Below are 121,896 nucleotides of genomic sequence, written 5' to 3'. Positions count from 1 at the left end.
ATATTTTTCTAATTTTTCATAGACGAGATAATTAATATTTGAATGTTTGATGATCCAGATCTTGGAAATGAGATAGTGATTTTACGACAAGTTATAAATTAAAGAAATATTTGTAAAATATCCATCAGAGTACTTTTAAATATATTTCTGTTTGATCACTAAAGAAGTTACTATAATTTGAAAATGACTGTCTACCGTGACTATGACTTTGATCTAATGATCCAAATTTTCATTATACATTGATTCTGCTTTGCATTTGCGGATGCTTGTCACGTGGAATTAATGCGCGGTACGTGTCTCGAATAGACGCTAGTTGCCCTGGAACCATAGAATTAAGCAACATATCCCATCGTCCAAATTGTATTATATTACAGTGGCTATAAAAAATATTAGCATATACGTTTGTTCTCCAAGAAAGCGACTTTTTTAAACAGGTATTACATTCCATTTTTGACAGCATTTCAATTTTCTCTAGTCATATGGAAGTACTAAATGACACGAAATTTAATATATTTGAATCTAATTAATTAATATATACATTTTATAACAGATACAACAAAGTATAAAATACTTTTTTAAATAAAAATACTTTTTTGTAACCACCGTATATAAAGAACAAAAAATTTGTCCAAACGTCTCTCACGTTCGTCGGTAAACGTAATTCTCATTCAGAGTTTTGATTGATGGTAATTCTTGATTAAAAGATTAGCTTGCTTGTTACGTAATAGCATTTAGAGATGAACCTGGGTCGATGTCCGATTCAGAATATCCTTCTGTGTGGATAACTTCTGTTTGTTTAAACTGCCATTTGGAGCTGCTTTGCTATACTGGATATCAGAGCCTTTAATTAAACTGTCTGTAAACCTAGTCGTTCCTGTGTTTGCATCGTAGATGCGCATAGATATACTTATGCAAGCGAGTTATCGGCAAATCGACGTTAATTGCCATTTGGCTCAACTCAGTGACAAGGCGCGCAATAGTTGGAATCTTCAAGCACGATTAATGTATGATATCCTTTCTGATTTGTCCAATGAGATTTTATATATGTTATTTATCATTATAATAAATTCTTTGCACCTTGATGAAGTAACATGTAATTCATTTATGCCTTCCAGTAATGTTTATGTAACTTTTATTCGTTATTTCCCTGCTTGATCCTTAAATTTTAATTAATGCAATGATTAAATCCACTTATGTGACCTCTATCATGGTATTGCTCGTAAGAAGTGACTTTAACCAATTTTTACAGTAAATGTAATAAAATGTACGAATCAATGACGAATCGGTAATTAGAACAATTACTAGACTTTTACAAAGTCATTAGACTATAAATGTAAGAAAATAACTTAACCGTGGTTCTTTTATATTCTAAGCGTAACTAATTGATTTTGCATACCTTTAATCAAACATTATTGTATCGTATCATATACTTTTTCTATTATCTTATACCCTGTGTAAGAGTTGAAAATTCAAGTGAAACTTTATAATTATTAAAGAAAAAATGCATAAAATATCTAAAGCAAAATTTCAAATAATATTAAACATGTAATGCTAATACCTACTAAAGATTTACGGCAACGCGGTATAATACTTAATACGTAAAACAAATTTCTACTTAAATATCATTTAATCGCATTGATAAAAATATGAATTAGCATAGGCATTCGCAATCTGGTTATGAAACACGATACATCTATTGTTTGCATCTCCATGGACAGGTAAGTGATGAATTCCACTGTAACACGAGGCACCGAGGAAATCTTTGCAAGTTTAAAAAATTGTTGGCACGCGCGTAGAGGCCGGAAGCGGGGGCTCGAAATCGAGGGTGCAAACGAAAGAGGTGGACTCCACGTTTGTCTCTCGAGCCCTCCACTAACTTTTTCCCCCCCATATGGCCGGCACATGTGGGTTCCCCATGGGCTACGGAGGGGGCAAAGTAATCGGGAAACCAGCTGATGGTCGCCGTTTGTTGGCCTTCTTCAGTTACTCTTGGACCGTGCTGTGCTCCGAATCCGCTTTCGCGGCGTTCCATCCAACCGTCTCCGATTTCCACGATAAATTGCAGCAAGTATCACCGTGAGAAACGACCTTAACCCGTTCCCTAACTGGATCCACGAGAGGAAAGACGAGACAGAGCAGCAGCAGCAGCGCAGGACGCCGATATAATCGAGGTGAGTTCGATGAAATCTCGACGACGCCATTCAATGCAGAGCTTCGCTCTCTGATCCGCTATTTACTCTGAGTCAAACTCTGAAATTTAATTAATAGTTACTTGACAGTTTCCATGTTAATATATCTTATACTCAAGTGAACGTAGAAGTTGGATAATTGGTAGTTGTTTCAGCGAGGCTTCGATTAAATCTGAACGTTTAATTTCCTGCTAGGTCGGCCGATTCGATCGATGTTTTTGCTGTCGGTATTAAAGATAAGAATACGCTCCAACGTGCAGAGATCCTCCATCAAGAGTCGGTATAGTTCAAAGCTTAATTGCTAGCCGTTAGGCGGTTTATCGAGGTTTTTCACTCTCGATAGCGCAATTAGCGCTAATTAAACTTGTTAATTGCTGCTCGAAAGTTTAAGACTGTGCTACGAAGGCGTCGGGAAACGACACTGGAAATATCGACTACGAGAGAAATAGGGTTTTATCGTTCTGTTATGAAATCTCGATAAATAATTAGTCTTACAAGTTTTTTCAAATTACTTTCCTATAATTGTACAGTGGCTAGAAAAAGTATTTGCACTGTATATATTATAACATTTATTGCAGCAAGTAATTAGCTACAAGCTTGTTAAATTTCGTATACGTGCCTACAAAAGTTTGGTACTGTGAAAATGAAGTACATAAGTAATAATAGATATTACTTGATAAATAAAAGACGTTCTATTTGAAAATAAGTATAGATGCAAATACTTTTCGTAGTTATTAAACTGATTTTATACCGTTACCTTTTGGGTTACGTGGTCTTGCAAAATTTCTTAAGTCCAAAGCAAAAGTATTTTTAAAGCGTCGATAGATTTAAATTAAATCTCATAATTCTTAAATCTGAATACTATTTAGTAAACAGCTCCGTTTTGCTCAATGATTTACGAGGCAGATGGTCGTAAAAGCCAAAGAAGAATATCGTGTATATCTTGTCAAATTAACTGATATTATCAAAGTTTATCACGCACTTGCAAACAATCGTGTATCTGTAAATTGACACAATCATTAAACAAATATATACAACCATAACACTCAATTCTCTAATTATTTCAATCAATTTACATTCATACAACCAATCAAAGATATAGGAGGGACCAAATGCTCGAATATAAAGCGGAGCGAAATAAAAATGGAATAGAGTTTACGTAATAAATGAAGACTCAATGTCCTATTTTAACTCGTTCGTGTGTTTCGTCGACAATATTCTAGGAATTTGGCGAATAACTGTTCTTCCATGACTGTTAGCCAAGTTAAAACGCTCGTGTTCGCGAATTTTCGAAGAAGATAAATGTTTATCGTTGCTCAGAGCGGAAGTGGAAAAAGTTAAAGTGGCTGCCAGAGTCTTTCAAAACTTCCTATAGCCCGTGCTTAAAACTTCTCCAGCGTAAATAGAGGGGGAAGATATTCTAACTTTTTTCCAGTCATAAAAGTAGCAATTCCTGGGCTACAAGCTCATCAGAATTATTGTTCCATCTTATTGACGATCAAATAGAAACTTTGACGATATTCCTACCATAAAATCGGACGTTAAACTATTCTCGTTTCTTTTCAATCTTGACAAACCTGGCAAGATGATAACGTTGTTAATAGAGAAATTCTTATTAATATTTAAGCACTATAGTGCTTGATAATATTTAGATTAACATACTTTTTGTCTTTTGTTATGTAAACGTATTCTATTTGACAACAATGAGAATTTTATTTGTTTCTCGAGTGTGTAATATGACATAGTCGTTTGTGGATATTTAACTCAGTTTGTATTAACAACAGATAAATGTTGCTAAACTATGTGTCTTAATAGGAAAGTTATGATTAAAAGCAGTATTCAACGCCTTCTTGTGACATTTATAAGAAGCTTTAGAAAGCTTTGTATCACGAGATACAATTGTAATAAGAACGAATGATAAAATCGTTGCAGGTCAATTATTCGTAATATTGTAACTAAATTATGTTCTCTTAGAACTAAACGTGGGATCACATACCTTTGCACAGTGGCGTATGTAATACGTAGAAAAATTAACGTTCGATAAATTTTTTACTATTACATCGTATTTTAATGTTAATGTTACTCGCCTGAAACATAACTCGAACGTTAAACATTAAAACCGCTTTTCCAAAAATTATGGACTATAAAGTTCAATCTAGAATTCTAACTGTGCAACTGTCCTGCTACAACGATGCGACTAAAACGAATAAGTTTAAAAGAAGACAGCGAAAGAAACGACTACATTTTCATTTGCAATAAAAAGGGTAATAAAAAGAGCTACTCGAAGCTTCATTGTTTTCGACTGTCCATCTTACTCTGTTCCAGCGGTCAGCGAATCGAGGAACAGTGAAATGCTTTTTAAAAGTTGCAACCGTCGAGATAAAGCAATTCGCTTTCAACGCTTTTCCACGCAATCGAGTCGAGTTGTTCTGAAAACTCTGAATGGTCAAAAAGAAAGGAAGGGAAAAGAGAAGAGAGAAACGAAGACAATCGAACGGTAGTGCGCGCGCGCGCGCGCGTGTGTGTATGTTCGTTTTCGAAAGTGTAACACGTTCGAAGGCCCGTATTTTGGCCATTGAACCCCGCCAGTGGCTGGCACACGGGGGTGAATCTGGCGATGGGGGATGGGAATCCTTAGTAACAGTGTAATCCCGAGTATTGATTTCGAGGGGCTGGCTTTAGGCTTGTGTTACATCTGTATACACGGCGTCCTACAAACATCGGTCAACCTGAGCAAGCGACGAGAGATCGAGAGGCGTGATCAAACCGACCGCTTTTCCAGTGTGTCGAGCAAATTACAGTAGCTAGGAAAATTGCTAATAATTAGCCGAGCGATCCGAATAATAGCGGAGAATTTGTTAGGGAATTAATCGCTGCCTTAAGCCTGGTTCAGATTAGCCGAATGAGTTATACGAATTCAACTCGTAGTCGAATAATCTTCTTGAAGAGGACACAAGTTAAGTCGTAAATTGTAGTGACATCACGTTACTCAGGGAATAATTACAGCGTTGCTCGCCAAAGTATTTCATCATTTATCACTGAATATTTATCGAACATTTATCAACTGAATATTCGGATATATTATACGTCTCATGCAAAACTTTTTGAAATTTTATTAGCATTATAGCGTAATACGACTGTCATAATCATACTCTTAGAATTTTTTAACCAATTTAAACATGTACGTATAGTTAGAAAACGTTCAAATATACACTTACAAACGTGCAAACGTATGTTCAGTAAAGAAATTAATATACAGCATGAATAACAATTTTGAATGACAATTCTAAGCTAATAAGAGGAATGCAAGTTGCTGGAATTTAAATTGCGTGGATTCAGGCGAAGTAACTTAACTAATCTGGGAGAGACTTTGAATTCGAGGAAAGTCGAGAGTTTCGAGAGGATCGTCCGCCGTGAAAGATGGTAATTGGTAATACTTTAGCGTATTCGTTGAAATAAAGAGGGATAACGAAACGAGAACGTTAAGAAGAGAATAGCGAGGATTTTCCAGGATTAACTGGAACGATTGTAATACAATTGAGCTCGTGTTTGCAGAATAAAAGTGAATTTTAATTGGGGCTGAGACGTAAAAAGAACGGCCCGGTGATTTAGATCCCTTTCGGCCGATGGAATAATGTCTGGCGAGCTTAAGAGCTTGCACAATTTAGCAAATGAAAGCAACGAGCTTTTAAAATGGTTTGTAAGAAGTAACTCTCTCAAAGATGAAACCTTAAATGAGAACAAAAGACGAACGAGCGAGTGTATATACTTTTTAAAAGAGAGTAATCGTAATATATAAAAAGCGTCTGGATATCTGGCTTACTCTTGAAAAGATACTTTAACTACGCTTTGATTGCTACGACCTTTAACAATTTTATGTTTTATAATCACCTTACCTAAGTACAACAGTATATTATAATCCGATCAAATAGATTTTCCAAGTCAGAAATTGAATGAAACAGGATGAAATATCGAATTAAGGAAATTTTGTTAAGAGAAAAGAATTTTCAAGATTGCTAGGTTGTAGGAAATTACTAGTCAATCTAAAAGTGCAAAAGTTCAGAAAAATATACAAAATATCTAGAATACTCGTTATATTAGTATATATAGTGAGCGAAGCAAATCTTTATATACATTCCATTTCCAAGGTTATTTTAGTAACAATATAAAATTTAGAAGCTAAAAAAGCCAACTTTAAAAATTAAATAACTCGTGTCGAAGTCTTGTGAGCGATTTACGATCCGACGATAGCAATTGCGAGTTAAAAATGTTTTTTTCTCAAATTTCAGATGATACCGGATTCGGAAAGCATTTGTCAGACTTCCGAGGCTGCGGTTAGGAGTACGGACGTATATCACAAGATTAAGAACACGCCGGAAGGGGAAGCGGCCTCGGTGACCGCCTGGAAGCGATATCAGCAACTAGTGGCGATCGTCGAGTCCAGGGGAGGAAAGTTCAACCGGAAGTCGATGATCGAGGCAATCTTTCGCGGAAACGATCTCGTCTACGCGAGCCATTGATCTCAGGATCAATATCGTAGATCTACGTTGCAATGAATTTTTACCAAAGCGAGCGGATTTATATTTATACAGTAGCGTGGAACAATTTGGATTGTAAAGATACGATTTGTCGCCTTGTAATATTTAATTACACGATATCGATAATTGCACTGCGGGTCATAAAACGTTCGTGGCAATTACACAGCATAGAATGCGTGCAATGTGCAAAAGATTTATCAAAGATACGGAATATAATTTTTAGTACGTGACACGAATCTCTACGCAGATTGTTTCTCAATAAGTTTCGTGGTAGACTACGGATGTTTATGCAAATTTAGATTTTTATAAAAACACGATTAAACGAACGAACCCAAAGTAAAGTTTCTTTTCATTCGCAATACTTTACTTTGGATATTTTATACATCTTTGTACAAAATGCATAGATATCGATACTATATATCGTGAGCTATGTTCGTAAAAATATAGAATTGCATAGAAAATCCGTACTCTGTGGATAATATATCGCGATATTTCTTAAAATACTCGAATAGTTTAGACAGCGATAAGTTAATTGATTGCTCGTTAGAAGTGTTACTTTCAAAGCTTTATCATAGTCCTTGTATTTATAACGATATGCTCTAATTAATCGTTCTCTGATTATATACTCTAATTAATCGAGACTATGGAACCAGCGAGCATCGACGAGCGTTTCTCTGACAAATTGACACAATGATATACGTTCGATTCTCTTCGATATCAAAATGTCGAAAATCAATTAATCGACGTAGCAACGTGACAATAACGCGATCTCAGCTTCAACACATACTCACGTATCTCCTTTTTCCTCGAATGGATGATCAATCTCTACGCCACTGGCGAGAACAATTAGAGATACGATTAACGATGCCAAACCGTGTATTGCTAGTCAACGTTAGAGTAATAAAAAGACAGTATGTATACAGGTTAATTAGTTAATTAAACGAAGATTAGGACCTATCCGAGGGCGTACACGTGTAATCTCTGCAACAAGTGAAGGAAAAACAACTATACTGGGTACACACGTGCCACGTAATTGCAGTCAGATTGCTGTGAGAAGATTTCACGATCGCCTACGATTCTAATCACTAGTTAAAGCTGAGGAAGATATTTATCTACTCGAAGATCGAGACTCTATCGTGATTTTGTAAACTTTCGTCATTTTTTTTTCTTTTTTCCCTATTTTTATAAGAATTCTATCATAGAAATAAATTCTTAATTCTTAATTCTTTCCTTTTATTTTTTATACGACAAGTTTTACGAACTTAAACCTTTTTTGGATTATTCAGATCCAATTGTGTCTTTTTATTGTTATTAACGAACATCCCAACTTTGAAGAAAGTCGATTGGATCATAAAATTTCAAGAGTTGTCAACAAAACTAGGTCGAGATACTTTAATATTTTCTTATAAAGAATAAAATAAATGTATCGATTGGTTTATGACAAAACATCTAGTCCCTTCTAAGAAGACATCTAGAATATTGAAAACTTGAAGCCAATGACTTCATGGTAAAAAATCATGAATTACAATATTCTGCATTTTCATTCAACTTTGAAAGATTTTCTTTATATCGATAAAGGTAACCAAGATAAAAGAGATACTCTCTCTTTATTCTCGTTATTTTTTGTCAATTTATTGTTATTCTTTATTCCCTGTTATGTCTGTTATGATCGTTAATTATTCTCTGTATCGGCCCGAGCTGGGAATTAAACGGGACAAACGCACCTGTGAACACACGTGTTGCCACGTACACATATATGTATATTTAATGAATTAAATAATACCGTACAAAATGTACAAGATATATACAAAACGATCTTTATACAATAATCGAAGGCGTTGGACATGTTGTTTTCAAAAACATCTCGCGTTACGTAAATGGCCGATACGGGATTGTGGAAACAACGGGAGCACATATTTTACACATATTTTACACCATTTCTGTTTAGACATTGTCTCGTATCTATACGGATCGTAACTCAGCCTCGTTGCAATTTCGATTCCAGACCCATAAGTTATTACGTCGGCTGGTCGTGATTTATGGACAGATGACGCACCGCAATGTATCGTTCTATTAAAACGCAGAATCACCGTTTCAAATCAGTTTTTTCGAATTTTCCTTTCCATTTGTTTCCCCGTATCGCGTACACGCTTTCATACGATTTTTTAATCGAGTTTTAATCTATCGTCGTTGGAATATCATTCAGGCAATTACACGAAAACCTGCGAAGGTTTAAAGGAATCTTCTTGCACTCTATTTATATTAAGCTTTGGAAAATCGATAGTTATCGAGCAGAAAATAGGAAAGTCACAATTTAATTAATTTTCCTTTCCATTTGTATCTCTATATAGCGCACACACTCTCATACGATCTTTAAATCGAACTTCGATCTATCCTCGTTCAAATATCGGTAATTAGCTGTTGGAAAAACTTAAACACGTCCTTCCGCATCCTGATTGTATTTATTCGAACCTTGAAAAGCCAATAATTATCGAACGAGAAAACAAGAAACTGACAATTGGATTAATTATCTTCTTTAACCGGGCTGGCTACATTCTTGCAAACTTTCCAATCCGGCTACTTCCGTGTGGTTGTTATATAATTTTCTAGATCTTAGGCGTAGAGGAACTGCGGGAGATTACCTCGCGATTTCTACTTAGGCACGACCCTCGTTTTCGTAAAAGAGCAAATTTTTCTACAGCCTTAACGATCTTCTTGTATAAAGAAAAATTCTGTACATTTTACAAAATCGATTCTATATATAAGATTTCTAATGCAAGATCAGTCCTAATTTTTCTAAAAGAAGAACACGTCTCTTTGTGAAAGAATACTTTGTACAGTCTTTCCATTCCTCTCGTGCCAAAGTCTTACGCTTTTTTTCAGAAATGACTCGCCATTGTTTTGTACAAGATATACCTTAGCTTCTTAAAAGAAATTAATTATAATATTGGCTTATATTACAATGAACACTTTGTACAATCTTCCTTATGCTCGCCTTTTACTCTATTGTTACTTCATCCAAGATCTTCTCCAACCTACTTTACTAAGATCATTGGCTATCATGCTATCATTGCTTTTAATCATTGACTTCACCTCAGGGCACTGTAAATTTTCCATTAACTTCTGTATGCTTCGATAGCGTATTTGTATTATATAATAGACCTGATGAAGTTAGTTTCAAGCGTAACAATTAGACTATCCTGATTATGATGTAATCAGGTCTAAATTTAGGCTAAAGATACCACTCTAAATTTAAGATTGGTATCCTTTTTAATTCTACTAGTCAAATTCTATCAAGAAAAAAAACAAACAAAAAAGAAAAAAGACGAAAAATGGGTCAGAAAATTAGAGTGCACTAAAACACAGATCGTTCTTTCCAAAGAAATTTCCACAAATTCTGTCCTCCAGAATTTTCATATAAATTCAGTAACGAAGATTTTCTTGAAGTCAGGTGCAGATCCGCCAATGTCGTGCCTGCAGATGTCCCCATTGTCCAGGTAGCTGACGTCCGAATTTTTTAGGGTGCTCTTCAAGCTCTCGATCGAAAGATTCGGCATCCTTCGATCGACTGTGAGCTTGTCGAGATCGTTCATCGAGTAGCCAGGACCTATTCTCGTTTTCTTCAAATGATACGACTGTATGCTCGGCTTCGTGTCTATCAGATTGTTTCTCCTCTCTTCCGTCCCGTTCTCGATGATCCTCGGCGTGAAAGATCGCATGTTGACCTTTACCTCGCTGGCTCTCTTCGAGGGCAGCAGCTCCACCTGCAAAACAGCACGTTCTCACGATCCTCCATTATGCAATCGATGAAAGGCCAATCATGTTCTCGATGAAGTAATTCCAATGGTCCTCGCACTTTTCACAGACAATGTGCATGGGTAAAATGGAGATAGTTTTGTTGGTTTGTTCGCGATGGATTTTTCAACGAGGTTTAGTGTAGACTTCTAGGTGATAATTGGAAACTTGATGGTAATGTGCGATATAGAAGATTATGGCAGTTTGGTGTAAGTCTAATGCGTTCGTTGTTAAGTTGCTCCGCTTTTGGAATTGTATATTTTTTAATGTAAAAAATGGCTGTATCTTAGGTCTGAATGATAATGTTGGCAAATTTTCGTCGCCAAGTATGTTTAAGCGTGATTTGCTTGGAATTTCAGATGATAAATGGAAAGTTGGTGATTATGTGCGATGAAGAAGACTGTGTCAATTTGATGTAAATTTAACGCGTTCATTGCGCTATTAAAATGTTAGGAACTCTGCTTTTAGGAGTATACATTTTTTTTCTTATATCAGAAACATTTCATCATGAGGTTTATTTTAAGCTAGTGCTTGTTTCGGCACATTTGAAGTATGATTCAACGTGGTTTGCGTGGAATTTCATGTGATAAATGGAAAGCTGGTGGTGATGTGCAATGGAGAAGACTATAGCAATCTGGTGTACGTTTAACGAATTCATTGCGCGCTGCTAGAATCTAGCAGCTACTTCGCTTTTGGAATTGCATATTTTTTCCATTAGAAATGGCTTTATTTCAAGCGATAGTATTGTATTTGTTTCAGCACATTTTCGTTGCCGACTTTGGCGTGATAAATGGAAAGCTGTGGCGGTGGTGTGAGATGGAAAAAATCATGGGAATTCGGTACAAGTTTCACCTTTACGGCTACTAAAATATAATATACGAGCATAGTTTTCACTTCAGGAATTGCACCTTTTCTTCCATTAGAAGTGTTGAATTGAGTTTGAGTTTAACCGATGATGTTCCTTTTAACACACTGTTCGTTACTTTTGCTATGAAATTTTGTTAAAGCAGATGTACTAATTAAATTAACAGTTCAAATGACGTATGTGTAAATTGCAGCGAAAACGTTACATGGACTTTGGTAACTACGACTTCGAATCCAACCCTTTGCACTCCAACAAAATATACAACAAAACTCTTTGAAACTAAAAGTTACGTTTTGAAAAGAAGAAAGTTATTGTACCAATATAAATACTAAATCTAAATTGTAAAGATTATTATGTGTTTCTTCTATTCCATTTCCTAACTTATATCAATGAAAATAAAACGAGGTAAAAATTAAAAAGAGAAAAAGGAACAATGTTTCCAAAAAAATGTAAAAATAGAGTACAAGTTTGTAAGTTTCTCAAATGTTCCTTTATGAAAATTGTAAGACGCTTTAGGAAGTATGAAAGGGTGCTGCTGGAAATGTTACCTTAGTTCCCTTACGTTGAAAGTATTCGAAATCGTCGTTGGCCACTGTGGTAACGGAGCAACAGCTTCTGCTTCGACTCCTGCAAGAGCTCATGGTATCGAAATCTCCATTCTCCAGATCGCAGCTCTCATCATCGGAAGTCTCATAACCATCACCTTCCTCCTGAGTCTCCTCTCTCTGAGTATTCTGCTGTTCTTTCTTCTGATCTTGCTTCTTTAAGTCGTACGTCCTCGAGTCCAGCGCCGGTCGATGGTACCTGAAACATTTTCCATAAAAAGTATTCATGCTATTCTTATACAGATCCTCTTGCACGATAATTTAGAAAATGATAATATTAGCGAATTGATAATTTGCAAGTTGCTGCACGATTTTGCAATATTTCAAAATAGGCAACAGGTGATTTTATAATCTTATTAATTTATAAAATTTATTTATAGATTCATTCAGTCGCTTGCACTTCGCAAACTTTTACTAATAATTTTAGGCCAATTATCCAATAGAATTCTAGGAAGCTTTTCAAACTTTTAATATTTATATCAAACAATCTTTAATATAATCATTAAACATTTGTAAATAGTCTTATGAAACTACGCTTATTCCATTACTAAACTTGTCATTAGAGCTTAGGAATTGTTTAATATTGGTAACTTGTAAGTTGTAAACTTTCGCTAATAATATTACTTGAACAGTGCAAGAGAGTCTCGATAATACAATTTCCAAAGAAATCAATAATGTTTACGATTGGCATCTAGCATGATCGAAGCTCTGATTTCTCCTCAGAGCGATTCTAGGGCAACGTGGCTCTTCCTGCAGATTGTTATCTAAGCCAATGATCAAATTTTCCAAGCCAAGCGCGCTCCTTGCGTGCCTTCTCGGAGGTTCTTCTCGAATCTCATCTAGACTCTTCGTAAACTTCCTTTTGCTGCAAGGATCATCCAGCTGGACTAGGTTTTCCATATTCTGACCAAAGACGTCGGTACTACCAATTTTTCGACGACTGCCGGGTAGCTCCTGGAAAATCTCATTTGGTCTTGGACGTTTGTTCTGCTGGTCCACGGTGCTCTTTCTCGTTGTTTCCACGACGTTTGCTTCTTGGCGTGGCTCGAAGGTCGAGCTGGCGTAGGAAGAGAGTTCTGCGGGGAGAGAAGCGTAATTATTGTCCTCGTTGAGAGATTGTATTCTTGGGTAGTGCTGTATCCCCATCGTTATCGTACCAGTTTTGCCTGCAACATCATTTCCATTGTCTCTTTTTTACCCTTCCAGGGCATTCGTCGGCGAATTTTGTTATTTAGGAATTCTTTGCGGGCTACACGAAAAGTTTTATTTTATCAATTATTAGTCTCTTAACTAGAAAATAAACGTCTCTCTCTTTGAAATAAAATTTCTCGCTCTTTGAAAATAAATTTCTGTAATTATAAAATTGAAAATTATTGAAAACACGACAATTTCAGATAGATTGACTTTGATTCTTCTAATATAACTGTGTTACGTATTATCTTGTTGTCTGGCCTTCGGTGGTTCTTCAATTAAGATCATTATACAGTCAGAATGGAAGAATTAAAAAATTGGGAAAGTGTGAAAGACTTGACGCATTATCTCACTAATTGGCCTTTATTGATTCTTAAATTAAAATCAGTATAGAGTTAGGATAAAAGAATTCAACGACTGACCCACTCACTGACCCTATTAATCAACTCCATAAATTGAAAATTACAGAAAAATAATGATTCTTTGCCATTTAGTTTACCATTATTTATGTCATCTGCTTACGGATTCGTTTCATCGGATAAATCGTTCTTAAAAACTGGATATTCGTGTGCTTATGCAACGAAATTATAAAATTAGTAGAAAAGGTGGAGTTACTTAGTTTGTCTTCCGAAAGACTCGGTTGAAAAAGTGCGAGAGAATTGATTTTCAAGGGCAGGAGAAAAGTGTACCGTCAGAAATTCTAGAAAACGTGACCGAGAATATCGATTTCCTACTTGCACAGTGGCCCATAATTCAAGGTATTTGTGCTATCGTTCGCGAGGAAACGGCACTTTCTATCGGCGACGGATTATCGTCCCACGAAATTCCTAACGCGTGTTAACCGGGTCGTGCGATGGTTCCCGATCAAAAATTCAGAGCATGTTCCGAGAGATAGTTGCCTATCGGCAGCTATTTGTCCCTGGTATCCAATAAAATGGCCCCTTCGGAGAATTCGTGATTCTCTAAAGATTTTTCGAAGTACAGATAATGCGCAAGAAACCATTGTCGGAGGATTCAGGAATTTTTAATAAATATTCAGCGTTGCAACAGCACCGGCATTGTTCGCCAGATCAATATGGCTGTGAAACCTTCGCACATTTCTATAAATAGGAGTGGAATCCATTGGTGGAAGTTGCTTCGAAATAATGAATATTCATCGGAATGAATGAATTTTTTAAATCGTTTCGGAAAATGATTTTGGAAATGTATGTAAATAAGGAGACTACATAAGTGGAGTACTCTGACAGAGTATTAGAATTTGGTGTTGTTACGGATGCGTGCGGATCGAATACATCCACGTAAAGACAATTTTTTAAAAATTAACCAACAATTATCCTTGTTATCATTCGTAAAAGAAATTATTAATTTCGTAATAATAATACGATACTTTTAAAATTATTCGAATAAATAATAATGAAACACTCGAATAAATAGAAAGCAGAATTTTAACGAATAACGAACGACTTTTATCCGGAAAAGATTATTCTGCCCGGAAAGAATTTGATAATTATTTCGACTAAGTATTTATTCCAAAAGGATCGAAATAATGTTCTAATTAAAAGTTGTACTCTTAACGCTTCGTAAATTAATTTAATCGCGATTAGTTTGATACACAAACCGTATCCTCGTTTCAACAATAATTAAAAAATATATTCTTTGCTTTTGAAATTATACTACGAACCATATAAAGTGCATTGTGGTCACGAAAGTATTCGAACATTTGTACCCACTTTTTATAAACATATGTGTGTCATACTTCCATATTTCGTATTAACTGTAGTTTTTATAACATATAATAAATCGCGATAGCCGGACATAGAGCGTGTCAATGGGCAACAAGCGTAAATGTCAGCACTAAAGAAATCTTACATAAGCTAGCTACCGCTAAAAACAACGAGAAAGAGAGAGAGAGAGAGAGAGAGAAAAAGGAGGAGAGAAGAGGCAATAATAGAAGGAGCAAAGGAAGCGTGTCGAAAAATTAGTGTACACTCGCCTCTGTTCTGATGATTGTGCAACCGGCCGTAGAGGCTTCCGTTAGTCAAGGGGAACTTGAGTCCGTGGTTCAGGTTCAACTGCAGCTTATACTCGGCGTCCTGCTCGAAGTGACGAAACTTCCCATCAATGCCGCCTGGAAGCGTAACAGAAATTTTTTCGTGAAATCGTCTAGAAACGGGCCGTCAATTTCTCTTCTGTTGTGGTCGTTGCGCAAAATTCGCTCACCTCGCGATCTATATTAGCGGAGCCGCAAAAATGAAACACATAGTGAAATCAAGCGTCGTGGCTCGACGTTGGCCGGCTATAAATCATTTCGCAGACAGAAATATCGGGACGATCGACGATCGAGAAACGTTCGGAGTATTATTTTATAGGAAACGAGAGGCAAAAAAAAAAAAAAAAAAGAGGGAAGAACAAATAAATGGCGCTAGTAAAAGAGAAATTAACCGCGCGATACGCGGTTACCAGGATTGCGAGATGACGGGCTGTCGCGTAACTGATATTTCTCCTTGACGATTACGCGTTCGATGCAGCTCGTTCCCACGCGTGTACTCTGGGTCAACACGTTGCATTTTTCATCCTGCAATCGATACCATCCTCGCAAGAAAATATCGTAAAATCGGTCTATCGTGTCTTGATGCAAGATTTCTTGTAAGCATCAGATGTACCATAAGTCGGATATTCTATTCTATTGGAACACTCGCTGATCTCGTACAAAATATGATAATTGGACTGCAGATGTTTACGTAGATTTATATATTCTTATCTATATAATTAAGGATTAGAAAGATAATTGCTTTACTTATTAAACATTATAACGCTATATTATCAGTTACGCTACAAGCATTAGGATACCCACGTACTTGTTACATTTATTGAATTCCAAATTTCACTTTATTTGGTATTCCATTGTGAGATGCATACGATGCAAATGCAATAATAGATTTATAATAAAATAATTAGAAACTAATGACAATGAAAAGTATTTAATTTATATCTGCTAGATATCAATAATATTTGTGATCGACGATGTAGCATCGTATATTCTGTGCATTTTAACACATTCAAGTCCCCTCATAAATGCATAAAAGCCCCCCGTCTAGCAATTAAATTAATTTAATTTATCAAAGAAACGACTAATCGATTAAAATGTTACATCCGTGCATGATCGTGATCCAATAAGCTTGCAGAAAATCTCACCTTTACTCAATTTATATTAGAACAGAGAATCACGTACCGTGAGATAATCTCCTCGCGTGATCCTGTTTCGTGTAGACCTTCGCCACGTAGCGACAGAACATTTTGTCGAACAGCGCCAGAAACACCGGCAGCAGGGTGTCCTTTACCAGAGGCAACCAAGTCGCCAGATTCTGGGTTGTGCAGAAATCCCTTAGCAGACCTGGCTTGATAGATATCACCTGGTAGGAGAAAGAAGATTGTTCAACGTTATTACCACAGGTCCATTCTCTCCAGTGTCTCCTACATTCCTTTTTCTTCCAATCCCCCTCTCTCTTCTACACGCGATCTTTTATTTCTGACTTTTGTTCAAAATCTACAATTTTCTTACTCGTATCCTTCACTGGTTATTCCAGCAAACGAATAAGCGTAAATATTCAAACCTTTGGAAGTGTTCATATCGTGCTCTCATCGTACTCATCGTACATCGAGATCGTGCTCATGTACTGTTATCATAAATCCACTCCAGTGTCTTACGTTATATTTTTACTCTTAAATAAAGCTTCAACCGATCTATATTTATACAACATTTCTTCTCGCGTATAACCATAATATATACCAGTATCGTTTGGAAAAATAGGAAAAACACTCCACACACATATTTCACCCTGTCGCATTTTCCCCTACTACGAATCTCATCTAAGAAACTTAAATTCTTCTTTGAAACTTCCATTTCGTCGTGCGATCGCGAGAAATATATTTCCAGGATTTCTCTAGGATTTTCCTAAGCCACGAAGGGATAGTTTATTCTCTCGATCGATGAGATTTCGCCAAGAAATCGTGTCAGGAACGCTACATCGTGGCTTTCGCCGAGCGAAATATGCAGTGGAATGCAATTGGAATCGCGCGCGGCTAATTACTCGGCTCGTCTGCCCTCGACGCGTCGATAAACAAGCGACGCGCACGCTTCTGTAATTTCGCGGCCATGCTAATGCAGCCACGGAAAGAGCAAGAAACCGAGAAAAGGGCGCGATGGAAAAAGAGGGAACGAGGGAAACGTCGAAACGCGTCGCCTTATATGGCCGGTGTGTTACTTTCGATTTTAGCCAACCGCGAGCGGGAAATCTCGCAGTGAAAATTGCGTTCGGTCGCGCTTTCAGAAGCGCGTTTTTTTTTCTTCATTGCGTGGCTGGCGCGTAAATAAGTATGCCTTGTATACCTTCGATACCTTCTCCGCGTAATAGCGCGTGAAGGAGAAACAGGGTTGCGTTGCAGTGGAACTCTTTGTTGAAACAAGATTCTAAACCTACTGCGATCCTTGAATTTTTATATTCCAATTTCGCTCTTGTTTCAGCAAACAGACAGTATTTGTAACGTTCGAAGAATATTCCATATAAGACTGAAGCGAGAAATCATGCACACCGACAACAGTTTACAAGGTCTTCGCGTTTTATTCAAGCCGCGTGGAAATATTTTTCGATATTAGGAAAATACAATTGGACTAAAAATAAGCGGGAATGTGATATATTATTCTAAACAATCAGACTAACGTTCTTATTTTTCTGGATCGCGTGACTAGGTTGTATAATTATCAAATAATCTGAGAATCAACCCGTATCGTGTATAATGATAAACATTTTTACCGCGGCAAAGGAAATACATAAAAAATAGCCATTTCAAAAGATAATTCTAGCTTAACGTTTTAATATCCTTGCATCGTTTCTCGTTTCGCATTTTGACTTTTATATCCACTTCTTATTCTCCTATCGGATAAATAAAATTCCGTTGTATCTATTATTTATGTTGAAACGCAACTGCAAAGAATACAGAGCTTCTCCAAAGATGCTGAGATCCTCTGAAAGACAGATGTCCGCTGTTTTCCAACCTTCCACCAAACAGTTCCAAATACGTAGCTCGCGTTAACAAACGCAGCACTCGTTGCAAAAATGAGAATGGTCGAGCGACTCATGAATATTCACCGAGCTTCGTTCCGCGTTAACATTCGAGTCGAATAGTTCGCGACTGGATAAAACAAGATATACGACTACGACCCTTCGTACGTTCGACAAGAATATAACCGCGAACAGCTGTGGAAAAAGCGGCAAGAAATCGTGGCCGATTACGCAACAATGAAAGTTCATAGTCGTATTTCGTATCTCTCGGCCAGTGCAGAAGTTAATGACAGGATCGACGTAAGAAAAGGTTTCTAGTCGCTTGGGAAATCGCGCCGCGATTCTAGACTGGATTTACATGGAATTATATGTGCGATATGAATTGCACGTGGTCACTCGTGCATACTGGCTAATTTCATGAAATTACACGGATAAAACAAAAATAACAGAAATATCGAAAACGTTTCAAAAATTATTCCGAATCAGTAAAATTCTTCTAAGACACATTTTAATGCTTAAGGGCCTTACCAGATCATTACAAATGACCGGTTTCAAAATTTAATTTCAAATTGTGTGTACATTCATTGCTATTTCTTTCGTTCGTCTAACTCTATGTAAATTCTCATATTATCCGGTTAATCAATTTCTCAATTTTTGTCAATCTAAATTTATTATTACATTAAATCATTTTTGTTATTATATACGTACACATTTGTGTCGTTGTTTCCTTGTAAATATAATAAAAGGGAAATAAAATAATTTTGAAAAATCTATCGAAAATATCGCTCGATAAATTTGCTCTCTTAGATTACTGAATTTGGCGACGCGGCGAGAGAGTGGCTCTAGCGATTTGAATTCTGCGCGGCTATTACGCGTGCAATAACTGATATGAAATCGAAACTAGTATACCTTAATTAGATAGAGGGGAAACGTGCGTAGCGTTGGGCGCACCGAAAGCGACTCTCCCGTGGAAAGGGAAACCTCGAAATATCGTTCTATTAACACAGTGAAACCGTTTCATGGACGATATAATTGAATTTCGAATTTCACCCGGGAAACTAAGATTTCCTTCGCGTGATTCTGTGAAGAGGAAAGAAAATGAAGAAAATAAATCGCGTTGCTTTTTATGATACTTTCAGGGTTACGAACATCCTTATTTGGTTTATTGTTCTTATGTTCAGACTTTCTATCGGACCATTTAAGAATCTAGTTGTTCCTGTACGATAATTCGATAATTAATAATTATCATATGTATGTTTCCATTGGCTGGAAAAACCAATAACTCAAAACAAATAAATCAAAAACTCATCGTTTCAACGAATTTATCTTCTAGTTCTAGCGCTGAAGCTAATATGTAAAATTCATCATATTTTTTTAGGAAATATTCTAAATCTCTTCTAGAATTTCTCTTTATCAGAAGATAAAAGTAAAGCCCCAACAGAAAGACGATCGAAAACTGGTTTCTCATTAGCAGGATTAATCCCAAGTTAATATTGCTATCTAATAATTATCATCTGCATGTTCCCAGTAACTGAAGAAACAAAAAACCAAAAACTCGTCGTTCCAACTTTAGTCGTTCTAATGTTAAAGCTATCAAGAATAGAACAGGTTATGTCTAGATTCAGAAAGGCCACACGAAGATCACCGACTTGTACATATTTTTAAAAAATCCATCTCCAACGACTGTGACCAGACAATTACAGTAGAATATCCTCTCCTATACTGCTCGACATACAGAAACCATCGTGCCTCAAAATCAACAATACTTTAGCAAGCTATAACATAGCAATAACAAAGATAAATTGTTTGATAAACTGACAAACTGGCTAACTGAGTAGTTACTATAGTCGCTAATGGTTAAAGTAGTTGATGCGACTATAAGCAACCCAATTAACCAGTTAACTGCATTTGACGAGTGTATTCGTCGTCGCTTGCGTTTATTTACGCACCCCATGACCTAACCCAATGAGAGATTTTTAAAACTAAATAGTTGATTTTTCCATAGTTCCATAGTTTGATTGAAAACTTTCATAGTTGATTGGTTAAGAAAAAAGAAATTGGCATTTGCGTATTATTTCCGGAGTATTAGTAGTATTGTACAGGATGCTTTTCACTATGTCAATAACGATCATATGATCTAGAATATTTGCTGTTCTCGTGAAATAGAATCCTGTTTTCTAAAATTACGATAAAATTATAATAAAGTAACCTTATAAACCTCCTTCGCCGCAATATCGAACATTTACCATATTTCTTGTAAAATATTCTAAACCGTTTCTCTACAATTTCTCTCTGTCACAAAATAAAAAAGAAAGCTTCGGTAGAAAGACGATCGAAAGCTCGTTCCCTATAATTCGATCACGCCCCTGCTCTTCAACCTCCATTACTCGACAATTACAATACCCACGCAATCTCGAGCAACAGATTTTCTGCTCCGAATCTTTCGAAGAATACTCGTTGGCGTACTTTCGGCTTGTGGCGTATATTTAACACGTAACTAGCGTCGTTGCACGCGTGCTGCACAAGCGAATCGCCCCGGTTCGCGCGATTCCACAATGAGGGGCGCGTCGTATACTTCTCTCTCTCTTCTTCCTCTTATCTCGCAACTATTATCTTGTCTCTGTCCATGAGCAACGCGAGTTTCTCCAATCAATTTCAACGGCGATTCGCGTTGAATCCTGAACGAGCCTTCCAAGCATTTTACGCTATCGCTCAAGAGTCTAGATACCTGCTTACATTTGACAAGATACACTTTAATTATAAGATCACGAACGAATCATATTACAACGATTTATCCTTTATAATCAGCATAGCTACAGTAACGCACAAAAATATTCCGACACTTGTAGAAATCTTTTATGAATATGTGTATTCATTAGTATGTTCATTAATATATTCATTAATATGTTCATGTATATATTATACGAAGCATTCTGTAGTATCATTAACACCGTAACAAGACTATAGCTTGGATAATAAGTTCATTCACGTTTCCTTAAAAGAGTACATGGACATGTTATTACATTCATATAAATAATCTATCTATATAATCTATCGATATAATCAAAGAGTAATTCATTTATCCTATTTCTCTACAAATATGTATTTCATAATAAATTTCACAGAAATCTCGTATCTTTAAATCTTTTTAGATAATTTTTATAACATCCTTGGAAATGATAAACTGTTCCAGTGTTCAAATACACTTTCGCGAATCGCTGTATGTATGTAGTAGTAGATATACATACATACGGGTATATAGTAAATAGTAAAACATATTTTTGCTATCATTCTAACAGGTAATCTAGATTTAAAGCCATAATAAATACCATAAATACATAATAAGTATTAATTCATCGTTAATTTGTACACTCTGATAAAATTTTATTGTTACTACGAATCGACCAAAGTGGCCGGATATTTATGAGTAATAGTGTAGCTTGCCTTTTAATTGTTCGACGAAGAACGCGGGAGAGTCACGGTGCTCGACTCGCGTAGAATTCGAGCGAATATATCTCTGGCTTTCTCGTTGATCGAGGTCGGTTCGGTTGACAGCGATTTGCTTCGCGCGGGGTGTTTGAAAGGAAAGTGCAACGCGAGTAAAAAGACCGAAGGTCTGAAAGTTGAGTTTATTCTGTGCCAGTGTCGCCTGGTAATCGCTTATGCTTCCTAGTCATCGTGAAACCGAATATTTCCTGATCGATGCGCTTAGAATTCTTTTCACGTTCGTTTTGGAGAGCGTGATGAATTCTGACATGGAAATAATACACTTGTAACACTTATTTTATAATAGATTACAGTGACGAGTACATTAATAGATCATGGTAAATTTAATGTAATTTGGTTTATGACTATTAATTAATAATTCCTGATAATAAACCAGTAGTTATTATTGAAACTATCGATTTAGAAGCCGATCTGTATTAAATATAGATTTTATTAAACATTGTAATATAATTCTATTGCAAAGGTTTGTAATAATATCTTATTGTATTGTAAATATAAAGATCAATGAACTTTAAAACATAACGTGAAATTTATTATATAAAGCAAAAAGAAAATAATAGTGCTTCAAAAGTACGAGAAATGTATTTTTAAATACGCTGTTACACAGAAAGAAATAGAAGTAAAACTTACAATATAATTAGTTGAGTAATTAGTATACGCGTAAGCGTTTCCCATTTATGTACTGGCCACTAAATATCGTGGATGTGTTTATGTAACGCACTACATTGCAACGTTCAAGTATTTGTATAAAATCATTCGGAGAGATACGATCGTAAAAGTTAATGAGAAAAGTAAAATCGGAACAACGTAAATATTCGTCGACAGCAATAAATTGTTACGAATTAACATATTAACGTTATTAGTAGCAGTCAGACTTCGAAAATGAAATTATGGAAGATTTTTAACGAGAAATTAATATAAAAATTTTTTTATACCTTATAAATATATTTTTTAAATCTCATCGGTTTTTACAGAACGAAACAATTTTCGTCGGTTTTTATGAAAAATAGAATGAAACGATTTTTTTCTGGACGAAAGAGACAGAGAGGAAAGGAGGAGATTTCAATGAGTGGATCGAAGCAACCTAATTCACTGTTGGTCGCTGCAATAATCAACGAGATACGTCACACGAGCGATTATAAATATTAATGAGTAAGGTCAGGAGAAGTTTCTCTAGCGACAAGCTTGCCATCCAACGAATCATAATCGAGTCTGATATCGAGGTCGTAATCCATATTAAGCTCACACTTTCGAATATACTTGTACATTATCGGTCGTGTGTAATGATACTAGTTTTTCTGTTGCTCCTCCTTGCGTTCCTGTGCAGCTTTTTTAATGCTGGAATTTCCTTATTGATATGATTTTACATGGTTTCTTTTATTCTAGAGAGACTACTTCTTTAATATCCTTAACATTATTCTTTTTACTGTCTCTTTTTCTTGGTGACCTTGTTCTGCTTAAAATTTTTTTATCGTTATGAAATATTCCTCCTTAGTCTTCTTGCACTATTCTCTTTTTTTATTGCTGAAATTCTTCTTCTTGCACCATTAACGCTGATTTTTATTATTACTATCTCCTTTCGCCTGCCTTTGCATCGCTTTTCCACTACCAGAATTTATAGTTTTAAAGTCCAATGTTCTTCCTCTCATTGTCGCTTTTTATGTTTCGATACTTCTGTATCGTGCACCTTTATTGCTGGAATTTCCTTCTCAAGGAAACTAAATACTCCGCTTTTTTACGATTGCCAAGAATATAAACTCCTATTTCTTTCGAGTGCCGTGGAATATAATTTTGTATCTAATTTAATAAAAACTCATACATGCATTCGATATGAAAGGAAAGTCTCGGTCATTTGTCTCCCTTTCTGAAGTGCTAACTTTCTCAATGATGAACGGAATTCCGGTGTGAGAGGAAGAGAATAATACCGGAGACTCATTCACTTCCGGAGGAAGGGAATTCGAGCTAGGTTCCGGTTTTCAAGGGTACCCTTTCCTTTTTGTAATCCATTTGAATATAAAGAAAACATTTTTTGAAGTATTCCTGCTATTTAAAATAATCTAATAATTTTAATGTTCCTGGCTCAATCATGTTAATAAATTCAATAATAACTAGAAATTAAAGATATGTTTAAATGTCATCGAACAAGTAGATCATTATAAAATGATCTCTATAATCGAATACCAATTTACCAGGCTGATTTAATGAGCGAATTAAACCAACGATCTGCTCGTGTAATCGCAAGTAGTTTTTTAACAGCGCGTGACAAATAACATAATCGGAAATAAGTCAAATCATGCCCATTGCGAAATCATTCCCATTACAGTCAATAATTCAACTCACGCTACTAATCGGTCGATCGAAAGATAAATTGAAAAATATCACTTATCAAATCAGACAGAACTTTCTATAATTTGTAAATTCCTAACTCTATTGCAATTCTTGAATTTCTATATTTCAATCATACTCTTATTTTAGAAAACTGCTTTCCTTGTAAATAATAATAAACGTTCAATAAATAATATTTTTGCAAGCTTTCAAATAGTTCCTCGCCTTCTCTGAAATCCATTTTTGAGTTGCGTCACTTTTGAAATACGTGTACCATATATTCTAACGTTAAAAAGGTTACAATTAGATTTAAAATAACTAAAGATACGCAGCGAAATTAACCCGAGTCTACACAAGTGAAAAAAAGAAGATAAAATGTAAAGCAAAATGATATTTACCAAAACTGGAAGATATTGGAAGACATAGCAAACGAAAAGAATGCTGTAAATCGTTGATCTTCCGCTAGCTTCGTCTATCTGGACCCTCTTCTTTCGTAAACAAGCTCTGCTGTTGGTGGATCCACTGGTGCACGATCCACTCGAAGGATCCCAATGTTGAGGATGGCATTCGAAGGCTCCTGAAGAATTCTTCGAACTCGTTTCCGATAGATCTGACACTGATTTCAGCAACTCGGCTTTCGGTGTACGACAGATGTTCCTGATCAAAGCCATCAGTAGGCTGATCACAGTCGTCATTGTCAACAGACAACGTAGTGAATTCATGAAAATTCCATATTTCAGAGAGATCTCCTGCGCTAGGAAGACGCAGAGATCTGGTTCGAAGTTGAGGACTCCAGTGACACCAACGCAAGCGCTGATCACGCTTAAACTGACCAGATGATACTTAAGATGATTTTTCGTAAGATTTAATGCTTCGTCGCCCATGCTTATCGCGGTGAAAATTGCGATTGAGGTCAGTGTCAGTTCTTGAAGGATGCTAGATGAGTTTAGCATCCAGACTAGGGTCGAGCAGAATTCTGTGAAATAAAATAATAATTATGTACTTTATTAATATTTCAGCATTAAGAGCCAAGAAATGAAAATTCTGTTTACATTAAATCTTATCTCTTTTCACTTATGCTTCCTCTTTTACCACACGTACCTACTTACACGTGTTATATTTAAATCCTCTCTCATTTTTACTTCATCCTATTTACACCTTCTCCTCAATCCCTTACTTTATTTAATTTGCTTTCTACTGCTCGTAGCCAATTAACTACCATCTCATTTTCGCTTCATTCTAACGCCTTCCCTGGTGTTCGAGTGACACTGGTAATTATGAAACCTTACGAAATTGTTTTATCGCGTAGAAAGCACAGGCAACGTTAAAAAAATCATACAAATTGTACTTTTTCGTTGTGCATTTTTACATAACTCGTGTATTTAATTTATTTTGTGTAAGTATTTACAGTCCAATTAATCGTACAATGTATAAGCAAAGTTTCCTAATGTAATAATTTCAATAAAAAGATTCCTTTGCTCCACGCTTCTAAATAAAAGTTTCCTACACAAAAGAATACTAAAAGATTAGAACGAGTTTTAGAATTATTTTGCCGAGTTTCCAACGCATCAATTACCTGTTTCCAAAGCTTTTATTATATTTAGAAAGAATGCATTTAAGGGATAAGATTGCCCCTGTCTATTCTCAAGCCTCTTTCGATCGCTTTCTCTTCAGACACTCCTATCATTTTCTCTTCCTACAATAATGATAGAGCAACAGATGCGTAACTTCTTGTTTCATTACCTCCAAAGTGATTAGTTGGCCGAATGAGAGTAAGAATGGCGTACAACAGCAACCCAAGCTGGTGAACCAAACTCTGCGAGAGAATGGCTACCGTGAACACGTCGATCTTCCGTTTCGCCGAGGATGGCTGGTTCTGATAAATCAGAAGAGACCAAGATAACAGCAGGATGCATATCGGAGAACCTACACAGGTGGGCAGCCATTCTCCTACCTCGCTTCGCATCTCTGAAATCAAAAGACAACGTCTCTTTTAATACCTATGCGAAAAGGAAAGAGAAAAATTAGCGTGCCTTTTTAACAGAAGATATAAATAATTCACATTTTAATAAGATGAAAGGAAAGTGAGGTGGAACGCCTATTCTCTCTGTCAAGGTTCTTTTCATTGACCCACGGGGAAAGTATAGAATTTACTGCCAGACTTAAAAGAGGCTTTTCAATCCTTTCAGGTTTGAATTTCTTGTAGTTTCTGCGAAAAATTATTTCTTTTTATTAACTGTTAGTAGACTGCGGATATTTGATTATATGAATAATAAATATACAGTGACGAATAAAAGAAAGCCGAATTGATACTGACACTATAAATTTTAGTAACCTTTTGTATCAAGAATCTTTTATCATATTGATGATAATTACCTATTGCATAGTACTATTATATTTATTCGCTCTTTAATTAAATGTAGATCTAATTTGTAAAATTATAGATACCATCTCTACATGTATTATACTTTTCATACTTTTCATTTTATAAACTTTCTCTTCTCTGCCACTTTAATTAAAGACATGGGGCCCAAGTGGACGAATTGCGTTACTTATATTTTTGTGCTTACGTATCTTATGTACACTCTCTGCATTTTTGCACTTTCAAATTTTTACTAACAACTAGTGATTTCTTAATTTACTAATATTATCGATAAATTAGTAGACAAGATATGCACATACGTAAACGGATATTTAATCGAAGATACGTGTACATATATAGAATTTACATTCGAATAAGATGAAAGGAAAGTGAGATGGAACGTCTATTCTCTGTTAAGATACTTTTCATTAATCCGCGGGGAAAGTATAGAATTTTCTATACGAGGCTTCTGCCAGGCGAAAGAAGATCGAACGAGCCGAAAAAAGAATCACTTCAATTCATCCAATTAAGTCTTTCACGCGAGGTAATTTCGCGCTAATCGTCCGTCTCGATCTCTACTCCCAGGAGGAGGCTCGAAACGGAACGAACTTTACAACCGGTAAAATGAAACGAGCAAACTATTCATTAAAATGCACTGGATCTGTCCCAGTTTACCAGAGGTGGAGAGATGATCTCGAATATTTGTGTGATTTTAAATTCGAAAATAGTGCCATAAAAGGCACAGGAAACATAAATTTAACAGTCGAGGAAGATTAAAGATCGCATCATCTACTTCTCTCAATTCTCTCACTTTTCAATAATTTGGAAACCAAATTTATCGATGAAGAACCAACTATCTAGGTCGTTTAACAATTTTCTATTATTTCGATGCTTTCCAATCCAACAAGTATGCTGCATGAAACCAATAGAATCATCATAACTAATTTTACGATACTCAGTATTTTCCAAATATTCAGGAATAGATGGATAGCAGGAATACGTATTTAATCCTGAAATCAGATAAAACAAAATTTACTTGACGGTGTATTGAATTTTAAAATCGCTTCTCTGCGCAAGACTTATCATGTTTCTTTTTTATTTTTCATTTATTTATTTGATTCTTCTCGGCTTTGAATGGTACGCCACACACCAATACTATTTTTCTTTCGTGCTATGATATTTATCTCTCTAGTTTTTAATACTAGCTTAAAACCTGTTAATTATCCTATTATATCATGTTTCATCTTCCCTGCAAACGAGGCTAGAACAGTTAGCTTCCATGAATTTGGCTGAGAGATGACGACGAAATGACTGGAAAATGCCACAAGAATCGACGGATAGACAGAGACAGAGAGAGGAAATAAAAAAAAAAAAAAAGAAAAAAGGAAAACGCAAGGGAAATTACAGGTGGAAGGAAAGGCTGGTTTCCTCGGCTCGTTTCAGAGGTAAGGTTCTCGTCAGTGAGAGTGGCAATGCCTTAATCTCGATGAAAGCTCTCGCAATTAGCGTCGTACGCGTCGAATTATTACATCCTCGTGCTCGAGGAAGAATGGCGGGAATGATCGTTAATCAACGAAGTTATTATCGCGAGAAGAAGGAAGTTCTTGATTGGTTTCACGTAAAATGTCAACGATGGTATGAAAGAAGGATAACGTGAAGAGACACCGGGCAGATCATGATTTTTCTTCCTCGTTTCAAGTTCCAAGTATTCAGCCACGGACTCTGCTTCTTCTTTCGTCTCAACTCGGCTCCGCTTTGCAACTTTCTATTCCGCGTGCGGCTGTGGTCTAATTTATTATTAGAAACGAGTCGAATTTTAAAGGATTCGTTCGACATTTCCACCGAAATCGTTCACATCGCTGAACATTTTTCAGTCCATGAAATTTATCTTATTTTCATCAATCCTAAACAATTCAGTAACGAAAATCATCGATGATCATCGCGTTGAAAATCACGTTCACTAATTAACTAATCAACACGTTAAGGGAGTGTACGAACAATTTGAAGATACGAGCCAGTAAAAAATAACTTTAAAAGTATTTTAAACAGCGTGGAGAGCAATATTCCCAAGTTGAGTAACTCTCTCTTTAAAAACGATGAAGTGTTCAACGATTAGTTGCATAAATTCCCAAGTTTTGCGCAAGTCGTGCTATTATCTTTTTTATCGTCGATATCACGTAAACTTCATAATTTTACCGGGTTTTCACCAAGTCAGAAATTTTCAACGATTGTTACGCGACGAGGAAATTTCACTTTGGAGCTGTCAGTCAAGCTGAGGCCTCTTCGAGGCAATTTCTTGGCGGAAAGACTTTACCGGGATCGCGGAGGTTTCCAAGAAAAGAAAGAAAAGAATCCCAGCGAGGAACGAATCGAAACACGCGAATATGAAGCGAATGGCTCGTGAAATCTTTCCAGAGTCTCGGTTACTTTCTCGTGGTCCTTATCTCGTTGATCAAAAATTGTAAATATGTATCTTCCATCTCTTATACCTCCGAGTGACCGGCTAAATACCTTCTCCTCTATATTAGTACATTAGTACACTGAAAATGGCAGGAAGGAAATAGCTGGAGTAAGGAAACATGAATGTTTCTCCGACTGACGACCACTATCACCCCTTCCACTGCTCAAGCCTTCCATCACTTGTCTTGCTAGCTATCACCTCCTCCTACTTCTCCTCCTAACCCCAATCTTTTATGCTAAAGATTTGTATAAATTTTTATTCGTTTACCCTTCAAGATACCCGTACTATGCCGCGGACAATTAATAAAGAGGCCTTTAAGGGAACGGATCTTGTCTATAGTGGAGGGGTAGCAACTAACAAATAAATTTCCGCTCCTCCCTCTTGCCTTTTGTAGGTTGCACAGAGAAGAATGTTGAATAGTATATGAGAATAGTTAGTAAAATTGGTACACTAAAAAGTGGAGCAAGGGAATAGCGGGAGTAAGAAAGTAAGAAATTTGGAAGCAAAGAATGCTTCCAAAATTCGTATGTATTCAAAATAGCATGAGGAAGGTTGGAAAGGTTCTTGTAAGCTTATGAGTCTCAAATGTTCGTAGAGTAGGTCTTACCTTTTCATATTGAAAATTTACGAGACTGTTAACATCATATTCATGCAACGTGCGATATTATAAGGCGGAAAATTTCGGTTATCCTTGTAAGAAATCGCTAAGGAGAACCGATGCAATAATCTTAATGCGTTAGTTGCGTAAGTAAATGAAGAAAATAATTAGCGAGGTGAAAATTTCAAGGAAATCTGGCTACTGGGGAGTTTAGAAAAATATTTGTATCAAACTTGATACAGGATATTTAATCATTCTTTCAAAGTATTTAAGTGTTGTAATATTTTAATATCACGGCACTTAATGATCGTCTTTCATACGTATGCCTAAATATCTTGTATATGATTAATTTATAATTAAAGTTATATAACGATGATAAATATCTCTATGTAATCATGCTTTTCTATTAATGAAAATGGATATCAATATTAACAAAAACACTTGTTTAGAATCAAACCTGTTAACGTTATAGAACAAAATTTATTATTATTGTTAGTGCGTGAAACTTGTTACTTGTAAAATTTCGTCAGTAATAATGTAGTACAATTATGCAAGAAGAAAAATTACGTCTTTTTTATAAGACCATTTTAAAAAATGCATTTCTATTACTAATAACTTGTAAAGATGTAACTTTTAATAATAAAAACAAAAAAAATCCCATACCGGCAATTTTAATTAGTTTGATGGTTGTAACGTTTTAAGTGGCGCTTGGACAAAGTGAAATTAGATTCAAAGTAGAAAAAGTCACGGAAACCAGGTTAATTTTCCTTCTACTGATAACAATGTCGTTCGAAGGAACCAGTCTGAAGATCTTGTCTCCATTATACTCGGTTCTTTAGCTCGATGTGAACGTCATTCTTCCTGCTGTTTCTGCCGGAAGTAGGTTACGCCGAAGAAAGTCCGCAGAATCGCGCGTGTCTGTATGGTAATGCCATAAAAAGGATTTACTTTCGCAGGAATTTGGACAGATATCTCGAGATTTTCGTTTAGTTTTTTTTTTTTAGAGAAGAAACATGTATTTCTTATTCTATTTTCTCCATCCTTTCACAACTGTGTCCTTTTTAGTCTGCAATAAAGACCGTTCTTTTATTATTCGTTAATAATATAGTTCTATATAAAAAGAAGACATGGTGTGCATTGCAATTTGAAAATTGGATTATGTTATAGAATTATATTAATATTATGGCAGAAATCTTACAAATCGTAAATTTCCAGTTACTAAGAAAAATAATAAAAACATTTGGCATTTATGCATTATAATGTTATGGAATTCAAGATCATGAAAATACATATAATATACAAATTATTTCTTTGACTGTATTCGCAAAATACAACACATATATACAAATTTGAATAAATATCTGTAGTCTCACAATAAAACTTTCTCGTATAATAGTAACAGGTTTACTACTAAAACTGGTGAAATTCTACAAATTTATGAATCACAAATCACTTGATTATTGTATTTCACTGATTAAAATTCTGAACGAGAAGTCTATACGCTATACATTACAACCAACAACTAATGGTTACTCTATTCACTTTTATTATTATCAACAAGTTATTCGCTAATAAATTACTGTTCAAGAGAGTCAATTTTACCGAAAAGAAATAGATCTATAGTTTAGCTAATAAATGAATTACTAAAGTGCAGTGTTGCGTGCACGCAAGTACAATGAAGCGTGAAAGGACTAAAATTCTATTTTCAGGGAAGCTAAACTTTTAAAGAACTTTAAACTTTTAAAGGAAAACTTACAACTCTATTTTCGTAGAAAATTAAGTTTTCCATAGATTATCTAAAGAAAACGTAAAAAATTCCATTTCCGTAGAAGAAAGTTAAATTTTTAAAGGATTTAAAAAATAGACAAAAAAAAAACGAAAGTCCAAAGCGCTCAGGATTCGAATTCTTTCGTTAAAACGATAGAGCACCTAAAAAAATACCTCGAGGTTCATCAAGACCAGTTTATAGCCTAGGATTCCTCCTGAAAACTTCAAATGTTCCTCTCGAAATGTTAAAAAAGAAAACATCCATCGAAGAGGCAATACAAGTTTAAAAGCCACCGCTTCCTAATCACGTGGATCGCAGCACACACGGATAGAGGAACACGTTTATGACCAACATGCCGGTCCATGGACTACGAGAAGCAGCGGTGAGAGGTGTGTCGTTCGATTAGACTGGAATGCTGGGAGGTGTGTAGCATCGAGCAAGGTCAGAAAAAACGCTCGTCGTCACGAAGCCACATGAGATCATCGAGGAAGACGTTAATATCTGCTAAGCCTGACCCTATTCTAGCTGAGAGTCAACCGGTACCAACAAAATAAAATTCTTTTCAGAGATCTATGATTATTCTAATAAAATATCAAAACGCGAAAGAAGAACATTCTAAAGAGTGGACATTTGTTAGGCTTTTTACTGTTATTTTAAAGCTTGGCTACGAAAGGTGCGATAAATCTGAATCACGCGATCTCTGTCAATTTCTCCTGGTCGCGAAAGGCATCACTGGATAGCTTGTAGAAGTACATAGCTAACACTTGAATGCCATAAACGCGTATTAAATTTTTAGCAGCAATATCCTCCAAGCTAAAGATATCTTTGGTATACGAGTTGGTGCAGCTTTTTATGGTAAATAGAAAGATGTGTCTGAATATTTAAATACTTTCTATAATTTCTATATGTAGAATAACGAGCATATAATCGTTGAAAATAATTGTATAATCATAGTGTTCCAAAGTACAGGAAGTGTATTTTTAAATTCTATGGATAGTACAAAAAGAATTTAATATAATAAAGTAATTGAATTTTCGCATATACTACAGGAAACGTATACGTACATTTCTTCTAAGAAAATAATTAGACTACCAACTAAAGACTTAATCGTAATTCAATCTACATCAAAACCACTCTGCATTTCCTGCTAATTCTGTTACTCATTCGAAACTAGTATTACATCGATAGTAATTTCCTCTATTTTTATAGGTTTTTTGTAAACGAAAAACTTTTGTTAAAGTACGAAAATTCTAAACCTGATATTTTTTAAATTCCTGACACCCACGAAGCACATAATAATTCTAAGCTCGTTTCACCTTCTCCGGAAAAGTATTAGCTTGAACTTTGCAATCAAAAATAACTTTCATTTCAATCCATCTTTATCTTCCCCCGCGTCGAATGTCATCGAAGAACTTGGTCGACCAATTCAACTTCCTGAAACTCCAATAGACGTTCCTGAATAGCGCAATTTATCGGTAGCCGTTCGAGATTCAATTCGAAGTATCACACGCAGCATTCGCGAAGCCAAGGGAACGGCAATTCCCGCAATTACCTCTAGTAGGATGAAATTACGTTTCATGATTGTGACCTCTGGCCAATTAGGTCTTCTCTGTCGAGCAATCAACCAGCCTACGTGAAAACGATATTTAGTGTCACGAGTATCATGCCCCCGGCAAAACTGGATGCTCTAACTCGGTCATGTGAAACTCTGTCGCCCACTCTTTCACGGTGTCTCCCGTTCCTCTATGCTTCTTTATCTCGCGTAAGGAATGCTCCCTGTCTCTTCTGGGGCTTGAAAAGGACTCTGGCCTCCACCTTGAAACCGTTTCTCACGATGGTTATGCGCGATCCACCCAACAGGAATTTCGTTTTGCCAGGTAAGACGAGAAGAGGTAAACGTATGGCTTGATCCATGTACGTCCACGCGTACGTTTCTGAATTTGGTGGTTCAGGTGGAAACTGGTTCCCAGAGAATTTCTCTGTCGATTGGATGAATTAATGTATCGACAAAGAGTCGACTTGTTTTCGAAGGAATCTTGGTTTCGATGAACTCTTCGGACTTTCCGAAGAAAAATAAAAATACAGGTGAATCGGAGGATCGTGTACTAATTTCTAAAATCGCAAGCAGATAAAGTATGCAGCTGCGAACGATGCGTTCAAAGATAATTCCAGTGAATTAAACAATTAGTTCTCAGAAAAATTTCTCCGCCGATTGGATGATTTGATGCATCGATGAAGAGCCGCCGCGTTTTTAAAGAAATCTTGATTTCGACGAACTCTTCGGAATTTGCAAAGAGAAATGAAAATGTACGGTATAATCGCCGACTGAAAGTTTGTCTTTCTGAAGAAGTTTTCATCTCGATAAATTCTTGCGAATCGCAAGAAGAAACAGAAATTTGGAGAAAATGACTCTAGCGAATTGTGAACCTGGTTTCAAAAATATTTCTCTGCCTATCGAATGCATTCCAGCATCTATCGAGTCAACTTCTCATCAAAAAGTTTTTATCTCGATCGAGTTCTCTCTTCAAAATTACCTACCAGAAGGAACACAAAAATACAAACGAAGATCCGAGGATCACGTATCAACTTCCAAAATTATAAACAGACAAAGCTGAATGCTCAGAGACTGCGACATCAGCTCCAAGATAATTCTAGCGAATTAGAACCCTTCTAATTCGAGTTGTTGGCACCGGCACATGGGGTGACTGCATCGTGGTCGAAAAGTAGGTTACGAATACCGGCGAGAAAGTAACCGAGAACCGATCTGTCGTATCGTCGAGAAAGATTAGGCGCGGCCGGTTTGCATCGGCGATCACATTATCGGTCGAACGTGGCTTTGGCCACTTCGTTGGCCGTCTCCGAAGATTCAGGACGGCCTCTGTACGGCTTCGAGTGCCTTGATGCATCGATACTTTTTGTAGCTCGAGCCACCGTCAAGTACGTGCGTGCCAAATTCCATTCGGCCAAACGCAACCGCACTGTCTATGTTCCGCGTTGTTTCGAGGTCAGGGAAAAACGGCTATTTCGCGAACTAGGAATCTTCTCCACACATTATCGAATTTCTTCGGATACTTCTTGAGCAATTCCGTTAATATTATTAGCGAAATTTTACAAGTCACAACCTACAAATTAGAAATAAAATGAGAAAACTATGATAATCAGTTTTTGTAGACCTTTCCAATTTGAAAAGGAGGACTTAATACAATGTGGTTGAAGAAGAAAATAATAGCTGAGTTGAACTGAAATATAAAGAATTGAAAAATAGCGGATAACTCACGAGAGTGTGTTATCAAAGACCCTTAGGATTTAAAAAAAAATATATCATCTCCCCTCCTATTTTTTTATTTAAGCGTGCACATAAAATTATTTTACTACCTTAGAGTAGCTATTCTACGGTAGAAATCGTATACCATAGAATCTTCGTTTAGAAAACAAAATTAACATTTGATAGAATAAGATTTTATTAGAATTGGATGATCAGGTGATTTGTAGTTCTTGAAACTTATATTTGTAAACTATAACGAGTAAATTATGTATATGTGTTATATGAGGGAATTTATTGACACAGTTAATTCAATCGTGTAAGACAGCTCTACTATACACGTTAATGAATGGATTGTCAAAATACTATGAAAAACGTAGTTAATATTAAAAAGCTAGAACTAAAATTTCCAAGACAATTTAATCAATTCGCCATTACGACATCGTTTTACCAGAAAGCTCTTCAATTGACGGCTTCTAATTGTAAATAATAGTAGATTAGTGAAAAAATTGTCCGTATGAATATTTTACGAGGTTGATTCGCTATTTACGTGGGACTGTACCGTAAGAAAAACTTGTTTCTGTCTCGTAATAGGAGCTAACAGGAATATCTGATTACTTCCTTGTTATACTCTTTGCGAACTACACGCGATTATTTTTAAAGTTTCGCAAATCCAAACTACAAACCCTACGAGCCAACCAATTTAAAATCAGACCGAGATAAAAGGCTAAAGGAGTAATATCCTGCGAATCAGAATTCCGGAATACGACCAAATTAGAATTTCATCGCGGAACGAGCATAATTTCGAAATTATAGTACTAGGGTCGGCGTATCCGATTGAGGACTGCATTTACATTGTTATGCTCATTGAGCGAATTAATGCACCGTCCATAAGCTGACGCAAGGACGCGAGGCGGAGATGTCCTTGATAATTTACAAATCATTTCCGTTGTTAGCCAGAAATAATCGAAAACTAGGAAAGAAAAAAAATATCGGAAAAGGAAGATATAGAATAAATAAAAATAAGAGAAAATAATTTGGTACTCACTGCAGAGTGTCAGTGATTATGCGGAACTATCGTTGCCGTGGAATGCAACCGCATCGCTATTCAGAGCCTGCGGATGCGCGCGATCTCGATCAATCGGATCCTCGTGGCCGGTGCGACGCGATTTCTACGTTTTTGTTTCCGCCTCAGGCATCCTCAGCCTCCTCTGTTCTGGTCCAAGTACCGCGTGTTACGATTATATCAAAGATCGTACAAATTATTTACAGCTCGATGATCACTTCTAATCCAGGAAATGATACTTCTCTCTGTCACACTTTCTCTGATTAAACTTTACACTAGAACAAAAATACTCGAGTGCCCAATTTAAAGAATTGCAAAAGAGAGCAAGAGAGTAATAATTTTTTGAAAGAATAATTCCCGCCAAAACGCGAACAAATCGGTTTATGCACACCGATTGTCGGCTCTTGATGTCAACGCGGAGTACGAACACTGCGGAACATTTTTCCAAAAAACAAACTATCCGAAACAGTCACCGTATTTGTTTCGCGTATATCAATCGATTGGAAACTTTCACTGTTTGGGGTACCCTTAAAATTTCACTGGACCATCAGATTTTCGCTGCAATATGGGCACCGACCGTTAAATTAAATTTCCAATTAAATCGCCGATCTTTGTCTCGTGATCGACGACTGACCATTGACACGCATGAATGACAAGTGAAATTGTTTGAGCTGTCGTTAAACGTGGTATGTAAAGAACGGGCGCGTCTATACGATACCAGCTGTCGAGCGAGCAATATTGCCGCGAAGAAGCCCGGACCGGGACTGACTGGCCATAGGATTCATTTGGGTCAGCAGCACAACGTAGTATAGCGAAGGCAGGGTTCCGACTATACTATCTGTTACACGGCGAAGTGAAGGTGCAGTGCCGTGTGTTACTATAACGGAGCTATCCTCGCGGCGCGGTTCGATTCTTCTTGCGATCCCGCGATTTGACGCTCGCCCGTTTCTCGCGCTAATAACTATCACGTGAAATTCGACCAACTTTCATTAAAAGAAGAAGAAGAAGAAAATAAAGAAACAAAGAGGAAGAAAGATTCCACTATATTTTAGACGATTTCGTCATGTTACGAGAACCGCAGCGTTTATTCACCACGGTTCTGTAGTTGTTAAAATAAAGTTATATAAAACGAACAGTTTTTGTCTTACGTAAAGGTAGAACTTCGACTCAGACTCCTTTCAGATGTGCGAAGACTTGGGATGATACAGGAACGACGCAGGAAAACGAAGACACGGAGCTGACAGGAACGTAGTTAACATTTTATTTGTATTTTACTTCTAACTGTTTAACAAAGTTGCTTTGGCTCACTTCGACGAGTCATTATTTTTTAAAAGAAAAATATATATGTATATCATACATAACTGTCTCTCCCTTGGGAAAAATATTCTCTGCAGTCTCGCGAGGTATTTTCGATTTGTCACATTTGATCAGTCGATTGAACACCTTTAGGATTTGTAGTTAAGGGAAGTCTTCGGTTTCAGCTCGACGTAATAGGAATAATCGAGCTGCAAAACAACATAACGATTATTTACAAAGGCTCTTTTAAAGGGGTAAGCGTTTCCTCGATATAGGATTGGACATAGGGGTTGTTTCCCAGCTGCCCTCGCGGTTCCATTGTCTACTAGATCCCATAGATCGATCATCTGACACTCTGCTTGTCTGAAACGCAAAATTTTTATTTGTAACATTAAAAAAACATGCTTATTAATTTCATTGAGTTTCAAAGTTATTTCATTACAGGTTTGCGAAACCAAAGCACAGCGATTCCTCCAACACGACGTATCCAACGTGAAGATTTCTCAGAGTGAAGTACACGGATGTGACATCTTTTCTGCTGAAGATCTCGTAAACTTTCATCGTCCGATCTCTAGAACATAAAACCGGTGATAATAAATACCAAGGCAGATGTAACGATCCAGGGAATGGCAAGCTTATGCACCTCATCTCTTTGCTCTCGTAGTAAGGGTTATTGACTATAGGTCTTCCCGTCGAGAGCATTAAGTTTGCCATCAAAGACATCTTGCCGGCGAACACAGCGTGTTCTGGCGTGTTCTTCTTGATCCACTCGAACAGTTCCTCTTGCTCGATGTCGCTGTACTCGCCTTATTACATATATCATATTTTTATATGATGAAAGATTAGATAATAAAGAGCTTGTTTATTAACCTTCAGAGGCTGGGCCAATTTTGACTCACGCGGATAATTCACAATTATTACTTTTCATAAAAATTATACTTATATATCGTTACTATTCTGTCAAACTAAATGAACGATTTTATTTGTTAAGAAAATATATTTGTTACTAGACTACGGATTATTATGCATTTATATCTGTATTTACATTATTTATTTCCTATATGTTATTTCATATATGTTTTTTCTTGTCATAACTTTTAATAGGTAAAATAAATTTCTATATAAGTTCTATTTAATTGTGCTCATGAAAATATAAATTTGCATAAAAAAATTGCAGTCTAGTTACCACGTGCAGGTAAGAAGCTTTTTTTAGTGGGTATTTCGCTTTTTTTCGTTAGAAAATAAAATACGTATTTAAGTAGTGAAATAGTCTGTAAAAGTTGCGAAAGTCGACAACATCAAGAATCACAGTTTAGTTGTAATTTCTTTTTAACCAGTTTACGTTATTAAATTCTATTGAGTTCACGTTGTAATTATGAAAACGAATTTCAAAAAATCCTCTTTTATCTAGATCTTACAATGTTATTCAATTTGAAGAAATTCAGGCATCATAGATAACCATGTTCTTTTCAATTAAAGGAATATTGTCCGTACCTAACGAGTTTCTACGATATATCTGTTATATAAACATATTTTTTGTAATTTGAAAAAATAGTCTTGTTTTATTTATATTTTTTAATAATGTTCTTATACATTTTTACACACTATTTCATTGCTCGATCGTTAATTGTTCCGTAGGGCCTGATAATTACCTATGATACTTCGTTCTTCTTGCAGTCTCTCTAATCCATGATAAGACATCGCGGATATCAATAGGAGAGTAAGAGCAGTCTTAGTCATCTCGTTCTTCAAACCAAGCTTTTCCAAGTATCTATTCGCGCAAACAGTGCCGGCTATTATACAGAGATGGGGGTTCATGAACAGCTTGAGTCTCATGATGAAAACTGCCATGATGATAAAAGCTCCGGTCTGCAGGCCGTTGTAAGCCATATCCGCCTCTATGCATTTAGGATATCCTTTGATTTTGTAATTCCTGTACCAGAAATAGACCGCCAGCATTCCAGCCAATATAGCAGACGGCAGAAGCAACGTTTTTATAATCGCTTCGAAGCTTCTGTATTGGAGGAAATCGAATTCGGGAGAGCACGTGTACAGCATCGTGTGGAAGTCTTTGTAACTGGTCAGTTTCGCTTTGAGTAAGTCGAACACGTGCGCGTTGTCCTCGGATAACGAGGCGGAAAACGATTCTAAGTACAACGTGCATATAATTGTCAGAACGATCTCGAGAATCGTTTGGAGCTTTATGCCCATGAAATGAGTCAGCTTCTCCGTTAAGCTTACAACGTTACTGATGAGTAAAAGATTGAAGTACAGAGAATACAGCAAGGGGAAACCATCTGTGATTCCGGTTGCTAATAAAATTGACCAACCATGAACTTTAAAAATACATCTGTAAAGGTCGTTTGGAATTATTTTCATCCATTTTAATATCAATAGAGCAACGACCTGCGTGGTGAGTACAAAATGTGAAAATTGCCAGCAACATAAGCTAATTACCGTCGCTATACCCATTTTCTGAAAGAAATAAATTGTTTGTTACTTCATACAGAATATGTCAGTCCTGTGAGTGTTTAATATTTCTCAACACACCTGAAGTAAATCTTTGGGCACTTTCTGAGGATCTTGCAAAGTGCCCTCTCTAATAATCAGAGTCAACCTATACATTTGAGAGAGTAATACAGGGTATGCGAAACTTTCTCTCAGCGGTGGAGTCCATTGGACACGAGTACATTCGTTATGATTATAAAAGAATAGAAGCACTGCTATGATTCCACTACTCAAACTATTACCAAGGAAGGCAGCATAATAGAACAGTACAGCTGCCGTAAATATAGTAAAAATCCAAACGATTTGTAAGTAAAAATAAACTGGAACACCAAGACCCTCGCAACTAGTCACTGGTGGCAAACCTTCTCCTCTTTCTATCTGAAAGTGATTCTTTTCTAGTTCTTCCGTAGGAAGTGACACACATTGAATTTCTCAATGCATACAGAGTCTGTGTACCAAATATTCTTTATGTATTATTACAGTATTTGACTCTGTATACAGTTCTAACAAACATGAATCTCACTTGCCAACACTGCTCTATGGATATAATCCCCAGATTCTTGGCACAATGATAAAGATATCCAGCTACCAGCTGTAAATTATCAATTATGTTTTATACAAGTCGATCTTCTTAACCCTGCTACGACCTTAAAATTTTTATTTTTCTATCTTGCTTATATTTCAATAAACAACAAGATATCTAATGTTTTGAAATGAACTTTAACATAACCATGGCATAAGACATTTTATATTTTTTAACCATAGAAAGACACGATTATAGCTCTCTTGCGCAATTGAACTAATATCATACGATTATAAAAATATGTTAGATTAAAGTAGGGATTAAGTAAATCAAGACTAGATAACCAATTATATATTGGTACAATAAAATGATTCAAGAATTATTGTACAAGAGAGTCTAGATAAGAAAATAACTGGAAGGACGCAGCAAAGTTAACCTAACCAAAAAATAGATTCATCGTCGAATACCGAATAGAGAATAATACCTCTGGCAACAAGCTATACTTTCTAGCTGCATTAATAATGTTTCCATATTCCGAGATATTATCATGGCTGATTTTTCTAAGTCCATCCATGAACGTTTTCGATTCCGCGATAGTCTTGTAATACGAGTAATACATCCCCTGAACAGAAAAAAAACAAAACATACCTGTTATCTTCGTGAATAATTTGTCAGTTTCTCGAAATCGTTCGAATCTCGTACCATTTCCGTGCGGAAGGACATTTCTCTCTCGATTTCGGACAGATGCGAGAAATGCCGGTCATTTTCGAACAGCGTCGACACATGCCACCAATGGAAAAAGCCAAATGCCAAACCTGTCACGGCACACGAGATGATTTTATGATAACGCTGACCAGGAAACCACACCAATTAGCCTTTTTCCTTCGCAAGGAGGCTTGTACCTATCAAATCCACCGCTAACTCGTACAAATTCAATGGTTTACGGCGTAATTTTTCGCCGCTTTTACGCTTCCTGTCACTTTCTGTCGCCATCTTTAAGATCCGACTAAATTCAGTCACGTGACTGTATGGAACTATCAGCGCGCCATCGATCGGAAATTTCAAAATGCCTGTCGATCGGTCAAAAATTAGTTTGACTTTAATCGATTTTCTGATAAAGAAGGTTACAAGGAGAATGTCAACTTTAATTTCAATCTCTTAATAAAGTTATAAAATGACTATGGTAGGTATTTATGTACGTGCGGCATGTATATTAAATGTAGAATATGTCAATAATAGTGGTAGAAATTTATGCGTAACTAGCTGCGGTTTGTTATTAAGGAAATTAATTTACTATGTATTTATATTGTTAAATTAGTGTTGCATGATAAGGATTTTGAAGGTTATTTAATTTTCTAAAAAGAAAATGAATTTCCCTTGTGCGAGGCAGTTTCTACGGCCCTGGATGCGCGCGTACAGCCAAGCGTGCATTGGCACTCCCGTTATCGATCAGTCGCGTGTTAGTCCACCGTGACATGGAGGATCTTCTGCTGCAGATCGTCCGAGAATCAAGCAATGCAAAATTACAAAATTTGCGGAAGTCTGCGCAAGAAGCGTATGGTGAGTCGATTTAAAAGATTCGTTTTATATATTTCTTATGATAAGATGGTCACACTTGCTCCATAAATTTAAAGCTGATCGATACTTGTGATAATTATACTCGCCCTACAGTACCTTATCCACCATTGACTTGTCAATTATAATTCTTATATTGGTAAAAAGCTCTTTTTTATCAATTTATAATAACTAAGATTCTGAAACAAACGATATATTTTACTTTATTTGTTTAATTAATTTAACATGTTTGTGTAGATTTCCTGGACAAACAGCAGGGATTACTACGCGATCCACCCCACGAATTACGAGCAAAATGTCTACATACCTTTCAGCTAGCACTAGAAACGAAGAGGAGCAAATTCGTTGCATTTGGTCTGTCGGGATTACATGTGAGTATTTCATTGAATTCCCCTTTCCTCTTTTTGTCCATATTGTGCCAGTTTAGTATCGTATACATGTAAATGACGCATTCGCCCGCGGGAAGGAACTCTGCGATAAAGGGTACGATATCAATGACCAGCTGTAACATGATATTTCTTTACTGTTCTTCGTTTTAATCCGAGACACATAGTTACTTCACAGTGCTGTTTTCCAATAGACGATGGATATATGTCTAAAATCAATTAGAATATTTTATTCAAATTTCGTCATAATTGGACTGCGGGTTTTTATGCATCTATACAAAATTTAGATTGAAATAAAATATAAAACACTCCAAATATATTACTCGTAATATTTAGCGAGTGAAATAAATCTTCACTTAGATGTCTTCCTTTCATTCATAAAATACATATTTGCATAAACATCCGCAATCTAATCAAAGTAAATAATCTGTAATTAATATAAACGTTTTGAATTCAGAAAATGTTAAGGGATGATAGATTCCAGTCGCCGTACGAGCCAGAGGATGATTCTCTTTGGCTACCCGCGCAAATGTTGCACGCAATGAGTTCCATGTTATCCCAATCTGACGACACGCAGACGGACATGCTAAAAGTGAGCCTAAATTTAACCCTTTTTTTAACCCTGCTGCCTTCTTTGCGTTATTTTTGACGCATTTTACTATCGGTAATAAATTTCTTAAATCCGAGGAAAAAATAAGATAATTCTATTGATCCAATCTTTTACAATCTTTTAACCAGAGATTTTGTTGAAACATTAAATCTATTTTTGTTTATTAAAACGGGAGCGTGGCATTCAGACATAAAAATTCGAGGACTGCAGCAGGTCTAACACTCAACTGGTATCGTTACTGAATTTTAAGACATCTAATTTTATTTTTTATTTTACACTCTACGTGATAATGGCAATCAATGATCTTTGTCGACTAAAGTGCAAAATAGAAATTAAAATTAAGTTGCGATGGTCAGCCACGATTCTGGTCGAGAATTAAAATTCATCGAAGCTAATTAAGAAATATTCTACGACATATTAATCTGTATAGGTTCTGTTACAAGTTGCCTGTTCCTCTTACTGGACAATGAACGGTCGTTTAATAATCGCCATTCTCACTACTTGCTGCGAGGCTTTCGAAAATGGGAATCAAGCGGTGAGGACCGCGGCTCAAGCTGCAACCAGTCAAACGTTACGGTCTTTTTGCCTATTCCTAGGTAATTTCATTCAATGCTGTTATCCGTAGTACGTTCTAGAGTTTCGTGATTGTCCTTGTGATTATTTCTGGAATTTGTCAGATACTCCAAAGTGAAGTTCAACGAAAGTTTGATCAATAAATCTCTGCTCGCGTGACTAGTGAAACGTTCTTTGCGAATTCCGTGATTGATAAGCTGTTTCCTTTGAAACACTTTCGAGGATTTTTTCTTGAACGTTAGTAGAATTCATTAATAGGATGTTTACTTATGTGAATTTGTATTTTTACGAATGTGGCTAAAATAAATCAAACTTCGATATTTAAATATTTCAAATACTTTGAATATTTGTATATCTTATACTTGGATATTACTACACCATATCTATACATACTTTGTTCTATATATTCTATATATTTTATATCATTTTTTATATTTATAATTTGAAATTTTTTAATTTAAATGTATGAGGATCCACTCAATATGCTATTAATCTTCGCTACTAATTAGTAAAAATATCTTACTTTTCACAGACGAGGAATGTCAAGAAATGGACGAGAATGCAAAGAAGAATAAGAATTTATGGGAAAGAGGTGTCTCCTGTTTCAACGAAGCTCTGCCAATTCTTCAATACATCTGCAGCAAACTAGACGAAGCTCAGAAGTAAGGGAAAAAATATTAATTTTATTTGAATACACATCAATTTTAGGAAACCTTATTACAGTAATGGAAGAAATGGAAACACCGTGGTATTTCTGTTGGAATGTCTGCATACCTTGATATCCTCTTTGCCGCAGAAAATTCATACGAACGCACATTTTACCACCTTCCTTTGGCAGAAATTCTGTCCTGCACTGATAGCTTTCCTAGGTACACCGAGGGTCGACAAGACGTTCACGTCTAGGGAAGGAAAAGAGAACGAAATTGGAAGAGGATCTGGATACTTGGCCACTTCTTTGAGCTTCGATAGTCACCAGGCTAAAACTGTTTATAGGTACATAATTTTAGATACAATAGTTATAAAATTTAATATTATTATTAGACGGATATTTATACAATATTACACTTCTATTACAATATTTCGAATATTTATTATGTCATTAATATTGGAATACATTAGTTGTTTCAATATTTGCAAAATCTGTTTCACAAGGAATCATTAAATAATTTAAAGAATGTAAAAACATACATATTATATTAAAGATTTTTGACAAAAGAACAAAAGCTTTAAAATAATAAGATAAGTAAGTTATTTAATTCATTTGCAAAGGACAGTAGAATAAAAATGTACTCACTGTATGTTTACATCTTTAAACTTCCTATAAATGTATAAATATAATTATGATTAATCTAATGATATAAATCTAATTATGATTCATAAAAAATTTGATGTCTAAAGTAACTTGAAAGTGAAATTTGACAATTTTTCTACCTATAGCATTGGAACAGAATTAGTTCGATTAGTGGGCTGCGTGGGACCCCTTCGTCCAGTTTTAGAATCAGTATTTCACAGAATGTTACTGTATCCTCCACCTCAGCAACGCTTAGAATCTTTGAAGGCTTTGAAAGAGCTTTTACGAAGTCCTAGTCGAATCGTTGACTTTGCCGGTCCATTATTGGTGGAAGAAGATAAATCTAGTCATATTCAGAGCGACATGGCCTTAATGAGATTGTGAGTCACTATATTAAAGCCCTTCATCTAAAATAACAGAAGTTTATTATTTTGGTAATAATTAAAAATATAGAGCAATGGATTCCATCGAAGAATCAACAACTGGTGGTTTAAGTACATTGCACGCTAGTGTGTCGTGCGTGGTTGCAATGCTCTCCGCTCTTCAGGAATTATGCGAGGGGAAGGCTATTAACCACACCTACACGTGCACGATCAATAGCTTGTACGAAGACTTGGAATCCTGTGACTACAAAGGACCTTTGACTTATCAGTGCATGGCACGGTTGCCGAAAACATACAGGTGAATTTTACTACTGTAAAATATTGTAAGAAACACTGTGCGATTTAAAGGATCACTATCCTTTTCGTAAATTCTCTGTCGAATAATCACTCTGTGAAACGTTATAAAGTACAAATATCGTTAAATAGATGCGTTCAGTGGTAATACCTAATGTTCTTCAATGATAACCAACAAGTAATCATAAATTTTTCCCTCATAAATTCCAATTATGCGATTAATTTCACAATTTTACATTTCTTCATAGAATTACTAAACAGACAGATGTTACTACGTTTCGTAAGTGCAAAGGACTAAATTAACATTGAATAGGTTGATGAAGTGCTTCGTAGATGCATTGTTAAAAAATGTAATTAGGAAAGTCCATGAAAAGCTATTTGATTTGCTTTCAGAGAGCAATTGGAGCTCATGAAGAAGGGAATAGGCTCCGATTCTGACTCCTCGGGGCACGGTCCATCGGAAGATGGTGATTCCACGGACACAGAAGGTCCTCAGAACGAGTCTGACGAGGTTCAAGAAGAAAATAGCTTGGAAGACAACGACTACGCGATAGAGAACGAAAGGGAGAGATTGAGATTAGAAAAATTACCAAAGTGTCTTCACGTGGGTCGTCAGGTGGCTGATGAATGCAACGTGGATATGGAAAGGCATAATGCTAGAAAATTCGTCAGGACATTGAAGAGTGACTTGATTCCTATGGTTTTGAGTCTCAGAAGCAACATAGAAGTCGACGAAGCTCTGCAGAACTTTGCTTCGGAATATTGTCAAGGTACGATAATCGTATACACGAGAAATTGATTCTTGCCCAGAATAATGTTGATTTTATCGTGTTTACTGACGGATAATGTATTGTCTGTTGCTTCCCGAGACCATGTCCCAACTTTTTGGTAATTCTTGAATTCTGAATTGTGCTTCCTTAGAAAATTATTAAGATTTTGATGCGAAATATTTGGTTACTGCTTTGAGAGTTTTCATTAGGCTAAATTTTCTATTCTTTATAGAATTTTGTAGCGACTGTGATAAATGAAAATTTGTCCGCGTTAAGTCTAGAAAATAGAGTGGATGTCGCAATAATTTTTTATAAGTCTTTATTTTATCTAACGTTGTTTTTTTAATATTCCTTTTCGTCTTTAGTAAATTGTGGACGTTTACGCATTTATGAGAAATTTCAAGATATAAAGACGCACAAAATGCATCAATGTATTAAAATATATGAAATATTCAAAGTACAATATGCAATGTTACAAATTCTTATAATATTTAATGACGAATGAAAGAAATTTCCGTTTGAAGATTCTATTCCCTTAACACTAATAATTCTATTCGTAAAAATATAAATTTGCATGAACATCCACAATCTTATTATTATATGTGCTATTTATAATTCTTCTAATTGCTACTTATAAGCTTCGTCATAAATAAGCTTTATAAATTCCAAAACCAAAAGATGAAACGACATTGCGTTTACAGGAGTTTTCACAGCACAACAAAAGATGCAGGAACAGACGGACACCAGTACAGATTCATGTGCCTTGATTACGATCATGAACGCCGATGGAATTTACTTGGCCACCTATGCGGCATTATTGTTGAACTTGAAGTTGATTAGGATTAATTACTATCACGAGGATAATCGTCAGGTCCCCATCAGTGAGGTATCAATGACGTCTGACACATCGTTTAAATGTTTTTCTGCAACTCTGATAATTTCTCAAAAGCTCCTGTCGCATTCTCCAGGAACAATTTGTGGAAGAAGTGCACGGATCTGGAGTTCTAGTCTATCTTTCGGCAACTTGGTTGTCTGAACTTTACCAACAAGTTCTAGCGTGTAATTTACTCGAGAAATGTGGCTATAATCCGCACTACACGGATAACAGTGCTCTGATAAACGTATTAACTGGTAAATCAATTTTCTATAATCTGAAATGAGATTGTCCAGTTTCTGGCCATCGAATTAGGACCGTTCAAAATTTCTAACAGAACGAATAAGAATCTTGCAATGATAATTTAAGGACTTTCTAAATAACAATTTCTCGGCTTTTTCCGCGAATTCTTATATATATGGAACAATGTTTTGTACCAAGTATCGTTTTGGTAAGTATCAAACTTTTCTCCAACCAAGGATAATTTACTCTGTGCGATATAACACTAAAGTTTTGAGAAGAAAAATAAAATTTTGGTACGTGTCCTTGATTCGATGATCGAAGACTGTAAATCCTGAAAACTAATAGATACATTTACTTTCGTAAGATGTTGATGGGATTCCTGGAAGCCAGAGAGGCGGACAGCTTTTGTCTGACTATATACGATTGGAAAAAGCTCAGCTATCTCGAAGCGAACCAACACCGGAAGCAGAAGCAGGAGCGAAGCTTTCGAGAAGAGTATTGACGTGTTGTTGGGGAAGTATGATGACTGTGTTGACGACAGGATTGAATCCTCCTAAGGAACAAAATAACAAGGGAATACTGAGCAGAGACGGTGATAGACGTGGTATCAGAGATACCGTGATTTTATCGTTGGAAGGTCTTCATAAAGCTGCAATTTTGAGCAATGTACTTGGTCAGTATTATTTCTTAATAAACTGTTTAATAAATTCCTCTAAATACCTGAGGATATACATACAAATGTTGCCAATACGTATAGCGATTCCAGTTTTTATTTCTTCCGAGTTTCATTTCCAGTTATTCTTATTCAAATTTATTTTCTCGTTAATTAGGCCTGCAGAATCGTTGTGGTTCCATCTTCGCTCTGCTGGTGAAAGCAGCCTGTACAGAGCAGTCTATTTCGAAAATCACGAGGACGAAGGATGTTCTGCGCCTGAAATTACAAAACAGAGCAACTAATATTCACACATCGCACGCGTTAAGTATGGACGTACTTCTGGGCAAGGGTTTAGAACTTGGAAGTCATGGCAGCGATTGCTGGCCTCATGTTTTCACGTAAGACATCGCTAACAATTGAAATATTTTCCAATTTCTATCCAACTTATCGAATTTATAAAGTACTGGTTAATTTTAATTTATTAAATATTGGCAGCAACTGATTAAGTAGCTTTATACTTTAAAAAGGTGTTGTTTGTACGTGAGCAAATTGGAACATGATTTCTTTGGAAAAAATCAGAATCCATCGCTGCCTAAGACTCAGCAGAAGAAAGACAAGAAAGATAGTTCGAATGGAGATCCAAAGGGAAGCCAAGATAGGCTAAAACTTAATTTCAACATCACCGAGGAGGAAGAAACTTGGTAAAGCGTATAGAAAATTTTGATTCTCGATGAATCCATTAAACTCTCCATTACTAAAAGACAGTTTATTATTTTAGTGTCGATGTCTATAGTTTTCTATCCAGTCCATACACACAAAATTCCAGTACAGACACAATCCCAGAAATAATCCAAGAATCGAACGCGGACAGTCAATTTAATGGAATACTTCCTGCCGACTATGCCGCAAAAATTATCTGCGTTTTATCCCAACAAGTCGACAGGCTATTTGAAAATGCTGCGCTAAAGTTGAACCTTAAAGCGTTATGTCTATTCTTGTCTGCTCTTTGCAGAGCTAGTAAAGCTCAGTTATTCAAAACCACGGATGGTCTCAAAGACAATAAGAGGTTCTGGTGGAGAAGAAGCAAACCCAGAGAAAACGAAATGAATGTGCTGCTCTTGGCTCGATTAGGAGAAGTTATGTTGAAGTGCGTGAAGAGTGGAAGACCTCTGATTCATATAATGAGGGTGAGAGAATCTTCGTTCATCCTTTAAGAGCTGTATTTTTGTGTCATCCTTGACAGAATCGTATTTTCCTATTTGCTAGAAAATTTCTTCGACTTTTAGTTTCGCGATTGTAGAAATCCTACTTAAGAGGTGGCTAATAAGTTGAGATATCAAAAATTAAGTCTTTATAGGTTGAAACTAAAGCGAGATTGAAATAGTAAAAAATAAAAAATATTCAGGAATCGCAGCAGGTTCAAGATTTTATAAACGAGATGCGTTTCAAAGTTTCTAAATTGGATATGCGTATTTCAGGTTTGGAGTATCCTAGGGCCGCACTTTATGGAGGCAGCTTGTCACAAGGACCGTGGCATTTCAAAAAAAGCAGTACAATGCATTCACGACTCGATGGCAGCTTTGCTGAACGAGCAAGTGGAATTGCCTCATTTCCATTTCAACGAGGCTCTTTTCAAACCTTTCGAGAATCTATTGTGCCTAGAACTATGCGACAGTGACGTTCAGGATCAAGTGAGTCATTGTTTGTCTTTAACCTTATCAGAGTGTAGCTCGAGAGAAACCTCAATATAGAGCGACAAAGTATTATTATATACATTCAAGTACATTGCTATAAATTTCAAATCCTAAATGTCATCATTAGACTGCGAATATTCATGCAAATTAATATTTTTATAAACATCATTAAAGAGATGGAACCTAAGCAGGTTTGTTTTATTTATTAAGTATTATAATGACTACACTATTTTGCATATTTCATACATTTTTGCTATTCTATGTGCATTTTGTGCATTTCAGTATCTTTAAATTCCTCACAAATGCATAAAAATCCACAGTCTGATCATCGTACCTAATATTAATATACATCTTCTATAAAAAGTGGGAAAATTACATATTTTTTGTATTTGACACCAGAGATGCAAAGGGTGGGTCTTTGACAATAAAGAAGTAATTATTTTCTAAATATACTGAATTCTCCGTTATTTTACATTATTACAGAATCAAAACGAAAGCGTTATACATTCAAAAAATTCGGCGAAAGCAATTTATTAGAAAATAATTATTTCTTAAATAGTTCATTTTCAATACTTGATTACTTTAATGTACTACCAAAGCGTTAAGTCGATCCAAAAGTAATATAAATTCCAAAAGCTCTTCGCGATAAAGAAGCGTAACTGTTTTCTAAATTCTCCGTACTTAATTCCCCCTCATTTTGTTAAATCAGCGAAGGCTTAAATCGACGCAAAAGAATTATAAATTCCTTCCAGATCGTCAGTTGCATCTGTGAGTTCGTCGAGACCAACAGAACCGAGATTCGATCAGGCTGGCGACCTCTTTTCGGAGCGCTACGTGTAGCTTCTGTTGGTAATTCAGATTCTGTCGAATCTGCGCCACTCCTGGAGGTCTTCAGGGTCTTCCTATCCACGGACAACACGCTTGTATTCGCCAATGCGGCGTTAGATTGCATTCTATGTCTCCTGAAGCACGTCCGTGGAATCGGTGACACGGAGGGTCACCAGGATGATCAAGATCAGATCGACGTTGCAGAATCCAGAAGAATGAGACTCTGTGTCGAAAGTCTGAAATATCTTCTCAGCTGTTCCGATATTCTTGCATCGATGTATGGCATGCCAGCTTGTCCGATTTTCCATTCAGCTCAAAGAATCCAAGTTTCGACCATTCCTCAATACGTCGATCCTACGATACCCAATTCCGAGCTGATCAGATTCGATAAACACGCTGAATCGATGCAGGAGACTATACCTGAAAGGCCACATGACGTATTAATGGATAACGTTCATACAATTACAACTCTGCAAAGTATGGACAAGCCAAGTGGCATTCTGAGAGTTTGGTACATTTTGATCGAAGGCCTAGCAAGCGCTACCATGATCTGCCCTAAACGTTATCAACCTCACGCGTTGGAAACCTTGTTCCATTTACTGAGAGACACGTTGAATGTTCCTGGGCCAACGTTTGGTTTATACTGTGTCAATCACCTGCTTCTGCCTATGGTGCAGAACTGGTTGAGGAGGACGTCGAAGATCTTCAGAGGATGGGACAATTTCGCGCCTAATTTTAAACAATGCTGTGGACTGACTACGGATTTGGTTGTTGATTACTTAACTCATTTACAAGGTAATTAACATATCATCTAGCTTGTTACGTTCTCTCGGTCATTTTCTAGCCGATCTTATTTCGCTCTGATTAAAAAGTATCTCGAGTTATCTGGAAGTGTCTTAAAGAATAAAAAAGTTGTCGTTGATGCGCAGATTTGTAGATTTCTCGTTTCAATTTCACGTTAAATTTTTGTCTTCTTTATTGAAATAAAAGCAAGATTGAAATAGAAAAATTGGAGGATTGCAGCAGGGTTAATAACACGCGATGCTTAAGGCAGAGGGAAGAGACAATTTCGACGAGATAAATTTATAATTTGCGTTTGCAAATGGATTTTAGGACCCGAGGTACTTAGAAACAACGCCTATTTATCAGCTACGACGTTGATGTTGAAGCAATTGTTGCTAGTAATGGCGGAATGCGTGGTCCAACCCACGGAGAGTATAGCTCGTCTAGGTTGCGCCTGTATTAGGTAAGTATCTTTTGATCGAAACCTAGGCCTATAAGAATTGTTTAAAAGTTTGAAACCTCTGCGAGCTGGGACATATGTACGCACAATATATTAACACGGATCGAGATCAAAGTCCTCTATTCGTTCCAACGCTTGATGACTCACTATCGAATTAAGATCACCGAGTCGCAAAGAAGGCGCTCCATTCTTCTCACCATTCTTCTAACTCGAAGAATCGACCTGTTTCGTTAAATCAGAAAATCTATCAAACGTTCATCCGTTTCGAGGATCCGTTTCCCATCACCCGTTACTGATACACTGATGCTCGTACACTAATTGAGAAGATCGAACGAGGCTCCAAAAAGATGGATCAGAATTCAAAGATCGAAGATTCAAGACCTAACTCATTTTAATTATCATCGCGAACTAATTTGTTTTACCAAGTTAAGAAAAAAAAGAAAACGATTAAATGTACGCATTGCTACCAAACTTACACCCATGTCAATTGAAAGAGTCTCCAGTGGAAGGTGGAAGAGCTCGGAGAAGAACGAAGATCGATCGAGATCTCCTATGACGATTGAAAAAATCGAAGGAAAAGAGAGAAGGTTCGAAGAGGACAAGGATCGATCAGAAGAGAGAAAGGGTGAATCATAACGCGGAGGTTCGTTGGAATGTCCATCGACGGAGGTTAGATATATCGTCGTTACGGGCGTAGCGTGCGTGTAAGATGATAACGAAGCTTGACAGGCTGTCCGGTGGGATAAGGTAGCCACCGACACTCGACACCCCCGGAGCGTCGTGTCAGCGACTCACACAAATCCGACAAGAGGACGTATACAAGAGACAGCCCCCGTCTCTTCCGTCTATCTTGCTTTAACTATGGGCCGGATGGATCCGTTTGTCGTTCGTTTTCTCCATATTAATGCACGGCACACATCGACACGCGTGTAATTCAATCTTAGCCGGGGTCGATCGCGAAGTATCGATGTACAGGCGTGCGCGGAGTTTAAAAACGGGACAGGTTCGCGGGCAGATAGCTAGCCTGGCACTGAATGACGAACGGGATCCTGATCTGAAATCTTAGAGTCACCCACTCTTGATAGCAACCTATATCTGCTGTTTGCGAGCGGAGAAATTAACCCTTTCGCGAGTTAGCCATACGCGTACGATCTATTTTCCCGTTTCGTACGAGTCCTACAAATTCGTCGAGTTACACAAAATTGTTAGGCACGATCTTTGTATTCAAAGATATTCTCGTTCTTCTCAAAGTGATCCTCAGTGACCAATTCGTGCAATTATAGGCGTAAGAATTAGAAAAGAGATACAGCGGGAAATATGAAAATGATATGATGATAAGAATTCGGACATCGCAGTGGCCGTGTTGATTTTTTAATAAAGAATATTTCATCCCAGAAGAAAATTTATCAATTTTTTAATTGGAGTTTGTAGCGTGATTTGAGGCGGATGAATTTCTTTTTGCTACCGATCTTTCGAGTAATTATTCGAGCGATTGTTTTAGAAGATATCGCGCTTTATAAACTGTTATATAAATATATGTATATCCGAAACAAAGTAATTGTAGATTTTTTCTCACGAATTCCAATGACATGAAATCAAATAATTAATCAGCCATGTTAAGACTGTCGAGGGTTCCTGTGCGAAATAACTTACGTGTTAAAAATTATACTAAGTTTCTAAATACCTGGAAGGTTTAATTTTTAGGATTCTTCTGTGATTCAATGCGATGATGTCTGCAATATCTGCGCAGGCACGTTCTAGTGAGCAGCGGGCCGCTACTCACCCCAGAACAATGGGAAGTTTGCGGCGTCGCCTGTTACCGCGCTTGTTCAAATTCCCTGCAAGAGTTGCACCAGCTGACCATGGCTTTCTCGCCGAGATCCGAGTCCTTTTACGGTGACGTTGCACAGGTCAAGGTTGCAGCGCGACGAGATGCGACCATCGAAGAATCGGAAAGGCTGCGACAGCTCGCTGCTCAGGTAAGTTGATTCGTTACGCTTTTTTATTTAAATATTCTTCAATATGGAAGAAGATATTATCACTTTTCTGGCTGTTTGACGTTCGTTGTGCTTCTCTGTGTCCTCACAATCGCTACCAAGAGTTGTCAACTGAACGTGTTCGTTCGATAATCGCCAAAGCGGTGATCGATGATGGTTAGATAGAGAACCTTTATGACTCGATGTGTTTCCTTCTTTTCTCGTGAATCGAAGGCTTTCAGCGGTACGGAGGCAACTCCTATATGTGAAATGTATCTGTTGAAAGAGAAAGAAAGGTTTCATATCGAAGAGTACAAGAGCACAAAAGTTATGTAGTAGTCTAGTTTGAAAAACTATTAGATCGGCCAATAAGTTCGTGTCACGATTCGCCAATACTCTTTATGAGATATTCTCATACTTTTTGGAGGATGAAAAACGATAAGTTTAGAAGACGGAGCTATAAGATTAAGCCCACTCTGGAAGAGATACTTGGGTGGTAAATCACATGAGTTTCATAAGGAAAATACAATAACAATTGCTATATACAGTATTTGTTCCCTTTACATTGTAGATATTTTATCATCATAGAAGGATTTAAGAAATTTCTAAAAAAGTTTCAATCTTAAAGATTCAATTTTAAATAAACAAGAGCAAAATTTGTGATCCGTTAAATGAAATAGAAATTTGATGGATGCAGCAGGTGTCTGAAATCTTGAATATTCGACTATCGACTATCCATCGATATTTAAGAAAAACTAGAAATGGAACCGATGCTGAAAGCATCTAAACAATATAGAAATGAAATACGCAAACTTGTTGGGCGACCTGAGTGCTTGATTTTTAGTTGGTTTTCGTTGGTTTACTCAAATTATTGGAGAGTGGAGGTGTCTCCTTATTGCAGTTACCCTTCGATTGACTGTTTATTTTTGTCAACATGTAGATGGTTATTCGTGATTTACTTATTCGGTGAATGAGTGAGAGAGTGTTTCTGTGTAACGTAGAAGTTAAAAACGCATATGTCGAGAAAAAAAAAGATTGTCTGCGAGAGAGTGTCACACGTGGTGCCCTCCTGACCTGACTTGCTCCCAGGTGAGCCAGCTGCGCGAGGTATTGTCTGCGATCAAGAGACAGAATGCGGCGTCACTGCCGACGACACCTTTCCAGGATTCGATGACCATTGAGACGACACTGATCGACCAGCACACTACCTCCTACTCCGTTGGTTGTAGGCAGCACACGACACCCCTCGATTACACTAACACTACGTCGAACACGGGTCCCCATTGGCTTTAGCCGCCCACGGTAACTCACGTCATGGATTTTAAGAAAAAAAAATCAATGAGAAAATATTTAAAAAATTAAAGGAAAAAAAAAGAAAAAAAAAACGATAGGAAAGAGCAAACAGACAAACGAATGTAATCGCATCGATTCTTCTTCTGTCGACCGATGAAACGATGAGAAACAATATTTTAGAGAGTTTTCGATTCGCGACGATTACGATTCATCGCGGTTTTGACCGAGACGAGAAATATACTCGTGACGCGTGGTCGTCGTCGACAGGCCTGCTTTCGAGAGCCACGTTCTTCGCGACTCGAGATTCACTGCAACCGCAGCTTTTCTGCCTTATCTAGTTCCTTACGAGAAACTTTTCTCCTCAAGCGACATTGTGATCGTAAATCTCGTGTACGATTTTGTTTTACAGCACACCGAGTTTTTGATCTATTTCTTTTTTCTTTTTTTTATAACGTATGATAGTTTTCGTCGAGTAAAATCCAAAAATACTAGGTTTCCAGACTCAGAGATGGCCATCTTAGTGGCTCGTTCTACTTGAAAAATCTATGATATGTTGTAAAAGAAAAAAAAGTCAGAAATTCAGTGTGCTTTAAAACGAGGTTCAGCCTAAATGTTTATTCTAGACACACAGATTTTTCTATTTTTTTGCATCGACGTGCCTCGTGAATCGTGCGCTTTGCGTGTATTTATGCTGTCATCTGAATGGCTGATGGCAATACGGTGGCGTAGAATTAATAACCATACAAAACCGTTGCTTAAACGGTTCTTTTAAAATAAATACACAAGAAGATGTCTTTTAAACTGTTTTTATCCGAATTCTATGCCATTGTGCAATGCAATTAGATGTTTGTTAAAAAATGCCAAACTAGACAGAGAGAGAGAGAGAGAGAGAAAGAGAGAGAGAGAGAAAAAAAATAATGAGAAAAAGATCTTTGTACTTGAGACTGCGTATTGTCGATACGTTCGTGGTTTTAATGTATTTTTGTACCGCTCGAATGTGTTCGATGCAGAATGTGTCAAATACAGATATGCTTTTATCATTCGCTCTGATGCGTTCTTGTATTGCACCCTTATTCCTTCATCGGCCTGCGCGATGAAAATCGTATGGGAAAACAGAGAAAAGGATGGGAAAGAATCGAAGTAAGCCTGTCGACGCTGATACGACGCGATTGGTCATCAATCATCTCGTTTAGACGTTTGCACTCGCTGGTAGAAGGCACAGGTCAGGCTGCAGAACCTCTTCGACGAGGTCCTTTTCATTACAATCATTCGATCACCACGGTTCCTGAAAAATTTGCCCAATATTTTTATTTGAATAGATTTTTCATCGGGAACATCTTATATTAGATTTAATACACATGTAGTGAGTTTCTACTTGCACTTACAGACGTATCACTTGCAGATACAGAAGATATAAATAATTATTAGAATAAAGGACCCCGTCGTTGGCCGAGATATCATTTAAATTTAACTTGGCACGGTCTTGCGTATCACCATTAAAATCCATGGCTTGAGTCCATGGCTAGAATTTCACTGTCACATAATATGTACGTGATGAGATATACGACACCTATTCTAGAAGCTGCAGCTTTCGTAGAATGCACACATGTTTACTGACCGACTGAATTAATCGAATCACGTTAGGTTCGAGTTAGAGCCCGCCGTATCTCGATGATCTTTCGATTATTCACGAAAATACGGTGAACATCGCGTCACGATGAACATGAACATCATCTTTAGTCACAAAATCACGACCATCATCTGCAACTGTTTTTCAGACATCACGCACGATTGCTTTTGTAGCTTCTCGAATCGAATACGCATAAGAAAAACGAGAGGAAAGGAAAATTAAAAAGATAAGGTCGAGAGATAAAAGTTAAATTAAACGTACGAAGAAAAGAATTTGCGTTTGACAAAAGACGAAAACTCGTGTCGAGGATCTACGAAGAATCGTGCGATGAAAATTCAATCCTGTTAGGTAGGCATATTGAAGAAAGATCTTGTGCCTTCAGGTGTTCCTCCTGGAGGAACAACGCACCGAAGATACTTCGAGAAGATCTGACGACAGATCCTACGTTTTCCTTCTGTATCCACCCTCGGTGGCTTCCACACTCAATCCCGATCTTTATATCGTTAGAGTTCAGCTCAGAGCCTTGATTGTTGGCCTCTTGGTCCATCAGATGCTTCTTCATTGCATCGCCATTATTCTTTTGCAAGGTCCTGACTCGTCTTTCCCTAGGTATGTATCGTTCAAATAAATAGCAACGAATCTTTCTAATTAATTTTCTTAACACGTTCGCTATCACAGAGAAAGATTATAGATTCACATATCAAATTTTACGACAGCTATTCAAAATTTATGGCAAGGAAATTAAGGCAAAGATAGAAATTTGAAGAATATCTACATTACCACTATACGAATAGTAATTTATTTTTTAAATTAAACTTATTATTATTAATTTAGAAAAGAACATTTCTTAAAAAAAAATAGGTATCAATGAATGTTACGTGGTAATAATTATCATTAAATTAGCACATTGAATAATTTGAAATATAAACGATTATCCGTACAGCGTATATCGTTACAAGTTCCGATAATCAATGTTTCATCGTTATTAATATACTTCTGTCACGAACAATAACATTCTGAGATTTCTTTTATAGCTTAGAATTGAATCCAAATTAACTTTAAATTTAATTTTAAAAAGCGAACGTGTTGAACATAGTTAAGACACATTTACAAAGTTCACTTCGATTCCAGTTTGTCTAACGTCATACCACAATCAGCAGCATCGACATCGTCAAAAACAGTGATACCAGGTTTCCTGTCTTGTCTAACCAATCAGCACATAGACATTTTCCTCTCAGCTTTGGATCTATCTTACGCAACCGCTTTAAAGTTTGACTGTCGTCCTGGATTAAAATTCTTGGTCCAAAAGGTGGCTAATCTGCCTCAACCAGCGAATCTCTATCGTCAAGCTGGAGTGGCTTGGACAATCAAGATCGTCACGTTATTCGAGCTCTGTTTACACAAAATAGAAGACACGCAAGCTAGCCTAGAAACCGTGAAAATGATCCTCGCTTCGAACTCAGGCGACAGAGAACCTCTCAAAGAACCGAGTCTTCGAAAACTCTCGAAATATCTAAAACAATTACGGACTACATTCGAAGAACTTTGCGAAAGTTACGTGGAAGTGGTTTTGGACGAAGATGGAAGACACACGAGAGTAGATGGCTTTTCTGAAAGGAAGATATTTTTGCTGATAGCTCAACCGGACGATTTTCCAGAGATCACAGGAAAAGAACCGATCAGTGACAGAGTTCTGGCTACTCCAGCTCCCATCGAATTGCCCGAAGGTCCAGACGATATAGAAGATGGGGAAGATCAAATGGATCAAGAATATCAAGAAGATCAGGAGGATATCGAGAACTATAATCCAAATTTGGACGACGAAAGTGGACTGGAGGAACTTGGTCCAGAGTGTGAAGACGATCCGAGACCTTTTAGGCTGTCTGACCTAGCGGTGGAGTATTCTACTGATTCTGGTCCCCAGTCTGAACCGGAAACCGATGACTCTAGACCAGTCTCCAGATTAGGATCGGTCACAGAGAAGGTTGTGTACCCTGATAGATCTGGCGGTACTTCCAGCGAAGGATACATAGATGGAAAATACAATTCCACTACACCAGCACCTTCACGATTCATTAATACCAGAGATAATTTGTATTACAAGTTTGATTCTTTAAGAAGAACCGAGTCTGTCGACTCTTTTGGGACTTCTGTGTTGGAAATCAAATCCACGAACACTGGCTTGACGTTCAACGAAGCTGATTTGTTCAGGAAATCAAAGTTGGAGAGAAGAAGGAGCGATGCTTGTCTGTTGACTCGGAAAAGTTCTTTGAGGTTCGTCGAACCAGTTGAAACCGACGACTCTGAGAAATTCGTGAGGTTCAATCCCAATAATATTCGATGTAGATCGGTGATGGAACTGAGAAAAACAGCTGGGTCCACGGTGTCTGAATCGTCGAACGATCTTGAGATGTCTCCGCGCGTTTCCTCGAAAATTGGAGAAAAGGAAGAGGACGATTTACCTAAAATTTTCGATAATATAGATGAGTTGCTCCGTGATTACGAGAGAAGCAAACGAGGCTTTAGAACTAATCCGTTTTTAAGAAAGGATGGCGGTGATTCTAACGCGGAGACCGAAGAGATAGCAAGTCAGGAATCTGCGTTTCATAAGAAGAGTAATGTATGCAAGGATAGCGAAGCTCACAGGAATGCTTGGGCAGAGATGCTGAGCACAGTTTTGGATTGGACCCTGGCTTTGTCTGTAAGTTGTCAATGTTTTTTTCAACTTTTTCGAATTTTTATAAATGAGGATTTCAAGTGCGATTCGTGAACAACGCTTATGTATTTATAAAATATTTCAAAGTACAAAGACGCATTGAAAATATATAAAAAATATATATACACATTTACATCAAATTTAATAAGTATATATAAAATATTTAGGATATTTCCATTCAATGAAACATGAATATTTAACGATAAAAAATATGTCTTTATGTAAAATCATCATTTCATAATTGAGAACAAAAAATTCAAATAATAAACGAAATAAACGTTAAAAAAGTATAAAGTAATATTTTTAATTTTTATTTTACTTAATTGTCACGAGTGCTAGAATAATTTATTTTAATTTTTAAGATTAGTTTCTTATAGAAAAATACTTCCGTATAAAATGAAGGAAACATTCTCTGCATAAAATGTCCAAAGCATAGTTACAACACCTGCGACAATATTCAACAGCTAAATAAATCTCTACCTGGATTTCACTTTTTAATTATATTCGTAGGAATATGAATTTGCATATGAATTTGTATGCACAGTCTACCGATGAGGCTAGCTTCAGTGCTGCTGAAATATCAGAATACATTTCCCACATCGATTTCCGCGTATTTTGCACGACTCACGCCCGGAAGCCTCGATTATAAAAATTCTGTGATATCACAAAGGCCTGAAATCTCTGATTTTAAACCTGTTGTTATTCGAATCGGCGCCTTATCTTATCAAAAGCGTGATGTTAAAAATATTTTTCACAGGATGATCAACTGATTCCGCTGCTTCCTGTTTTCGTCAGCGGTGTAAGAGTGTTGACACGGTACGCGGTCGACCAGGTTCTCAAGCAACGACTGTCCACGCTTTTTCATCGAATCGCGGTGTTATACGGGTTGACGAGCAATTAGGAACAGCTTCAATACATCTGGGAACAGATGTATTTTCACAATTCATTCTGAAGTTCTTTGGTGCTAATCGAAGGCACTGGATGTTAATCGAGTGTCTGCATGAAATTCGAACGTTGAAAGGATGTTTGAAACTGTTTCTCAGCGTTTACAAAGAATCCACGACTGTCCGAAGAACGTAACTGGTTTCAGTCAATACATTCTCAATAAGTATTAAATCTTCCACTTTACGACGAAGAAGAACGTTAATAGACTGATGACCAGAGTCAATCTACGAGTTTAAGACGACAGATTGTTGTATTTCAGGATGTTTTTCAAGAGGAACAACCGAGCGAACGATTTTAACTCTATTTTAAGAAGCTGTATTTTCCACATTCATCCTCTCGCTGAAGTTTTAAGGACCATTTCGCATGTCACGATCATTAATCGACTTCGAGAAAGAGATCGGAAATTTGACGAGGGAGTAAGGTTTAAAGATACTTTCTTCATCCATAATTCTCATCAAGAAGGGAAGAAGAGATAACAAGGATTCCACGATTCTCGTGAAGATCAAAGATCACTTCGTTACGCGAGTAACGAAGTCGCAAGTTTTCAGCTTCAGGAAAAATTGAAGTAACTTCGAGTAGTATAAATAGGAGCATTGCGTCCATAATTCTCTTCAAAAAGAAAAGAGATAGGAAAAATTGCACGATTACCAAGAAGATCAACGACGATTTTATTACTTCGGGAAAAATACCAATTCTCAGTTTCACAAGGAAGCGAATGATTTTCAATTCGTACGGCGTAATCGATTACATCGTGCATATATAAACGATAATATAATCGTCATGCATATGTAAGCGATGAACGATATAGAAAAAGGAGGAAAAACGAGAAAGAAGTTCCATGTCAAGGGATCATCATCTACGTCATCTCTTTGCAAAGTTCCACGATAAAGAAGATAAAAGATCGTTTCGTTACTTCGCAAACGAATATAAATTCTCGACTTCACGAAGAACTGAACGATTTCCAGTTCGAATCAGAAATATCATATACGTAAGAAAACAACGTAACTTCGATTCATTTTTCAAAGGAAAGAAACGATGTCCCCTTTTCATCGTGGAAGCCTCGCCTATCTCTAGTTTACCGCTGAGACGCGTCGACACGGAGAGACAAGGATTTTATTTACGATCCACTCTGCACGCACATCTTCTCGATTCTCATTTTATGCTCTTTGCGCTTAACTGTAGTTTGCGGTTCAGTCGCAGAGTCGGATGTACCGGGATTTTACATCCATCGGTCGAACACACGCGTCGCGACCAGTTCGATACATTTCGTCAGCTGCCACGGAGTTTACCTACGGATTTTTCGACATTTTTAGCAGAATTCTACGACTTTTTTTTCTTTTTTTTAACGAGGCACCAACGATTTCTAACGAAATTCTATAATTTTTCCATCTTTTTTTTCTTCCTTTTTTAAGAGAAACTAGCTATTTTTAAAAGAACTATAAGATTTCTTTTCTTTCTTTTTCACGGAAAAGGAGGAAATTCGTGAAAAAATCTCAGAGTGATTCTTCTGTCTCAATATATCTAAAAGTAAATCTGGAACTTCCAAGAACAAGGAAGTGCATTACATGTTTCTTTCTAGATTTACTTTTTGAAATATTTCTCACTCAACTATATTCCGTTTTTTTCTGATTCATCCATGAATTGGATACATCAGAGAGTTACTGTTACTAGTATAAAAGACGAGAGCGTAATTAGCGAGTTAAGAGTTAAAGATCGACGTTGATTTTGAAAGTTAGAAACAGATTGCCTAGGATAGAAGTATTATTTTTCGTGTGAACAAAATGACGAAAGAGTTTCAGATTGATAGAAAGCTTTCTGATTTTGCCAAAGAGTTCTTCAATACATCGTAATTGAAAACAATCGTAGCGAAATGAGACGAAAAATAAGAAGAAGAAGAAAATGAAAATGACGTTATATTTTCCTGTAAATAGTAAGTCTTGCTGCTGGTTCATGGCGACACGATTAAACCAGGCGGGCTAGATATTTTTATTGTTAATTTTTACCGTTACGATATTTAGCCGACGACTAGTAAATGATTTTTTGTTTCGTTTGTCGCTTCGATATATATTATACATATATTTTGTATATCGTTTGTATGTTAAAAACGAGAAGAGAAGAATCGACGATTGTTATATAAATCGATCCATCGCCCCCTCGAATTTTCTAATTCTGTCCTCAGATAATTCCATCGGTGTTGTAAGTATTGTTGAGCGTCAGATCTTTTAAATGATGAAAAAAAAAGAATGTGGAGGGGTTACTTATTGATAATAAAACGTGCCTACGTAGAACCCTGTCTTCTTTTGTTTTTTCTTCTTTAAAAAAACAACACACACGAAAAAGAGATAAACGAAATTTACCCAAAGCCGAATAATTTTCTCTGTGCGAGAAAAAGAACGAAATGCGGACAGTATTGACACATATAGTATTTTTAATCGAGATCAGCGTAACCTGAGCACGATAGACAAGTAAGAGATGTATGAGCGTGAAACGTTCGATTATTTCAAGTTAATAAAATTGTACTATCGAATCTGTCGTTCGAAATGAGGGTAATTGGTTGCAGAACGTTACTTATAGAAGATAAAATGAAACGAAACTGCATCCAGTTTTCCTCGAGTTAAAAAATTTCTTTCCCTGTCCTGCACGAACTAGCGCATTAAATGATTATATTACGTTCTAACTAAAATTTTGAACAATTTTTGTATAAACGTTCAAGAACTTTACTCAAAGAACTCTTATACAAATTTTGGAAAATTTCTTTGTGAACTTCCATAAAAACTTCGATAAAAATCTCCCTAGAAACTCGTAATTTCCATCCAGTTTCAAAACTTGTGTCGACTGAGTTAATAGATGAAAGAACAGTCATACGATTACCTTCCCTTCGAAGCTGGATGTACTTCGAGAAGTATCAAAGGTGTCGACGATTTCCTGCGAGACGAAGTGCATTTTAGTTCGTTTTAACGGGCTTAGGAAAGGGCGGGGAGTCTTGTCTGCGGTCAAGTCATCCTCGTAAAGAGGGAAGCTTATGAGCGACGGTCGCCTCGGCTTATTCCATGCTTTTATTCCTGTCCCATTCGGCGAGGTAGTAAACATCAGCGAAGAGGAAGCGGGAAAGCGTGCAACCTCTGAAGAAGATGACGAACGCAGAGGAACGTCACGTTTCTTTGGTGAAAGTTCACGCATAGATTCTGCTCCTCCAAAGACTACGCCTTCCATGATTATTCTGTGTTGTGGAATTTTTCATTTCTTTTTATTTAGAATTTTGTATTATGCAATGGCTACAAATAGTATTTGCACACTTCCTTTTTTTTCAATGAAACATATTCTATTGGGTTCTACTATATCATTTTCATAGCACGTGTTAAATTTTTGTAGTCGTACGAAAGTACCACTAATGTACTTGGACCTAATTAATTAGTACGTAAATGCAATAACAGACACAACGGTGTGCGAATGCTTTTTGTAGTCACTCTATATCTTGTTCCTTGAAACGAAGGAAACATTATCTTTAATAACTTACCTGCTGTAGTCCTCGAATTTTTATTTATGAATCTCACCCTTACTTTAGAAAAAGTATTTTCAATATTTTAACAAAATTTTTATAAAAATCATCCGAACATTTTTTGTCAAAACCTAGAAAATGCAACAAGAGTAAGAAAACATAATTGCGTCAAATGTGATTCAAAGAATACAATAGAATTAATTGTGAGACGATTGTCCAAGCTTGTAAAATATTGGGATAATTATTTACGTGGAAATGCAAATACGAAATAGAAACCAATGGAGCGAACAAAGGAAATGTTGGAAAACTCAATGGAAAGAGGAAAATGGTTGTGAATTCCTTCGAACCTGGTCATTATCCACTAATTGTAATCAGGAAAACATCCTATTTGTTCTCTACGCATAGCTTGGCAGCAGAATCGTTGGATAATCCATTAATTCTTCATTCAGACAGTAATTTCGCTTGGGACTCGACGCTCAAGTAACTTTCTAATCCTTCCAATTGTTGTACAATACAACTTCGTTTTAGAATTTCTAAAAACTTGCATTATCGACTCGAAACTCGATTATTTACCACAATCCACAATTACCACAGTTTTAAAGAAATCTTATCGCTAAATCTTAATTTTCATCTTACACGAGGAAGATATTTAATTCAACTCAAGGAACATTCAGAGCTGAAATATTCTGCTTTACTTCGTAGAAAATCGTACAAACGAGGAATGATGTTTTTTAGTCGGCTCGTAAAACCGATGGAAAAAAGAGTGGAAAACAGGGTGGGTTGGAAGTAAAGGGAGAGAGGATGGAACAGTGACGTAGACCGCAACTATCCATTCGTTCGTCATTTCCAGTATGCTTTAAATATTAAATAGAGCTTGCAGCGCGTCCGTAAAAAGGATTACTCGTGGCCTCTGTGCCCTCTGAAAAAAGGGAGAACCACATACCTCTGTGGGCAGATGTGTGTTTCAAGATTTTTCTACTCGAATTGCGAAGAAGATTAATTCGTTGATCCTACCTTTGTTACATTTTTCCTGCTAATGACAGGAACGAGAAACAACGAACGAAAAATCGTCGATGTTCTCGATGACTCTTTACTAATGCTACGTCTATATTCGTTCCTACGTATACGAAGCTTCCTCGTGGTGGATCTAGTGAACGGGGGCATGCAGGAACCTGTTCAGGCAAGATTTTATTTCATGGAAAATATCTGTATTTACAATGTTACATGACTATCTTCCCACTTTGCGGATACACGTACGCGCTGGCTCAATTTACAGCCGCGTATCGAGCCCTGATCCCTCTACGCGCTCCTCCAGCGATGCTTTTTCTAAACGATCGAGTTAGAGACGCTCTTAGAGTCGAGATCCTTTCCTAACACCTCGAGACTTTCTCACGACGACAGCGTATCTACACATTCGTGTTCCAGTTCTCAGTCACCGTCGATACCAATCACACTTGGTATGACCGCGAAAAATCGACCATTTCCTCGAGCACTACCACTACATCACCAAGTTCCTAACACCTTCGCTCGACCCTTCTCTCAACTCTCTATTGCAAACATTATCGTTTCATCGATATCACATTTATAACATTTAAAGTCACAGACTCGTTTACAAATCCCTTCAGTAAGGTCTCCATACATCGTTCCTTTGTTCGTTCTCTTCGCCCATAACTCCGATCTCCAGCCTGTTGCTGCTGATCGTCAGATTGCTGCCAGCGATTGTGACCTGTTCCTCGCTCAAATCACCATGCAGATGCAGATGAATCTGGTTCTGGTTCACCGTGCTGTACAACTGTGGATAAAGGACCATTGGCGCTGGACTGATGTAATTTTGGCTTGGATTATTATAGTAGCCTTGGTAGTTTGGATTGTAATTGTGTGAGGCGACCGGGACCGGCGTAGCTGGTCCAGAGGTCCAGGAACCGTAGTGGTAACCTGGACTTCCGCTGCCTGTCCCACCGCCCGCGAAGATGTCTGGATCGCTGGTCTTGCTGGGTACCAATGGCAACGAGGTCGACGAGGTTCCGTGACTTGGATACATGGAGACGCAGTTCGGCGTGTACGTGTCCTGTTGACTGTCTGACGGAAGAACTGCAAGATTTGAGACAGACTGTGCAGTTGTTGTTAGATATGTAAGTTTCTGCTGAAGGAATGGATACTTGGAGGCTGTGGCTGAGGTTGAAGCGTGGTTGAAACGAGTAAGTTAGTCGAGTGGTTTTTATACAGAGGATATTTCAGATATTTCGAGAAAAAAGCATAGACGTTTCTGGTTGTAGATCAGGACAACCGGTGATCTCGAATTGAACGTGTTAATTGATCCAGATCGTTAGAGAAATAATTAATCAATTAGAATTTTGTATTGTACGAGATAAAGATTTAAGATACACGGATCCAGAGAACAGTTGCGAATGCTATTTGCAACAATTTTAGAGGAAAATAATGGATTAATAACCATAGATATTGGTACTTCTACTATTTTTTAGCGTGACCCTCGTTGAATTAAATGGTATGAAATCTAAGTCTGACTTAGTAGCTAGTGTGTGCATAGTATGTATGACGTAACATATAGAATATAATAAATAGAAAATGAAATATGTAATAGAAGGTATAGTTGGAGAGGCAATGCAGATATTATCAAAAACGTATTAATATTCGTATGTAAGTATGTAATATGAATATTCGTTATGTAAGTATAATTGATGAGATTTGTTGAATATGTGAGTTCTTTACTCATATCGATCTAAGGTTTCAAATATGGAGATTTAATAATTTCCTTATGGTGTTTCAGGTTTATCTAGTTTTCCTGTACCTGGGTGTCTTTGTATTAATGAGCGGATGTGTAGATATATGTATATCTAGAACTAGAAGTGTTTGTTAAGAGATTAAAGGTGTTCTGTTTGGAGCGATCAAACAGGTGTCAGCAATTTCGCTGTGATAACAATTATGAGCGACGCATGTGAGAATCTGGCAAAAATAACAAGATTATACGAATTATTCGTATTTTACTGGTGTTAACAAGTGGTTACGTCACACAGAAGAGGAAGAACGCCTTCTTGGAAAATATTCTGCGTCACAACAGCGTAGAGATGGCTAAATATCAGAATTTTCCTTTAGATATGAATGCAAATCGCTGTTTTGTATTTAATCCTTTTACAGTGTAATAAAGTAATGAAAATGTTTAGAACGAACAATTTGAAAAACAATTGTTCCTTTATCTACGATTTTAAATAAAATTTAAAATTACTATAAAATCGCTATATCTGATGGTTTGCTTTCGTGCTATACACTGAAAGGATTGAGAAATATTTTGGTACTAACCAGTGGGTAATGGTACCGGTTCCGTCGTGGGATGATGAGAAAGGGCTTCCCCTGGATACGAAAACGCTCCTCCAGGAATCGGCGAAAACGAGCCACCACTGCTTACTGGTGGAGCTGGATAAGAAGATGCTGCAGATGGGTAAGTCCACTCTGCAGCAGCCGTACTCGTATCTGCAACAAAAATCATTGCAATCCATTAGAAAAATTCTTTAATAATCATACTGTGGTTATTTACGCGAATTCATATCGTTATGAGAATAATTGAAAGAGTAAATTTGTTATATTTATTATATTTGAATATTTTATATATTTTTGCCAATTATGTGCATTTTATGTATGTATAAATATCTGAGAGTTATATATTTCTCTATATACCTTTATGTATCATACATATGCAATCTATGGATATTCGCACCTTTAAATTTCCCATAAACGCATAATAATTCGCATAATATTTCTCAGTATACCGACAATGAGTACAAACGTTGGATACTTTCAACTCATAGGACGGGATTCCAAGGAGAAGACTCATAGGCGATTGACTCGATTCTACGCACTGTTTGTAAAATTGTAACGGTGTTCTGAGTGAGTAACTCCGTCAGATTAATTGAAATGACTCACGGAGTCGAAGTATGCCGGAAGTCTAAATGATTGCTAGTACACGTTAATTGGTCACGGATGTTTATACAAATTTATATTTCCATGAATGCAACTAAAGAATTGGAACTTTGGGAGCAGAGGCAGGGACTCATTTCGTTCATTAAATATTATAACCAGCCTTGCAATTTTAATAAATTTAAAAATACAAAGATGCGTAAAATACATATAATAATAGGCAATAGTATATCGAATATCTAAAATATACTTGCTGCTGAACTGAATTGTGAAAAACAATCGAGGTTATTACTATCGAAATTTTATAAAATTCAAGAAGGAAACATCGCTGATTACTGATTAATTACAGATAATTTTTCATTTTTATGTAACATACAAAAGACAAGTACATTACTCATGAACTTAGCTACTCGATTTATAATTTAACACTCTATACTCTGGATATTTCACGTAGATATACATCTTTTCATATTATCTTCATTTTTGCAATTTAAATTTCTCAAAAAATGCAAAAACATCTATCCGTACTAATCGGACATTTAAAAAATACGTGACTTTTCGTAGGTCCAGCGTAAGAATCACAAGGTCTACGTCATTTATACCAAGTAATTATCCGATATTAATTATCATCTCTTGAAATATTTATCGCAGAGTACGCGACTTCCGTCGGACGTGCAATGAATTTCCAAGTACCTACCTCCGCGGTAATGACGAGACGAGCAACTGGTAAAAGTTACGGAAATACAGAGAGGAAAATATCGCACGCTGAGTCAACGATGATTCGGCAAAATTATTACTCGCCATTATTCCGTCGAAGCTGAACGCGACTGACTTGTGATTATGAAATACGTATTCTCCAGAGATCGAGAATAAAGTTTCACGAAAAGAACCAACATCGACACACAATATTTCACTCCCCCCTTTTTTTTATTCGTCCTCTCAATTGGCCGTTTCAGCTTTCATTCGACATCTGTAACACTATAGTCTGCTTCCTGTTGGCCTTCGAGTATTTATTCAATGATTCGATCATTTCTATTGGTCGTTCTATTTTATTAAAAAAAAAAAAAAAAAAAAGAAGGAAAAGATTATAAAACGTTATTGTATCGCGTACGATACGAGGAAACGTTTAGGAAGTCAATCAAAGAGTTCAAGGAACTTGTGTTCGCAGGTTTGTCTCATGTTTGCAGAGGTGCATACGTGATGACTATAATATGAGAGTCGTTCACTAGCGGGAAGACTCGGTGGAAAGCCCGGGCATTGATGATTCTCGGCGGATAGTCGTCGGCCCGATGACAAAACACGCTTTCTCAAGGGCGCGTTCGTCGCCCAGCCACTTCCAAGAAGGACTATTACGAGAAAGTAGTTTCAAAAACTCCGGATTTTATATTGTCAAAAATTTTCGAAACCTGCGTTTTGTTCACAGAGTCATTTCCTACAATTGGATTAATATTATTAGCGAAATTTTACAAGTCACAAGTTGCAATTTAGAATTTAGATTAAGCATATACATATCCATTCAACTATAGTGTTAGAAATATGTCAAAGTAGATATTAAGCAAATTTTCAACTAACGGAAAATAGTTAATTTCCACTATACCTGATTTCCAATAAAAATGAAAATACGATGAAGTCACGCCTATTATGCATTATTGTAAATACAAGGAAAGATCTTCGAGTCAGAGTCAGATTTCACCAGTTCAGTCAGCTTGGCAAACTGTGTTTTACCTAAACGTAAAAAAAATACGGTTCTTACGAAATTAGGTATTCCACTCTACCAGATATGCCACAAGATTTTCCTATTTGAGTGAAAACGGCTGATTCGGCCGAGCAGATCGCGTAGCTGCAGAATAAAGTCGAATTTTACAGAGATTTGACTCCGATTTCCCGCGGCAAATCGATCGATTGTCGATCCGTCTTACTCTGTCGACAATAGGCGAGAAACTTACATTTTACAGTGCGAATGGAAAGCAGGAGAACCTTTCGGGTCAAGGCGGGGAAGTCGCCGAGAGAATTGATTAGAAAACCGTCGATTTTAATAGGCGATAAATCACGGGTTTCGCCATTGACTTGAACTGCACGCTTCGTAGTCCCGCGTTGGATTATGAGGGGCTGCTGGCCGCGCAAGAAACAGACGGCGGTTTTGTAATTAACGGTTGCTAATTCCCTCGTAAACCTACGGACAGGCCTTTACACTCCGCGAGCCTTCCAAGTCAAATTATTTAACCTGTCGAGGCTGAACTCAATGGCAGCAGCCTCTTTAAAACGTTTCCTGTATTTTACTTTGTTGCATTAGAGTGTCGTTTATCGAGAAGTCTCGACGTTTATGGCTTCCGTGAAGGATTAAGCGAATCTCACGTTTTCAAGCTGATCGCTTCGACACTGTGAATATTGTCAGTCTATAAATTATACGACTTATATGACGTATTTTGAAACGCGTGGGACATATTAGAATTAACACGCTGGAATTTGTGAATTTTCCTAGTGGAGCTGAACGTGTCAGTGTTCCCAAATATTCTTAACAATTGCGACAGAATTCAATTTCTACGAACTTGTCTGAGGACAATTGGCAACTAAAAATACACTTCGATAAATGAAGTTCAGATAAACGGCTTTTACGCAAACAGAGTTCTATTGTAATCGCGAATCGACTATAATCTTATTCCAATAAAGAAAAAGCCTTCTACTGGATTGCGATAAACACGAGTTTGATGAAATATTATAAAAATCTCGGAAGCTAAGCTACTTCCTTACCGAAGAATTTCCTTGTCAGCTACGCTTTGATTCTCGAGGAAGGCGTTCGAACCGCCACGCCGTAAGATCAGGTCGAGGTCGCGGGTGGAAGATCCGCTAGCAAAACTGTCGTTACGCCTACCGACCAGAGAAGGTCGAGGTCGTTTCGGAATTCTCAAAAGGGACCGCGCACCGTGGGGATGGGGGCGTGCGGGTGATTACCGAAAATGGCCGTGTATTTGCCGCAATTACCGGAACAACGGTAACAAAACAAAGCACACCAGCATGGGTCGACCATCTGTTGGATAATAGTCCATTTCGAGCCTCTTCAGGGAACAGGCTAGTTCTATGAATCATGAAAAAGAGGAGATCGAACTTGCCTTGAGATCCGACCAAGGAAGATATCAGGTGGATATTTGATCATTCTCTACTCATCCTTATTCACACATTGTCGATCTCTTGAAAAAATTTCATTTACACACTGAACCACGGTACCATTAATCGCTAAATGAACAGTTTCTATGAATTACGGAAAAAAGAAAAGAAGGAGATCGAACTTGTCTCGAGATTCGATCAAGAAAGACATCAACTGTGATATCCAATCGTCTTGTATTCACTTTTATTCACAACATTGTCGGTCCCCTGCAAGAATTGAGTCATACACTGAACCACCTTGGCAGATAAAATTAATCGTCAAAGAGAAGGTTTTCATAAATCAGAGGAACAAAGAACAAAGTTGTCTGAAAACCTCTTCAAGCATAACATCGAATGAAATATTCATTTCATTGGAAACATCATTCCCTATTCGCTCCTGTTCCCGAGCGAATTGCATTGTTTCTAAAAATACAGTTGTACACCGAAACATCTTCTCCAAGATCAAGTAGATCAACGAATAATAGATTAAGAAGCGAAGACAGATCATTGGTATGAGATGAAATCGCGTTATTCTCGACACTCGGGATTTCATAGTTTCATCGTTTCAACCGCAGACACTAGAGATTTGCAATGTTGAGTAAGGACAACTTTGCGGATCGAACTTTCCCATAGACCATTTCCATTTATCGGTGATCTCGATATCGTTACAGGGTTGGTCACCGCGCTCGATCGACAAGCAGACGACTCTTTGAAGAAATCATAAGGTGTAACATCGGCGTTGATCCTGACCAAAGGAACGCACGAGTCCTGACCAAAGGAACTCCGAGTTGTTTACTACTTCCTTCTCTTCGTGTCTCTCTTCCTCCTTCCCTGGATCTCTGTCCGTAGCTCTGCGGGTGTGAAACCACAGTGAGGTGGTTTTGGTGCTTAGTCTCTCGACCAGCCATCTACTTAACGAACCGTCCATCGACCGCCGTCATTTCGTCGTTTCTCGGTTTCTCTCCCACCTAACTCTCCACCCCACACCGAGCTTCATGCTACCGCTAGCCCGTTCCTTCGATCGGCTTCATCTTCTTCTTCTTCTTCTTTCAACGATCGAGTGGTCTGCCGATCATCTATTCCACAAAGAAAGTGGCAACACGATAGTAGATACTTTGGATCGTTTCCATTGTTGGTAACTAACAAGCTGCATAGAGTAGGATATGGTAAGGGTTATTTTAGTCGCCTAATCTCCAATATCTGAGTCATTTCTAGACTAATGGTACGCTACGTCCTAAGATAGCTTTTACAGCGACCGTCGGTAATTTGAATCTCTCTAGCATCGTTGAAGACACTACGAGATTATAATCAAAAAGCTGCTAAAATAATATCGTTCGTTTCTTTATTAGTTCTTATATAATTTCTCCTCGCTGACTCGAATAACACTACCTTACCCTCCCAGAGAAGTTGGGTCACTTTTGGAGTTTCAAAGTCTAGAATACCAGAGACAGGAGACAAAATATCCAAGGAAATTGTCCTTGACACGTTTTAGGCTGCTGCTTTGTGCACCCTAACCTTTGGCCTGAGCCAAGAATTTCAACCAAGCGAACTCTCTAGTACCAAAGTGCAGAAGTATGAACGTCCACGTCTTAGCCTGAAAATACTTAAGCTTCGAACGTATTTAGAACATGGAACATTTTGAAAGCGGAATTTTAAATTGCAAATAGATACGAACTTGCTGGAGTCTGGAAGTTTTTAGCCAGCGTAGAAAAGAAGGTTTGGGGTCGAACAGGGAATATTTTCATACCAGAACTTGCAAGTGGAAATAAATGCTGCCTTGTCAGAACTTGGAATTCTTTAGTCAGTGGACACATTGTGAGAAGAAGTTTCGGAATCGAAAAGAGGACGAACGTTACGAACAACGTCGAACAGACGAAGCCGTGGGGCTTCGTTTCCCACCGAGATAGATGCTCGTTTGGTCGTGTAACGTAAGTCGATATTGCGTCGTCTCGATATTCCTGCTCGACACGAATGTCGACACACGCTAACCGTATGTGTATGACACATATCAAGAGGCCGCGTGTACACTGGTAAACCCTGCATAACGTCCATAGAGGAGAGAGAGAAGTCTTACGCATACGAGCGGCCAGGAAACTCTTGTTGCCTTGCGTATCGCTTACCATCAGCGATTTCTTCTTATACACCGGGTATCCTGTCCCGAGGATAGTGTTTCCCCTCGATGACTTCGGGATCGCGAGCAACCGACTACCAGCGCGATCGTTATTTGACGTCCTTGCTAACTCAATAATCTACGAGGAAAATCATTCTTTCCATTCCTCTCCTAATCTTCTGACCTTACAACTTAGAATCGGAACTACAGATCGATGTATGCAGCCTATAGTCTTGTGTCACGATCTATTATAAAAAAGAATCAAGAATTTCAAATTTAGAACTAGAGATCGATATAGTATATCGTATGTGTGTCCTGCATGATGCGATGTACCTCAATGACTTTTTTCTAGATTTACCACGTAAAAATCGACTTATTTCACGAAATTCACGCTGTTCGTTCCAAATGTTGCTTGAAAGTGAAGTATCGAAAACCGTGTTAAATTAGTAACTCGCATCGATCAATTTGTGCGACGCGAGATTAGATTCAATCTTTGGATACAATAGAAAAGAAAGCTGATAAAAAGGATACTGACTGATCAGTCTTAGATGACGTGTAAGAAGAGTCCTCGTTTTACCACGCGAAGATTGTTGACTTGAAGAGAGAATTTTTAGAAAATCCTATCGAAAAGAGTATTACTGTGTATTCCTAGGTGCGTATCGTTGTATCTCTAAATATCCTTTAAACGCGTAGAAATCCGAAAGTTCCGCAAAAAAGGATAACGAATCCACGATTGATACAACGATATTCGGTATTATTCCCACACGATGTACGACGATTGAAGTTGCAACACACGAAACGTGAGAAAGTAACAACGAATCTGGAAGAAACGCGAGACGAATGGCGAAGTTGCCGGCAATTTGCAGAAGGACCATCCACGGTTCGTCAATCTCTCAAAAGTAGGCGGCTTTCGACGACGGTTTCAATGCCCATCCACTGCTAATTTCGTTCATCCTGCTTGCGTTTTCGCGCTGTACTCTCCGTTCTTCGTTATTTTCCATTCATCTCTCCATTCATCTCCTCCAATCGTTCTGAAAGAAGAAAATCTGTTTAACAGGGCGTCGGCCGCAGAAGAGGCGAGTTTTGCACGCACGCATCGCCGCAATTTGCTCCTGAAAACGAACAATAGCGGCACAAGGAGTCTCCGGCGCGTTCGACTGCGGAGAAAAAGATCTCGGGACTCTGTTCCACCTTTTCTCTTTTTTCTTCGTTCCGCAGCCGCTCCTTCTGTTTTTCCCCTTTGTCCCGTCGCCTTTCAGGAGACGCCTTTCGCAACTTTCATTCGAGCCTCTTCCACACGCGCCTCGTAATTTCGAGGGTGAATGAAGAGCATGAATGGAGAGGCCCCATCACCGGTGTGCCCGGAAATTCACGGGCCCCGTACTCCATTTCGACCGATTATCATCGGTAGACACGCGAATTTCCTAGCTTCTTCTTCTTCTCATCCTCTTTGGATCTTCGCGTCGATGCTTTATTTCTCGCGTTATAGTTGTATGTTAAACGCCAAATAAAGTAATTTACGTCTCGTTTTCTCAAAGTGTTTTATGGGTATATGTACTATGTATGCTAAAACTTTTACGAGCGCGGAGTAAGAAAGCAAAACTTTCTGAAATTTCCTTCGCATTTCGGTGAAACGCGACTATTATGATTGCATCGATATTTGATAATAATTGAAAATCTTGTGAAAGTTTGACAGAGATCGATAAAGTATTTAAACGATAATTCATTTCATTAATAATCCATAATATTCATTGGTGTCGCTACTAACACCAAGTATATGTTTCACTCAGCTAGGTATGTTATATACGTATTAATGTTTTATGAAATATTTTAAAACTTTTATGTATTTTAGTTTCGAACTGGTTTCAAATTTTACTCTTGCAACAAAGTAAATAAAATTTTCAAAAGTTTCATACAAGACACATAATATATTATCGAATTACTATGTAGAATATATCCTCTTTGACTATGGAACCATAGAATTTGATTGTTAAACCCTGAGACACTCTGAATAATCAAGATTATTTTTAGTTCGACGTTATATCGAAGGCCTGTACGACACAAAAATATAAGAGTCGTCAATTACCTTGAAAAATTTCAAAGAAGATGTTCGCGTGCAAGCAGAATACTTTGCGGGTTCGAGCCACCATTCAATTTGGCCGCATGAAGAACCGAAAGGAGCCTTCCAAATCTCCATAACATATATTACATTTTTGCGCAAAATAAACAGATTTACCCTAAGGAACAAGAAAGTATCTACCTTTTATGTTGCTGCAAGCTACGAAGGGAACGCGAGATCGCGAGATTTCAACGAAAGCGTCGTCGATCGGTGGTAATCAATTGATCACGGGTCGATCGGATGGTTGATTGGCGTTCAATTAAGGTTCGACTGGAAAAAAAGCAGGTCGAGGTAAAGACTCCTCTGGACATCTCCGATACTTCACTTAGTTACCATTTGTCGTGGCGAGCTCAAACGAATCGTCTGTCTTCGAATACGCTTTTTCAGGAACCAACGACGTTCTTAGAAAACTGTTTTTCAGCTTTGTTAAACATCAATCGACGCCGGTGCTGGATTTCCGATTGACAGTTTGCTGAACTCGTTTCTACGCTATTTCGTTCTTTGCCGAGATAATTATTATTACATTAAGATTAATGTTTTTGTTCGAGACGCCGAACATGTTACAAGTCGATGAATTCATCGTAGAATCGGCTAAATGATAACAGATAGATTCATTTAAAGATACAAAGAATACATTAAAATCTGAGAGGTACGACCACATAGATGAGATTTCTGACTGTTATAGGATGTTCTTCGCGCGAGAAATTAAGTGTTGCTGGAATAACGAGTAGTTCGGGAGATAATTGCATGCAAAACTTCAAATAGATCACCTTATATATGAGACATTGAGATTGAAAAGTGGACGAAGCCAACGCTGAATAATCTGAAGGGAAATACTGTATCATTGACGATAGAATCATACAGATCTTTTAATGTAAATCGAAAGAGTACCATGAAACCCTCAGAAATATTTGAGAAAAAGTAACGTGCGGTAAGTAATGTAGGAGCTAAAGATATGGAGCTAATACGTTAAGTAACGTGTATGGTAACCTAAAATGTAATAAACTGCACGAGTCAGAATTGACCCGCCTTCGCCGCTTTATGATACGCTTTATTGGAATGAATTAATGCTATATAAACCGTTGTTCAGAAAAAGCGTGGCTTAATGGATTTTGCTCTCAATGTAAGTACATACATACTTGTGTATCGAAGAAAATGAATAAAATTCATGGCCAGGAGGTTCCTTGCGGCGAAGACTGTATGGTTCGATCGCGTTAAAGAATCCTCACCCTGATGTTACAGTTCACGCCCGCCGGCGTAATTCAATTTGGCCCCGTATTGTTCGACATCTAACGAAGGAGAGGAAAAACGAAGAAAAGACGGAGAACTGATAGACGACCAAAATCGTCTGCAGGTAAAATGAGAGGATCTTTCGAGATCGGGACGAAGATCCGTGCCCTCTCGAGCGTGGATCACGTAACTGCCTCCACCTCTTCTTCCTCTTCTTCTCCCTCGACTTATTCTTGCCTTGCTTAGTCTTCTCCTTCTCCTATTTTTTTCTCCTCTGCTTGCTCTCCTTCTCTCTCCGGACACGATCCAGCCAATGTACCTGAGATGTTACGAGTACAGGAATTTTGTGTAACGAAAAGAAGGCTGGCCAGTATGGGCTTCCTTTCGATCCTAATTCGTCTACCTTACCGGTACTTCCGTTCGCTATCTCGGTGGTTCATCTCGTGCTTTTCTTTCCCTTCCTCTTTCCTTCAAATTCGTTTCACTTTTAAATTCTCTCTATAAGTACGTCTCTTTGCTTTTCTCGTAACGTCGTGTTTTATTTTTCGAATTGTTGCAGATATGATGACAAATTAATTTCATTTAGATCCTGGTTGAAAAGCTTCGTGGAAAGAGGAATATAAAACAAAATGACATGTTTGAGTAACGTGATACTTGAAAAACTTTGTTTTATGCCTACAAAATACAGGACATTCTGTACTTTTTCATATTTAAAAAATAAACGAATCGAATAATTATTTAATCGTGTGAATACAAAGTATATTAGACATTATACTTTACATATGTACCGTAAATCTATTTAATAAACTTAAGAATTCTATAATTTAATATAACATTACTTGAAAAACTTGAAAGCCATTCTACACAGATAGCATGGTATGTCCCATATTATAAAACCTTCCGTAACGTAATTGGTTAAATTTACAACTAACCATTTCTCCATTTTATACGCTTGCTAAGCTTTATTGTAAGTTAACAAACGTAAATATGCGTTTGTTAGCGATGACCCTGCGAGATTAAGATTTTTGCATGAGAGTCGGGCAAGTCACCGAGATTAATGGCAACATTAGCATCCCTGGAATTTCCGGGCTTCGAAATCGCGTCGACTATGTAAAGTCGGTCTTGAAAGTGTCGTGGGTGGTCTTAGAGCGGAGACTTAGTCACAAAAGCGGTTGGATTTCAACGAGATCTAACAAGAACATCAAGAAGAAGAAAGGAATCATCTTGTTAAAATCATAACGAAACAATTTTCTTAGCTATGTTTTCGCGTAATAAAATCATAAATTTTTTAAATAACATATATATAATAACATATATATAATTTCATTTTATTTAAAATGATCAAAATCAAAGACTTGATGGCAAGGTCGTGATTAGAATCAAGAATGAATACTAGACAGCTGCGACCGGTTGGGAAATAGTATGGTAATTCGTTGTGAGGATTTCTGCGAACGGCAGGACATTACGAGAAACGTGGTGGGACCTTTAAATCCTTTTGCAGAAGCCAACATCATTTACGGTTTGGCCAAGTAACGGGGAGGAGCGCGAGACGAATGGAGAATGAGGCGAGCAACTCATTATTAAATAGAAGCTTCTGCTTCGTGCGCGCTTATCTGATCTCTTACTGTACAAAAGCTTTTCCCTTTTTAAGCACTGACACTCCTCTGCTTCTAATGTTTTGTTATTTTTAGATTTATCAAAATAAATATACAATAGAATACTAACTGTTGGAACATCGATTACTGCAGCATCGATTAATGAAAAATCTGAGAGTGGTTTGGAAAGCAGGACAGAAACTGAGGAAAATCGGTATATTATTATGTTGATTATCTTTTTTTCCTATTTAATATTATCTAATATTTAGAAAGTAACGCGTGAAATATGAAAATCAAACTATTCAACTCTACCTCTTGCCAATTGCTCAATTTTATTGTAAATGTATAATTAGTATCGAATACCTCAAAAAAAATATATATATAGTCAAATTCTAGGGTGTATTTTAAAAATAATGTCTCGAGCGCTCAAACTTCTGTACTCAAAAAAACTCGATATCAAAACAAATAACAGTTGTAAAAGTGCAGCGTGTGAAAATTTGCAATTTCCTTCTAGGACGCGATGCACCAAGAATTCCTCAAAAAACAATCGAAACACTCGATTCAATGAGATAATCCTGGAGCAGTCACGATGCTTTTTATCTCATGATGAAAGAAACTGTTCCAAATAAATGACTGTTAATGGTAAAACGCGAGATGAACGTGGTCGGAAGTGCAGTTTTCCGTTTCTTCAGTCGACTAAGCGCTTATTATTGCAACAAGCCTAGCCGTCTTTTTATATCCAAGATTTTCGAGAGTTTTTGCTCCGATGTTTCGGTAGGATGACGATCTCGGGAAGCGGGATCCTCTGGATCGTGAACTGCTTTCTCGCTTCGCTCGTCCGGCTCAATTCTTTCTACGTTTCGAGCCGGCGGATCGACCTCGATCGATTTGCTCGAGATTGTCCCTCGATCATCTCTCAGATCGATTCGAACGAGTATCCTGATGATTGCCGGACGCCTCGATTTTCGGCCAGTTCATCCATCAGCCAGCCAATCGATCCACTTCAGAAATTTTTATCCACGCTGACTTTCGCAATTCGTTTGCAAAGCGTGTCATTATTTAGAGAATATTGTTTCTTGGAAGCTATCTTTTCTATCGATTTAATAGTTTAACAGTGGATTAAAACGATGCGGCAATAATTTTGCTGTAAAACTTGAGCCTTCCAGAGCTGAATTTTCTTGAGCTGCGAAACACAAATTCTTCTCATATTTCGTATATATCCATATTCATACGTAATATCCGTATATTTTCTGATATTTCTTCTTTTATAAAAATTCTATTTTCACTAAATGTCTCTAGAAATCAGCTACATTCTTAAAATACCCACAAACGAATTTTTCAGTGGTAAGCAGCCGGGGACAGTGTACGTCGAACGAGCAGAGAGCGTCGTGGGAAAAGCGTGGATGCGTTCGGGGCGAAGGGTTCGATTCAATCCACCCTCCTCCCAAGAGTAGCCCTCGTGCCAAAACTCGTCTATCTCATCCTAGATTCTCAACTCTCTCTCTCTCTCTCTCTACACAATCAAATAAATTGTAACAACTCTCTCTAACAAAGAACAAGAAAAAAAAAAAGAAAAATAGAAAACGCGATCTTCCGATCTTGAACAACAAGGATCTTAGATAATAAAGACAAAATAGAGACACCAAATAATAAAAAGTGATTACGCTCTGTCGCTTATTTGAGTCAGCTTGTCGTCTACTGGATGTTTATCTGCTGGATGGAGCGATCAAACGCGATCGAATCACGAGGCAACGAGGAACCTACTTCCGGCTATCTCCGGAAAGCACCTCGGTTGGATCCTGAGCATTTGAAAGGGGGAATACATGGAAACGAAACGTTCCATTCGTCCCGGTTATTATCGCGGTCTTGGCCTAGCGGTCACCACGGGTTTCCTTGAGTCGTCCGCCAAGTGCGCGCCTGATTGGACGGACACGAAGGATGTCGTGTCACCAGGATACGCGATAAACCGACAGGCGATAAAGTTCACCGAGCACCGCAGCCCAGGAATTTCTGAAATTCCATTTTGCGGAAGCCGAGGATCTCGTCCAGTTCTCCTTCCATGATCCTGAATGTACTTATAATGGCTCGCAAAAGTATATCAACACTTACAGGAAGCTCTTATGAACATATATTACGTGTATTACATGAAACATTAAAAAATTTCATTAGCACTGTAATGAGGCACGACTACTATGGCTGTGTATCGGTAAAATTTGAAACCAATTCGAAGATGTACGTAGAGGTTTTAAGATACTTATCGCAAGCACGTACTTTGTAAAGATCGCTGAAGTATTTGAACAAGTATTCGACTATTCGCTGTATTAACGAGCCACATATTCATCCTTAGCAATAATAATAATAATACTGCGTTTAAGAGCAGTATTCGTATTATATGCTAATTCTTTACTAACCGTATGTTTGCAGTGAATGTCTTGTAACCTGTACACATTTTCAGGTTCCAGTTTCAGGTTTCAAGTTAAACTCTTTCACACGTTTCATATGTAATACAAAGTTTTCTACGCTAAGTGTTGAAATAGCTTTTGTGAGACACTGAAAACCGAAAAGTACTTGAATCTTTCCTAAAGCTGTTTGATACTTGGAATAGAGACTCGTTGAAACTTTTCATTCTACGGATCATTTTTTCTTAACGAAAGGGAAGATTCCATTCAGGAAGTGTGATGTCCTGTTGCAACGTACGAAGGGTGCGTTTGCATGAATTCAAAATAGAGTTCAGTGATTGGTCGACTGCGAGCAGGGAAATAAGTAGCAAGGCGCAACAACGGTCGTGGCTGTCTGGGACGACGGTGGCGACGGATTTACGAGTTTAATTAAGTTCTGCGGTCGCGTTCGTCATTTCGGTGAGCATCGAAGCCTCGTTTGCGACCAAGTTTCCTTACTTACACGCGTCCTGACTTATAGTAAGCGAAAGGAGCGTTAAAATTCCCACAAATATGTGCAAAGTATACGAAGGAACTTTTTCAACTCTTACGAGGCTAATGGTACGATATGCGCCAAAGTAACTTGTAGAAGATTATTGAGTTACTATAATTTTTCTCACGCAATTCACCTAATGGAACCCAGAACCCAGTACCTCCAACGAACCACATTTCACATTCTGCAGTTCACAGTCTGCAACGATACATCGACGTATTTCAATATTAATTACAGCTAAAAAGATCTTAACTTTACGAATGTCTGTGCACAATACGTAAAAGGGATTATATTAATGTTGAAAGAAAAATTCGTCTCTAAAAAGCTAGAAAACTGAAGCCAAGAATGCTTGATGCATTAAAATCTCCGCAAATTTGTATATACCAGGAAACATATTTTCTGAGAAATAAGACCCAGGACGTCGATATTTTCTCGAATCATTGTGAAAATAAGAGCAAGCCGACTTTCATAGTTAATGATGTACTTAAAGAGGGTGTTGATTGCACGTTTCCTAATGTGTCACGGATCCTTTAGAGTTCCCGCGGCAAGTTTAAGCTTGTACGTTAATAACCTGCTGATAGAGCATGATAGGGGTTGGCGTGTTGCGAGGGAGACTCGCGAAAGGAGTGTGTGTGACACTTTCCTAATTGCCTGGCAACTTCTCTGCCTCGCACCCCTTTAAGAAAGGTAACCCTTTCCCCGTGCAGACCTCAGACGCTTCGAAGGCGCCGACGTGACGAAGAAATTTAATCAACCACACGTGATACCAGCCGCGAGAATTAAAAAGAAGTACCGCGTTCGAGAGAATGGCAACTGACTTTCCAGATGAAATTCTATGCGAATCCGGCCGCAGCTTGACATTAAACGACAAAGGCCTCTCTTCCTTCTCTTTCTCTCTATCTTATTATAGCAGCAGAGTACCGTTTAACTAAAATTCCCAACCATCCCAAGGAAGAATAATGATTCCGTACAAGCACGCACTAGCCTTCCATTAAGCCCCGTCGGACAAAATCTTCGTTCACGAGTAAGAAACACGACAATCATCAGTAGGTGGAGAAAAAGGCAGAGAAACGAGCAGAGAGGTAGCCGTGTTCTCTGCCACGAGTGGAGGCACGTGGGAATCGCGAGATTCGAAAATCTTTGCCTCCTTCGTTTCCCCTTCGCTTCTTCAACTTTTCTATCCAATTACCGGTAAATAGATACACAAATATATTTATGCAATCTTTATAATCGAAGTTTCCGGGTATGAATTGCGTTTTTGAGTAAAATAGAGGTCACAAATGTAAAATATCGCGAGTGACGTTTCCTGCCTGATAAATTCTACAGCGAAACTATCTCTGCATCTAATCTTGAGTAATTTAAATACACGTTTCTGTCACCTTATGGAATATTTAGGAAATATTATTGGCATTAATCGCGAGGGCTGAATTAATTATGTTAAATCAACGTAATAACTAAACCAATGTTATTTGCCCCTTGCAGAATATCGTAGATTTTTCACCTACATATTTTCAATATGTTGCAATCTATCAGATTACTCTAACCATTTTTTCCAATCATTTCATTCTGAAACTCTTCTGTCTAGTCATCGAATGAAATAAAGATCCGAAAGTTAATTATCTATCGTATCGTAAAATTAAGAAATTTGCAAAAAGTGGATCACTTTAATCTTTAAGGAGCACACTCGTGAAATAACTTGATGCGACGACAAACTGTTCCTCTCCTTTTTTATGCATCTTGCCTCAAAAGAATCTCGACTAGTTTCGACACTAAACGGTAGAAGACATTGTCTAACATAATTTAACGTAATTCCTTGCTGTTGCCCGTTTCTACGTTTTCTACGACACGACGTCTCGAAGAAAGCAAGCGAGCGAGCAAGCGAGACAGATCCACCGCTTTCGGGTTGCGACTACGAGTAAACGTCGAGGCAGACAGAAGAAGTGAGCGGAGAATATACAATCAGCGTGATTGTTTGACACCCCATAATCAGCATCCTTACCCCTACTACGTCAACAGCATCTTTGTCTCTCCTGTCCTCTTTATTTTCTCTTCTCGCCCCTCTCGTTTCGACCAACAGGCAAGAGGACTTGCAACCTTCTTCCTTCGATTCTCTGCACCAGCTCTTCAGGTACTCGGCCCGCTTGCCACTGGCAGAGCCTTATTACCCCGATCACGACTCGAGATGAGACTCCAGGGAAGAAGACGAGAAACGGACACGGTTATATTATAAGAGACAGGAATAACGCTCGCTTCCCTTTTTTCTTCACCTGCAGAAACCTTCTAGCCAAGATTGTTGCTGTATGAGCTTGTTTCTGGTGCGTTTATGACGAATAGAAACGTGTACTGTGTTCGAGATTGGAAAGAAGGTTGGCGAGCGGAATGCTACTCTGATTGGAACACTGGCTCATGAAAGCATTCCAATACTTGTCATAGGAAATTTTTATGCCCATATCGTATGTGTTATATTCTGGAATTTAATTAACACTGTGATGAGAAACAACTGCCATGATTTTAGTGGTAAAAACATAAATGATTCCATTCGTTTCGATTACCTACTTAATTTATCTAAAATCTTGTCAATGAAGTTCCAATCGAATTACTATAGTCGTCAATATACTATCGTTAATCCCTCTTTTTCTACAATCCTTGCAAACAATCGCCGAAAACTTTTTCTCTATATTTTTAATCGTTACCTTGCATACAAAAATTTCACCGATTAATCGCTTCTCTGTGGTGGTAATCTATGGTAATTCATATGAATTATCATATTTTCTATGAAACTAACAGGTGTTCCAATATTTGTAGACAGCGATACATGTCTCTTGTCCTTGTGCCATCCTAATAGCCACAACCTTCTTAGCCACAAATAGTTTGCATCTCGTTGTGATACTTCATACAGTAGAAAGTATGTATTACCACGTTACTCGTTTGCCGAAAACAAATACAGAAATTTCATCTAACCTAATAGCTAGAATGCGTGTTTTGATTTATAGAAAGTTTAAATGCGCAAACATGGATGGAACGCGCATAATACTTGCAAAAGTATGCGAAATATCCAAAGTGCTATCCTCCTTGTAATATTCAGTGGATGGGACGAATCTTTCCCTGGGCCCTGGCTCTTTAACTGCGTTCATAAAAAACTAAATTTGCATAAATACACGCAGTCTACTAATAGCGTTGAAAATTTCCTCGTCTAGTCAGGCACGGCAGTTTGATTCATAGTCCGTAAACGTAGCTGGCCGAGTCACGATCGACAGTGATCATGTAGGTGAGATTTAGAGAGCAATCACGCGAAGGAGAGACCGGTGGCGGTGCAGAAAGAGAGACGAAATGGCGAAGAAGAAGAAGATTACGAAGAAGATGGGGAGCAAGAGGGAGGAATAGAGGTTCGATTCAACAACGTCTGGCATCGCAAGCGAACCGAGCCCGAAACAAAAGGAGGAGTTCGTGCCAGCAGCGAACGGCAAAAACAACATGGATCCAGCTCTCGATCGATCGATCGCTTCTCGATCGATCCCTGGTATTACGCAGACGTGCACGTGAGTCGTACGTGAGTGCACGGGCCTGTCTTGTAGGTTGTACGGACTGTAAATTCAGTGGGGATCACTGAATCGGTGGCCTGCCTCGAAAACACCGAAGAACAGAGAGACTCGGCTACGATGGGAGGAGACGATGAGGAGGAGGAAGAAAATTGCATCCACCGACGCTCATTTCGCACTCTGAGCTCATTCGTACGTGTGCCGGCCCTTGCATCTGCTCATTAGGCGTGAAGAAAGAGAAGAGCAAGAGAGGAGAGATGAATGAGCGACTGGTAAAGCAAGCATTTCGCCTGAGATTTCCATTCATATGATAGGCGTATAAATAGTTACATTACGGGCGAACGATCCCGATCGTGACTCGAAAAATGTACTATCTTCCAAACCTTTTGAGGGGTCGCCAAAGTAACTTTTTCGTGATTTTATTGCTTGTAAAGCATTGGCAAAAGAAGTCGTAGCACATACTCTTATTTTTCAACAAAGGGTTCTTTTTCGAAGAGTTTCTTTAATTGTATCAAATTTTTGTAGTCAGATTCGGTAGTCTTGATATTACGAGTAAAATTTGTAAAATTATTAAGAGGATAAAAAATTACATGTTTCGTGCCAGAACTAAACACAGAAACAAGTCCGATAATATGATATTAATTGACAAAGTGCTAAATCTCAAAACCGTTTCCCTGCGAAAGATAGGAAGTGCGACCTATCCTGTACTTCCCCTGTAATCTTCATATAACACACAGTTATAACACGGTTTGGTCACAAACAGTGGGTTAAAGAAAAGATGTAAACCACTGTCTTGCATGAACCAAAGAAGAATGGCGAGGGAAAGTTGGCTTCCCCAGATGAGGTAATTACAATGGTGGCCGATCCAGGAAGGTGACACGGGTGCAGTAAAGTTGGCCCGGAAGGTAGCACGATCGACGGAGAAGGTAGCGGAGGTCGAAGAGGAGGAGGAGATTAGGGCAAAGAGAAACCGCAACGTAGCTTCAAAGAGGTCTTGCCAGCTAGGGGCGCGTCTACTTAACTTTGATCAGGTCGAGACCGCTGATGCGAGACGAGCCATGCAGAAATAAACTGGCTGCCGAGTTTCCCGCCTTTTTGCATCTTGAATTATCGACTCTTTCGATACCTTCACTGGCCTCGAAATATTTCTTAAAAAGTTACCGCTTAACCTTGTCAGATCAATTTAAACCATTTCCAGAAATTTTCGAGAATTTTTTCCACCTGGAGACTATGATTCATGATAAATGATGAGGAAAAACGAATCAAACGGTGGATAAATCTGTTTACTGAGCACAACGAGAATGTAACAATGCGAGGACAGGACACTTTTGCCTCGTGGTAGAGAGATCCAACGGTGAATCGTGGCGGAGATCAGCGAGAGAAGAGATGGAAACGGCAGGTTGAACAGGTCGTTATTACGTTGAATTAGAGGGTGCAGAGCCGGAACGAGGTATGAAACTATTACCTCGCGAAACGGCAGACCCCCCCTCCTCTTGATCCCTCGCCATCGCCTCTCCTCCTCCCCATTTTGATAGAGGAGAAGGGGTTGGGTGGGGTTTGTGCGTAGTTTCGAGTCGCTCCACGAGCCACGAGGATGCTGGTCGTGAGCGAAAGATGATGATGCCCGAGGAGTATCCGCTATCGAAACGAAAGGAGCAAACAGACCGGAAGACACGGCCTCTATCTTCTCGCACTCACTCGATCGAACTAGCGTTAGAATCTAAAAAATGCGAAAGAAAACTGAAGAAAATTCACAAGTCACAAGTTAACGAATTTCGTTGCATGGCTGGAAAGAGTTTTACGCGACTCGTAAGATCTTATTAAAAATATCACTACAATTGTGCAAGTAGCTCTGATAATTAATTAGCCACGTAGCTTGGATATTCTGATTCTAACCGATCCGTTTCGTCTATATTTGTAATCCACTGTATCGAGAAATCGAAGGAAACTGTCTTATATTTGTATCTCGATTAAACTAATTATAATTTAGAAAACAAGTCGTTATTACCAGAATACCAGAATGATTCGTGAAATTCACGAGTGTTCAAAGCTTAACACTATGTTACACTAGCGTCAGGTGTGTGTTAATTCCTAGTGCACGATATTGTGTATCTCTTTACTTATTTATTAGCTCTACCTTCCCACTTCAAATATTTTGGGATATTAAATTGTCCAACAGACACGACCTAAACCATACTTTATTAATTATTGACCTGAAAGTTACCCTACCAGCTATATCGAGGCACCAAGTATAAATTTCTCACCGCTTCTATTTTGCAATTATTTTAACAGAAATTTGTCATTTTATTCACATCATGCAGTCAAATTCCATGTATGTAATATACACATATATTTCAAAATTCGCATCTTACGATATAAGATACCAAATAAAGTAAAATCTATCAGAATCTTCCAATAAACGTAACATCACATAGACGTCCTAAAACTTATGAACAACGCTATATGTTGGAAATTAGCCTGCTGTTACAGCGTTAAAGTCGACAAAGAGGCACGAAAGCTATAGTGAAAGGTGTGAGACTCACCACCATGCTGAGGACTGTGCTTGTAGCAATCTTGATGAGCCGAGGAGCCACTATTAGCCCCGAGGTGTGTACTGGAAGCAGGCGATGCGGTCGGATCGGTGTTGTTGGGGTTGGTACAGGCACCACTAACCGAATTCGCGGTGACGTTGTTGCCGACGTGATGCTTATTCCTCCTGTACGGCTCTGGTTCCCGTAGGTAGGGAGTGAACGGGCTTGGTGCGTCGGGGAAGGTCCCTCGTGCCAGTCCAGGAACTCGGGATAATGCGGGAACTCGCGCCAATCCAGGAATGTGTGTCTGCCCTGAAAGATAAATAACACGTTTCTCTCCAGTTCTACTCCAATTTTAGCGTTTTATGCGTCAATGAATTTATTTATATCCTAAACGAAACCGAAGGCAACTTTAATCTTATTGCATTCTTTCAGTCTTTTTCGATCCAAACTTGCGAATTTTTCTAATTCTAAGATTAAAACATTTTGGGTTGGTGCATATAAAATGTTGTTTCCCAAAATCTGCTATAAGTCACATACATAAGAAGATGTAATTTGAAAAATTACCGTGAAGTTGCTAGAGATATAAATTTATGTACTATTTGTGAAATGTGAAAAGTTAAAACCATTTTCTGCTCTATTTCAAGTATTTGTTCTATTTCAAGTAGAAGGAAAACTGTAACAGCTACGTTCCAAGAAACTTTGGACGGAGAACTGATCATTTTTATAAACTCACCATAACTAAACTAATTAGTAAACACTCATATGGTAATTTCCCCAATTAAAAATATAATGTTTGACGGAAATTACGTGCGATTAAATTTCTACTTGCAAAAACGACTGCGCATTTCACATGCATCAACGAGTATTTATGCAAATTCTTCCTTTTGAGTGAAACGAGAGAAAGATTGAAATATAAGAATACGATGCCAATAGAATCAGGTACGATTAACAATTAATTGAATTAACAATTCAAAGTGTAAACATAAAGAGATTTGTAGAAGCGCGCAAAAACGCAAGAAAGATTGGATAATCTTGCTATCCAAAGCAGGGATGTTCAGCATCCTGGACGAAGAGGGACAAGGAAGACATATGTTTGTGCAATTAGCCCAATAGAGAGGGATAATTAAGAAATTTGAGTGGCTCGCGTCTCGATCGACTTCAATAGCATTCCTCGCACATTCCAACCACCGCCGGTGAATTGATGGAGCTCTGGCAGAGCCAAGTATCGCGTTGCCTGCATAGTATACACAGCGAACATGGCGATTCTCTATTGGGGCGGATCGCAATATGCACGCAGTCCGTGTGTATCGTTATACGGCGATGCACATTATGCGCCACGTGCATAGGCTCGAGTGCTTACGTAATCACTGAACAGGACATTCAGTGGCAAAATCACTAGGCTATATAACCTCTGGCATTTTATTCGCGAAATATCGATCGTTATAGGAAGCTCTGGATAATTTTTCTCCTTTACGTTTCCTTGAAAAAAGATCTTCTCGTTCCACTTTTCGCTCGAAGAGCACACGGTTGCAGAGGATTGGCGTCGATCGAGAGATGTAGAGCACGTTCCCCTTTCCTCTCGGAATCAGAAGAGGAAGCCCAGAATGGGAGCTCGCGAGGCGCAAATTGTTATTCTTCCAGTGAGAGAAAGAACGAAAAGGAAGACGAGAATAGTAGTTGAAAGAGGAAAGAAAACACGCTCGGCTGTGAGAGGAAGAGAGAAACTTCGGCCACGAGGGCGAACGACAAATAAAGTTCGACCGCAAACTGCACGAAATTGTCGGTGAGCCCAGATGGTCAGCTCCGGTGCGCCAACCGATGCCTACAAGATTATTCCTCGCTACCGACTACCACGATCGCCGGGCCAGGAGAAACAAGGGAGCTCTGTGTTCAACTCCTCGACCGGATCCCACGACTTCTCACGTACCGGACGCTCGTAATGCTCCAAACGTACCGGCCGACACTCTTTTTGGATGGCTCGCCGAGGTGTTTCCATTCAAGAGGAGCAAAGTAGAATGGGATGTAGCACGGCGGCGGATAATTCAGAATGGATCACGGATTGCGATGGAGGAGAGCAAGGCAGCGCGCTTTCGTCCTTTCTACGAGGCAGAGGTTTCAATTACACCTTTCGAGAGATTTTCCCTCTGAACTCTTCTCTAAGAGATTCTTTTCGATTTCTCGCTGTGTCTTCTAGTGTTTGATGTTTCTATTAAAAAGAAATAAGATCAGGAATATGATTATCGAATATATTACAGGAAAAAGTGTCTTGATACGACAAAATGTATTTGCTTAAGTTCTCATAACTACTTTCCTCAAGGTTCTTTTCCTACAATCTCTTTTGCTTTCTTCGATGTTTCCATTAAATAATGTTTCTATTAAAGAAGAATGAAGAGAAGAGCGTAACGATCGTAAAATATATCAAGAGCCAAAGAAGCGACTTGCTACGACAATAAGTTTTATAAATATTAAATTTCCACAACTTTTATTCGGATTTCTATGTCTGTCAACAATAGCGAAAAAAATGAAACCACTAGAATCAGGACCGTGGAATATACTAAACAAGGACGAAAGAAGTGACTTGATACACGAGTCACGTTATTTAATTAGTTTCACGCTTTTCACAACTACGTAAGGGGATCTAACACACCTGAACGAGGACTGTTCTTCGACCGATCCAACATCAGAGCACCAAGGATCTCTTCGAATGTTAGATCATCAAGACTTGACTTCGCTATCGCGTCGTGCCTGTTCGGGATATCTGAAAACGTACCTGCTATCCGAATCTAGAAGCGGAAAGGCGGTTAATTACAATAAACAAGAACGATCGTGATATAACACCTTCACCGATTGCCCCTTCGCCTGTTCGTTGAACATGGTGAAGCAGAGAGACAGAGAGAGAGAGGGAGGGAGAGAGAACAATAATTCCAATCTCCGCAGCACGAGTGGTGGGCTTATCTAATCAAAGTGTGGCAGCCCCAGAGGACGGAAATAGCGCGGCTTTTTCCTCCTCTCTAATAACGGACCCCTCCCTCCGCTCGTCTTACGTCCTCCTTCACGTCGTGGTCTGCCAGCATTTCGAGAATTTTACACGAATCTTTCCTCTTTTTTCCTTTTTGCTTTCGTACAAAACTATTTTTCTCTCTATTTGCTAGATTTTCCTCCTTCGTAAAAATTTATCGCAGAAAAGGTCCTCTTCTTGGAAGGAACGATAAAGAAAATTCCTATTCCTCCATGGTATAGAAAACAGGTCAGTCTAGACTCTAGAGAAGTCGAATATTTCCTTTTTTTCCCTTTTCATTCTTGTACGAAGATTCTCTCTCTCTCTCTCTCTATTTGCTAGATTTTTCTCCTTCGTGAAAATTTATGGTAAAAATATCCTTTTCTCAGAAAGAAGGACAAAGCAAGGTTCTGCTCTTCAATGATGCCAATCAGCTCGGAGCAGTCGAGCCCCGTTACTTGAAATAATTTCGTTATTTACCTGATCTGACAGTACTTCGTACGATTTATATTTTCGTACTAGCGAGCTTTATGATAAATTGACACAGCAATAATGTAAATGTATGAACCGATTTAGAAAGGAATTATTAGAAAAGATGCAAAACTTATCGAGTAGGACCTTGATGATTCGCGAATGAACACCAAAACACACCATTTATCGCTGATCCACTAGAGATAGGTATCATCAAACTGTTTCTAAGCTAACTGTACTTTAATGACGATTTTCATTTCTTTTTGTGCTTTAGAATTCTAACCTACTGTCGATGAATTGGTAGATACAAACAACGACGATACTTGGACGAATCGGTGGATACAAACAAGGAATTCATCGAGACAAGTGATCCAGTATCTCGATCTAAGGATTCTTTCCAATCATCCGGTAATGTCTTTCAATTGCAATCTCTCTATAGTTTCAATGGACGGCTACTGGGAGTAATATCGTTCGATAACGCGCGATTTCTCTCGATCTATCTGGATGAACCTGCTTCCGATTCGCTCTAAAATTCTCCATCTCCCCAAGACGTGCTTTTCCAATCCATGATCGTACCGATTTTGATATTTATAAGCTGTAATACACCGCTGCAACCACGTTTTAGTCTAGTTGTTTAAGAATTCAAATGGATTTTTTGATATTTTGAATCACGGTTGCAACACTTAAGCTTGGAACGAACGTGTATAGCTTTGGAAAGGGTTTTTTTACGAGGGCAAGGGAAAATGATTTCGAGAGAGACGAACGCGTCGTGTATTCCTGTCTAATCGAAATTCCAAACGCGGAGCAATTACTGGACAAGCAAATTCAATTTCAACCTTTGACTGACAGCGGCCGATCCATCGATATTGTTTTGCCGGGAACGTTTCGATGATTTTCGGCCACGGTGACGGCTACCCGGTAGCCACTTTGTTTCGTTCCCTTTTCTCCGGTCGTTCCACCCGATTCATGGCTACCTTTTCCATTCGTTTTCGTTTCCAGGCATGATCGAGAAATTGGTTGAACGTTTTCCACAGTCGAGGAGGAATCAGAATGAGAAACTAGTCTAATGATACTTTACATTGTCATCGACGTAAGTTCTCTTACCATCAGCCTGTATGGTATATCGATAGGAGAGTAATACAGCTCTAAGCATCGATACTCGAATAGAAATTGTTAGGGAAGATACGAAGGTTGTGTAACTAACGACTATTTGCTTTCCTTGCTCCAGATTTACAAGAATTATTACTTTCAGAACGGAGCGATTGTTGGAATGAAGCTGTCACAGTTCATCGTTCGTAGTTTCTTTAAAAATAACGTATACATTAAGAAATTTCCTAGATAGAACGAGAGGAAATTTTTAATCTTCTCCTAAGGAAGTACGGTGGTAAAATTCTTGCCAACTTCCTTTCTCAAACGCGTTCCTAACGCGTTCAAACGGTTCTGGTCAGGCTGTCGCAGCCTTGGAAGTCCGTTAATCCGGTTACGTGTCGTTCCAGGCCACGGTAGCCGCGTTTGCAGTATTTACACGCGCTGACGGGCCGGCGAATTACAGAAATTGCACGATTACCAGCGAAACAGCCGGTCGAGGCGAGACGGGAAAAAGAGGGACCAAAGCCGAAAAACGGGGCGGGCAGGGGTGGTGATTTTCGATAACAAAAAGCTCACGATTATCCACGCAATAATGATAGCCGGCAGGTGTCTGCGGAGCGGCGCGCTTCGCATCGTTGCGAGGACAATGAAAGCGCCGGTTGTTTTGCCCGACGGCGCTCGTACGCTGGTTGTTACATAGATTGTCCCTGGTGCGTGCCAGGGCCAGGAGGAGCCACGCCATCGCTGCCCAAAACTCGTGTATGCAATATGTCGTGATGCGTGTCCTGTCTCGAAGCCGATTCCTTTCATCCGCCACGGAGTCCGACCGGCGATTGCCGTCTGGAATAGTTTTCACGCGTCGCGCGTCTGTCTATTCTCTGGATGATGCTATTCAAACAGTCGTTTAAGCGCTTCAGCTGAGGAAGCTTGGATCTCTGAGAAGTAAAGAAGAGATTGATGGCTTCAGAATTGTCAAATTGTTTCTGTTTTGTCCAATCATCCACTTGGATCTGTAAAAGCTCCAGCAGAAATCGGTGATCTTTAAGCAGGTATTTAATTTTTTTAGTCTTCGGTGGATGATTTCTGATATCGAAGCAGTTTGTTTGCCATAAAAGTCGATTATCTTCTTAAACTGAAGAAGTTTGGATTTATAAAAACTAGAGAAAAACTCGTATATTAAATTGTCCAATTGGTCTTAAAAATTAAACAGAGTATCTATGATAGAATCTATTTGAGAAATTAAGCTCGAATATCTACGTATAATTTACGTTTTTTGTTTCCATAAATGATTTTTTGATATTCCGTTGATTTCCATAGGTTACTCGTTAAAACAACGAAAAAAAACATCAATTTGCTTGTTTTGACTTTTCCCGGCCGAAATACATGCGATCAAACATGTCGAGCGCGTACAGAGAACTGTCAGTTTTTATATATTAACAGATAAATAGTTGAAAATTCTATCCTGTCTTCGAATCTGACGAAAGTCATATTCTAAATAACTTCGATTCTGAAAATTGTATGCCTCTACAGAAAATTTCACGAGTATTATAGATTTCGACGCTTAGTGCTATATCGATTGACCGGCAGAACGTGAGCGAGCTATAAAAACGTTAGAAAAATCAATCACGCTGGACCATTTCGAAAAACAACAGCGGTGAAAAAAAAATCTGCGAGACCGACGGGCACGCATCGTCCTACGCCTATCAATACTTTATACAACAAATGCGAAACGTCCGCAAAAAGCTGCCGTATTCGTGGTCGACTCCGCAGTGGCTATTAATCTGATATCGAAATAACAGGCATTTTTTTCTACGGATGGAAGCCTGAAATTGGTGGCACTCGCTTAAGCTGGAACAATCGTTCTGTATTTTTTGAATTTCTCTCTCTCTCTCTCTCTCTCTCTCCGCCCGTCGACGAGAGCATCATCGAAAAATATTTATGGAAATAAATTTACATTTTGTGGAACCATTATGTGAAACCGATAATGGATAATCAAAAACTGCTGAAGTTTGAATATTTCCAGATTCAACGAAATTATTTTCAAATAATTGCAGGAATAATCATTGTTTTCCTGCTTTTCGCCGTTCCAGTTGTCTCCGTGGTTTCCGAATATTCAATATGTGTACGTACGTTTCTCTGCTCTGCAGATGTCAAAGTGAGAGCAACGCATCAGGAACTTCTCAATTAATGTTCGCTCGATTAACGTAATTTTTTATACCTATAGAATATCTGCAAAGATTTCCCAATCTGCAATTTTCTTCCTTTTTTTCAAACTTAAAGAGGCATATAATTTTTCTTTGGAGGATTTCATAGTGTTTCTTAAAACGTACCAATGTTCCCTGCATTCCCTCAAACTAAACAAAAATTCATCAACTCGTGAATTAATCTTCGCTCGATTAAGACAAGTTTCATAAAGAATATCTGGAAAAATGTCAAGCTAGCCCTTCTTCTTTCTAAATTCTAAAAAGACTATGAATACAGCGTATTGAACGATGGTTTCAGTTATTTGTATATCAAGCCGGTATCGCAAATACGCATCATACGACACCGTTATTAAGCATGGTCAAGCATCGATAATTAACGGATATTTTTCGAGGTTTTCATAGTATATTACGGTAAGTGGATTACTTTTCACGCGGCAGTGTGCTGGTAAAAGCATTGTCTATGTAGTACAGCTTGGTGAATAGCTAACCCAAAACACGCATACGCGCGGTACGCACGTCGACCACTGCATCATCGCGCACCATCTGCTCGGTAATGACTTCCCATTACCGCGTATAGGGACTTTCGTTGAATTATCGGTACATTTTCAGGGAATCCACGGATAGTAGCAGCCGGTGGCCGCGGATAGATCTCGCGATCCACGGCCTACCAGAGAATGGAAAGTGTTTGATCTACTCACTCGTTTTGGAGCGCGGTTCTCTGGGTCCATCGACGGTCACCTTGATGGCTCTCGTATACGTAGCCACTTGGGGTGGTGTCGTTGATACAGTAATCGTGATGCTGAAACTTTTTCCTAAAACAGAAAAATCGAATATGATAAAAGAACGATATATATATGTACCTCCCTTAGTTAAAAATAAAGTATCAAGTTAAGTACTACTCCTTCGTAAAGATATATCGTTATTGCATATGTAGCTAGGATCCTGTTCAGTTTTACAGGCTGTAGCTAAATATTTTAAATTGAACGGAGCAAAGTAAAGATGGCACAAGGAAAATAATAAAACCTCGGTTTCGAAATGGCAGACGGGACATTTTCAATACAAGAGAATGATTCTTTATATAAAAGGAACAATAAAATATCTGTTTAGAAGAGAAATTTATCACCAATCGAATTTCACAGTTAAAGAAATCTTATAGACAAGAAGATACTGAATGAATCTTTTTGTTAGAAGTTTGTTAGAAGCCTAGTTAGAAGAACAATTAATTATCGATCGAAATGTAAATTTACTGAAACGTTCGAATAATATTTCTTGTATTCTAACGAATTAAATTTTGTATAATATACATTCTGTAATAAGAAGTAATAACATTTCTAGTTAGAAGAGGAATTTATTACCTATCGAGTTGCAAACAAATTCGCGACAGACCTATATTCTGTGGTCAGTGGTGCCACGAGCGAATCTCGATCTAAATACTTTACGATTTCGTACCGCAATTACATCCACGTCCATTAGGTTTCGAGAGACCGCGAGTTTCTTAGAGCGCGCAGACTCTAAAGCGGGAGAGAAAAGGACGTTCCGGGGGTGGAGCACCAGTGTGCATATATCACCGACGAAGGTCTCGAAGTTGAAGGTCCGGTATATTAATTCCCTCTCCATAAACGTCCGTCGCGGAGATTGACTACACTTTCTTAAACGGCCCATCGCACGCTAATATGCATTTGGTAATTCGCTGCCTGTTCCAACGAAACAACCCCTTGTCTTTTTCGGATGCTAAAGTCAACTGGATTATAGCCGTGGTTCTTCTCGAGTTACTTTGTGTCGGCACGGTCCACTTAAAAATAGATTGCCTTTATAGGAAGGAGGTGTTGATCGTCTTGTTGCAATTCAGTCTGGGATAAAAAATAAAGGTGATAAGAGAAGAAGCCCATTATTGGTTCATTTTCCGATTTGAATATTACTTTTATGACTAAAAATATAATTTTAATACGATAAGCAGTGGCTCGCGAACGTATTTGAACAATTAATACAGTCAATGTTCACGTGTAATATCATGTATGTTATATAAAACATTTGGAAATTTCATTGATACTGGAACACGGATACATGAAACACGGCTGTCATGATCAAAGGTACCTGTAACTGTTGATAGCTTTCAATCTTTTGTTATTGATAAAAAATAAGGAGATAATTTTTAAGACATGCGATGGATCGACATACAACGTACTGAAATTTAGAGTTACTCTCGCGTAAAAAATTAAAAACATTACTTAACATCAATGTTTTCCTTCCGTAGAAATTCAAAGTTTCAAGAAAAGAATTCTGCGATCTGCCAAACCATCGACATCTAAATGGAACTGGAAGAAGATCTGGGCCATGAAATTCGACAAACACCCGAGAAAATACGAAGAAGGCCCTTCGTTTGCGTTAAAGAGAGGATATCTAACGTGTCGCGGACATATAGTCGTTTGTGTTGGCGTAAACGTCAACGATTTGTAATTGTCTCCCCTTGGTGCACCCTGGTCCACCTCGCTGTGTCTGTCAACATGATAACCGGCATCAAACACCCCCAACCCCGCCACCCCCGGGAGCTGCAACTGACTGCAGAGAGGCACGGCGTTATATCCTAGTTATAGCATGCCCTCTCCCCCGCGTGCAGCCGCTCACCCTCCACCCCTTTTGCCCCCATTGCAGCCCCTGAGCCCGCGATGCTGTCGCTCTCGCGCCCGTCATTGCATCCTTGTTATCGTCATCGTTTCGGTCCAGCGCAAAGTGGCTCGTTTCAGAACACCAAAAATCGCGCGTGTCGCGGTTCCTCTTTCTGGCTTTCGCTTTAAAATCGATTAGCCGCATCGATCGCATTCGCGCGCCGTTACGTCTGTCTTTTCGCTCTTACCGCGGCCTGCATGACAACGTTCGTCGTTGATGGATCGGACAGGAAATACAATTTTTTCGACGGTTGTAAATGTAGCAAATTTGTCTAGACAGTAAAGCGCTCGTTGTTATGCTGGGCACTACAGAAACTTTCGACGTTTCTACGATTTTGTATTCAAGGATACGCCTTGGGCTCGAAGAACGCCATTTAATTTCAATGTATAACTTACAAAATCCAGATGGTTGCAAAAGGATGCCATTATAAGAAAGTAGAAGAGGGTTGAATGTAAAAGGGTGAAAAAAAAGCGTGAAAAGTATCGGAAGCTGACCGAAGCGATATCGTAAGCGATGATAGGAAGGGAATCCGCGCACGACACCCGAATGCCCCTTTCCCTCCATCGTCCGAGTCCATCGCATTTGGGGCTAATAATGCCGCACGGCCGATTTCCCCCACCGATGGCCGGACCTGCGGTTAATACTCGATGATGGGAACGGTCATCTGCAGAGACAGGACACCCAGGCTGTGCATTCGCGAACGACGAACGGACAGACCGACAGACAAAACCGGGCCACGCGTATGTGCCACCTATATAACGTGCACCACATCGCCGGTTATCCAGCGCGACTCCGGCTCGCTTCGATGTGTCGGTGCGTTTCCAACGGTGCCGAGGATGAGATGAACGCCATCCCAAACCGCCCACACAACCATCCGAAACCACTCGAAACCGTCCGTTAATACTCGTGGCACCGAGGTGGAGGGAGGGGGAACGGAGAGCAGAGAGACGAGGTCTCTCTCGCGTAGGGCTAGGTAGCTACTCTCTCTCCAAGTGGGAGAGCCAGGAGCTGGGATGGAAAAGCGAAGGGTTCGGTGGAACGGGGACGAAGGTCCCGAGTCTCGCAACAGGATGTCTCTGCAATTGTCAAATAATTACTATCGGTGGTAATTTCAGCCGTGTCGATATAGACTGCGGTATATTACTAATTATAGGCACGGGGCTGCCTCGGTCCCGACGATGATGGAACGCCCGTTTCAACCTCTGTAGCCCCTCTCTTTGATCCGGCGCTACCAGCCACCTCTCTTTCCTTTCGTTTACGATCCTCTGAAGAAATATCGTGCCTTCACGGAAGGTGATAATTGCAAACATCTTACTAGTCTCTTGCTTCCTTTAACTCTTTCAACAACGTTGATCTTGTATATTTTATGTTTCTTTTAGATAAGATTTGTTGTAGTTACTTCGTTTTGTTGTTCGAATATATTATTAGTCGATCTAGTCTGGCCAGACTACGGTGGTCACGTTTGATTCGGTTTGATGAATTCTTAATATTCATGTACGAGAAAATTTCAAGCTCGACGCTTCCGAATTTTCCGTCGAATTCCTTGGACGAATCGGCAATATCGAGAGGGGAGATCGGAGCGGTGCGGTAGGATTCAATCAAATTAATAAGTCGCGGAAACAAAACCTCGATGATAGGAGGGTAGGTAGACTGGCCGGTCGCGGCCGGTACGAGGGTGGTTTGGTCAATCGTCGAAATTGAGTATTACGGATTATCGAGGAGAGATAGTGAAAAAAAATACCAAAAACTAGACAAAGGGATCGAAGGATTCCGGCGAGGGACGTGTCCCTTTCGCTAATTGATTTCGGGGATAGCGTGTCCGGTGTCAGGAGGTGGATGGAACCTCGCTGACCCTGCACTTCATGATGAAATCGAATGAAACATAGATGATGCTATCGACGGGCGTACAGCTCGAGCGCGAGCAGTCCGGCTCGTTAATTCATAAATGCATCGTACGGTGCGTGGGGTGCAAAATGCATTTGTAGAACCCGATGAGTTTACCTGCTGGTCCGTAGATAATCGTCGCCCGATCTACGTACACGCGCGTCCCTGAAATCTGCGACTTAATCGGCGTAAAAACGGATTATTTAAAAAGCTACCGGACGATCAATTCATTCGACAATCATTTATTAAAAGCTCGGTTCCCGTGATACGTGTAACTTTGTTCGCGGCTGACACGATTTAATTTCCGCATTGAAGCTTAATCTATACCTTTTAAAGCAGTTTAACAACTGCGGTTTTCCAAACAGTGAATTAACTAACGTAAAGTGCAAACGGTAAAGAAGATATTTAACATTTCTAATTAACTCTCAGACTATTCGTTTCTGCCTGCTTTAATCGAGGCGCTTTTCAAAAATGGGATCCGAAGATAAAATTACTAACTGAGTAAATTGCGTTGAAAGCTTTAGTTTTACTTTTTTAATATTAACTACGCTTCGATTGATACAGTAACGCTTCTTAAGGAATTCTCTTCATGCTTACGAAATATGTATATAAAAATTTTATAATAAATCTACTATATGATTAGAAAGAAAATACATTCGACATTTAAAGTTATGTGCAAAAGTTTCTGGATAGATTATTCACTTTGTATAAATAAGATACTTAAAGAAATCTGAAATAATGTTAGGTGTAAAGGTCTGACAAGTAAACGAAAACAGTACGGCAAATAACTGTATAATATTAATTACAATCTTTCTTAATATTGCTTTTGAAATAGAAAGTTTTGCATCATAAACCAATACATCCGTTTCAGAAAGCCTTGCGATTAACTTTTGAGGCATATTAACTAAAGAAACTAAGTGTAAAGTAAATTAGTAATATAAATAAACTTAAAACTAAAAAATAAAGAAATTTATATTTGTGTTTTACAGAAACAAGGTAGGAACATTGATCGGATTTGCCTGATTTTCGAGACTTAGCCTCTTTCTCTCTGGCCGACGGACGATGATTTCTGATTAACGGCCAGTTGTTTCGGATGCTAGGTCGGGGCTACCGGCGGACATCGAGTAATGACTCTGGGGGCAGCGGGATGCGAGGGAACTCGCGGATGCGGAGGGTTTAAAAGCGAGAGACGAGTCAAGCGGGGTTGAGGCCAGTTGATGACGATGATGATTACAATAACCGTGCTTTTAGGGGGTTCGAAATCACGGTACATGCCTCTCTCGTGCAGATAATTTACTGGCTGCTTTTTCAACGACTTACAAAGCAAACTGCCACTGACGATGACACTCGAAACCTCAAAACTAACTCTCTCTATTGGCTCGTTTAATCAGTTGCTTCGAGCTTTGATCATTTATCTTCAATCATTGATCTATATCTTCAAATCTAACCGTTGTGTTTTTTTAATGTAGAATCTTAAAAAACGTTTGCATTTAGACATACATGATTTTAGTTTAGATATTTCAGGTATAACATTATAATGTCAGCAGTTTACATTTAGAGATACGAGATATTAATTTCATTTTTATATCACTATGAAATCTAATGGCGTGATAAAGGTTAGGTTATGTCTCATGTATGTATTTGAAAAAAAGGATGAGAACCGAGAGAACTGTTTAAGAGACTCACCCCTGCCGCTTCTCCCAACGAACCTCAAGTCATTGAACTTGGCGACTTGGTTCTTCATCAAGGTAGTGGAATTCCTTAGTTCGGCGCAACAGTTCTCATCGTTACCCGCTCGCACTGTCACTAGAGTTCCATCGACGACTTCGCCCAGGGCGACAACTTTGAACGCCACCGGAAGCGTCTTGTTGGACCGCCAGTGAGTTGGCAGTTGACTGCATAGAAAATACGGAGATCCTGCAAAAAATTATAAAAGCAATTAGTGTCTTTGCTGTAGAGACAGGCGGAATAGAATTGGTTCTGTTCCTTCAGATGCAATTAAATTTTTGTAACAAGCATTACTTTACGTACTTTTCTAATGAATATTCTAAATTAATATTTGGGAAAAATGATATTTTACGATTATATAAAGATTTTTACGTTCTTAAATTTAATTCATCTAACTCTATTCTCGGCCGCCATATTTAATTGTATACTTGTACAAACATTATTCTTGTCTTCTTCTAAGATATGATTAATATGACTAAGAATCTACGTAGAAACATTATAATTTTTTACTAACCTGATATTTCACCAACTGCATATAGAAAATTTTATAGAAAACTGCATATAGAAAACTCCGCTACATGTAACCGTAAAACAAAGACAAATTTGAATCTTCCGACTTCCCCCCGACTACTATAAATAAACGGACGCGATCGCAAACGGATTATTATAAACTGCGACCAAACGATTTTATACACGCCGTTTCGCGACCAGGACTTTGTACTGACAATTTTAAATACATTAACGATTTCATCTACTAGTAATCTCATCATTCAACCTCCTACACATTGGTGACCACCGACGACGAACACGCACCTTTCACCGAGTAAACTATAAAACTTGTATCGCAAAGGACTCAAAAGTGCAGAAAGAAAGGAACAACAGAAACCTTTATCCATATACTTTACAAACAAATCATTTAAATCTTCAAAAACACATTACATATTAATGTAAATGTAATGTAATGTAAACGAACCAGACAATTTTACTAACCTAGTAATCCTAGTTTACAAACAATATGAATATTCACATCCATCCATACATCCTCACAAACAAATTACTTCAGTCACTACAAATATACCGTAATAAATTTACAAAGTTTCCATAAACGATTAAAGACAGACTGATTTCAATGTTAGAAATATTACGAACCTGTTCGAACTAATTCGCCAGGGTGTTCAGCCTGTGCCTCGCCGACGAGTCTCTCGGTCCACCACAGCTCGCCGACGGCGGCACCCTCGCTCATCTCGCCACCTCCTCCCCCGGCGTCGGCGTCGTCGGCCTGCTGGTACCTGGTGTTCACCCCCTGGAGAGGCGCCAGTGAGGGGCCGCACGGGCCGGCGCCTTCGTGGGATCCAACGGTGGCGTAATTCTCCCCGCAGCCCACGGAACCCACCGGTAGATGCATCCCATCGGCCAGTAGCCGCCCCTCGTCGCCCAAGCACGCACCCTCCGGGCAAGACGTCGTGACTTCACTTGCCTCCTCGATCTATACACTCCACCGGAGCCTGCTATCTACTTCCTGGCTGCTACCAGTAACTCCTCCTCCAGCAGCTGCTTCTCCACTTCTGGTCCACACGATGGATATCCAGGATACTTACCGACACATTCATCGTATCTTATAATACGTACGAAGTATTGTCGGCGTTCTCGAAATTTCTCCGAGTTCCATAACGACAGCTCATAAACTTACTCGTTTCCCGCCAACGCCATGACAATATTTATCGAATAACAACGTAACACCTCCAATCAGAAACTGTTTCTCCCCTCTATTGCACTTTTAGTCCGCGAGGTGTCACTACAGAGATCGATGCACGATCTATCAAGGATTTATTATTAAACTATACGATCACTTATTGATGACGTAACACGTTTTTACCCGGATTGGAGGCTCCTACAGGTTGCTGGACGCGAGGTACGCCGAGGTTTCCGAACCTCTGACACCAGTTGGTCTAATGACAGCTTAAATGAGAAGCTTTCACTTTTGTTTCGCGACAAAGATTCGATACTATGTGCAGACACGATTGTTGACGAGGCTCGTTTGTAGATTCGAGAAAACACGGTACATCGAAATAGAGGTTGGGAATGAAACACAATTACAGGAACGTCAGTCGCGGTCGACGGTGCGCGACGTAATGCCGGCGGCGCGGCTTCAGCCGCGTGTTCCGCGTAAGCGGCCCGGGACGGCCTAAGCCTTGCAATTCCAAAGCTCCCCACCGTCGACATCATCCTCCCGCCGCGCCTCCTCTCTTCCATATCCCCACTGTTAGATCGCCCGCCCTCTGATCGAGTGCACTCGTTTTCTGGCCAGTGTTCGCGTTTTCATATTTCTCGGCTTATTTATACGCAGTCTATTCTCTCACGCGAAGAGTTTTTCGCCAGCTTCCGGCGAATATGTTGCATTGTTCAACTACTGGGAAATTGTGTTAGTCATGGCAAATGATCATATCAATTAGTAATCGATTGTATTTGATCAAATGGTTTTAATGTACTCAGTATCTTAATATATCTCAAACTGTTAATTAGTTTCGTTATAGAAGTATGCGATTAGTGCTCGATTCTCTAGGAGCAAATGATTTACTTTTACTCGTTGCAAGATGACATGAATAATGGTATATTCCAAGGTAAATTTAAAAACACCATCACTTTTTAATATATGTGCACATAACGTTATTCAACGTAATTGCTGAACGTAGTACGTGTATTTAATTTTGTATATTTAATCAAATTGAATAAGGGCGTGCAAATTAGGTTAAGTAGCGCCACGCACTAAGGAACTAGGATTTCGATCTATAGGTCGTTCGATAGGAACTGCTTGCGATTATCGAAAGCGTCAGTGGCGTTGGCACAGTTTAGTTAGCACAAGTAAGTGTTCCAAATTATAACTGTAGCTTTGAGAAAAGAATTACAGAAATCATTTAATATAAAAGAGTGCTGAATGTTATCACTGTGAGCTTTAGGTTAGCTCGAAATGAAGTTGAATCGTAAAGTGCACGTTAAGGTGGCGTTACAAAGTGATCATTCATTTAACCTTTCGCATAAACCATTTAGGTATGATCATAGAATATTAAGCATTACTAGTATCCACGGTATCCACATTCAGTTTAACAATGCAGTAATTAGGTTAGTTTGAAGTAAAGTTGAATCATAAAGAATTGAAAACAGTATCCATTCGTTCACTTTTAGGTTCCTTATAATGTGTAAAAATCCAGAGATACAGTATATTAATCAGCTGTACAGGAGAAAAGATACATTGAAGGCCATTTCGATATCGTGAAAGGTAAATCCAACCTGTTTCATGGCTACAGCGAATTTACGGAAAATCCCATGTGTCATCGTAGTTGCTATCTATAATTGTATCCATTTATAAATATATTTGCATATGCTAGTGAGCCCGATTTTGCAACTGATCAAAACCCGATTCGACCAATCATGTAGTACCAATATATATAAAACATATAGATGTCGTTGATGTAATATTTGACATGGTCGAACTAATTCATGCTAATTAGTCATTTCTCTACATAGTCTTTTAGTTAGTTCTAATACCGATAAGGAGGAAGTATCATCAAAACTCCGTGTGTTATCATGTTCTTTTTCAAAGCGGGCCAAGCTTTCAGCACCCGCGATTTCGTAATCTTGCTGAATGGCGTTAAACGTTCATATCCTTTTCTGAAATAATTGATAGTCGAATAGTCGGGGATTCTAATAATTCCTAGTATATAACAGGATAATATTCGCATGCACTATCAGGAAAGTTATTCAATTTTCTGGGAAGCGAGGGAAATTCAAATGTTTTTCATCATGGCTTGCTTTTCACCTAACCTTTATTCCGATGTTTCCAGATTAAACAGAACCCTATAAAACCTCATTGGCGAAAGGAAACGAAGTAATAGAGTACATATTTTGATGTTTATAAATTGGAGAATACATTAAAAACTGATGATAATTAATCATAGGAAAAAAGTGGCTTTTCTAAGTTAGTGAGTTACATCTCTAATATCTATTTCAATATATCGTAGAATTGTATAAACCCCAAGTGACGAAAACGAACGGAATAATAAAAAAATCTTGATTTTTGTAGTTTGAAACTTGGACAAAAGTCGCTCATAGGGGTTGAAAAGAGTGACTTCTCCAGGTTACAAGATCCAAGTGGCAACCCAGTGTATCAGCAAGGCGTAACAAGTGTCTGTGTGACGTCACGCGGCTTTCTGGAGGCGGAGCCTGTGATCGCGGGAGCAGGTGGGGGTGGGACTCTCCCGCATCGTGGATCGTTTGCCCCACCCTCGGGATTTTGTTCCTTCGTACCACCGCCACCTTCAACCTCCTCCTTTTCTCCCCCGTCGTCTCTTTTACTCTCTTTTGAACTTTGTTCGGTGACCCCCCACCTGTCTCTACTCTACCAAGGTAGGAAGCTGTTACCTCTGATATCCATTGCAAGATTCAATCCACCGGGAACTTTGTAGAATTGTATCTTTGGTCAGATATCTACCTTCTACACACACGCCAAACATTATTACTAGACATATAAGTTGGCTGGTAATGATAATTGATAGGGTTTAGGTTTGGACGAGTTCTCTTCAGATATTCCTCCTTGCTTCAATTTGAAAATCACGATTGTTCTCCTAAATTGTTTAAAATCATGCTAATAGTTTGATGATCTTTGTATATCTTGAAAATTCTTCAAAATTTCTAGTAAATTCTTTCTTTCTAGTAAATTCAAGTCTAGAAATTTAGATTCGTCATCCGTAGGTAGGTACCCCAATTTGAAAAGCAATGGTATTTCTAGAATAATGTATCATAATAGATTACAGTAATAATTTGATAACTTTTACATATTTCGAAAATTCTTTACGATTCTATTATTACATCTTCTAAAGAAAATCAGCTATCAAATTACTATCTATGTGTCTTGTATACAGCTTTTACAGTTCAATGAAGTACTTAAATTTCTCCCATGTCGTTTCAACATCCTATAATCTGACCAATCCTTTTCAATTTCCAGTTGCAAGAACGCCGAACTGCCACAAAATACTCGAGTAAGCTGTAATCAAATAACCGTTGACCCTTTGAAGTTAACCGGTGAAGTCAAACGATCCAGCCCGACGACGCACCGATATTACTTGATACGTAACTTCGTTGAAGTTGGAAAGAATTTTCCCGGAATACATACGCGAAAAGATGGTGTAAGGCGCTTTAAAGGTCTCCGGTCGGCGTGTTCCCGCAACGCTACCGTTTATTGCACTGTGGTCTGCTAAAGTGCAATCGAGGAAGCAAAATGCGGTTTCACTCGTTCGTGCGGGGCTCGCAAGAATGTAATTAACCCCTCGGAAGTGGCACGGTGCTTCGACCCGTAGCCGATTTTACCTGCGTTTTCTTATCTCTCTGTCTTTAAAAGTGAGAAGCGCGGACAAGGGACACCTCGCCGATCGGTTTTGTCGGTTCACACCGATCTACCGCAAAAATCGGGTCTGCGTGTCGTGAAACCGCAATTACTTACGCGAAAGACGCCGGCCAGATCTATCGCAGTTGTCACGTGTGTTTATGGTTGTTCGACCATGATGTAATCCTATTGTTTTTTACTTGATTTTTCTAATCTGTAAGTTGAGATTTTTTCTTTTAATTGGGTAGTTTGCTTCTTTTAATAAGAAAATGTATAAATAATGTGGTAATTCAATTCGTGGTTAGGAATGCTTAATAGATAGAATAGTTAGACATTGTTATTTGTCTTGTGAATTAATGATCAATTAAGATGAGATCTTTTGAAATAAATTTTCTTTGGTAGCATTGTGTTGTAGTTTAACAGAAAATTGTACGAATCGTGTGGTTATAGATATGTAAAAGATAGCGATTGTTACTTATTCTATGAATTAGTAATTAATTAATTAAATGAAATATAGGAATTGTGCGATATTTTCGAAGCAACGTCGGATTGTAAAGCTCGTTATGAGGTAAGCGAGATAACAGATTAATGGGCGGAGGGAAAGCAGAAACATTTTTTACGCTTTTTATCAGGATGGCGACATCGCTTGGAAACGATACCGGTGGCCAGCGCCACCGGAAGGGCTTCGTAAGACACACTTATCGACAACTCGATTCTCAGAAAATAGTGTCTCGTGAAAAGGGCTTTCCCCTGATAACTTTGGTAATCGAAGAATCCTTAATGTGATATGTTCGAACTCATTAATCATGTACATGTCGAAATAATCTTCCGAAGATTTGTCCACGAAAATTTGCTTCCTTTAACTATGGAATTTTGTTTCAATGGAAAATAGATAGAAAGAGATCGTAAGTAGAGGTTTCCTAAATCCAACAGAATCTTGTTAACTAGATAGGAAACTTTAAATTTTATTATGAAAGATAGTGAAGAGAATTTTATTAATATTGTGTAAAGATCTTTTTACGAGGTTAAATTTTGTCTGAGAAAAGGGATCGTACAACCGGACGTAAGTTAATCTGCCTTTTGCGTAAAAGCCGAGCTAATGAACTATAAATAAGGGAGGAATACTTACGGCAAGTGGACAGCCGCACTTACTGACCCTTCGTAATTAAAATCCCGCCCTAAATCAGGACTAGGGACGCGATTAGACGACCTCTCTTCCTCTCTTCTGTAAAACCCAAATCTGCGACCCTTAGCTCCTTCGACCCGTTCTCCCTTCGTTCTTACGTTCACGCACTCTCGGATCGTCTGAATAAGTACCATCGTTTGTTTTATTCCTAGGTGTTAGGCATATAGGTATATTTTATTCGATACATCTTTCATTTGGAGAATCTAATAAATTCAGCTTTAATTCTACTAGACTGGTTGATTTTACTTGTGTATTTACAACTATATTTTGGAGATTCTCATAAATACTAGTTAATTGAATACGTATATATATATATATATATATATATATATATATATATTCATATATATACATATTTTAATCATTAAAACATAAAGTTCACAAAAAATCGATTAACATTGCTTGAAAAACTATCAGCCGTTGGAAATTTTATGAATAAACTGTTTCATCATAAAGCATATCTTAGATGCTCTAGATTGTTTGAGTTACAGGTAACAAAATTAATAGAGGTAGCTTTCGCAGCTTCACTTAAGTAAGTTAGTAATTTGTTTATACCTCTGTAAAACCTTTTCGCAAGAGAAATATCCAATACCTTGAATTAGATTGTAGAAGTATTGAAAGAATATTCTAGTAACAATTTACAACAATGAATATTATGTTGCATATAATATTGTAAACTAGGCAACAGAAATTTCAATAAAAATCATTGACTTCGTTCTTTTTAAAGAACAGAAACCTAATAACAGATAGAACTTTGGAAATACATAATCGTTTTTACAAACTTTACGAAGAGGAGGAAGATACTGTTAATGTTGGATTTAATAAAGTTTAATATTATCGTGATCCGACGATAATTGTCTCATGGTACTGGCAAGTATTTCGATTAGATGAAACAAGCAAAAGTGGTAGGCCTTCGTGACTATGTGGAACAATTCATGCCGTTTCCGTTTCCGTCGATGCAATTCCGCTTCCGTTAATCCAATTGCAAAGCGTGCAGCTAATAATACTCGCTAGGGTGGCCACGCGATTATAGGAAGGGGATGCAGTCAAAGAATATAACAGGCCTATGAAAGAGGGTGGTCGATTTAGAAGGCAAATGACTGCATGATTATCATTATCGTAATATTTTTAATTCCACCGACAGCTGTTCTTTTTCATAGTTATCGTGTTCGTGATTCTCTTGCATATTACTTCACATAAAATTCTAAGAAGAATACGAAGAGTGTAAAATAAAGATATCTGTATCCTTGTAATAATGAATGTATGTATTATACCTACAATGGAAAATTTATTTCAATTTTCGAATTTTCCGCTTTAAATATCGTTACTCTTCTGGCATACATTCTCTTTTGCAGTATAATTAGTTCAAATTCGTGAGTCGATTTAAACGTAAATTGAACTAAATTTGATATTTGGAGGAAGGTAGTGAGAAGGTGGAAATTAAATAGACGAAGAGGAAATAACGCAAAGGGGAATGATAATTATAGGTATGACAAGCCGAAATCTCGACTTCTGCCGTATGAAACGAATGAGAGGATAGGACACACACACGTAGGTACTATTATCTCCCACCCTTGCACCCCTTCTGGCTAGCCATACTTTCCATGACCACCGACGTAGATATGTACATCCACCCTTGTATAGTCCGTTAATAAGCTTAATAAACCCCCTGTGCGACTACCTCTCTCTAGTGTCCACTGTATTCTAGATTCCGAGGATACAGGGATGGCTCTTGATTCTCGGTCTTCGGTAAATTGTGTTTGGTATTCCGACCATCCATCATATACAACAGCCTTACAGAAAGTACCTTCGAACCGAATTTTCATCAACAATTTTGCTTCATCTTGTTAAAAAGTAGAATCTATCTTATGGACAGCTTTTGTAATATATAGAAACATTTTCATCAACTGTTATATCTCATCTAGCGAATATATCTCATAAAGCGAACTTGCAAGAGTTTTTTGTTGAATTCCTTATATATGAATGGTTTTTTAACTTTTCTCTTATCTAGAAAATAGAAACTACTATTATTTTTTAATTTAAATATGTTCATCTCAAATCTCAGAAATGGAATAGAATTGAATTCAAAGAAATGTTAAAAATTCCTCCTAAACTTTAAAATACAGGATAAGATGAGCTACAAATATGAATGCCATTATTTTTTTATTTCGATATCTTAATTATAAGCTCCACAGAATGGAAATAAGTTGGATCTAAGATTTGTTTAGACCTCCATAAGAAACTTATGAGTTTTAAACTAAAACTTGGGATATATATGCTAGAAAATAGGATACTACTATTATTCTTCCATTTGGATATTCTCATTTTAAACTTCACGATGTGGAAACAAGTAGAATTTAAAAAACGTTAAAATTTTTCTATAAACTTCCTAAAGTGAAATACAGCTGATGAATGAAGATGCAAATATGTTATACCGAAGTATAGTAATTTAATCGTAGAAGACAGTACATGATGGAACTAGACCGTAGAAAATCGTTTGTGCCTCCCTGCGCTTACCAGAACGGCAGTGTAAGCCTGGTGCGGTCCAGCTTTGAGGAGGACATCAAAAGGATAACAATACAGATGTGAGACATACCCTGCGCTTCATCCTGTTTGGGGAAACGAGCTTTAAAGCATGAGCTTTACCACTCGTTTCGACGAAGGGATTGGAAAGCGTAAATTAAGAACATCGGACAGTGCATTAAACGAATTTGGCTTGACTTGGAACTGAATCGTATGCGTATTAAGTACAATCAGCATGTATTAACTAGATTTCGAATTCATAAACAGTTCTTGTTCGGTATGAGGAAGGAATTAACGATTTGGAATATTCTTTGATATTCTCTAAAACGATTATACATATTTGTAGTATTTTAATACTGTTTAAAGTAAGAATTACAATTATTTGTTAATATAGACTGATTAAATTAGGATTGAAATTTGATCTAGACTTGTTATTTTGTTGAAGAGCTTCGATTTATTCGTTGCGTATCGACATGTTGAGATCAATGATAGTGTCGGATGGTATAGATGGTTCGTTTTTTATCAATTACGTCGATAATAAGAAGCGCAGCTTAGTGGGTAAATTGTACATATAAATTATCCGGAATTCAGAAAATCCTTATTAATAATGGTTAAAAAGCCTTTCAAATAAATTTCACACCCAGTGTAGTTTTGTGATATATACATATATATGATTCAAGAACTCTAACTGTTAGTTTCTTAATATTTTTATATCATTTACAACGTTACCGATTTAATGTAAAATTATATCACAGTCTCAGCACTTCCAGTGATACGAATCACATCAAAGAATGCCAATAGTACAGATATAATGCAGAATAAACCTGTTACTTTATAGAATTTCGTGTTTTATGTTGTCAAATATTAATTTTGTAAGAAATCAGCTTTGCTATGCCCTCCACAATGGAACAGTGAGATTAGGCATTATATTTAATCCAACTACCAAAATTGGTAAAACCACTAGAAGTAAAGCAACAATATGTTAACACAATTTAATGATGTGGCATATTATTTCTTTATAAACGGATATCGAAATACAGGAAAACCCAAATAGGATCCAGGTACTGTTAGAATATGATACGGTCCTACACCAACATCGCCCTAGTGGCAGCTGTACGAACTAAAATATGAAGTTACATCATTTTGCGCGCTGTCATATTGAAAATTGGAAGGAACTGGGAGCAGAGTCGAACAATTATGAATAATAACAGCAAGTATAATTAACATACGTATAATTGATGAAAGTTGTTAAATGAATGAAATATGAATAAAAGAATAATAAATATGTATATATAGGCTCTTCTGTATACATATGTATGTACAAGGTATAAGTTAATCACAGTTCCTTCGGCCCAGATATAATTTTATTTTGAATGAAAAATTATCTTTCTTCAGTTTTCTATCTACTAATCAGTTTTTACGTGCATCTCAATCTAATATATTATTTTCTTTTTTTTCTTTTGAGACATAATATGTTTACTGCTGAAAAGATATCCTTGAACATAGGTTTTTCAGGAATTTGACGAATCCTATTCGTGCATACGCATCTGACTAGCTATCTAATTCCCCCACTCCTTGCCAGCCGAAATTCGCGGGATAAATCGCGGTACTGGAGTCAGTTAAGTATGGGCAATCAGAGAGATTAGACGTACATTTATTCGTGTCACTTCGCGACAAATATTTTTGGTACTTTCATAGACATTTTTCTACCAAATTTAAATTCACGCTATCGTTATTTTTACTTAATTGTACATTTTTCTTTAATACTTCATTATAATCTATTATTTAGTTACCTTCTTTTCTTTTTATCGTTTTTTTTGGTTGCCTCATTTGCCGGTAGCTCGTCTAATGTGTTTTCGAAAGACAATTTGACTTTGATTATTGTTCCATTTACAAGTAATTTTCTCTTTTTATACATTTGTATTAATATTTTGTTCTTTTTTTGCGCAGGTTGCAATTGTTTGATTCCGAAGGAAGCTTGAAACTATTAGAGAGATGCTGCGAAATTCGAAAGGACGGGATGGAAGTCAAAAGGACGCCATGGTGATTAACGATAAATTTGATAACTTTTCGTTGAAATGAGGTAATATTTCATTTATTTTAAGGAAGGCAAACGTATTTATATGTTTGTTTCCCTTTTTTAGTTAAGTAATTGGTAATATTTATTCACTATGCGATTAATTCCATTTATTATAAATATTTTGTGATATTAACATAATTAATATCTAATATAACACATTCTAAATTTACGGTTAATTAAGAATATTAAGATGAAAAATGCAAGATTAAAGAAATTACATTTTTCTTTCGAATATATTAAATTATGTTTCCGAAGAAATTGAAAAGATTATTTAACATAAATATGACATAGATTTTCTCGATTTTGTCTCATTTGAGTAAGAAATTCAAATAACTTTTAAATTTTGTTTCATTCTTCGTAAATTGTCTGTAATATAATATTGACTATTAATTTCGTCATTTTAAATAAATTCTATTAGATTCGAGAAACTACGTTATCAGAGACAAGTTTGAACAGGTTCTGCGCATCGTGTTTTTTTTGTATTGCGCAGCTTTGTTTAACGGTCAGAAAAAGTGCGCCATGTTGCATTAGAAGGAAGTCACGTAATGCAAAAAGTATTTGAAGCTGCAATGGCGGACATTCAATTTGGCGGGTAATTTTCACAAATCAATCGTATTATGGAATATTCACATATATACACATATTTGACAATAATAAAAAATGCTTTGAAAAATATTTTAAATAAACTAACGATATATTTTCTTTCGTATTCTTGGTATGATATTTATATGCATATTTTCGTTCTCTTCTAAAAAAGCAGTATTTTCGTAAACAAACACTCGACTCCCTATCCCTTACCTCTTATAAAGTTTTTCTTTCAGAATATTTTTGTAACCGCGCGCAATGCGGTTGGTAGAGTCAGTGCTTGCTGCGTTAAATCACATTTAATATTGACTTAGAACATAACAACTTTCATTAAATTTAATTGTAATAATCAGACGCGAAATTAGAGTCAGTGTGTCCGCCGATTGTCATTTGACTTAAACGGACGTGTTAATAGTCTATGATTCTCTTTTTTTTTGTTACACGTTCGTTTTCGGTAGTAGAGTCGCAGGTCTCGCAAGAGGATAAAGCCTTTCCTGGAGCTCAAGAATGTAAGTTTTTCGTACATTGCATTTTAATTTATTTATCGAACTAAAATCTTAAAATTTTGCTATTGAAGTACACAATAAAAATGTTTGATATCGTTCAGAAATTGGTAGAGCCTCAATTTCTAAGTCTGTCATTATTGTGTTAAAATTCCACTTTTTATATAATAATTAAACTTTATTAGAATTTCAAATCTTTTTATTATTAAAATTTCATGTTTGAATAGAGTTTTATTTTGCATTGTTTTAAGTTTTCTAACAATCACAAGTACGTTTTCAAGAGCAACTTATAATATTTAACATGTTTTGTTACAGGTTTTTCATAACTTCCATCATCTTTCCTCTTCTTTGGGAAGGATGTAGTGGTGTTTCAAATTTATACATGTAAGAATCTTTGCACATTGTATTCTATTAATTTTATTCCCTATATTTCGCTGCAATTATTATTAATTAAAAACTAAAATCTAGTTTTAGATTTTTATATTAGAATTTTAATTTTTACTCTAATTATAGTTTATTAGAATTTTAATTTCTTTTGCTATTAAAGTTAAGTCTTCATAGAATTTCATATTTTATTATGTTAAATTTTTTGATCAACCATCGCTGTATTTCTCAAAATAAATTATAATAATTCATATTTTGTTAAAGGTATACCACTTCTTCCCCTTCTTCCAGTTGCCTGGAAAATACCTAGTGGTGTTTCAAAAGCCAAAAATGTAAGTAACTACTTATTTTGTATTTTATTTAAGTCGATTTTTTATATTTCATGATAATTATTATTAATTAAAAAATAAAATTTGATTGAAAATTTGAAAACTTGTAAATTTTTCATTCCTAAATTGAATATTATTAGAAAAAATATTTATTTAGTAGAAATTAGTCGTTTATCATTTCAAACTTTTAAAGTAATTAACACCGTCATTACTAGTAAATTAAAATATTCTATGCTTTGTTACAGTTTTCTTCCATTGAATTCGAGGATTCCAATTTGATGGTGACTTGATGACGAACTCCCTTGGATCAGAACAACATCGAAGACAAAATTCTTCACAGCTAATCGTGAGTCGCATGTATTTGTGTTCCTCCGGTCATTCAATCATGTCGAAGGATGAATGATCCGAATCGACACGGGTGATTGGTTGTATACGTAGAATTTTTGACGAGCATAGTGACCGCGGGTATTTATACCCGTGAGTAGTAACATTTTTTGTCTATATTTTATTTATTAGTTTAGGATAGGTTTTCTTGCACACCGCGTTTTTAAATGTTGATGCTAATATATATAATATATATAAGTATGATATTTACATACTGCAATATAAAGTATTTTGTATAAGTAATATAATGTTATGAGATATAATTAGTATATATATATATGCATATGATTGAAAATTTTACAATATATTCATTATAATTATTTATAAAATCAAAATATTTTGTAGTGAAGAAGTCTGATACCCTCAGACTTCGTTAATATGGAAATTCAAGTATGATTAAAGTTATTATAATGCTGATGAAGACTATAAATGATGTTTATTTCAATGTTTTACTTTATTCTTATATTTATACCTTTATTCTTATAATTATACCATTATTTATGGTATAGAGCAGTTTTATCATTTGAGTATACACAGTATAATTTCAGTAAAATTCGGAATATGAAATATGAAAGTATATGTTAAAGTATAACTCTGTTTGTCCGTTATGACGGATGTTATCAAATTTCACGTGCAAGAAAACATTTCGCGGCAGGCTGATATCAGAATCAAAACAAGTTGTGAACGTTTTTTTGTGTTTTCAAAGATGTGTTTTGATAAAGATATCGCCTGAGGATATTTTGAGTAATAAAGTTCATTTAGAATTCATTGTTATTCATTGATATAAATATTACTTGCTTTGAATCTTAGTTTATATTTAATAAATATCTGTATTCTTCATTAATTTCCTTCATTCTAGCTTAATAGTTTAATTGTTCATTAAAATAATAAAGTAAAATGCAGTATAGAATTATTAAAATTTGAAATGCAATTAGATTGCAAAATCAAAGAATATTAGCCCGTTAGACAGAAAATATAATAGATAGGCTAATCATATTTTTAGCATAGGATTTTCAGGTTTAACCCCTTCCATGTTCATTGTCAGAATCTCACTCACGTGCCCAGGTGCTTCTTGGGTGGGAGGAAGGCAATGGGCATGATGAGTAGTCTATAAGCTTAACAATTTTTTCAGCGATTGACGTTGCGTTAGCGTATCGTGCACGACGTATTTTCCACTGTGTGTGTGTGTGTGTGGTTAGGCTGTGGAATTGCGTCGTTTCTGCTATTTATTATAATCTTGAAATAGTTATGGATTCGGAAATATGAATCCAATTACCATTGGAAATAACATTGTTAGTAAATAGGTACAGTGGATGTAAATATTAATATTACTAATCTCAGTATTAAACTACAATGATAATTACATTGAGTAAAATACAACCTATTCCAGTCAAATTATTTCTTTAGATGATATACATATACATGATTATATACGATTATGAGTATTTAATTAAAATTGAAAATTAAATATATTTGGCTAATTAAAGTTAAAATATACGGAATATTTTAACGCAATGGTCGCTAGCCATCGTCAGTCGATTTCAGGGAAATGGTACGTACTTTAGAGTGTGAAAGTTGTATGCCAAACTCGGGTGTCGGAGGCGTCTCGGGATGTCTCTCTAGTGTAGGCCTTTGCGCCCGCGTTATGTGTGAGAACCGTGGAGTGAATGTGTTGGTGTGCTTGTTTTGCCATTTTTTCAGGTTTAAATAAAGGTTACCGGGTAGGATAGGTAGCATATTTTCTGGTATGAGTGTTAACTATAAGTAGGTAGGGCCGGGCAGGTTGGCACAGTCTTTCGTCGGGTAGGCGCGTTTTCGCGTGTCCAACCTGTTTCAGGAAATTTGATTTGAAAAATTGACGGTGAAGCTGACATCACGAATGGAGCATACCATTTGTCTTGAGCCTTGCCTATCGATTTTTCGAATATCGCGGTCGTGGTCGCGAATGGGTTCCGAAACGAACGTTTATTGCTCGAGCTTGCACATGCGAACGGACAGCGGTCACTATGATCGTTGGTCGTCCATGTGCGCTGGGAATAGCATCCGCGATTTATCTTTTTACTTTATCTTTATAAGTTATTTTTTATTTTGCGATTAGAAAGACTCGAGCCTAGATTTAAGTTTCAGCGGGCATTGCGCCCGAAGTAAGAAGAGGCTATGAGCCGAAGAGGCCCGGCAAACTGCCGTTCAAGAGGGCAACTACCAATGGCTTTCCATCCTCTGGATCATCCAGAGCATGGAAAGTCATTCACGTTACTACTTTGTCACTATGCTCGCTTTTAGTATTTGTAGTAGTAGTAGTAGTAGCTCTTTCTTTTCTTTTTTGGTCGATGTATATGTCGGTCCATCGTCACATTGGGTAGATCGCGGTTTTTCTTATTAGTGTCGCGAATTAGAGTCGCGAAATAATAACGTGCCTTTTTATTAATGTCGCGAGAGAATGTTTACGGTTTGAATTAAAGTTGCGATAAAATGATAATCGCGTTTGCTTTAGAGTTGCGAATTATGATATCGCGATTTTCTTTTGCACTTTTGATTATGAATTTCCAGAATTTCTAAGAGAGTAATACATTTTAGCTTTCTTGTGTCCTTTAAAATGTTTCCTTCATTTAAGATTAGATTTAAAATTATTAACGTTTCATTAATTTTATAATATTGCAGTGCATTAAAGCCTCATAGGTAGAGCTTATACAAAATTTTTTATTTTATTTTAATCGATTTAAATTCAAGTTTGTTTCAGAAATGTCTACAGGAACGAAGTATTTCAAGATACAAGTATTTCATAAAATACTCCTTCTCCCAGTCCCAGTTATATTAAAATATTTGTGTAGTTAGAACTCATGAGAACTTTGACTTTTTACTAGGCAGATTAAATTGGATTATCAATTAAGTAGGGGTTTTCTTGAAATTAGCAAATAGGATGCTTTCAAGTTGCTTGCAATGCCTTTAAGTTGCTTTTAATGCTTTCAGTGCTTGCGATTAGTTTTGGGTTCAATACATGCATAATTAAAGTACTATTTAGTAATAGCAGTAGTAGTAGTAGTGGTCGTAGTGGTAGTAGTAGTGGTAGTAGTGGTAGTAGTGGTAGTGGTAGTAGTAGTGGTAGTAGTAGTGGTAGTAGTAGTAGTGGTAGTAGTGGTCGTAGTGGTAGTAGTAGTGGTAGTAGTGGTAGTAGTGGTAGTGGTAGTAGTGGTAGTGGTAGTAGTAGTGGTAGTAGTAGTAGTAGTAGTAATGGTGGTAGTAGTAGTAAGTTTTATATCATTTACTGTCAGATTTAGCAGCTCGCGTCGGTTTCTGAAATGTTCCTTTTGTTGTTCCCTCTGCACAACGATCAAAGGTTTGATAGTTTTGCAAACGCACATCAAAAGAAGAATTTCCTTAAACTTTTTAATGAAAAATTAGTCAATTTTTGCGTAAAAGGAAGGGTGGATGGGATCGTGGATAGGGAGGGTCTCCACTCGTAGCAACCTCCATGCGGCGAGACCCGGGTAATCGTCATTATTTCATATATAATTACTAATCGCATTATTTACGTAATACAATTATTAATTATATAGCAAATAATACGAGCTGATTGGCTGCGATGGCGATTGTAGTTTCAGTCATCGGGTTGGTTGTTTCAATTCTCCGCTGTAGCATATCACAGATGGCGTAAGAAACAATCTAATTGTTTGCCAGGTCGGTATTTCAGAACCTGAAATGCTAGGTCCCATTTAGTGTCGGCATTGAAATCTTGTCTTGTCAGTGACCACAAGTTTATTTAATTGATCACTAAATAAAGTTTTGTTTAAATAAATATGATGCTCTAAATATACGGCTCAAATGGACTTTTAATTGTTATAAATAGTACAGGACGTAAAAAAAGACAGTGATTTTTGTCTAGGTCGATATTTTAGAATATAAGACACGGAATCCCACTTAATGTTACTTGCATCCTGTTCTTAGTCAGTACATCATTGATGCTTGTAATCCTATCGATAATGTAGGAAAGAACTGAAATGAGAAATCTTTTACTTCCCTGCATACAGTTTTCTATCAGAATTACTGTCGGTATAGCAGTTGATTATCTTATCTCTGAATGATGTGCTACCAATGGAAATTGCATTGAATTATGCAATTTTCGTTCCACTTTACGATGTCGCTAGGGCTTTTATCCGGTCCATCAAATACACTGGTAACTAATTTCGAACACTCAAACTACCAATATTTCAGAGTTTCAATATTCTTATTTCCTAATTACAATAATTCATCAGTTTTTATTCCGACATATAAAATAGTTCTACATTCGTCAGTTTGCATCAGTTGCAATATTCCTATCAATAATGGTTATTCTTCATATTCCGAGTCAAGTATGAGACAACTCTCTCCCCAGAAATTCCATCCCGTACCATATCACACAGATTGTACCAGGATAAAAAAGCAGAGATCCACGTCCGGTTTAGTACACTCCAGTGTCCCCAACAGCAATAATAGATTTGCTGAAAGACACACCTACTCCAACTAGCCAGCGAAGTTTTTCCTCTCTGTGGAGAGAGGAGCACACTAAATCGCCGGATCTCCCTGTCCTGTCCTCCCTCTGTTTCCCTCGCCGGGGGCATAAGCCACATTATACGATATCCGAGAAAATCGAGAGCACATCCTGGCCAAGGAATGCGTCGCTGAGCCCCAAGCTAACAATGGGGGCCAGGTTTTGCGCCATTATGTCGCTGGGGGATCGCATTACCGACCGATACGATCGCGCGCTTTCAGCAGCTTTCAGATCCTATCTTCGGGTATCTTTTTCTCTCTCGGTGAACGCACAGGCTGGCCGGAACCACTGAATTTCGCAACGGTCTTGAAATCGAGGGTAATTACGCAGATTTACCCTCCTCGTTCTTTTTTTCCGCAGCTTCTTTTCGAATTCAGCTTCTCCGCCGTCTCTTTTCATTCGTCCTTACCGATGTTTTTCACTAGGGTGAAGTATCAGCTGCAATCGTTGGTTCATGTTAAAGGTGCGGTTGTAAATTAGAGATGTTGAGCCAGGCATTTGTCCGCGAGTGTTTCATAGCAGAATGTTTCGTATCGTACATTGTTCATATCCAATTTTCAAGATGTGAATTAATTGATACGTGTTTGAATTTTTTTCTGTCATTTTTTAGAGCAGTGTCATGTTCTCTTTATTTGGGACTCGAATTGGACAGGTTGAGTTGGCTTCTGTTTGCTAGTAACTAATTCCCGAAACGATCTTTCTGAAGGAGTAAGTCATTCTTAAAGAATACTGGACAGGAACCATAAAGTAAAACTACAATAGAATAAACACTACGAGTCAAATTATTGTTAATGAAATTTCGAATTTTACAAGTATTGAGAAATTTACCTTAGAAAATATTTATGTGTATATTACATATATATCACGCAAAACATTTCGAAATTTTATTATCAGTATAGTGAGACGCGGACGCCGCTGTCGCGATTATATTGGTCAAATTTGAAATTAATCTGAAAATGCGTATAGAAACTGCAAGATATTTATAGCAAGCATATATTTAGTAAGAAAGTAGTATACAGAGTCGTATAAGTCGTCTTAAGCACATGATAAGTATTAAATATAATCCATTGAAAATTGAGATTTATTAATATAATGGATAATTGACTGAATACTTTTGTGATTTCTTCTGTGGTTTCTGTTTCTCAATACACGCATATACATACTTGTACTAAATATCTTGTGATTCCCATACATATCTTCGGATTTATCTTGAACTTTACCAATATTATCATGATAATGGGATCTCGTAACAATGCCAATAAAATTTCAAAATGTTTCATATGACATATATAATTTGAATCTATTACAAGCGATAATAGATTACGAAGAGTATATTTATAGAAAGTTTGCACAGTTGTTCGAATTTGGCAGATCTTCGCGTGTATAAGCATTCGCTGCGTTTCAGTTTCTTTTGATATTGTCGGATCGTCAAATAACTGTGAAGTCGGCTTAAATGCGCCTCTGTATTTTGCCGCTGGGGAAACGACATTATTGGGCGATGCGATCGCGCGCGCTTTTAGCAGCTTTCAGATTTTATCGGTGTTATGCATGAATAGTCGATTTTTTTCGGCTCGCAAAACCATAGAGCAATTGGTTCGCAACCAGAGCGAAATACCGGAGAGCATGCCGATCGGTCAGCCCGTCTGTGTTTCCTCTGTTTTCCACCGTTTCAATATCGACACGGCCTCCTCTTTCTCTCTTGTTCAACGTTCGATCTCGCTCTGATCTTTCGAAGGACTCGATAATCGCGCCAGAACGAAAGAGGAACTTTTTCCGGGGCAATTTTTCGTTTTCGATGGATCATCCTTCTTCGATCGTTCGACACGCGTTTCCACAGTTTCGTTTTCTCCCTTTTTCGAATTTTTTAGCATTTTTGTAACCACGTCCAGATGAGAAGAGAGCAGGTTAATCCGTTAACTAGGTCCCTTTGCACAATAATTTAGCAGCGAATAATGTTGTGAGCCGTGCACTTTCTTTTTACTATTTTGCAATTTTTTAACAAAATATCTTATTATCAAACTTGTTATGCAAGAGAATTTGTTGTTTATCACTAGAACTACCGATCTTCGATATTTATTTCAATATGTTGTACGTAGTTGCTTGGAATTAATGCAACGTGATGAAAATACATTTTTGTTTCTGCGAAAATAAATATTAATATCGTAATGCGCTTGCAACTTTTTAATAATTGCAGAGGTAAAAGCCTGGTACCTTGTTGATTTGTTTCGTTCGTTAATAATAACCGGGCCTTAAGTAAACGTTCGTTCAATTAAGTAGAATGCATATAAGTGAAGCTTAACCGTGCGTTCATAATTGGCAATTCAATCAACGAATTAACCCGTGTTATCCACATTACAGGATAAGAAAATCTCCTTCTACTGCCAACTCTTTATCTTCATTTTTTTACTACGAAAACGATAAGCCTTACTAATTTATCGATAGTTTGGTCGGTCTGTGGTCACAAAGCATCGATAATTATTGGTTTTGCAGGATGTCCAGCAAGAAATCACGACATCACAGTTCATTATGACAGTTTTTGCGTGAATTTCATTCAGCCGTGAGTTTTTCCGCGACTTTTTCCACGAGTTTTTCCGTGAACTTTTCGTTACCTTCGCGCGTGTCGGCGATCCTAAGGTCTCGTCCGGTGCTCTTCGAGAAGAGAAAAAAATTCTCTCCAGCCGCAGAGACTTTACGATCCTAATAAAACAGCCGCAGCGGTGGCTGGCCGGCGAAGAAGGAAAATCGCCGACGTATACGCACCTTTTTAACCCGAAGAATCCCATAAAAATTAAAAGCATCGTCGGTACACCGAGGCCCATTGTCCTGCGGCTACGTTCGTTTCCCTTCGCAGCTTCTAGTATTTTCTTCTTCCTTGCGGAATCTTTTTTTCCGAGTCCGCAGCGCGCAAAAAAAGGGAAAAAATGAAAAGCCTTCCTAGGAAGAGGCGTATGCAAGTGTATACGCGGAAAAAGAAGCCAAGATGTAGCGAAATAACACGTTGTTTGTCTGACGACGAGTAGTACGTAGCAAAAAAAAAATGGTGGAGAAAAAGCAGACAGATTGAGAGAAGCAAGAAAAAACAGCGAAGGAAGGAAAGGAGAGTGGCAAGCAAAAAAAAAAAACAAAGAAGAACGAGTTGTCTTTTTCCGGACTGTAAAAACGAAGCAATCGTCGTCGCTGTAACTCCGTAAATCGTCGCTCGGGTCGTATATCACCCAGTTGAAAAATAATATCCGCGCTACCCCCCCCCCGTCTCTCTTTTTCGCTACTCTTTCTTTTTCATTTTTTTTTGCTATTCTCGCTTTTTCATTCTATCTTTTTTCGTTCGTTCTTCTTGTACTTTTTTTTCGATTGTTTGTTTTTTACTCTCTTTCGTATCGTTTGCACGTTGCCAACGAACACGTCGATTTCCTTTTTCTTCTAAAGCGCCGCAATCGCCCCTTGGTTCCAGCGCGCGACACTTGAAATTCTAATTCATGCAAATTCACCGTCTAACGGAGTAGAAATGTTTCCCTTGTATTTTAATGAAAATTTACCGCCCTTTTCCCTCGACCCCTTTTTCTCCTGCAATCTCGAGCCCCGTGGCCACTCTCTTCGACGAATATGAAACGACACCGCGCGCGTGCCGGCTCTCTCGCGATCCACTGCCACCGTATACTTGAATCAATTTTCGCGTTCGTTCCGAAGGGAAAGTTCGCGCGAATACACCTCCACCACGCGACGCGGCAATTCCAATTTTTTTGCCAGCGAATCCGTGACTATGTAGTTTTCCTAGCTTCTCTCCTTGTCTTCGAATTGCAATAAAATGTAGTATTCTACCTTTGTTACCGGGCGAATTTTGAAGCTTCCATTATGTTCGAAGTCAGAACAGACTGTGTAGATTTTTTTGCTTATTTTTTTTTTGCCTGTGAATTGTAATATAAAATGTTGCCTTTTACCGCTTCCTATTTCTCTCTCTTTCTCTCTACTGGAGTGGATTTTTTAGAAAAGGGCAATTTTGATATTTCTATTACGTTCAAGCTCAGAACCGTAATGCTGTACCGTATGACGAACCATAAGCTTGTCATTTTGTTTAGGACCGCAAACGATGGATTTTGGATCTTTCAACGTCTTCAGGATTAAAAGATATGAATTTAATTTTTTCATCTTATTCAGGATTAAAAGCGATGAATTTTGAACTGTTCATGTAATGAATTTTGAGTCTCTCATTTCGAGTATTTCATCTTATCCAGGTTCAAAAATATCGTATAATTATCGTATAATTGGTTGCTAATTTATTCAAGTGAAATATCGTTTGGACTCAAATGGTCGTTGCAAGATCCACCATTTTTCTATGCAACAATTTTCGAAATATTGAAAATGCGAGGATGTTGTTTGGTCTTCGAGAAATAGAATTATAAACGTTGCCGTGCTGTACAATCGATGAAATTTATGATTC

At 37.7% G+C, this 121,896-nt stretch overlaps 5 protein-coding genes and 2 long non-coding RNA genes across 15 annotated transcripts; 4 read left to right on the top strand and 3 right to left on the bottom strand.

The window, feature by feature from the left end:
- Nucleotides 1-1,807: 1,807 nt before the first annotated feature.
- LOC117243387 lies at nucleotides 1,808-7,705 on the top strand. The gene is made up of 2 exons (XR_004495445.1): nucleotides 1,808-2,171; nucleotides 6,479-7,705. It is a non-coding gene; the product is annotated as an uncharacterized LOC117243387 (long non-coding RNA).
- Nucleotides 7,706-8,466: 761 nt separating this feature from the next.
- On the bottom strand, nucleotides 8,467-36,368 carry LOC117243339. 4 transcript variants are annotated; one of them, XM_033510722.1, is made up of 9 exons: nucleotides 35,578-36,367; nucleotides 25,822-26,046; nucleotides 24,477-25,054; nucleotides 16,416-16,596; nucleotides 15,177-15,311; nucleotides 13,150-13,158; nucleotides 12,675-13,068; nucleotides 11,936-12,191; nucleotides 8,467-10,491 (listed from the first exon to the last, which is right to left on the bottom strand). In XM_033510722.1, exons 2-9 carry the CDS (start codon nucleotides 26,042-26,044, stop codon nucleotides 10,141-10,143), a joined length of 2,127 nt encoding a protein of 708 aa, XP_033366613.1. In that variant the 5' UTR covers nucleotides 26,045-26,046; nucleotides 35,578-36,367; the 3' UTR covers nucleotides 8,467-10,140. The 4 variants fall into 4 exon arrangements, with proteins under 4 accessions (XP_033366613.1, XP_033366612.1, XP_033366611.1 ...); XM_033510721.1 differs by having other exon boundaries at nucleotides 11,950-12,191; nucleotides 12,675-13,158; nucleotides 35,578-36,368; XM_033510720.1 differs by having other exon boundaries at nucleotides 12,675-13,158.
- A 465-nt stretch (nucleotides 36,369-36,833) lies between these two features.
- Nucleotides 36,834-40,973, bottom strand: LOC117243340 (C-mannosyltransferase dpy-19). The gene is made up of 9 exons (XM_033510725.1): nucleotides 40,825-40,973; nucleotides 40,625-40,737; nucleotides 40,407-40,544; nucleotides 39,923-39,991; nucleotides 39,442-39,777; nucleotides 38,544-39,366; nucleotides 37,535-37,697; nucleotides 37,334-37,462; nucleotides 36,834-37,254 (listed from the first exon to the last, which is right to left on the bottom strand). Exons 1-9 carry the CDS (start codon nucleotides 40,913-40,915, stop codon nucleotides 37,041-37,043), a joined length of 2,076 nt encoding a protein of 691 aa, XP_033366616.1. The 5' UTR covers nucleotides 40,916-40,973; the 3' UTR covers nucleotides 36,834-37,040.
- LOC117243390 lies at nucleotides 37,033-37,923 on the top strand. The gene is made up of 2 exons (XR_004495450.1): nucleotides 37,033-37,145; nucleotides 37,336-37,923. It is a non-coding gene; the product is annotated as an uncharacterized LOC117243390 (long non-coding RNA).
- A 369-nt stretch (nucleotides 40,974-41,342) lies between the features above and the next one.
- LOC117243327 (brefeldin A-inhibited guanine nucleotide-exchange protein 3) lies at nucleotides 41,343-60,575 on the top strand. Of its 3 annotated transcripts, none has more exons than XM_033510692.1 (22): nucleotides 41,343-41,482; nucleotides 41,735-41,868; nucleotides 42,341-42,475; nucleotides 42,924-43,089; nucleotides 43,599-43,728; nucleotides 43,790-44,059; nucleotides 44,504-44,737; nucleotides 44,811-45,038; nucleotides 45,428-45,804; nucleotides 46,506-46,690; nucleotides 46,773-46,935; nucleotides 47,286-47,594; nucleotides 47,752-47,974; nucleotides 48,104-48,277; nucleotides 48,355-48,763; nucleotides 49,055-49,267; nucleotides 50,023-50,893; nucleotides 51,212-51,344; nucleotides 53,092-53,320; nucleotides 56,623-56,849; nucleotides 57,372-58,941; nucleotides 59,714-60,575. In XM_033510692.1, the coding sequence occupies exons 1-22, from the start codon at nucleotides 41,398-41,400 to the stop codon at nucleotides 59,855-59,857; spliced, it is 6,609 nt and encodes a 2,202-aa protein (XP_033366583.1). In that variant the 5' UTR covers nucleotides 41,343-41,397; the 3' UTR covers nucleotides 59,858-60,575. The 3 variants fall into 3 exon arrangements, with proteins under 3 accessions (XP_033366583.1, XP_033366582.1, XP_033366581.1); XM_033510691.1 differs by having other exon boundaries at nucleotides 43,775-44,059; nucleotides 46,518-46,690; XM_033510690.1 differs by having other exon boundaries at nucleotides 41,398-41,482; nucleotides 43,775-44,059.
- A 3,995-nt stretch (nucleotides 60,576-64,570) lies between these two features.
- On the bottom strand, nucleotides 64,571-101,829 carry LOC117243353 (protein lozenge-like). 3 transcript variants are annotated; one of them, XM_033510755.1, is made up of 8 exons: nucleotides 101,453-101,829; nucleotides 100,726-101,371; nucleotides 99,535-99,765; nucleotides 93,996-94,109; nucleotides 89,183-89,293; nucleotides 86,545-86,844; nucleotides 66,719-66,889; nucleotides 64,571-65,491 (listed from the first exon to the last, which is right to left on the bottom strand). In XM_033510755.1, the coding sequence occupies exons 2-8, from the start codon at nucleotides 100,979-100,981 to the stop codon at nucleotides 65,022-65,024; spliced, it is 1,653 nt and encodes a 550-aa protein (XP_033366646.1). In that variant the 5' UTR covers nucleotides 100,982-101,371; nucleotides 101,453-101,829; the 3' UTR covers nucleotides 64,571-65,021. The 3 variants fall into 3 exon arrangements, with proteins under 3 accessions (XP_033366646.1, XP_033366645.1, XP_033366647.1); XM_033510754.1 differs by having other exon boundaries at nucleotides 100,726-101,829; XM_033510756.1 differs by lacking the exon at nucleotides 89,183-89,293 and having other exon boundaries at nucleotides 100,726-101,818.
- Nucleotides 101,830-102,215: 386 nt separating this feature from the next.
- On the top strand, nucleotides 102,216-105,327 carry LOC117243382. Of its 2 annotated transcripts, XM_033510820.1 has the most exons (4): nucleotides 102,216-102,853; nucleotides 103,419-103,556; nucleotides 103,658-103,980; nucleotides 104,579-105,327. In XM_033510820.1, exons 2-4 carry the CDS (start codon nucleotides 103,516-103,518, stop codon nucleotides 104,614-104,616), a joined length of 402 nt encoding a protein of 133 aa, XP_033366711.1. In that variant the 5' UTR covers nucleotides 102,216-102,853; nucleotides 103,419-103,515; the 3' UTR covers nucleotides 104,617-105,327. The 2 variants fall into 2 exon arrangements, with proteins under 2 accessions (XP_033366711.1, XP_033366710.1); XM_033510819.1 differs by lacking the exons at nucleotides 102,216-102,853; nucleotides 104,579-105,327 and having other exon boundaries at nucleotides 103,275-103,556; nucleotides 103,658-104,225.
- The last annotated feature ends 16,569 nt before the right edge of the window (nucleotides 105,328-121,896 follow it).

Source organism: Bombus vosnesenskii, unplaced genomic scaffold (assembly GCF_011952255.1).
Source record: "Bombus vosnesenskii isolate JDL3184/JDL3185 unplaced genomic scaffold, Bvos_JDL3184-5_v1.1 scf7180000013265, whole genome shotgun sequence".
Classification (NCBI taxonomy): Eukaryota; Metazoa; Arthropoda; class Insecta; order Hymenoptera; family Apidae; genus Bombus; species Bombus vosnesenskii.
The sequence above is the reverse complement of the archived record's forward strand: the minus strand, read 5'-3'. Positions and strand labels throughout refer to the sequence as shown.

Bases quoted from the DNA above. Each gene is read 5' to 3' on its own strand.
- LOC117243340 (XM_033510725.1), bottom strand. From the start codon at position 40,915: ATGGCGACAGAAAGTGACAGGAAGCGTAAAAGCGGCGAAAAATTACGC. The intron at 40,738-40,824 runs GTACAAGCCTCC...GTGCCGTGACAG, and splicing joins GTTAGCGGTGGATTTGATAG to GTTTGGCATTTGGCTTTTTC. The intron at 39,992-40,406 runs GTATTATTCTCT...GATAATTTACAG, and splicing joins AGTATAGCTTGTTGCCAGAG to CTGGTAGCTGGATATCTTTA.
- LOC117243327 (XM_033510690.1), top strand. From the start codon at position 41,398: ATGGAGGATCTTCTGCTGCAGATCGTCCGAGAATCAAGCAATGCAAAA. The intron at 43,729-43,774 runs GTAAGGGAAAAA...CATCAATTTTAG, and splicing joins AAACTAGACGAAGCTCAGAA to GAAACCTTATTACAGTAATG. The intron at 58,942-59,713 runs GTAAGTTGTCAA...TATTTTTCACAG, and splicing joins ATTGGACCCTGGCTTTGTCT to GATGATCAACTGATTCCGCT.
- LOC117243339 (XM_033510720.1), bottom strand. From the start codon at position 26,044: ATGCGAAGCGAGGTAGGAGAATGGCTGCCCACCTGTGTAGGTTCTCCG. The intron at 15,312-16,415 runs GTACGTGATTCT...TTACGCTTCCAG, and splicing joins CGCGAGGAGATTATCTCACG to GCGGCATTGATGGGAAGTTT. The intron at 13,159-15,176 runs GCGAGTGTACAC...ATGATGTTGCAG, and splicing joins GCACAATCATCAGAACAGAG to GCAAAACTGGTACGATAACG.
- LOC117243382 (XM_033510819.1), top strand. From the start codon at position 103,516: ATGATAATTAATCATAGGAAAAAAGTGGCTTTTCTAAGTTA. The intron at 103,557-103,657 runs GTGAGTTACATC...TGATTTTTGTAG, and splicing joins AAAGTGGCTTTTCTAAGTTA to TTTGAAACTTGGACAAAAGT.
- LOC117243353 (XM_033510754.1), bottom strand. From the start codon at position 100,981: ATGCATCTACCGGTGGGTTCCGTGGGCTGCGGGGAGAATTACGCCACC. The intron at 99,766-100,725 runs GTTCGTAATATT...AATTTTTTGCAG, and splicing joins TGGCGAATTAGTTCGAACAG to GATCTCCGTATTTTCTATGC. The intron at 65,492-66,718 runs GTTAGTACCAAA...CAAATCTTGCAG, and splicing joins ACCGGTACCATTACCCACTG to TTCTTCCGTCAGACAGTCAA.